The sequence below is a fragment of the Melopsittacus undulatus genome, chromosome 3 (genome assembly GCF_012275295.1).
Source record: "Melopsittacus undulatus isolate bMelUnd1 chromosome 3, bMelUnd1.mat.Z, whole genome shotgun sequence".
Classification (NCBI taxonomy): domain Eukaryota; kingdom Metazoa; phylum Chordata; class Aves; order Psittaciformes; family Psittaculidae; genus Melopsittacus; species Melopsittacus undulatus.
Genome location: NC_047529.1, coordinates 43,303,256 through 43,439,649, shown reverse-complemented (window position 1 = coordinate 43,439,649; position 136,394 = coordinate 43,303,256). Strand labels below are relative to the sequence as shown.

Genomic DNA, 136,394 nt, shown 5'->3' with positions numbered 1-136,394 from the left:
GCAACCCGTGTGTGATAAGTACCCCAAAACACCCAACCCCATGGTCTGCCAGGCTCGGTGGTGTTCTGTAGTCCTCTGTCCTTGGGGCAGGCGTCTTTCTCCAGGCTAATGCTGGGGGGTGGAGGGGAAGCACTATCACAACCTCTTGATTGGATGGGCACTGTCATCAAGCATTAGTTTGCCCTCCAAGCTCTCTCCAAGAGTATGTGTTTCTGTCTGTAAATAGCATTATGGGCAGCAGAGACCTTACAGTGCTGAGGTGGGGAGAGGCTCTGCGGCATGCAGTGGCTGCTCTGTTATTTGGACCCAAAGTACCTGCAGAAGTTGTATCCCAGGCTGACTTTCCATGACCAAGGCTGCATACATCTACACTTTCCCTCTTCTAAATAACAAATCTGTAGTGTCCCTTTCTGCATAGATGTGCCATTCCTGGAGACATGCAAGGCTTGGCTGAATGTGGTTCTGAGCAACCTGACACAGAAGCATAGAATCACAGAATGGTTCGGGTTGGAAAGGACTTTACAATCATCTAGTTCCAGCCCCACTGCCAGATGTCCCTGCACGTGGCAGGGGGATTGGACTAGGTGGTGGTTGAAGGTCCCTTTCAACCCAAACCCTTCTATGATTCTGTAATATTATATCAGGTCCCTTTTCCTCTGCTGGGGACTTTGTTGAGTCTGTTCACAAATAACATCCTTTTTGTTAGCTCAGTTTTATCTTGCTTTATTTTTTGTCTCTAATGCAACCCTTCTGGAAAGAGCTGAACCCTATATATAGCCCATAAAATACTTAAGTGAGGCAGATGGAAATTCAGGTCTTTTCTCTCCCAGCCATTAAATTACTGAATCATTCTCTGAATCTTTTTCTCAGATCCAATGGCGAACTAATTATCCCCTACTTTTGGAAGAGTTACAACAGAAAGAACCAAGAATACTGCACATCAAATTAATGAGTACTTAAGCTAGCACCTAACATGGGAGAATGTCTTTAGATCTCCCTCAGATAGAGAGTTAAGATTTGCCCATAGGCTGGCAGAATGTCCTGGGCATTGAGCTATTGGGCATGAGGCTGCAAAATGAGAATGTGGTATTGATGTGTAAGTCCAAGAGATGGCTTAGCATCCTACTTGGAGGCAGGCATTAGGGGTTAGAACTAAAAATACAGAATGGCAAAATGAGGTTGAGCTCCATTTGACTTACCACAATGCTTGAATCCAAGGATTTTCTGCACGAGGAGCGTAAAACAAGCATTAATTCAGCCTGATATTGGCCATACTTGGCTGGGGACTCAGTTATTGTGGCGCTGTAGTGCCGGCTGCTTAGACATGACATTGAACAGGACTGACTTCTAGTTGAATACGTTACCAACAAGCATACGATAGTCTTCTAGCCTAAAGTGTCTTTAATTAATTGGGTCTTCTGTAGAGAAAACCAGCTTCAGCTAGAAAGGCAGTGAATACCTCTAATCCTTGGCATCATCTGGGCACTCTGAGGAACAAAATGGTTTTCAGAAAGTCAGGAGCTGTGGGTAAGAATTCCCTGAGAGAGGAAAAGAGATAGTCTTGCCTCTCATCCGCTAGGTAAGCAGCAGCATTGCCATTTTGGAAGAAAACAGTATCTGCTTTTGTATGTTGTGACAGACTTGGCCTGTAAATTATATGTAGTCTCCCTGATTCTAAAATGAATACAGTGGTACTTGCCATGAAAAGTAGCTACTGATCCAGTTCTCGTGCTTGGAAAAACCTACCCAAGTGTACCGTCTAGTGTGTGCTTTGGCCCTTAGTGCCTTTAAACTGAGTGATCTGATAGCACATTTCCTGGTCTAACTCCCACTTTGTGTACATGCTTGGGTGGATTAATATGGGATGTCCTCTTCTGTTGAGCAGGAAGATGTGCTGCTTGTGTTCAGTGCTGAAAATTATCCTTCCCTTCAAAGTATTTACCCATGCTTCTCTAAAGTAGTAGAGATATGGAATCACCTGCTTCACTATGGGGCTGATATGCACAGGTTATTAATATTTTAATAGATAGTGCTTTGAAAACAGCATGTTGTAAATGCATTACTGGGTATTTCCCTGAGAGCTGGAATGAATCTAAGGAGGACAAAAATGTATACCTTGTGTGCCTTTGCTGCTTTTTCTAGATGCTAAAGGGAAGCAGAGTGTTGTAGATGTGAAGTTATTACCAGAAGCAAAAAAAAGGAAGAAAAGATGTCTTTCAGGATACAGTTTGATTTATCAAATGAGTTAAGGTCTGCCTACACCATGCTGTGACACACAGTGCAGAGGCCAGAGATGTCACCACCTAAGGCTCTTTCAGAAGATACACAGTTTTGGTGCTGAGCCTGTCAGCTCAGTGCCCTTTGCTTCACCTTTCATTAAACCCCACAGAGCACAGCCTGTGCAATCCAGTTTTGGAACTGCTTATGTACATGCTTCTGTATCAAGACCTATCTTCAGAATTGAGCGAATTTCACGTGGCTAACTGAACTTTCCATAGAGTAACTTAAATACAGGACTTCTGCAGTTTCCAGTGCTAGAGACTGTATTGTGCTCAGCAAAAGCAGATTTACCCAGCATGAAAAAGACCTCTTTCTAAGCTGTCACTGCTTGTCATCCTGTAGGCTATTCAACTGTTTGCTGTGATACCTATAGATAACTTGTGAAATCCACATTGTCTTATAATCTGATATCTGAGATTCACTGGATATAAGCTTCCTGGCTGAAATTCACTGAATCTAGACACTTACCTTACTCAGAAATCATCCCATAAGCCTGCTTTAAATAGTATTTGCTAATCAGGACAGTATTAGCATAAATTTGATTTAATGGCGGAGAATGTATCGCGTGCAAAATTATTAACTGGATTGAAACCAGGTGTTAAAATAGCTGTGTTTTTCTCATGCCTCATCTTCAAATACCAAAGTCCAGAAATAAACAAGGTTCCAGTTGGAGTTGTTGAGTTTAAGAATTTGATTCATAAGAATCAAATATAAGAATAAGAAATATAAGAATAAGATTCATAAGAAACCTCAGTGCTTCAGATGTCTTCATGCTTTTAAGAAAAAAATATATATATATATATACACAAGAACATGTACTGATAGGACAAAGAGGGAATAGCTTTAAATTGAAAGAGGGGAGATACCAGAAATAAATTCTTCACTATGAAGGTGGTGAGAGACTGGCACAGGTTGCCCAAAGAAGCTGTAGCTGCCCCATCCCTGGAAGTGTTCAAGGCCAAGTTGGATGGGGCTTGGAGAAACATGGTCTAGTGGAAGGTGTCCCTGTCTGTGGCAGGGGGTTGGAACTGGATGATCTTTAAGGTCCCTTCGAACCCAAACCACTCCATGTCTCTATGATATATAACTATGTGGGAAATGGCCATTTCAATAATGTTTCTGAAACTCAACTCTTGGAAGTTGGCTCCCCAGGCTGCAGAGTTTGGGCAGCCCATGGTGTCTGCCAACATGGTACACGCAGTCCTTGGCAGGCAGTGAATGGCAGACCCTGCAAAGTCAATCTTAACAACTGTTTTAGCGAACACTTTAGATGGAATTTCTATCACAGACTAAAGAGCTTGAGCTATGAGCCAGTCACCCTGCCTACCCTTGATAACCAGTGGAGAGAAATGGATATTCCTGAAGATGGTTTATCTTGTTCTGAGACAGGTGTCTGACTGGGGTGAGCTGAATTCCTGTCTCGAAGGGGCTGTGCTAGAAGGAGGTGAATCACTTTCTTGATCTTCTGTGTCTCCTCATTGACTTTAAAGGTTAGAGAGGTGAATGTCTCATACTGGAATGTACAAAACTTAGAAGTTTAAGAAATGACTTCTCAGTGTTGTTTTTAATGAGATTTTTTTCAGCAATGTACTTTCTGTGGGGAAGCTGCTGCTCTGTGGGGGAGCTCCTTCTCCTCAATACTAAAGGTTTTGAGTTCTGATACCTTTAGTAAAAAAAAATAGAAAGGAAGCCACAGTGACTTCACGTTATGCAAAATAACATCTGTATCAGGGAATCTGCAATACCAAGGGTTTCCTTATATTCTTCTTCTTTGCTTAAAAAGAAAATACAGCCCCACAAACAAATCCAACAGTGCTAAAAAATGCAGTGTCTTTGAAAACAAACAAAACAAAATGATGTTTCAATGACATTGAAAATGAAAAAGTTTAGTTTTCAAAGCTCAATTTTAATTCTCCTTTGATAAACCTTTATAATGTTAATATACAAACTATATGTATATTTGAACATAATACTTTTATTAATCTATGCTTTACAAAACTTCAACTGTACAGGACAGAATGCGCTGATACTGTAAAAAGAATCCTCATGCAATACAAAAGTTGTTGGGGACAAGACTGTCTAAACGATAGCTGAAAATGCTATGTACGTAGGAGTAACATGATTATACCTTATAATCCCCAGAATGGCTATTAAATGTTTAACAGCCTTGTAGGGTCACTGCTATTGGAAGTTTGATCAACAACCATTGCAGGCTTGCCCCAGGAGTGGCATGAGTCGTGTTCTTACAGCTTGAGCACTCACTGCCTGGTCCATGGAGCAAACACTCAGTGTCACCCCTGAGATGGTTATAAGGTATAAAAGGAGCAAGATTTATAGTGATGCTGCATTTTCAATGGCTACTGGTTTTCATACAGCAACTTGACTAGAGAGATATTAGAGGTAGTAATTTTTTCTTCCAATTTCTTGGGTTTTCCTTTACTTCTACACAGAAATTGAGCACCTGGCATTGGATGAATTATCGACATTGTGGCATCCTTGATAATGCAGTCTAATTGCTGTAGGTGCTGAGCATTTAACATACACTGAAATTGGAAAGCTGTGGTGTGCTTGCGCATCTGAAAATAACAACAGAAATTCTTCAGACTAGAAGGGGATCTCCATCTTTTCTGAAGTGGCATTGTCGAGGGACATCCCAGCACATGATGCTGCTTCACCAGCAATCTTGTTTTCTTGAGAGCTATTAGTAAATCTGCACTGTAATTGTAAATACAAATGAGTACCTGGGAAGTAGCCATTCATTAAATAGATGGATACAAATGACTAAATACATTTCAATGAGCTTTGCTGTCAGTCTTAACTGTGTAAGCTCTAAAAAAAAATAACCATACTGTAGAGCTAATATGCACACATACAATTATGTTTGAAATTACTGCATGTATTTGGCCACTATTTTCTAGCGTGGATTACAGTGTGGGATAGTGTAGGTGTAGAATATAAGGAAATGGAAGCTCCATATGGTTCTGATGGAAGCATGAAAGAGATCTTAAAAATTAAATGCTCTGCACTTTCCAAGCTCACTGTGTATTTTCAGCTATTTAAAGCTATGTGTATGGTTCAGCCTGAGTCTCTTCATTTCAGTTTATCTCAGTCTAAGTTTGGGCATTTTGAACAGAGCGCCTGTTAGGTGGAACATTGTGAGTCATGCATTTAGCTCCCTCAGGGTCTGAGGACAGGAATCTTATGTATCAGTAGTCCTTAACATCTAGCCAAGAAGAAGAGCAATAATCAAATGTAAAATCAGTTGAAAATAATAAATTTGAAAGGTTAGGGAGAAATATGAAGAGAAAATACAAAGAGGTTCAGATGAGCTTCATTGTTGTTGCTGATGCAAAAAGTAGTCTTTGAAGCTAAAAAATGTTTTGTTGATTGGGTAAACAACAGGAGAGACACTAAAGCTGAGGACATTTTTTGATCTTGGCTTCACATGGAACAAATCTTAATTTTAGCTTTTCTACAATAGGAACTGTGATTCATGGAGCCCAGTTTTTCACCCCCGTGAAATCATGAACTTGCAGAGAGTTCAGGTTAAAGACTAACTCATGAATTGCAAGCTTCAGACTGTGGCAGACAAAAGAGAATCTCTATATACATGGCTTTTGAAATGTTTTTTTTCCTCTGTAACAGTATATGTTTTATTCTCTTTTCTATGGTACTGTTCTGTGACCAGCAGGTCAAGGAAGCTGATTCTCCCGCTCTGCTCTTGTGACACCCCACCTGCAGTACTGCATTCAGTTCTGGGGCCCTCAACAGAGTAGGTATGGGGACATGTTGGAGCAAGTCCAGAGGAGGCCACAAAGATGATCAGAGAGCTGGAGCACCTATCCTATGAAGACAGGCTGAGACAGTTGGACTTATTCAGCCTGGAGAAGACAAGACTGTGGTGAGACTTTAGAACAGCTTTTAGTACCTAAAGGAGCCTACAAGAAATCTGGAGAGGCACTTTTTACAAGGGCATGTAGTGACATGACAAGAGGTAATGGGTTTAAGAAGAAAGAGGGTAGATTTAGGTTAGGTATTAGGAATAAATTCTTTACTGTGAGAGTGGTGAGACACTGGCACAGGTTGCCCAGAGAAGTTGTGGCTGCCCCATCCCTGGCAGTGTTCAAGGCCAGGCTGAACAGGGCTTTGAGCAACCTGGTCTAGTGGAAGGTGTCACTGCCCATGGCAGGGGACTTGGAACTGGATGATCCTTAAGGTCCCTTCCAACCTAAACCATTCTATGATCCTATGAAATATCAGTGTAAATAAATCAGTGTGTGTATTTTCTATGCCCCTTATGATGAGAAGTAATTAATAACTGTGTAAATCCTACCTGTTTGAAAGTCTTCAGTGATCCTGCCAATGCTACCTGGTTTTGTCCTAGAATCTTCCTCAGAGAAGTGGAAATGTTGGAGAAACATTTTCAGTACTTTCATTTTACTTTTTCTCCTTTAAGATAATTTCATACTGGGGCAGGCAGAGGGGGTGGGTCATAGCAAATCATACTGGGTTCTGAGTTTCTCTGAAGTCCAGAGATGCTGAAGAAGAATCATTTCTACTTCAAAAGCTGGGTATTTTTAGTGAGCAGCAAGTCTTTTATCAATAAAAGTACGTCCATAGCACTCAGGAGCTGAGCTCCTATCTGCAGGAAAACGTTTCGCCTCAGCCACTGAATAGACACAAAAAATGAGAAAAGTGATTTGCTGTGAGAAAGAAAAAAAGTAATCTCTTCCTTCAGCCCTACCATGATCCATCACTTAAGGAGAAACATACTTGGATGTATTCACAGGCCAGTGGCTACATCTGGCAGCTGAAGAAATCTGCTGGGTGACTGCCCCTCACATCATGAAGTCAGTGAAGGTTACTGTGATGTTTTCCTTGTTTTGTGTACAAAATGTGCAGTTACACTGCACAGGAAGTGTGATGTCAGGAGAGGCTGAGCTCTGACTCCAAGAATTTGCAGCTCTTGAAGAGCTGCATGACCCTACACAGTGTGTGCAGGAGTGGGGTCTCTGCACAGGCATCTGACTGTCTGGGATTCCCTCCAGCTCCCTAACTCGCTTCACCTTTTTACTGCCTCACTTTAGGCTGACTCTGGAATTCTCTCCCACTCTAAATCAGCTTTTCACAGAACAGAGAAGTTTTTGTGGAAACCCCCTTTTAACAGCATTCCTTTTCAACAGGAGTTTTCCTCTCCATACAGAATCCGTGTTGGTGGTTTACCCCACAGCTGTTTCCATTCTCTGTTGTGCTGCATGGCACTGGTTACTCCTTATCTGGCATGTTGTCTTTACTGACAGAGGCCTAGAGAGATATATAATAAAAAAGAAAAATTAATGCTGCAATGCCTGTGCTTGTATCACTTCAGCATCTTTGACGTTAAAGTCCTGCTCAAAATACTAGTACAATAAAGCAACAGGGATTTTCTAAAAGCAATACTATTTTGATTGTTTTTAAAAATAGACTTCTATCTCTAGAAACTATATTGAATTTTCTCTTTCATGGCTTAATGATTTGTTGTTATGACAGACTTAATCAATCTGATGAGTCCATGTTCAACATTCTGGAAAACAGAATTAGCCATGGAGTGTTTTCTTATTCCCCAAAGGCACATTGTTTCCATGTTTATTTCATTCTGATGTTTTATCTGGAAACTATATTTCTTTTTCTTGGAGAAAAGTGTACTGTTCCAAGTACATTGAAAGCCATGTGTTTAATTTACTGAATATAAAATTATCTTTTTATTTAGAAAGTGAAAGGAGAAAGTTATAGAACAAAAATCCAGCTAGATAATGGGTGCAGAAGTTACAGAGATAAAAAGGAAAAGATTCATCATATAAAAATCACAGGGCAGATTTAAAGACAGTTTTTAGTAATAAAAAAGACTGTTAGAGCCTCCAAGACAAGTCCCATGTCTCATTTCTAAAAACGATCTATACAATGTCCATTTGTTTGACTGCAAGATCAAGATCTATTTTCCATAACTCATTGCTTGCTTTTGAATCTTCATTTTGTGTTATTTAACGTCACTTATCTGCCAGATTATTCTAGGGCCTTTGAAGTGCAGAAAGATGGTCTATTTTCAGGCTTTACTCCCATGCAGAGTTCCAGTATGTGCTGCAGGTCTTTGGGGGAGGGATTTGTCTCCTGAAATATATGAAGCATGTTATTGAGTACTCTAAAATACTGAATAAAAAAGAAAGCAGAGATTCTAGGCTAAAAGAGAAGAATGTAGATTTAAGTGTGTCTTCTGTGTGATGTTGAGTCTACTAAAGAGGACCATTGTTTAATAAGCACTGGTTCTTTTTCATTTCAGTATGCATTTCTGTGAAGGAAGATTAAGATTGTGGAGCAGCAGAAATCACCGTTTCTGTCCCTCACAAAGCGCAGGTCAGATCTTATCATCTGGAGTGGTTTCTACCTTTCCTATGGCAGGAAATGCAATAAAATTTGTTATCACTCTGTAACAACTGCTCCTTCATACTAACAGCTTTAGTGTATTGCTTAGACCCTCCTCATGTTCTCAGATGCTGTGCAGAAAGGGCCTTTCTTAACTGGGCCAGTTTTAGGAATGACCTGGGACATGCAGACTATTGAAATAAGGTGTCAGTGCAACACTTGAAGATATTGTATGTTAGGATAATTTAGACTCAAAGCTCTATTTAAAGATTATTATGTTAATACAGCACATTTAACAATAGCCTAGTGCTAGGCAGGACATAATTGCTTGCTCTCTGGAGGATAATTTGTAATGAGCAGTGTTGTCCTTACAACTTTGATGATTTGAGATCATCCCTGAACCTTCAGTTTGACACACCCAAGGCCAGCCATTATCTCTCTGTATTCTATACATATAGTCTGATAAGACTCACACTACAGTCTCGTAGGACTATTATGTGCTATCTTTTAACCTGATGGGAATTGTCTTTAATATCCAGGCATAGAGTATTTGTGTCCATGACAGCTCTTCAGTGCCAGATAAGACTTTTGGTGTTCTCTTTATCATGAAGTACAAGTGGTCAGCCTTAGCAGAAGGCTCCTAACAAGCAAATTAACAGTAGTTAAGATTAAAATAAAATTAGCATAAAATGATATATATTAATATGTAAATATAAAAGTAAATAGTATCTATTTTTTAATAAATACATATAATATACAAAAGCATATAAAATAATACACTTTTAAGTGATGTCAATGAATACAAATTTATAGTTCTAAGAAATCTGAGATTTTACCTAAGTGCAACAGTTCGTAAATTCTGATAATTGTGCAGCCATGTAAACTGTCATCCTTTTGACACACTATTCAGTAGAAATCCTAATTGGAGTGCTAAAATGTACTGCTGAATCGTTTCAGCTCACTCAGGGGAGACTTATGATCATTGTGTGACTTTTAACCATTGGAAAAAGACAGAATAGAAATGGATTAAAATCGCATCTGATGGAAAGCTATTGTTGGACAGGTGTCTTCCTCTGCTGTTTCCATGGGAGATGGTGTTTTCCAGTTTGATTAGACTTGGATGTTAACAAATATTTATTTTCATTTCTAGTTTGGGTCTATTTTCCATGAAATCTCACAAGATCAGCAGTAAGTTTTTCTGTCTCCCAGATGATTATGAAGTTCCCTGTAAGTCAAAACACTGCAAGCAATTCATAGCTTCCTCTGATTTCAGCTGACTCCCGCTGCCTGTGCCTCAGATAACCAAGTAGCAAATGGCCCTGGGTGTCACACCAGTACTGAAATTTATCTGTCACTGTTATGAGAGTTCTTTATATTCTCCATGACTTACCTGCTTTGCGTTCTAATAGTTAAAGACAAGGTTTCATGTCCTTTGAGCTGCAACATTCAGAGACATGACAGATTAACTAAGGTGTTTAAATGGCTCCCTAATTTCAGGGTAGTTTGCTTGACGTTGATGGTGTAATTAAAACTACAATTCTGAGCATTTTCCTTGTTTTCATAGCACGCATTTCCAAAACCTACTGGTATCATATAAAAGGAAAGAAAAAATAATTTCCTATGGCTTTCTTTTTTGACTGAAGATCTAATTTACCTCACTTCTGCTCTGCACAATATGGTAAACAGGCAGATTTGTCAACACACGTAATGTGGGTTTTCTTGTACTTCCCTGTGATGTGTCTGGGGGTTGTACTTAGAGACAGCATTTTTGTCTGGATGAAATGGGTCCAATACAGGCAGACCCAGGTCTGCTTTTACCCAAGTCATTCCACCACCAACAGCTTAGTTTCCCCATCTATATGATGATGATGTACTGACCTCCTGTTAAAGTGTTACCAGATTTATAGAGGTGAAGTGCTGCTAAAGAACACTTTATTATCAAGTGCTGCATCCTTGGAGCTTGGATTAAGGTGAAGGCATTTGCCTTGTGCTCATTTGTTCTTCTTGAAATACCTGTCTGCATGAATTTTGAGGTTCAAGGAAAGGCTTCTTGCACTTGAGAGCAGCTATTTTCCTTTGCTCTGAGATTGCTCTGAGGAGTCCTACTCTTTTCCTTTAAACTTTTGAAGACAAACAACTTCCATAGCTGCAACTTGTTTAAGCTATACTTTTATCATAAACACTATGAAAAAATATTGGCTTTTATTAGAAAAGCGAAGAACTTGAGAGTGAATTGAGGTTAAGAAGAAATCGGATTTCTCCTCCTGCAACTAATTTGATATTAATGTTTATGAAACCCTGACAAAAAATATCTCCAGGAAGGGTAAAAACTGAGAAATACTGAGTGTTACAGAAAAGAACTGCTTTTAAGTGGTTAACAGAGCCTAAGGTTTTGCACAAGCACTGGTGAGATTGCTCCTTCCAAGTTACATTTCGGTCACAGACATACTTGGTCTGAGGAAGACACCTAGGAACTGACAAAGTATCCACACACTGTAGTCAGTCGTGAATGTGACACAGTGGTTCAGTGTGTCAAAATCAGGGGTTTAGTTGATGTTTCCAAGAGGTCATGTGCCTGAGGCTGCTGTGCTTGTTTTCACCTCAGTCTAACTGGTAGATGCAGCCTATCGATCTTCTCTTTCTGTTTCCCCCCATGTGGCCTTCAGTGGAGCCTCGTTACACAGCTTTAGCTGAGGCATGCCGCTGTGCTGTATGAAGCAGCCTGTAGATGCTGACTGTTAGGGAGTCTGAGAAACAAACTCTTTCCTTCACAAACAAGCTGATCCGCACCTTTCTGAACAGTGTTACCTCAGATGGTGTTCAGATGTCTCTATGGGCACAAACTCTTGATGTAATGTCACCCTGGCCAGGATGCTTGTATTCAGCATTGATTCTCCTCATGTATTTCAGCTTGTATTGTCTTGTATGTGCAGTGAAAATAAACCTATCTTCTTACTGTAAGGTTTTAGATCAATAATTTATCCAGAATTCTGTTGATACCTATTTCTTCTTAAGGGAGTGGGCAAACAAATGCAATAATGAACCCCCAAGCAACAGTGTAAGCAGCCTGTGGAGCAGAATGGGACTTAGTCTTTGCTCTGGTGCTTTCTCAGGCTGTACACGGTATCCGTGGTTCTTCGCCTTTAAAAATATCTAAGAGTACTAACACCTGAGCACTTCTTTAGAGAGATGTGAATATATCACATTTGAGTTGATTCTTATTCAAGTAGTAAGCAAGGAGTATATGTACAGGTATATTTCCAAATAAAGTTTTAATTACTGCTGTCCTCTGCAGACCCTCATTCCTTACCCCATGCAGTAACTGGCATCCCCCACCATCAGCCAGCCTGAATAAATTCATTCACACAATCTTCATTGTTCTTGCACTCTTCTTGTTTTTCTTGTTCTTAAACACACTTCAGCCACAACTGATGTGGTTGAGTTCACATGACCCAGCTCTTAGAGCACTGCTGACCATTCATTAACAGAGAGAACACTTATTACTGAATGTTAGGCTCTATGTATTTTCCAAATTCTTCCCATTGTTTCCTGATGATGCAAAGGAAGTGTTTTGTGCCAGTTCCATGACCACTGCAGAACAGCAATGCAGCCTGTAAGTAGAAGAGCAAACACCACGAGGTGCAGAAGCTGCACAAGCCACAGCCGGATAAGAATATTAAGGTATGGGCTATATTTGGCCAGGAATTGTTTTTTAATGTCAGGGATACAGCAGACTGTGCATACCTGGGGAGAAACTGAGAATAACGTAGTCCTCCAAACTCCTGTGTTGGCACATGCAATTACAAGGCAGGATAAAGATCATGGAAATAAGATGCTGTTCATATTAGAATTTCAGGTGGAAATAAAAGTAATTAAATAGCATATATGAGTGGGATTGAATGCCATGTGAATACGCAAAAGTGAGGATTCACCTATGAATGTAAATTTTGAAAACAGAACTAAGCAAAAGACTGATATAATCAGATTTCTCCACTGAGAAGTAAAACTGCATCTGACAGCATTTCAAATTTTGTTCTGCCATTCTTCAGAATAATCACAGAATCACAGAATGGTTTGGGTTGGGAGGGACCTTAAAGATCATCCAGTTCCAACCCCCTGCCACAGGCAGGGACACCTTCCACTAGACCAGGTTGCTCCAAGTCCCATGCAACCTGACCTTGAACACTGCCAGGGATTGGGCAGCCACAGCTTCTCTGAGCAACCTGTGCCAGTGTCTCACCACCCTCACAGGGAAGATTTTTTTCCCAATGTCTAACTAAATCTCTCCTCTTTCAATTTAAAGCCATTTCCTACATGTCCTTGTAAAAAGTCCCTCCCCAGACTTCTTGTAGCCCCCTTTCAGGTACTGGAAGCTGCTCTAAGATCTCCCAAGAGCCTTCTCTTCTCCAGGCTGAATGAGCCCAACTCTCTCAGCATGTCTCCATAGGAGAGGTGATTCAGTTCTCTGACCATCTTCATGGCCCTCCTCTGGACTTGCTCCAAAAGGTCCATGTCCCTCTTGTGTTGGAAGCCCCAGAGCTGAATGCAGAACTCCAGGCTGGGTGTCACCAGAGAGGAGCAGAGGCAGAGAATGATGCTGTTATTGCAAATAAGAAATACCTGACATGCCTTCTTGTGGCTTCAGTTGTGTATTTACAATAAGGAAAAAAACAAACTCTATTCACATCGGATCCAGTCTCATGTACATTAAAGTCAGTAGAAATGTTACAGTTACTCAGGTCTCTGGTATCTCAAATTTGTTCTCTATAATACTTTCCTTAATGATGTTTATCTTTTATTAACTATGTTTTTGCACTCAGGAAACACTACAAGTCCTCTTGACTAATTAAAGCATTGAAAAATAAACTGTAAGAAACTATTTCAAAGGAGAAGCTGATCAAATGCTCCTTAAATTGTTTTCAAAGGTGATTTATACTTTTGCATATTAGTCTGTTGCTTGCCAGTTTGTGTACCAGACACAGGACTGCTTGAGCAACACTGGACCTGAAAGAATTGTACTGAAAACTACACATGCAAAATACCTGAACTATAAGACTATGGTAAGAGATAATGGAAGACTGAAACAGAAAATGGTTCCACCGCTGCTCTACAATGCCTGCTATAGGGGGACCAGCAGATATTGTTCTGTTACAGTTTGGTGTTTGCCATCAGGTTTCCTCTCTCATGACCACAGAAATATGCGCTGGCTGAACAACTCCTCAGCAATGGAGATGAGACATCAGTATTTGCCTTTTACACCAGTCTTGATCTGCCAGTAACGTTTTCAGTTTTTAAAATGGTATCAAATTTTATAGATAACCAAACTGCAGAAGAAACACCATTAGCTTTAGTTTTATTACCTAAAATATTTTATTATAATTGTTAGCTATCGAGCTTTGATACATTGTGAAATGGTTTCATGAAGTGCCAACCTCCCACACAGGGATGAAATCTGCCAACACTTCTGTATTAGGTGTATATATATGTGAATAAGGATATGCAAATGTATGTAGATATTCATGTTCTAGAAATGGTTACAGTTTCAGTTTCAGCTCTGTGTGGGAGGCTGTTATTGAAAGAATTTCCTTTCATGGAGAGGAACAACATACACATTTTGTTTTGCCAGAGACAACCAGAGAGGAGAACTGCATGTCAGAGTACCAGAGATGCAGGAGTCCAGCTCACTGCCTGTAGGGTAGCCAGAGTGCTCGGGTACTTCCAGGGACAACCTAGGCTTTGCAGCTTGCCCACCCCTGGAGAGGACAATGTGGGGGTGCAGCTAAGCAAGACTCAACTATCCTGCACCCACATGGGATAGCAAGAAAGATCAGTGAGTCATCCTGTCTGCAGCTGCTTGGGTTTGCCTAGCCCACAGCCAAGGAATGCAGGAAGAGAGCTGAAAGTCCTGGGAGTGAGGTGGTGGGAAAGGGTGATGTACTGAGAATTGGATGCAGCATGGAGGGAGCTGTGACATTTAGTGGTATGCTAGGTGATACTGTACACATCTTATTGTTCACAGAAAACTAAGTTAACTGGCTTCCCACAGAACTTGTTCTTGGTGTTGTGCCACCAGTGGCACTACTGATGGACATGCTGAGTGACCTCCTTGGTCAGGTGTGGGTTTCTGAACTGAAGGAATCCCTGCCAGAGCAGGGTTGCAGCACTTCATAAAACAAGGAAAAGGCTAGGTGAAACTCTCTAATAGATGTTACAGTGACCCCGGTATTCAGCAATGGAAGGAAGGACTCCAGAAACACAACCTGTTTGCTGGGGTTCAGGGTACAGCCCCTGCAGCATTTCAGCCCAGGCCTGGTGCCAGTTGAGGCAGGGATGCCTGCTCCTGCCTCCCTCCCCTCCTCTGTTCTCCATGCCTGCAGCCAGCACTTGCTGGCAAAGATCAGCCCAGTCACTGCTGGAAGTGCTCGTGGACTCTGCCCAGTACACACAAGGCAGGCAGCAGAGGCGCTCCCACAACACTCCATAGATGAATGGTTGTGATGTCTTCCCCAGCGTCCACTTCTCCTGCCCTGGCACAACTCACCTGCCTCTGGTGGCAACAATCATTTATTTTCTCTTCAGCTCCAAAGTGTATGAGGCTGTGGGGTAGAAATCAAACAATAAGGTGTTTTAAGATACAATACAGCAAGTAACAACTGATAAGTATACCCACACAGAGGGTTACCTCAGATAGGTATGATGACACAGCACACTGCCTTAATGCTCTGGTCATCACATTCTTCCCCCTTCCTTTTCAGTTATATGGGGAAATGAAATACTTGTTCTTCCCTTGCATCCCTGCACTGTTGCACTTTCTGGCTTCCTACAAAGCACCACAATCACTGTGTGAATCCTGCTCAGAGCATTCTGGTTTTCCTCCTTGCACAGGGCTTGAGGAGCAGAGCAGCTGATGCAGTGCAGCCGGTGTTACCCACACTTCACCACAAATGGCTTTACAGGAAGGACCATCTGGTCATCAGCTGACCAATGTGCATTTGCTTGTCCCCTGCTCCTGTTCAGTGTGTCACTCAGCCTCCCCCTGCCAGGTGCTCTCCCACCAGAAGTCTTCCTGGGTGAGGGGACAAGAAGACACAGCACTTTCAAAACAGCAGCAGGTACAGGGACCTCTTTGAGACCCCTGTTCTTAAGAAGGAATAAAGCCCAGCTTATCTTCAAAATGGAGACAATGTACAGGACAAGAAGGTAGCTGCCTGGCTCAGAGAGCAACCTTGCACTATTACAAACAACTGTGTTGGTACTCAAATGAGAGGGTCAGGTCCAGTGTCTGAGCTGACATCACATGCAGCAGCCATGTGCATCACTGGTGATGTCACTTTGTTCTGGGAAGCCCATTTACTCAAAACGGTGCCTTTTAAGAGATGGTTTTGGCCAAAGTAGTCATTCACAGGTGATCCTATAATATACCTGCCAGCCAAGTCTGTCCTACCTTAGCATGGGATTTCTCTGCAAACAGAGCCATCAGCCTGTAAACCTACCCAAGTGACTTGTTTTGGGAGTGCCCTTGTCCCAGCTTGTTTGGGACCTTCACCCATGGCCAGTGCAAGGAGACCTTAACATGAGTTTGGATTTATGTGTCAAACTTTCAGGAAGACTGGTGCTATTTCTCAGAGGCATCACTGTCTCCCTCTTTGCATCCTTCACTTCCCACAAAAGCTACATTTTAATGAAATAAGGAATTCGTATTTGAGAGTCACATGCAACTGGAGGAGTTCCAGTCCATGGGGCTTATCCTTTTATTCTACTGTCAACAAGATCTTCACATACAAAAGATGAATTATTAACAGATTTCCTCTAGAGAAAGGAGAGAGAGGGAGAAGCACCTGCATTGTGGGATTAATTTTATGGAGTATCCTGTTACTACTACGGAAGAGCTATGGGTACCTATATAGAAATGGCTGCAAGGATGGCAAAAATCAAAAGCAGGATTAAATAGCATGCAATTTCATAATAAAAGAGCTGTAGCTGTCATTACCAGGCAGAAAAAATTATTTCGCCATATACAGGGAGGATGATGTGACAGCCTGCCAGACCAAACACTCACCTGTCATTATACCGCAGTCCTATCGCAAGGAAAACATCTGCAAAAGTACCCTGCCTGAAGATCACAGGCATACTGTGGAAGTTGCAAGTGAAAGCCCTGAGGTAAAAAGCAGGCTAAAAGCAGGATGTTCCCTGAGCCAAGCAACATTTGCTTAGGTATCTTCTGAGTGATGGTAAATTTTCCGCCAGCTTTCAAACTGGAAACACACCACCCTTTGTTCTTTGACCTCTCACGAGGAAGTCACACAGACCAAGGCTTTGCTGAGCAAATATGTATTTCTTCCTAGTCGACCAGTTTTATCTTGATCTTGGCTCCCTCTCTTTTGGCAGCACAGCAGATGAGGACAGCTTAGCTTTTAGGTTGACACACTTCATCCCCTCCCTACTGGGGAAAAAAAATCCCCACCAATTCCTAGGTTTGAGATACTTGCTTTTACCCAGTATAAATATATTCAGTGTTACCCTCCTGGCTGTATCATGTGGTAGACATTTGTTTGGCAGGTAGACAGGCAGAAGGAATTTAAAGTCCCTGGTACAGCGTTCTTCCTCTCGTTTTAGGGGAAGAGAACTTGCTGTTCCAAGGTGCTCAAGAGCTGGCCCTGAACGCCCCGCCCCCTTCCCTGCCAGCAGTGCTGGGGATGGGCTCAGGCAGCAGCAGAACTGCAGGTCCGCTGCCTCACTGCAAACCTCCCTTGGAGAAGGCAGTGGGCAATTCACACCTCGGAGTCACCAACACCCCGTTTCTCTGCTGTCCCCACCACGAAGCTGACAGCTCTCCAATGGCATCTTGCTTAGGACAGCTGTTTAGGCAGCCTCTGAAGTTTAACTGAGGGGATGCACTTCCTCCCATTCACCATCTGTAATGAGGAATTCATCTCCCTGTGCTAAGATGGACTACTCTGCAGAGGCTCCACTGCAACTAATTATGAAGCAAGCACAGATGGCTACATAAGTCACTCTGGTTTAAAACAGCTGATTAGGAAAGAGTCCCAGTATAAACAAGAGCTCAGTATCTGGCTTCTAGAATTAATCTGAACACCAGTTCACTTCATAGCTCACCTAATTCTGTCAGAGACTAACATTTGAAAATTATAATGGTGTTTTGATGGCCAGGTATGTCAGTTTATTATAAATTTATTTGTTAAGTATGGACCTTAAAGAACTTATTAGAACACGCTCATCCTAAAAATGGCAGCATTAAAATATGTGGTATTTTACAGGCTCGAGACTACAGCTGACTGGAAGATTTAATGCTTGGAAAATGATGTCAAAGTCTTACTGCTCTAAGCTCTAACTGGCATTCCGGATGTTCTCTGAAGGGAATGAAAAGCTCTGCTTGCAGCAGAAAAATGCAGAGAGATGCTGAATATTTCTGAAGGAAATACATATGGTCAAAGTTATTCATCAGCCTGGTTTTCAGAGGATGTAAAGCCAGTATCTGCACTGCCCCATGACTCCAGAAGCCAGTGAGTAATTTCAACCTGTTCTGAAAAGGTGTCAAGGAGAGAGTAGTTTCCAAGGTAATTAACTTACCATAGCTGGGAATGAGGAACAAGTAATGCCCCAGGCAGGGAAGGGCAGGCAGAAAGATGCTGGTCTCCTGCCTGGTGGGGACAATGTCTTGTCAATGACAACGGGGATACATGGAGGAAGACACTGGAGCTACAGGAGATGTAGGACATTCACAAGCAACAAGACTTCTTTAGTTCTGCTCTTCACAGCACTTGTTTTAAATAGAGATCTTTTCTCGGATTTGCCAAAACCTGATTTTATAATGATGATCCAATTTCTACTGTGACACCCTTTCTGCAACAGAAGTCCTTGGGAAGCTTACACACTACCAAAATGTAGGAGTGAGAACTGCCATACCCACATTACAATGTAGACTGCACATCTCAACTGCTCTGACACGGAACACCAACCACCAGCTACACAGAGGTATTGTCATATTGCATGTTACAACAGCATGAAAGCAGCCACACGTTTTGATGGTTTTGATTGCCATTAGCACACAGAAACACACCTCAAACCATTTCCTTACACTTTGGTATGTTTGATGCAATGTTAGTGACTAATGAACAATGACAAAGACCACAGGAGTTCCAAATCTTCCTCTCTTATGAATGAATACAATTATGCTATTTTCCTGACACTACAGAACAAACTGTTGTGGTCCTTTTTAAATGACTATACCAAACCAAGTGTCATAACAAGACATGTAACAGCCATCACTACAGAGAGCTCAAATCTGTGATCATTTCTTGCAATCAACTGAAAAAGCAGTAAAGTTTTATAATGACATTCTACAGTTCTTTATAAACATCTGCTGCCATAAAGGGTAATTTTACTGTTTCACTAGACAATAAACCCTGCACTATAACTCAGTAAAATCAGCACTGAAATATGTACTTTCCAAACAAGGCAATATAAAGCAAACATTAACTGTAGAGTGTAACTTTATGTATTTTGTAATAAGGTAATCACAGAGCAATTCCTTCAAACAATAAAGGCTTTGTCATTTTAATAATGTGCCAGAGGTATCTATGCAAACTAGCAGAAACAAGTTGAACTTTAAAAGAGAAAACCTTCTTCAGAAATACAACTTTTGGTAAAGAAACCAGAAAGGAGCAGCAACAGCATCCTCCAGTACTCTCAGAATCTGCTCATGCTGGCAGAACAACTTTCCTTTGTCTCCCAGGAATCTAACAGCAAGCGGATACAACCCCTGCTGCTTTGCACTGTTTATACCAACAGAGAGCTACAAAAATAGATTCAATCAGCGTTTATGATAAAAACATAGCTGTGGCCCATCTAATGGCTAGTGCCATGAGCCATTGCCATACCCTAATGCTGTATCCCGGTGAATCATTAACATTAATCACCTGGGAAGAGGAGGAAGGCAGCACTTAAAATGTGCTGGAGTGCTTTGGCAATGGCAGACACTGCAGAAACAATTGTTTACGCCCTATGTAAAATATCCTCGTGTTAGCTGTTGCATTCAAACCTTCAAACTATGACTTGATTTGACAGGTAGGACAAGTAATTCTGTGGGATGTTATTTTAGACTTAATCATGACCAGAGCCTAGGGCTGCTCTGTTTGGTAATGCCAGATTGACAGAGCACATAGAAAGGCCCCCTGGCTTCCCTTATTTGGCAGTTACATGTTATTTTGCCCAAAAGCTCAGTGACTTATCTCTTCCTGACACATTCCCTAAACAAATGAAACAAATACCTGGTGGTTACTGGCACTGGCCAGGAAGGAGGGCCTGAAACTCCTCAAGACCGAAGCAGTATCCTCCATTTCCTGAGCGCAGACTCCCTGACAGCTATTCACAACACTGATTAGCAAGGGCATTCTTATTCTGAGAAAGGAATCAAGACCCCTGCCTTTCTGAGGCACTCTTGTTGGTACAGACAACACTCTCGAGAAGTAACTTCCAAATCCCAGGTCCTCCTCAGATGGGAGGGTGGGCCAGGAGTGCTGAGAGGCAGGCATCTGCAGATACCAAGGGGCCTGGACAGCGCTCGGGTCTTAATCACAAAGCAGGTGGAGATGGGAGGGAACTAACTGGAACATAAAGGAAAGCACAGAAAAGTGAGGCTGGTCCTTTGCGTGCTAATTCAAACAGGCACAATTCTGCAGCTGCTGTCCATGCTGAAAGAAGCAACTAGAATTGAAAACCAGGAATGTGAGGAGGTTGAGGTAGGTAAAGGTTCACAGTGTGTGCTTGGAAGGTGAGAACCTGGCAAGAACTCATGCAACCATCCGTAGATGAGGAGAGTAAGATTCAGAATTCAAAAATACAATAGCTGTGTTAGCATTACTGCCTCTTGCCCAGTTAAGATGTTCTGCCTGTTAATAATGATACAGAAAAGGCAGAAGTTTCAAATTAAAAGTTCTGCTTTGAAAACATGGCGCATTGTGTGATGAAGTGTTTTCCAACCCACCAGCAAGCGAAGAGGCAAAGCATTACTAGAAGTATTTTAATGAACTGTATATATTAAGGTTTAAAGACAGCTGACTCAGCACATATTAAGGTAACTGAAAATGTCAACAGATTTTGGGAGATTTGAACTAGCACACTATCGAAGAGGAACTAAAATAGCTTTGGTAGGAAAACAGACCAACTCCGGTCAAATAAACACACCGTCTAAACCATGCTGCAGAATTTAAATTCGTAGAAGATTAAAGGTTCAAAATGTAATTACCACCAGTTACCACCTCATATGAAAAGCAGGCTTTAGTAAACGTCATTTTGCTCTTTAGCAAGGTATTTGGTTGATAAGCTTTACTGAACAGTCTTAATGCTTTGGTAGCGCACCGCTGCAGTGAGACAAAAATCTTGACTCACAGCTAAGACAATACTATGTCAACACACATCAGGTATACAAACAAAGTAGCTTTTAGTGGGGAGCTCCCCCACTGGCTGCAAGTTGAGTGAGTTCTAGGGAGTTTGTACACATTTGTGACAGGACTACCACACCGTAACACTCTAATAAAAGGTAAAGCAGAACAAAGCCACGCCTGCCTACACATAGCCACAGCAATGCAGAACAGCAGACACCATGAAGTAAAGCTGTCTTTCAGTTCAGATACAACTTGCTTTGGCACAGCAAAAGGTAAAAATATTCACACAGGAAAAATAAATGTGGGTCATAGAAAGGTAAGTAGTCCTGGGCTCTCCACGAAATGTATGCAGCTTTAATGCCCACTCTGGTACTGTGGCAAAACCAGCTAGTATGAACTGTGAATATATCACCTGGAGCATGTACAGTAAAAAGAGATTGAAAAATCTGCAAAACACTAGGAAGGAAAGACAAAGGGATGAAGAAAACATTTACAGCTGAAGACTGGAGAAGATCCATTTGTTTAGGCTATCAAAAAGAACTAGCACAGAAACAAATTGGGCGTATGTTCACACATTTTAATAATGACAGCTTGATCATATTAGTAAGTACCCACACAAGTGGGAAATTTGCACTCTGCTACACTATTTTCAACTGGGCAAAGTCTTGATTTAAGAACTGATCTCAAGACTGACTGAAAGATACTTAGTTCAATGTCAGGTAACTTAGTTTTAAGACTTGTGATATCAGATCTTCTGATGTATTCAGTGCTCTTTGACCAGGCGGTGTCAGAAAGCAATAGTACCCTTCCCCAAGCAGTATTTAGCCTGTTTTCAAGCTGGCATCTCCATTCATCAAGGAAAAGATACCACAAACAGCACTGACAAATAGCCACTGTACTTAAACCAGCACAGAGCACCTCTACACTACTCAGCATCAGAAGCTGAACCTCTCAGAATTAAGCCTCCATTTCTATCCTGCCATTCACAGCCATCAGTCAGATGAGATAAAACTTAAGTTTCCACTGCCTCTCCACAAACAAGAGGAACCCCAGCTTGTTCTCACAGAGACAGAGGGGACAGATCTTGCCTAAGGTCACTTTTACCAATGAACCACTGTGCAAAAGGCTGAGACCAACCACATTCTTTTGGAGGTGGCTGCACTTGAGATAAACAGCATCTAAGGTCACGAACTGCGTAACTCCACCAGCACTTTTGAGACATTACATAGATGTTGAAATACATCATGAAATCCAAGCCCTTACACATCTCAGTCTGCTCCTGACTAACAATTTCACATCACTATTTACATCTGCATAGTATAAATAAACAGCATTAAAGATCAGGCGTACCTTGAGCAAATAACAGCTCCAAGATTTGAGTTGCACCATCATGTTTATTTACATAACAACTCTCAGAAAATTCATCACAAACATGACCGAAACAAGCAGCTTCACAATAAACCCAGGTAAGGTTTTTCTGTACATTATATTTTTCAACAACTAGAAATGTTTTATTAGCTATACAGACACATTTATACACTAAAAATCTATACAACGTCCTTTTCGCTCCCAGTCTCCAAAACGTGTCGGTTCAGGGCCTTTTGGTCCACCCCTCTCTTTTGTGACAGGATTGATTCCATCAGGGAATTCTAAAATGACAAGGGAAGTTTGTTAAAACACCTATAATGTTGACAAATACAGAATGTCACCAGCTATGACGTTTGCCTTCTCTTTTTCAAATATAAAATAAATTCTCTTGTTTTAAAGGCAATCCTGAGTTAAACATTTCCAAGTCATATAAAAGTAATGTCAGAGTTTTTTGACTCCAGTCAGCAATACATGTGATACGATCAGCTATGCAAATAAAAAGCAACTCATTGTCCAAAGGCACTGAAGCACCAGTTTCTCATTAATTCCTAGAGAGAACTCATGCCCTTCAGGTACACTGTACCTATGTTCACTACATTCAAACACCAGCTCACTTTCTGTGTTTGCTTAGGTCCTAATTTTAAGCACTCGGGGTTTTTTAGTTTGAATTTTAGTCAAGATTTTATTATTCTTGTCTCTAAAGCACTGTATTTTCACAGTTGTCGATTTGTCCATCAGCACCAGACTAGACACCCCTCTCACAGGAGGCACTATGAAATCCTAAATGGCTAAAGTTAGACTTTTTACCTTCTAAAACACAGCTCAAGCTCCCTAAGTTCCTGTGATGCCTGCTCAGGAGAGGGTGACTCTTCGTAAATGGGGTATGAATGGGGTTCTCGGATCTCTCTGGTAAGCAATATGCTAAGCTTGCATATGAGCAGTGCTGCTTCTATTCCCAGTACCCTCCTAGCTCATGCCACCTACTTGAACACCATGGAGCTTTCTGCACCTCACATTCAATATCCTTATGCTACTCAGTGCTCCCTTACTCAGGGCTCTCTCTTAAGAGTAGTAAACTCATGCCACCTGTGCTGCACAGTGGCCATCCCACTTGACATCACCAAGCCATGTAGTACTTTCTGGCACAGCACCATCCTAGGCTGTGTCTTCTCATCCTGCATTAGACTGCAGGGCTCTCCAAAGCTTCTGTATCCCACAACCTCCCTGGCTCGCTGATTCCCCAGAGCCTCCTGTACACATGCGTAACTTGGGGCTCCCTCAGCTGTATCCCTCACTCAGCCCTGGTGGGCAACACAAGTAATGAGAAGCAGGGTTGAAAATGGGAAAAAACAGCAGAAGTCCTGGAGAGCAGAGGAAAAGGACAGTGATGGAGGGAAACTCTCGTAGCTACAGGCTGTATAGAATGATATCCTGTGATGCCTGTTTAAAAATTCATGTGGACCAGGACAGGAAATGTCAGTGTGTGAGCTCCTCTGGCAGTACAAGGAGTGCAAATGCATTCAGTATTATTTTGTAGATGTCATCATCCCAATATGCATTACTACTGATGTGCTGACAGTAGATGCAGAAGCTCAAAACATTTCTCCATTATATCTGCATAGCACTGGGAATTCAAATCATCAGCTGAAACTTACGCTTTTCTCTAAAAACACAATGGGAAGTCATTGTAACATACCATCACTGGCATTACATGTAAAAAAATATACAGGTACAACTAAATTTAAAGCCAAAAGAAACCTTGAGTCTTGTACTAAACCTAGAACAAAGCAAAACGCAAAATATAATGATTATGCATTCATTTTAAATGAAGCAGCGGCGACATTTATTTTCTTGGGAATAAAAGGACAAGAATTAAATAGCTGCTTGCACAGTAACTCCAACTCTGAGTCAGTTCTGTAGTGAGTCACAATCTGAAATTGCAACTATTTTGGAGATGATACTGTAATTTTTCAGTCATTTTGTCATCTGGAAATTCACAGTAATCTACTGATGTATTAAAAAAGCTTGTCCTAGAGACTCGAAATAGATAAACATGTTATCACTCCTGGCAAACAGCAGCAGAACATCACACTGTGGTGAATAAGACAAAGCACGACAGCACTTTTAGTTAAGGTGTTTTGGGTCAGGGTCAATCCAACAAATATGGGAATATCACTAATTAAAAACAAGGGAGATTCTTTCTTCTCCTGTCTGATAAAAATCAGAGTATGTCTCTAGTGACTTCAGCAGCGATGTACATGTGCTTCAATCTTGTCAGGTTCTCTAAGTACAGCCCCACTAAGTTCACTGGAACACAACACGAACAGCAGCAGTTCATTAGGTCTCCCCTGACACGCTTGGTGGCTCAATCAACTCAGTATCTGCTGTTGCTTTCCAAAATGCTACCTGCAAAATACTACCTAGGAGACTGGCTGTCCATTAAATACAGCATGAATCAGAAACCTCTTGTGGACTAAGAAATAGAACAGGCTTTTTGGACGATAAAAAGTAGCTGGTGCCCATATCAGTCTAGCACCACAATTCACAGCTGTACTGTAACAGACCGATACCAGCTACATTACTTTGAATCATGCCATGGTTCATAGTGGAAAGCACCTTTGGCAGACATCTGGCTCCAGCCTTGCTCAAAGGCAAAGCTGATAATAGGTCAGGGCATCTAGGCAAATCTGAGTAGCAACAGGAGGAGAGGGATCACAGTTTTTCTTGGTGGGTTGTCCTGAAGACTTTTTCCTTTATACACCATTTGCTGCAGCTTGTTCCCACTGCCCTGTCTCTTTTTTTCAGAGCCATTTAGCTTAGCAAGTGAATATGAAGTGTGCTGCAAGCCTATCCCTCTTCTTAAATCAACATAAGCACTGCACCTCAGGTCCTGCTTTCAAAACATGCATTGCAGTTTGTTAAACATGACTTACTTTCCAAGGGTTCCTTCTCTACACTGAATTCCTCTGGTTCATCAAAGCGACCTACTGGTAACTTTGGTTTCCTGAGTGGCTGCTTAGCAGGTTCAGATCTTCCTCCTGTCTTACAGCTGGTGCTCCTCCGCAAACTGCACAACAGTGATGACTCTATCAAGCAAAAGGACATGTGTAGCATCAGTGTGAGGGTCGTACTGTTCAGAGCACCTCTGAAAAACTCAGAAAACTTCAGAAACCAGGGAGCGGAGGGAAGGAAAACAAACTCCAGATATTAGTTTGACATTCAACTCAAGAACACCTAAGCAATCAGCACTGATAACTATTTTTGGCCCGAGAAACATATGCAGGCAAAACTGTGTTAGTTGTGTAACTCAGTTCACATAAACAGTGTATTTTAAAGTGCTTGAGTTATCTCCACTGTTATTTTCTTGTATTTTAGACTCTAAATAGTAATTATGCTAGCATAGGCCAGTACCTTCTGTTTTCCTGGAAAAGTCCTAACCTCCCCCAAGAAACCTGCCGATTTCCAGGTCTTGGCTCATTTCCAGAAGCTTTGGAGTCATAAAAAGCTTCTGCTTTCCCAAAAGAAAGTTTTAAAAAAATAAAAACACTGTTGCCTCAGTAAGAGGTTTTCCAGAATGCTGGTAGAGAGTATCTGGGCTTCCCTTATGATGGTAAAACAGTTCAGCTGGTAGTCAAAAGCAGGACAAACTTCCAGCACATTTAAGTTCAATTATGTAACTGTGTGCAAATGCTTTAATTAAAAATATAAACATCTTTCCTTTAAAGCCCTACTTTTTTAACATAAATGTAGGAGAAAACCTATTAATATCCAAACCTAAAGTTCTCACAAGTAGACTAAAAATGGAGGTGCACAAATATTGCAAGTCATAAATCACAGAACAGTTTGGGTTGGGAACAACGTTAAAGATCACCTAGTTCCAATTCCCCTGCCATGGGCAAGGACATCTTCCACTAGACCAGGTTGCTCAAAGCCCCATCCAACCTGGCTTTGAACATTGCCAGGGATGGGGCAGCCACAACTTCTCTGGGCAACCTGTGCCAGTGTCTCACCACCCTCATAATAATGTAATTCCAATAAATTCAAGAAACAATTCAGGAGTCATAAACAAGCCAACAAGTACTTACAAAGATCACTCAAAATGACTGCTATTTCTGCATTTGGTTAAAAAGCCAAATGTCCGCAGTGAGCATAAACTACCCTCTGAAAGTATTTTGGCTATGGAGAAGTGCCTAAAGGAGCTCTGACTTTTCTTAAGAAGGAAGACTCAAACAGAAATGCTAGCTGTACCAACCTTGGTGCAAAGTACTTGCAAGAACTATTATTCTACCTTGCTGAAGAGATCGCATCAGGAAACTTTCTCAAGCAGCGTGGATCTGACTCACCTATATACACACCCCCACTACAATCCACTTGTATTCCCACAATCAGCATATTCATTCATCTTAAGATACCATAGCCTTAAGGCTAAACCCTACAGTCACATAAACAGTACTATGCTGCCAACTGCTGCCAGTCCCTGGAAAAAGTAATTTTTTTCTTGCCTTAAGCATGACATAATGGACTATCAGCAGGGAGGAGCCTACTCCTTCCACAAACATGGGATCTTTCTACTCCTGCCAAGCATCCTGTCATTCTTCAGCAAGCTGAAAGAGAAGCTAGCTACAAAATTAAACTATAGCTGATACTCTAGCACAAGTTCAAATAAAAGTCAGATTAAGGTACTGATATGAAACTCAGTCAACAGAGAAGCAGCAAAATCCCTTTTCCTATTTGTAATGCTTGATACTGTTGACCAAAATAATTCTTGACACAGAGGTGACAGAAGTTCAACATTAAGTACCTCTGAAAAAGCCGAGAGGAACAATCTGTCAGTAAACAGCATTCTACAATCAGATCTTTGACTCCTTCATCCTTTATGAGCTATCACAAAACCAACCGACTAATTATATACCTGAATTTAGAAAGAAGTTGAAACCAGCAGGTCTTTAAAGCTGCTGCACAACCAACACCTGTAATATCCAGTGTTTCCAAGTGGTCCTCAGACCACAGTTTATCAAAACAAAGCCATCCCTGTGGCAGGAGCTGGACACTTGGGGCATGCTCAGGGTGAAAAGAGGAGCACCAGCCAAATCCTGCCATGAACCTTATGACCAAATAGAGCCTACAAAGGCATCCAACATGCCACACACCCCTCCTGTCTATTTCAGGAATACTGCATCGGCAAGATCACAGAAGTCTCAACTTCTGATGGAGAAGTGGCCTGACCTGTCCAGCCTGGGTTTCTCCATGAACAAATCACTTGTTTCCTCACATAAAGGACACAGACCAATTTGCAAAGCCACAGTAGGCTCCCTCCAGCTAGTCTACAAATATTAAACTACGCGTTAGTATTTGACTAACGTTTAAAAGTTTGTAGCAACGATAAGAAAACCTTCAGAACAATGAGGCCGGGCAGCAGTACATTTGCAATATAGGGGAGAATAACAGTATCTGGAATTAACAAAAAAACCCACCCCCAAACAGGAATCCTATAGAAAAATAGGATAAGAGGGGGAGGAAGCTGTGGGCTGAAGAAGCTGGGGTCGGGCACGTCCCCCCTCACCGCCGCCATCTTAGGCACCCTTCAGCAGCCCCAGCGCCACCAGCGGCCGGTAACTACCCCACGGCCTCTCGCTCGTAACTCCCTGCGTGAGGAAGGGGAGGAGAGGCTGAGTACCCCCTCAACGGCACAGGCCGCCCCTCCCGCCCTCCGCCCGCCTCTTACTCGCTACCCCAGGCACTCCGCGCAGCACTCGCAGAGACATAGCCCAGCCGACACAAGGTACCCTGCAGGGGGACGACGAGGGCACGGCGCAGGCGCCACACGCAAGCGGAAGCAGGAGGCGGGGCTCGCCCGCTGCGGGAGTGTCTGGGGGGAAAGGCGGGTGAGGTGATGGCGGCGGCTTGGGGTAGAATGGTTCCAAGCAGCCTGGGACACCACAGTCTCCCCTGCGCCGCAGTCCGTCTCCCATGAACGGAGCGGAAAGGAACCTGGGGATCCAGATGCTTGATGGAAGTAGCTCCTGGCCCCTGGAGGTGCTCGAGAAATAAGCTGTAACTCTCCTCTTCCTCCCCACTCCCGCCACCCCCAAAACCTGCAAGAAAAGCTCCTTCGTCTCTTCCGTGCAGTAGCTTATGGCTGAAGGCACCTATTTTTGCCCAAACGTGTGCATATAGATATATTTAATGAAAATTAAAATCATTGATGAAAAAAAGTTATGAGGAAATAAATATTGTAATCATTTAAATAAATTCAGTTACCGGAGAATTATGTACACACTGTAATTAATATAATCAAAGTTACCAGAAAATCACTTAAATGGCAGTAATTTAATAATAAACTTTCTCTCTGTCCTATGCCCCATCTGGTGGCTTCTCTGCACTCCCAACAGGCATCATCACCCTCCTGGGAAGAAAGCAGCAACCAGACCCAATAGCTGATTTAGACCAAGTCTTCTCAGTTGCCCCTGGAAAAAGTAACACTGGTGATCACGGGTTAGAGGTGCAGTTAATTTACTCCAGTTAATGTTTTTAATATGGAAACATCTGCTTTTTGTCACTTCCAACTTCTCCAGCTAAGCTTGTTCCATAAAACAGAATTTAAAACACTCTGTCCACAGATACCAAACTGCAGAAGGTAGCTTTCATTCAGCCCTTCTCAGAGTCTAAAACAGCATTTTGTGTTCACATCTAGAGTTTAAGAAAGTGAATGTCCTTGGTAAATTAACAGCAGCAACACTCCCTTGAGTTTATTGCACTACATCTGGCACTGCCCACACACCAAAAGGGATTGAATTTAACTCCCTGCTTTATGTGTGACATTTTCTCAATCACCTTTTTATAGCATGGTTAATTGGACATTAGAGACCAGAAACAATAGGAAACCCCTTTCTTTATTCTGTCAGCAAGAGACTGTGCCTGTTTCAGAAAGAAGAAAGAGGAATTTTGGTGGTTCATCCAGAAAAAATACTCCCCTGCCCAAAAGCAGCAAGAAAAAACCAAACATCTGTGCCAACTTCAAGAATTTATGTATATGCTCAATACAGTAAAAAAGTCCTGAAATCTTTACCTTAAAAACACACATACCGAGCTGTCTGCAGATATGAAATAATACTAAGCTGTTCCTAAACAGCTTAACACAGTCCAAAAGATAATGCTTATATATACTCTCAAATGTTACGAAATAGCAATGTAAGATTAACTAGGAACTGTTCCACATCATTGTGCATGATATCTTTGTCTCTAAATTGGAGAGACAGGGATCTGATGGATGAACCATCTGATGGATAAGGAATTGGCTGGATGGTTGCACTCAAAGAGATGTGGCCAACAGCTCAATGTCCACGTGGAGACCAATAATGTGTGGTGTCCCTCAGGGATCGGTGTTGGGACCAGTCTTGTTCTACATCTTTGTCGGTAACATGGTGTCCTGGGTTCAGCAGTAGCAGTCATTTTTTGTCCTTAGTAGCTGGTGCACTGCTGTGTTTTTGACTTTCAGCCTGGGAACAGCGCTGATAGCACCAATGTTTTTAGTTACTGCTCAAATGCGTGGTCTGGCCAAGGACTTTGTGAGCCTCATGCTTTGCCAGGGAGGAGGGGAAGCCGGGAGGAAGCAGAGACAGGACACCTGACCCAACTAGCCAAAGAGGTATTCCATACCACAACACGTCATGCCTAGGACATAACTGAGAGTTATCTGGAAGGGCTGGTTCACTGTGGCGTTGGATGAGGTATTGTTTGGCGCTCGGTCAGGCGGGTTGGGGCGAATTATTGGTCGGCAGGTGTTCAGGTGCTGTATTCTCTTCCCTTGTTATTTCCTTTATCATTATTATTATTGGTGGTAGCAGCAGTGGTTTGTGTTATACCTTAGTTACTGGACTGTTCTTATCTCAACCTGTGGGAGTTACATTCTTTTGATTCTCCTCCCCATCCTTCTGGGAGCAGGGGGAGGGCAAGATGGGGGGTGTGTTTGAGAGAGAAACCGCGTGGTTGACTTGCGGACAGGGCTTAAACCACGATATTTCTTTTTGGCACCTAACGTGGGCATGAAGGGTTGAGATAACGACAGATCTGACCAGAGTGTGTCTAATTGTGATAAGCATTCATTGTTTTGGATTAACAGTCACTCGTCACAATGCTGATTTATTGGCTGTCAAAAGTTGTTTTTGATCTCACAGTTTCAGAATGTTGTACCTTACTTACAGCCCGTATTTGCTGTGTTAGTGTTTATCAAGTGTGGGGTTTGGACTAAGGTTCTTGTTTCACTGTACTTTACGGCAATGGCTTGTAATATGGGAAGACTCCGGCAGCAGGGTGGGACGGACGTGGCCGTGGACTTGTACCAGGCCATCCCACTGCTCTTCACCTTCCTATCCCTCGTCCTTGCCTCCATCTTCGTGAGGCTGTGGGGAGCTGAGGGGGAGCGGCCCTGGGAACCAGCAGCGTCCAAAGCGGCCTGGGAGAGCAGTGCCGGGGACCAAACAGCAGCAGGAGCGGGACCAGAGGCCAGGAGGGAGCAGCTGCCCATGGAGGAGGTTGGGGCGGTCAAGAAGGGTAAGAAGGCGGCTGCCAAGCAGTGGGAGGAGGTGGTGGAGGAGCCAAGGCTGGTGGCAGAGCCCAGCCCCGCGACAGTGGAGAGCATCCCCCAGCACATGCCCACGAGCCTGAGCCCCACAGGGATGCGGAGAGCAAGATATCACCTTTGGGAGCCTCAGCTGGGTCCAGCCTTGGGCACCTGGGACAAGTTCAGGATGCAGGAGCCCACACAGCATTTCCCAGCAAGGTAGAGAAGGAAGATCTGGACTCAGAAAAAGAGAAGTTGGTGGTGAGAGGACCGGCAAGCACAGCAGCTACACCAGCCCCAGTGACTAGTACAGCAGCATCATTTGAGAGTTCTGAAGGTTTTCAATGGCCTTTGGGTACCCCTGGGACCTGCCTGCTGATTGTGATGGGGATCAGCATGTTGGCACACATAGAGTGTGTTTTGCCCATGACCATTTTGTCTGATCTTGAAAGTTAAGCAGAGTAGGGTTTCGGTCTTGTCTACGGTTAGACAATGATATAGGAAGACCAGATTTTCCCTGAGGCTGGACAGTCATGAGTGGCAGGGCATGTAGGACAGTATGGGCAAGTACCTAGTCCACTGGGCCCCTCCAGTGCTCTGGAAGCATTAGAGATGGAAGGCAGCCCTATGGATTCCCCAGCAACAAGTTGCAGAACCTGCTGAAGGGGAGGGTGAATTATTTTGAGCCTGGTGGGCCCATGACACTTCAGGCCATCAGGGCAGAGATGCAACATACAGATGGACTCATTATCGAGGGGTGGACTTAACAATGGACGCTATTGCCCAGGTTATTCGTGAGTGTGAACACTGCACACAGCCTCTCCTGCTCTGATTGTTACAAGAGATAGAGCCCAACATCATGGACCAGATGGACTCAGCAGCTTTATAGGAACTGGTCCATGCACCAAGATAAGAGTGCACTGAGATAAGAGTGATGGTATATTGAAAATGTGGGATCTGAGCATGACATGAATAGTATGGAATAAGGGATGGATACTGTCCTGGGTTCAGCAGTAGTAGCATTTTTTTCTCCTTCTTAGTAGCTGGTGCACTGCTGTGGTTTTGACTTTCAGCCTGGAACAGCGCTGATAGCACCGATGTTTTTAGTTACTGTTCAAATGCTTGGTCTGGCCAAGGACTTTGTGAGTCTCGTGCTCTGCCAGGGAGGAGGGGAAGCCGGGAGGAAGCAGAGACAGGACACCTGATCCAAACTAGCCAAAGAGGTATTCCATACCACAGCATGTCATGCCTAGAACATAACTGAGAGTTATCTGGAAGGGCTGGTTCACTGTGGGGTTGGATGAGGTATCAGTCAGTGCTCGGTCAGGTGGGATGAGGCAAGTTATTGGTCGGCTGGTGTTCAGGTGTTGTATTCTATTCCCTTGTTATTTCCTTTATCATTATTATTATTGGTGGTAGCAGCAGTGATTTGTGTTATATGTTACTGGACTGTTCTTATCTCAACCTGTGGGAGTTGCATTCTTTTGATTCTCCTCCCCATCCTTCTGGGAGCAGGGGGAGGGCAAGATGGGTGGGGGGGGTGGGGTGTGAGAGAGAAACTGCTTGGCTGACTTGCCAACAGGGCTTAAACTATGACACATAGACAGTGGGATTGAGTGCACCCTCAGCAAGTTTGCAGATGGCACCAAACTGTGTGGTTCAGTTGATACGCTAGAGGGAAGGAATGCCATCCAGAGGGACCTTGACACACTTGTGAGGTGGGCTGCTGCCAACCTCATGAAGTTTAACCATGACAAGTGCAAGGTCCTACACCTGGTCCGGAGCAATCCCAGGCACAGCTTATGGCTGGAGAGAGTGACTGAGAACAGCCCTGAAGAGAAGGACTTGGGCATGTTAATTGATGAGAGGCTCAACATGAGCTAGCAATGTGTGTTCACAGCCTGGAAACCATGCCCTGGGCTGCATCAAAAAGGAGCATGATCAGCAGGTTGATAGAGGTGATTCCACCCCTCTACTCTGCTTTCATGAGACCCCACCTGGAGAACTGCATGCAGCTCTGGTGTCTTCATCACAGGAAGGACGTGGAACTACTCAATCAAGTCCAGAGGAGGACCATGAAGATTATCAGAGGGCTGGAGCATCTATCCTATGAAGACATGCTGAGAGCTGGGGCTCTTCATCCTGGAAAAGAGAAGGCTCTAGGGAGGTCTTATAGCAGCCTTCCAGTATCTTGCCTGCAAGAAAGCTGCACAGGGATCTTTTTCAAGGGCATGTAGTCACAGGACAAGGGAGAATGGCTTTAAACTGAAAGAGGGTAGGCTCAGATTAGACATTAGGAAGAAATTCTTTACTAAGAGGGTGGTGAGACACTGGCACAGGTTGCCCAGAGAAGTTGTGGCTGCCCCATCCCTGGCAGTGTTCAAGGCCAGGCTGGATAGGGCTTAGAGCAACCTGGTCTAGTGAAAGGTGTCTCTGTCCATGGCAGGGGGTTGGAACTGGATAATCTTTAAGGTCCTTTCCAACCCAAACCATTCTGTGATTCCAAAAGTAAGCTGATGTCTTCAAGATATTTTTTTTCTAGTCTACATTTATTGTATTGCTGTAAAAATGCAAAATTCACTTCTTGCTCCTGAATTATGTATTTCTAGATCTTGTGGCTGAAAGATAGTGTGAACATTGGTAAATACAAACATAGCACATGCCACAGGAATTTTTTACTTTGTGATTCAATGCTGTTTTCTATTTCCCTGCCTCTGTTTACTGATCATTTCTCTCTTACACTGCAGCTTGCCTTGCCAGGAAGACTCAAACGATACTCTATTTTGCTCTGCTGTTCTAAAAAGCCAAGAATAGAAGACTTGGTGCTAGCAAACTCTGCAGCAGGTCACTTCAGCTGAGCAGAAGGTAGGTTAGCCAGGCAGCAAGTGTTCTGATTCTGTCTGTATGATCCCTATTCCCCTTGACCACCTCAAGAAGCTTGGTTATCCAAATACCGCACCTGGTCAGGGCTGTGCAGAGAGGACTGGCCTGGAATGAAGGGTGTTTTGTTTTCCACAGTGAAATCTCTTGGCTCTGTAGCAAAGCCTGGCAATTTCCACAGTAAAATGTGAGTTCTTGCAAGTAGCAGCCACTGCTAGATTTGTGGGATCAGAAAGATTGATTTTGATGGAAGATTCAAACACAAACCACAGAATTTCTTTATATACACTACATGCAAACAAGAGTTCTGACGCTCATTTTATGCAGTGACCTAGTAATATTGCTGAGAGCTTTGTGAAGTAACAGTAGCAGCTACTGCCTTCAGGGAGCACAAGACTGGAAGCTATCTAAAGGAATGTTAAGACCTTAATTTTTCTCTCTCATTCTGTAAGCAGCATAATTCTTCCAGCTGCTGTTGGATACCTGCATAAAGCAGAAGTCACCATCACTACAGGAAGATGAAGCCTTCATTCAAACAGAAGAGGGACGAGATAGAACGCTTTATAGCTACTACTGCATCAAATGACACTGAATTATGTATATGAGTCCATATTCCCATCTAGTAAATAGAAATACGTGGAAGTAGGGGGAGTGTGCTATGCAACACACGTGCAGTTGTCCAAAACATCCAAGACTGCATGTGTTGTTCAGAGAGCAACTGCAACGGTCTGTAAGTGCAAATATGAACTTGATATGCTTCCAGGGCATGTCTGGGTCATTATTTTCTTACAATACATTTCTTTGGTACTTGGAGATATCAAACAGCTGCAGTTCTGAGAGGGGTACCAAACCACATGTGGGCTGCAGTAGGCAGTACATATTAGGGGAGAGAAATTAATTTAATGTTCTCTTAATTTGCCCTGTTGCTTGATAAACTTAGATGCAAATACCACATGATTTCATTCCTGCACCACCCATTTTCCTCAAAGAACAAAGCAAATTCAAACCTCCTTAAATAGACAGGTTCTACTATTAAAAATAAATAAAGTGGTTATTTCTGCCAGGATATTTCAGCTTTGCTCATCACAAAAGCACACTTTACGCTTTGGGATTTTCAGAGAGCTGCAGCAAGACAGATATTTTTCACTAGTGACAGAAACATCCAAATACTTATACACTAAGAGCAGTTGGCCTTCCTCATTGTGAACCAAGGGAAATTCTGTATACCTCCCTTCCTCAACTGGTATTCTCAATTTAGCCACTAGCTGACTACTATACTACTGATAAATAAAAGACAGTTGAGATGTCAGAACATACTTTTTTAAAACTTAGTAGCACCATCATGATAAAAGTTATTAATGAAGGTAGACATTGTTGTAGTGGGAACATATTTCAGACGTTTTTATGTCATAAGGACTTGCCCAACACAGTTCTAATAAAATACCCTCTTAAATGTGCATGTCACTGAACTGTAGATGCTCATCTGAGCATCTTGTGAGCTGTAGAGACAAAAAATTACTACAAAGATTGCACTGTATAACAAACCATATCAAATGCCAAATCACTTCATTATAAACTATTATTGCTATATTCATTTCAAAGAATACAAACTCAGTACTTATATACAAAAAAGCCTGCCCAGAATTTTGGTAATTAGCAGAGCATTTCAGTTTCTTTAATTGCCTCCATTAGAGTAATTTGTTCATTTTATTAACACCAGATGCAATAACACAACGCTAAAAATAAACATGCATTATACAACAAATGTATATCTTTCAAAAAATGTTCATTACAATTAGTGTACAATTAGTGAATGCACAGGTAACTCTTTCTCCCCCCACCTTTAGTGAATTATTGTTTGAAAGAGAGAAAAGGGAAGGGAGGAGAAACCAAACTTAATGCTATTCAGCACCAGTAGAAAGTCAATAGACCTTTAACATTCCTGTATATCAAAAACATTTTATCTGTATCACTAAACAGGTAAAGTTTACAATATTGTCCCATTTGAAGATGGATCGATTTATATTTACAATACTTTGTAGTCAATAAAACATTTTAACAATATTTAAAAATTGCTTAAATTCATAAAAGTATTGCAGAAATTTTTAACATGTACTTATTTTACGTACATACAAGGAAGTCCATGTAAAACTGTCCATATTCATCTGAAGAACTGACAGAGTAAGGAGCAATTTTAATAGTTTGCAAAACTCCAATTATTTGAAGGCAGCTATCATGAAACATTCAAAAATCCTTAGTTGCCATTTGCTTCTGAAAACTAAAGTTCCAGTAATAAAATCGAGTATGTAAACTAACATGTTTTTGAGATCAGTAGAAAATATATTCCCACAGGCAGAACATATTTAACAACGATGATAATGATTCTGTAGAACACTGTTACGCTGTAGCAGTATCTGGACAGACAACGTGGCAGTGGTCTTTGCCAGGCCCATGGGTAGAGTCGTTTTCATATATCCAGTATTTTAGCAGCTCATTGTGTTTCCAGTTAAACTTCCTACAGTGCTAAAATACGACAACTGAACGTGTATGACCTTATCAGGGTTTTAAACCCCATTTATTTTGGCATCCAAAGCCTCTTGTAAAAGGTAGCCAAGTGACACTGACTTTTGTCATCTGAGACCCAATAATAAGCCAACCAGAAGTACACTGTGCTTTAATGTCCAAATAATTAGGTACCCCAAATTAAGAAAAAGTAATAGAAAAGTAAAAAGAACAAAATAAAAAAATATTGCACAGCCACGTTACCTAGAAAGTAAAGTTGATGTTAAAAAGCCTTAAGTGTGGATGATATAAATTATCTTCCATATAAAAAGTATAAATATCTCTTAAAATACAGCTGCAGCTATACTTCAATACCACACACTATTTGATTCATCTGTTAATGAGGTAATAACCAAGTCTCTTAGAATGCTATTCTCTACTGAAAATATTTCAGGGCAGCAACAAGAAAGAATTTTTCTAAAAATATTTCTGAATCAAGAACAGCAATGTGTGCAGCTCTCCCTATGAGAGAATCTGCAGTATTGGGTAATGCATTAATCACATTATAACGAACCAAATTACATTCCTTATTCTGGAGAACTGGCAGAAGCAGGTTCTGTATCATTTCAGCATAAATTGGTCCTGCAGAGGAACAGAGAAGTTGTACTGAGTGAATCACCAGAAACAAATACAATTCTTTGACCTTGAACTCAAAAGTGAATACATTCCAGAGTAAGAGGTACAATGATACGTGTTATGCTGGTGGTGTTAGAATATACAGGAAGCTTAATTTTGCCAGAAATGTTGGAAAAAAAGTTTTAAGCTATACATTTTAATTTTGTGCATTTATAGCGAGCATGTGCTCATCAGTATTAATTTACTGTAAAACGTATTTATGTGTCAATCTGTAATGCTAGAATCCGGTTGTGCTAGGATGTCTCAACAGTAAATATAACAACCAACTATCACTGGAAATAGGAAAAACATCTTTTCTTTCAGTGCTAGTATTAAGCCTCAACTAAATACAAGCCATGTGCTTAATACTGTAACTTGATGTCCTCAGAAGTCAAAGCTATTTGTCCTCCCTGTTCAGGGAACACACAAGGGCTGTATTCATTCCACCTAATTTTCTATGAAGTCTGTAAGCTCAAAATTTATTCAGTCTCGTATCTTTCTACATGTAACAGAACAGGACAGATCCAGAAAGCACTTCAGCTCTCACATGGATTTTCTCTCTCCAATACTACACAGCCCAGAGTGTCTAGATACACAATAGAGGTGCCTCAGTTAAGTACCCAAAATTAAGTGGGATGAATCCGAAACTAGGAGGTTTAACCTGCACGGTCTGCTTATTTTGCAGGGTATTTATTACCTGATTGTTTATCCTTTAAAGCTGTTTTACACATCTCAATGCGAGCAGAGTGATAAGGAACATAACGATCCTGCAGAGATCCTACCAACACAATGTTTTTGAAGTAATGAAGACCTACAGGAAAAGAGAAAAAGGGATCTGTTATAAAAAATCCCTTGACAATTACTACAGAATAATAGAATATTTCACAACTGAAATTCCATACCGATTTATTACAAAGTACATTACAAGTTCCTGAAGCTGCTTATAGAGACAAAAGTGAAAAAATCTTTATTTTTTCAGAGGTTATTTCCTAGTTTTCAGTATTTTGTACACTCCCCATGGGATGAAGACTACATCTCCAAACCAGGTCAGTTACAGAAACAACACTGAACAACTTCAGTATGCAAAAAACTAAATAGATCTTCCAGGATTTCACATAAATTGAAACCCAAACAACAATAACAAAAATCTATCAAATCCATAAAAGTGTACAGAAGATGCATCCAACCTAGATTCTGGTTCCAGCAGTCTTCAAATAGGAAATCTGTTTAGGTGGGATTTTTTGGTTTCTTTTGGGGTTTTGTTTGTGTTTTGTTTCATAGAATCACAGAATCATAGAATAGTTAGAGTTGGAAAGGACCTTAAGATCATGAAGTTCCAACCCCCCTGCCATGGGCAGGAACACCTCACACTAAACCATATCACCCAAGGCTCTGTCCAGCCTGGCCTTGAACACCACCACAGATGGAGCATTCACAACTTCCTTGGGTAACCCATTCTAGTGCCTCACCACCCTCACAGTAAAGAATTTCTTCCTTATATCCAATCTAAACTTCCCCTGTTTCCGTTTGAACCTGTTACCCCTTGTCCTATCACTACAGTCCCTAATGAAGAGTCTCTCCCCAGCATCCTTTTTGTTTCTTTTTGTTTTGTTTTGTTTGTTTGGGGCTTTTTGTTTGCTTTTTGCCTGTGCTCACTGAAGAACCAACATTATCGGAAGATCAGTTAAATCAATGGGAGTTTTTATCTGACATCTGATGAAAAATGACTGCAGCAAATCACACAAAGACCCAGATGCCAGTTCCAAAACCGTGTACTGAGTTGAAAAGAGCAATAGGAATTCTCTGCAGGCTAATCTGTAATAGTTTTGTAAATTCTTTGGGAGGCTGTATATCTTGTATTAAGCTTTTTTGATATGCACTTTCTCTAGGGAAATATCCATCAGCATTCACATAAAGGTAGAAAGAAGACCAGGTGATCCTTAAAGGTCCCTTCCAACCCAAGCTTCTCTCTAAGTGGACTGCCTAGACAACCTGAAGGAGGAAGAGATATCCTGGGGAATCTTTAGAAGAACATCAGTCTACATCAATCAATACTGAAATAGACTGTCTTCGTCACTGTGTGTGATATAACACAGACATAACAACAAAACAAAAACTAGGCTTAAGACATCACAGACTAACAAATTAGGCATCCCCTTTTGGTCACAGTGACTCATTTTTATGCTTTATATTCTGGTTCATAAAAATAATGCCCTGCGCTTCTCTACCAGGAATCCATCATGAAAAAGTGTTTGAGACAACTCTTCAGTAGGAGCCAGGAGGGTATTTCATATGTGGGTTTTATTATTAAATATTTAATTTGAACAGCTCTTTGTGCCTATTGTGAAAAGTCCACGTCTTGTATCCTGAAGTTGTTTATTCTGACCTGGTTCATGTCATATATATAGACTGCATATGATTACATGGATGGGAGAGGGAGGAGTCAACATGGTCTATATAAATGTATAGAGGCTCCATACTTTTAAATGTATAGTAGCTCCATGGATTTCTACAGCGTGAGATAACTCAAGCCATGTTAGGGTGGTGAGGTACTGGAATGGGTTGCCCAGGGAGGTTGTGAATGCTCCATCCCTGGCAGTGTTCAAGGCCAGGTTGGATGAAGCCTTGGGTGATATGGTTTAGTGTGAGGTGTCCCTGCCCACGGCAGGGGAGTTGGAACTAGATGATCTTAAGGTCCTTTCCAACCCTAACTATTCTATGATTCTATGATTTGCCAATGAGAAGGAACTGCATGGTGTTCTACAGCATCCCTCCTGCTCTCTAGGCAAGCTATGGGACTACTTAGGACACAGGCATAGAACAATCTCTAATATGGAAGTGTGCAGTGCTAAACTGTACTTAAGAGTACATTTGGACAAAGAAGCAGCATATCACAATCTTTCATTTATGCAGCAGTAAAAACTGGACTACCAGTCATCATCACATGTTCTTTTCTCACTGCCTAGACATTAAATATATTCTGAACAAGAACATAGCTCAATTAATTTCTATGATCCACATCTTTATTTTCCCACACCACACATAAGACTGTCATGTGTACTGTAAGGATTAAAAACCAGAAAGAATAAAATCCCATATTAAAATTATTCTAAGTAATTAATGAACCAGTTTTTCTTGTGCAGCAAAATTTTCAGCCACTGAATTAAGTTAATTCAGTCCCAAAATCTCATGAGGCCAACACTTTCAGGTTGCTGTAGTTAGACAGAAATGCTGAAAGATTAAAACCTAATTCTGTCAGAACACATACATTTGAACTCATCACCTACTGAATAGATCACACATTTTCACAGAGTACTATAAAGAACACTGAGGTTGTCATTAACTAGAAAGTACTGACCAAAATTTTTAACAGGATTTGAGATAGCCTGTAAAAGAAAAATCCAAGGGAAAGATCACTGCCAAAATAACAACCTTTGTCCTACGTAACAGAATGTTCTTTCCTGTAGGAATGAACCTTTAATTGGCTTTCCAAATGTTTATGGTGATCCCTATCACCTAATGGAATCTCAGTCTCAGCCAAAGTGAATTTAAGCATACACAGAGAATACAACCACCATGTCATTCACGTCCAGCAGTGAATTCTGAATAACTGTATTAGTCATTACTGAATTGATGATATTTATAAATTCATGAACAATTTTTCCAACTGATAGGTCAAGTGGAAAAATCTGTCTGGAACAGGTGGTTTAGAGATGTGGTAACTCACAACTAACTGCAATCACAGAAGAATATATCTATTTATATGTTCAGGCACCAGAGCTGGATGTTCAGTCTGTCCTCTAGCTGTAGCCAAAATCCAAGTAGTGATGGGAGATGGTGCCACTGTACAATGCACTGCTGATAATCTCTTGAGACTTGTGTGACAAAAAGGATGACAAAATTCCATACCACTGCCCTTTAGCTAATCCAAAACAAGTTATTTGAAATGGAGAATATTCACTGTGGAGTGCTACAGAGTTCTTGACCATAATGAATTCTTGGAAGAGAGCTACGGAGGGCTGGGAAGTCCTTCCCCTTTGCAGAACTCATTAGGTTAGTCTCCATGCCATGCTACCAATACAGATGCTATTTAAATTCTAGTCTTATCCTCATCATGAGTTACAAACAGGCACTATGTCAAGTTAAGAGCTGAAATGCTTTTTCGCTTCTGCAAAGCTCAACAGCACCAAATAAGCTAAGCTGACATCCTGTAGAGAACAGACATCTCAAAGAAGAAAACATGTCAACCATGCTTTATCACTGAAGCTGATCAGTTGTTAACATGGATGCAAACAAAAACCAAAACAAACATCTTTTCTTCCTTTCAGAGATTAGGCAAATGCTCATTTTAAAGGGGAAAGATAAGGCAATAAACAAGCACATCAGAACTCCACTCTAATTGAGACCTCTGGAAGTGCTAAGACATACAAATCTAAACCCGCCTACTTCGACCTTTTTCAAGGCCAGGTAGGACAGAGCCTTGGGTGACATGGTTTAGTGGGAGGTGTCCTTGCCAATGGCAGGGGAGTGGGTTGGAACTAGATGATCTTAAGGTCCTTTCCAACCTTAACTATTCTATGATCCTATAAAGTACAAACATATCCTGGAAGACACTATGGCTGTACATCACATTTGAGAACTCTGAGGCACAAGAGCATCAGGATTGTAGAGCAAACATCCTGGTATTAAAAATCCCTCATCCATCATAATGCCCATTTTCAGAAGAGTTTACTTTAGACTTTTTAGACTGAAAGAGGGTAGATTCAGACTAGGTATTAACAAAAAAAATCTTCCCTGTGAGGGTGGTGAGACACTGGCATAGGTTGCCCAGAGAAGCTGTGGCTGCCCCATTCCAGGTAGTACTCAAGGCCAGGCTGCATGGAGCTTGAAGCAATCTGGTCTAGTGGAAGGTGTCCTTGCCCATGGCAGGGAGGTTGTAACCTCCCTGTAGATGATCTTTAAGGTCCTTTCCAACCCAAACTATTCTATGATTCATTCTATGATTCTATGACGAGGTCTAGTCTGATCCTGTGATCATAACATGCTCCTAATGCCCATTCACTGTGTCCTGATGCAAACAGGGATTATGAAGAATTTGCTTCTGGATGCATTCCTGAGTGCTAATGTGGGCATATTCTAAGTCGAGAAATGGGACATAAAAAAAGTTCAGAACTAAAGCTGAGGTAGAAAAACCTGCTGGAGGTTTTTGGTCCAAAGATTGTTGCAGGAAGCATTTCCACCAGTGAGCAAACAATTATAACTTGGACAGAGAACAGCATTTTGAGGTTTGCTTTATGGAAGCCAGTCTCAGCAAACCATGCTTCTGACACACATCTTTATGCATTATAGGAGAACAAGTACTTTCCAAAGTTTTGGAGTCAGTCTACTTGCAAAGTCCTTAACTGCAAATGATCAATCATACTTTGTATCAAATTGGGATCTACCTCCTGAGTTTTCAGTTAATAGTATTTCAAGGGACTGATAAGCTCAAGTTTCTGCAGGCAAAGACCAACTGATGGAACTGGACTCTTTGTTTTTAGTACATGTTCTGACCAGTGTACTGGCATCCTAAACAAGGTATTCACACAAAAAAGTCTTGTCTGAAACCAAAGTAAAGCCAAATGTTACATGTCACTGACATTTCTTTTAGACTATCAGAACACCAAAACCAGCCTATGTATCAATGAGACTGTTCTCCCACTGCTACCTGGTATCATTCTCTGAAATAAAGATTTATTTTCATAGGATAAACTATTACATGGCCAGAAAAAATATTGTGTCATAACTTAAACTTGAAGATAACTCATATGTAGGCTTTTAAGGCTGCTGTAACAAGTTAACACGGTCACTCTTTCTGCTTTAACAAACTTGACAGCTAGGCAATGAAAGAGCTGTACTTGACTTTTAAAAATACTCTACAAGTGTAACACTCTATTAGTGCATAAAAGCAAAATGAGTTGACAGACAAAGCGGATACAATGCTACACAAAAGCAGACAGTTAACTGGCATCATTACCTGTCATTTGCTCTGATCTACTGATCACCTCAAAAGGCATTTACATTTTAAGAATCAGTTCCTATTTATACACCAGAAAAGGATAAAGAGAATTGTTAAAATAAGTTATCTGTCATTCTGCCTTGACAGATTAATTGAAACTGAAATGTTCCCAGAGATCACTTGTAAATGAAAGCTAACTGTATCTCCAACACTACATCTGAGGAAATTCTGCAAACACAACGTACCTGTATATACTTCTGAGAGAACACTCTAGTGCGCCCCTTCTAAATCACAGATAGCTATGTTGCAGTGAATGCATTTTCTCTTAATTTAAGGACACTAACAACACTAATGACAGCAACAACTTTGTAACTTAAGTTTTGTCACTTAGATCAATCACTGTTCTAGCATATAGTTATATTTGCCAGGTGCAACACAACATGTCAACCAATTCACACCAAGTTTTCTGGTGTGAATAACAAACTCGAGGTGGTACCAGCTGTTTTTAAACCAAAAATTAATGTGATCAAGAGTAACAATAATAAGCATCTACTGCTTTAGTCTGAACCATACACGTCACACTTTCAGCTTTTACCTCAGAACTGGGTAATTATCATTCATTCATATCAAAGGATGAACTATAATAGACAAATGGCAGCACTGCAACAACTGTAACTGTAGGAAAACCTATTTATCTCTTATGGGCTGCTTTAAAAAAAAAGAAATCCTATCAAAAGCTTTTTGGAGTACAGGAAAACTGAGGTAGAGAACTTAAAGAAGCTGCAAAGAGCAAGTTCTGGGTAACTATTCCTTCAACCAGTAATGACAGAATGACTTACACTATACAAAGGAAGAGGTGCATGATTAGATAGGTAAGATAGATTTATTAATGGCATATTTTTCATTTTCATTTTTCAGTTGCAAAGGTTCTTTTAAAGTCCTAAACTACTATTAAGTGAGAATGTTGTACATGTTCAGAAGACTCACAATTCTTCTTTTCCTATTGTCACATACAGTTTTAACAGGAGAAGCTGATTTTGCAAGCCCTCGGCATTAGAGCATTAAAACTCCTTCCAGAACAGGTTCTTTGAGAGAGATCTGGGAAGAGAAGGAGTCCAAAAAATTTGGGAGTGGCAGGGAAGCTAACTGGTGCTTCTTCTGACAATGAGACCCAAGAGGTGACCTTCAGCCATGAAGCACAACCTGGCCCCAAACTTTGAGAAAAACAGCAGTTTTGGCAAAAATATTTGTCACAGATACTCCTAGATGTGCTACTGTGATAGAAGCAGCTCTGAAAAGGAGTTATCGGAAAGGTGTTCAAGAGTGCAAAATTTCTGCTTCAACTGGTACTATCCCAGAATTCGTAACAGAGAACAGAAATGAGCACAGATCTTTTTTTCTGAATGGCTTCAAGCATTAGCATGTACTGGAGCTTCTTTTAAAGGGTGGAAGAGGAGATACTATACTGTACGTCCACCTACAGTGACTGACAGAAAGCAGGAACTTAATCCATTTTGAGGCTAAGCAACAAGATGATATATTTAACAGTACATTCTCTGGCAAATTTGAGAACTAGAGCCACAAAACACCATACAACAATGTGGCTGAGACCTTGGCCCCCAAAACATAACCTGCTGGATCCACAGCCAGTTTTAGGGATGATAAGAAAATCAACTAGACCACAGCAGAGTTGAAATAGCAGCAACTTTTGCTGCCCTAGGGACCTTCCCAGCTGCAAAGCCAACATCGGAAGAAGACACCACATGAAGCAGCAGCAACAGATGTTTCAGCATCTTGAACTCCTATAGGATTGAGAAAAATCAACAGATGCTGAAAAATCAGGGTTATAGTTCTCAATAGTGTTGTCCAACTCTTGAATGGAGCCTGGGGTAAAGTCATTTCTGTAAACACCTATGCTCAGAATCCCCATAGGGAACAATATGCAAATTCTGCATTGAAAATCTGAGAAGAGGAATGGTACAGTTAGGGGAATCCCAAACTCCTCTCTCCTGGTGTTTTGAGAGTCAAGCATGGGCAATACTGTATGTCCACTGAATGAACAAATTGATGACAGGACTGAAGCATGCACTGTACAGGTATCAAGAGTTAAAGGCAGCAACACCTATAATGTACATACAGCATATTAACTCACACCTCAGAGGTAAGCTTTCTTCCTTCTCTTTCAGGGAAGCATAAAGCCTGCTTTCTTTTCTCCTGAAATAGAAGTATCAAACTTCTACATTTCTTTCTCCTTCTCCCCCAGCCTTTTCTTCTCCCTCAAACCAAGCCCACTGAAGGACTTGGAAACAAGACTCTGTATGAGGCTGTGGCCTGAGGTACAGCTCTTTCCACCTCTTCAGTAAGAAGGTAGAAATAAGAGACTGAGTCCTAAGAGTTTTAGGCTCCTTCTACAGTTTATGGGGAATGAAGTCTGAAATGCATGTCGTGACTCTTAAGATAATGCTATCCATGTCTTTCAAAAAGCCTGTCATATAGAGGTCTGTTGTAAGAAATGTATGTTGTATTTCTAGAATTAGACAACAATACTCAAATAACAGTGTCTCTAGTCATGTTGGGAGGTATACACATAAAAGCAAGGAATACTAAATTCCTTAAAGCCAACTGATTCATTCATCTGATTATCTCTACAACACAGGTCCCACAGTCATACCCAACATCCACTGTGTAACTTCTCATCAGCTTGTAACTTTGATTCATTTATTTTCAAAATCTTTAAATACCCCAGTTCAGCCTTAAGTTTTACTTAACTGGCAACAAAATTACCTTGTGATAGAAGGTTTTGAACAGAACGGGAAAAAAAACCCTATGTTTTTTCCAAAAATCAGTTTTTGATCAATATTCATATCTTATCCGTGACATTCTTTTGCTCCTTATTCTTTTGTGCTTCTTTCAACACTCCAAAGTTTTTATGAAAACATCTCAAGAGCTAAATGTCAGTCTTTTCCTGCCTGTATCTTTGTACTGCTTTGCTTTCAACACAGTATCACCTGTGACAACCTACGAATATTCTGAGGGAAAGCCATGCATGGATTTTTCACAGAACTCCATGAGCATCTCTAGCTCCACAACTGCTTGGCTGACACATACTGAGAAACACTTGTTGGATGAATCCTCAGTAACTTTATAATGCTTAATAGAAACTACCCCACAACTGGCATGTTATCCACTGGCAAAATTGCCTCTCAGTCAACAGCTGAAATAAGAATATTCAAACCAGAGAAAATGGGATGAATGACATTGTATGAATAATCTAGCCTGGGTTTTTTAGCTATTCTAGCAACTACAACTCCTCCTTCAACAAAATTAGTTTTCATTTTACCTAACAATTGCAATAAAGTAACAAACAACTAGTCAGCAAAAACTATAAGGCAGATTTTTATGTTTATAGAATAGATAAGAAAGGCAAATAGAAAAGGTAATGAATGTACATGCACTTGATTCATCACACTGAAATCACCAGTTTCAGTGGTTCAAGAGAAAGCTGATACATCGGAACTTCTGCTCATAGCTAGCAAAGAAAGTCACACAGTAATGAGGCACCTCTGCAACGAAAATGGTTACTGTTTACTTGGAGAATATGGGACTAAAGTGAAAGTAACTCTTAAGTAAACTGAATCAGGAGCTTGTTTGAAACATTTTAATTTTTTTTAGGTTTCCTATTCACTTAGTGGCCTTTAAAAGATAGGAAGTGTTAACAAAGCTTACCTGCTTTTTTACTGAGTTTGTATAAGAATGTTTGTCGTGGATCCGAATGGTCTCGACATGTCAATTGCAATAAAGAGCCAGACTTCTTCCATTTCTGCATAAACCACAGTCCTGCATTGTTAGGTACAACATGAGTACAGATCAGAGTAAAATATGAAAACTCATTTAAGCACAATATGTAAAGTCTATATATTTAGCCTCTTGGATATTAATTTTATTTTTCATGCCAGCACTGTCAAGCCCAGAAACACTGACGTTTTTTGTTCATTATTCTTTCCTGTTTATATATATAACAAAGCATGAAGGCTGTTATTTCCACTAATGTACATGATTACATTCTGGATTATAATTTGATAGTTTTACTGGTAAATTAACTGAAAGCCATTTGCTGGTGACTATATAAACGAGCAAACAGCCCTACCTCTTTGTCTGGTGGAAAACTGCCATTTCTAAAAACAAAGTAATGCTAAGTGATTCAGTTACAGTTTAAAACACTGGAAAGAAGCTGTTCAATGATACACTACGTTAAACACCCAGTAGTTTACTGGTAGTGTACTGAGGGCTATAAATGGTACCATTTCAAACAAATTCAAAGAGTTCTCACGTTCCCCCTGCTTTTATAGACTCCAAAAGTAACTCCAGCTAGTCCACAATTCCTATCCACTTCTCTTAAGCTCACCACAAGTTTTTTGCCTCCTCAGTTTTGTATGAAACCAGATAATAAACCAATAAATAAACTGGCACTAAACAAAGTATTAAAAAAGTTTAATGAGCATGTTTCTCTCCAGTGAAAGTAAGTGTTATACACTGGGGGTTTGGACTCTCCAAGGTGCTAATCTCAGAAACAGCTTTTAATTTTAAAATTCGATGCTACCTGAAAATATTTTCTAATGTTTATTTCAAAAGTCAGCAGTCTCGACAAGTTCTCCTAGAGCTACATTTACTTTTAGAAAACAGACATTCATAAGGTATAAACACATCTGCAGAAACACACTGCAGGTTATGAGGTTGTAAGACACTACTGGTAGTTCAGAATTATTTTAATGGATTTTACCTATTGGTTTTGCAGATTAAGTATATTAAAATTCAGTTTTTAAATAAATTGAGCTCAACACATTAAAACTGGAGTTTGTTTATGCTATAATAGAAAGCCTGAATCAAACACACTGAAAACACTTATGTCAACCATCTTTTGCACATTCCTCTATCAATGCTTACATTTTTATAACTCTTCACATGACAGTGAAACACGCCCTTTCTCATAATCAAAGTACTACAGAAATGTGCATCCCACCTGAAACTTCTAAGTGCATTTCAAAAAGAAAGTCTAAACTTGTACAACTGAAAATACTACTTTACCTGTATTAACAAGAGCACTGCTGTTGTAGAGGGTACCAAGATGTGGTCCAGACAGAGATAGGAAGGTGTGAAGTTTGTTGAGGTAATATTTAAATCGAGGTCTTGTGAGCACTGAACGGATTATTAAATTACCCAGTGAGTGTCCAATAAAGCTGTTTAAAAAGAAAGAAACAGTATAACACAGAATTTGACGACAATCTATTTTTTTATTAAACAAGAGAAAAACAGAACTGATGTCATACAATGTTAAAAGAGCATAGGGAAAATATTAATGTAAAGTTTCCATTCAGAAGCCTGTACTTTAGGTCACACAGAAAGCATAGCTTGTCCAGATCTCCCAAGCTGCACAACGTCATTACAAGCATGTTCTGACCTCCTCCAGAATTATTTCATACATGGTTTTTGAAAAGCTAGTCAAAACAAACTATCCTTCCACCAGCATTCCCCACCCAAACCCAAGATTATTTCTGGGTGTATTTCTCTTAGCACCAAGTATTCATATCTTTTTATGAACTGTGCATGACTGAATAAATCATTACTTTGGCATGTGATGGTGTTCGATATGGTAAACGCGTGAGAGTTACTGAAACAACCTATTGGAGAAGAATTCCAAAAGTATTCCTATAAGGGGGAAAAAACATTATCTAACTGAATTTGGTTACTTTAAAATAGAAGTGACATCTCAAATCTGCTTAGCAGTTAAGCCAAAAGAAGTGATTATTAGCTTGAGCAAGGCAATTGAACAGTATCTGTCTGCCAGGGGAATGGTACATGCAGTTGTTTCCCTGGTTAAGCATGTTAGGAGGAAGATGGATGGGACTCTTCAGCTTCACATATCTAAGAATAATTATTACTCAATCTGAGGTGTCAGCTGTCATATTCACAAGTCTGTATAAAACATTTCTTCAGAGGGGCCACTACAAGATCAAACAATTCTAGTTACTATGCAGTTATGCTTACAGACCCCTGCTGAGGTTAAGGACTACACCATCCTATGCGCTGACTTACAGAGGATATTGCAGAGACAAGACTCACAAAATTAGAAGGAAAAAGCACGTTCCTGTTTTAAAACGTAATCTCAGGCCATGGAGAGAACAGACAACCATTCAAAAATACATAGCAGAACTATCATGGCTGGATCGTGATTCATTAGGGACTGTAGTGATAGGACAAGGGGTAACAGGTTCAAACTGAAAAAGGGGAAGTTCAGATAGGATATAAGGAAGAAATTCTTTCCTGTTAGGGTGGTGAGGCACTGGAATGGGTTGCCCAGGGAGGTTGTGAATGCTCCATCCCTGGCAGTGTTCAAGGCCAGGTTCGATGAAGCCTTGGGTGATATGGTTTAGTGTGAGGTGTCCCTGCCCATGGCAGGGGGGTTGGAACTAGATTATCTTAAGGTCCTTTCCAACCCTAACTATTCTATGATTCTATGTGCCACAACATTAAACCCGTAAGATCGTCCTTCCTGTTTGCTCTGTACCACTATATTCATCAACAAAAATAGCTAAAACAAAGCTCCAAGTGTAAAACACAGCACTAAAAAATTACTTGACTGTTCAATGGCTTCCCAAGCAAGAATTACTGACTCTGAAAATTCCAATTTAAAGCCAAATGAAAAAATTCAAGCATTAGGTTCTGACACAACCATACCTTTCTATGACAGAGCAGGCTATCTGTTCCTTACAATACACAGTTGAAATGTATGTGTGTATGATTGCCATTCACTTGTACTACTAGATTTTCAAAATTGCTGCAACATCGGAAAGTTTTTGCTGCAGCTTGCTATGTTTGCCTAACTAATTTAGAAATGGAAGACATGCATCCACTGTGCTGTCAGCACAACAGCACTGCATTTGCAAAACAAAGTACTGAGCTGCTGACTCTCTTGAATAATAAAATTTAAACCATTTCCTCAGAGTACGTCATAAAGTCTGCACAAGAAAAATAAACTTGTAGATTTCTTTAGGAATAAGAAAATATCCACAGAAACTGAGTTTATCCTGAAGATGATCTACATGACATGATTGCTCTTGAGTAAAAGAGATTATTTTCTCAAGAAGATCTGAACGCTAGCAGAAATGTTCTCACGACAGTCTATCCACTATGTACTAAATATCATAAAGGAATGAGAAACTCTTATATTGTAACACAACAAAGGACAATTTCATCACTGGAAAAAAAAAATGACCCAGCAATCCCACCATCCTCAAGAATATAGGCATACCTGAACCACAACTTCAGAAACAGGGAAGATCCATTTGAAGAAAAAAGGGTGGTTACAATTAGATGAGAGAATTAGAGCTCAAAGATTAAATACTCCTTAATTTGGAAAGACTCAGAAAAATAACAAAGGTTACAGTAACGTATTGTGTTCAAGTTCAGATATTCAGGTGAAAATGCAGTATGCCTTTAATATTATTTTATAATAAGAGAAAGGCTTAAGGATTTGCTGAAATCAGAAAGATTGCTTCAGATAACTGCAACTGGGATGCTCTGCAAAAACCAATGCATTTCTTAACAGTAGGTGGCAATATTGCCACCTTTAGAATACAAGACACACACTGAAGTAACAGAATTATACTGCAGTACTTGTATGCGCTTTATGGCATCAATCTGCCAATTCAGATCATACTGGAAATTAAGACACAGCAAAACCTCATTATTTTGGCCTAACACATGAAAAATCCTATTCAACTATAAGAATTTAAAGAAGAAAAATAAAAAATAAAAAAAAATCCATCAAAAGCCATCATCAGAAAGGTGCTAAAACAATGAACAGATGTTTTAATATATGCATAACATTAAAATCTCCTTCTTTTTCTTGTAAGGCAATGTTACTCAGGGAAAAGGATGATGAGCTGATTAATCCAACTGAGGTTAAAGTTCAACACAGGTCATCAGAAATTTATGTAAGACCTGAGGAAAATGATTTCTGAAACTATACTGCAAGAGCAGGTGGTTTATTTCCTAGCTATTGCTGACCTGGAAAGGATTCCATCCTCGCAGGTACTCAAAACGTGAATGGGTATGACTGAGCAATTTGATTTGGTCCAGATGAATTTCAAAGGTCCCCTGAACCTGAAGTATTCCATGATTCTTTACCAAATAGCTGTTTTATAAGACAGCTGGTTTGAATCAAGTTTCCAGCTCATGCTTGCTGCACACTTCTAGTGAGCGCAAAGATTTTGTTCAGAGGAGAGATCAAGGCATATGTTGGGTAGCGTCCTGGTGCAGTAACTGGTAGGAGCTTTGGCAAAATCAGTTGGTTCACTGAAGCTGACACTACTGTAGGGCTCTGTGTCCTGATGGTACAGGGAGCATCTTTTCTCAGTACAAGAATTTTGCCATTACTTGAAGGCATGAGACTTTGTATTGACCTGACAGTACAGAATCTCAGAACTTCTCTCGTCTTGGCCTGAACTGACTGCAAGTTTGTTTTAGCCATGAAAACAATCATGGTATAGTGAAGTAAGAAGTCAGGCCTAAAACTGCTTTAGTTTCAATATAGTTTCTATTAGTAACAATTAGCTATTCTGTGTGGCTTGAACTGTGTATCACTAGAAGAAAGTGTGGTGTAGGAGAGTGCAGAGGTATTGTATACCAGAGGTCCAGAACTGTCTGTTAACGGTCACTGCAGAAGCACAGTCTTACAACTCACAAAAAGGAAGGCAATATTAGAGATAACAAAGAATGGGGGAAAGAAGAATACATTGGAAACAAAAGAGAGAGCATGTGGGCAGACTGAAAATATGAAGGTATGAAAATAAATCCAGTCAGACCCAAGGCCAAGGAGGCAGAACCACCCACCGTGAACATCATTCTCCTTGCACTGAAGCCCCAAGATGCTGATGTCCCACTGCTTAAGGAAGACAGAAACCATCCATCTTACAACCCAGATGGCTGCTGGAAGGGAAGCCTACCACCTGAGAAAGATACTACGAAGTTTCTGCATAACAACTTTAGCCATATCACTAACAGGACTTTTCTGCATTAATTCAGGGGACCATGGATAACTAGCACAAAGTCTGTTTTCTTCACAGTGGGACAGTCGAAATAGGAAAACACTGGCTACTTGAGCAGAGGATTTCTCAACAGCACTTTCCTCAGCTTTCTCGGTGACCCTTCAAGGACTTGCATATGAACACATCTTTCTGAAAGCTCTCTTATGCAGCTACCAGGAAACAGCTGCAGGATTAGCTGATAGGTTTAACTTTCTCACAAGACAAGCTACCACTGAGAAATGGAGATTCTGCTTTGGAAGGGCCAAAGACAAGAATACACTTTGAAAAAGAATCTAAAGTAAAAATTGACAATTGTTTTTTTTTTCTTTCAAGTGACAAATAATAGATGAGTCTGAAAAAATATTTACATATTTAAAGTATTATGAGAGACGCAAAAGAGAATTCAGTTGTCAGGTTTGAACAGCAAGAAGGTCATAGTGTGGGTGCGCTCATTACAGCCTTCAGACCACAGCATGGGAGAGAAGGTATCAGCATGGCCTGGTGGGCTACAGAACTCCCCTCTCCTGTACTGAGGCTGCTAACATGCAGTCCTCTTGATACAAATACAACCACACAGTGATTTAAAATAAATAAATAAGTAAATAAATTCAGACAAAATTCACCATGTTACATCTTGCCTTTCTCAAAATAGAAACATTTGTTTAAAAAGCAAAATTATGTTTAAACATGCTAGATGCTTTCTCTAGCTGAATAGGGCCTACCAAAAGCACAAGTACTCAAAAACTTGTAGTAAATACATGTGATTGCACGTCAAAAAACTTCCAGATGTGTAACTCAAAGATGTCTAAACAAATGTATGAAGTCAGGCTTGATTTTGCCCCTTTCATCTATCAATGAGCTAACTCCAGCAATGCAGCTGAGTTAGTAATGTAGTCTGCCCAAATGTTGTACTGTATTTTGAGAAAATAAATGGAAGTAACTGACAACGGAAGCAGGAATGCATAGACTGGGGTGAGCCTCCTATTAAGATGTAAAACATGCTTTTTAGCAGATGAAACAATCAGAAAACATCAGAATGATGATTTTTCTTGTTTTTTTTTTTTCATGCAGCTGCCCTTCAACATCACTGATAAGATGGAATTTTCCTGTAGGAATGACAAGATAGTCTGCTATGTCATACTTGGTGAAGAGACTATAAAATCAGAAGAAAGCTAACTGCATTTCAACAGAGCACTATGATGGTTTCCTTTGACTTCCTCAAAATATTATCTCTTTTTCTGCAGAACCCTAGCATGCAGGATCTGAGGAAGCACAGGACAGCAGTTCCTTAAATGTAATACTTAGCTCTGTCTTAAAACCACCAACAGGACTAGGTGAGCTTACAACACTGCAGTTTTCCTTTGGCTGGGAAGTCCCATTCTTTTCTTTGTCCTCTTTTCCCCTATTCCTCCCCCTTCCTGAATTTCTCTTGACCATCTCTCTTTTAGCTTGCTTCTGAGCATCATAGTTCAGAACAACACAGGGCTCTAGTTTTAAGTTTATTTCTGTAAATAGTATAGAACAGATATTACCTGATTTTTGAAAGGGTTAGATTATAAATTTGTATATACTGTATAATTTCATCTAAAAGGCGATCTGTCATGGAATCAAAATCAGCAAAGGTATCATTCTGTAAAATAAAAGAAATAAAAAATAATAACTGTATTTTCTAATGCAGCAATATACATTCTGCATTCAGTCTGAATTCTTATTCCCCAGTGTTTTGATCAACAGCACACAAAGCATCCATATTAACTTTGAATACAAACACTACAGCTAGTTATTATAATTCAAGGGTTTTTTTTCTTGTAACATGGAATAAAGTGATATACAATTTACTGTAACACTACTTTCTTCTAACATACCAAACCAAATCTTAACATTACACAGCCAGCCTTACTTCTAAGCCTTCCCATACACATAATCTTATCTGTAGTGGAACAGAAGACCAAACTGCATATTCAGAACTAAACCACACTGCCCGTGAAACAGAAGTGAGACAATTACTGCAACAGCAGAAAGTGTCTACATTAGTACTGGTTATTCAAAACAAACCAAAATCCTTAAAAGCCTTATTGCCAGTTCACAGCAATTGATTCTCTACAATGATTAGCAGTAAGGAATTAAAAGAGATAGGCAAAGGCTGCCTAAAACTTCTCAACACAAGTTCCAAAGGATGTGTGCTAAAATCTGTAGTGTTCAGCATACTGATAAATGATCTGGGAAAGAAAAGGAGGAGGTGATAGGTGAGAGTTTGCAGACAAAAGCAAATATCCAGGATAGTCAAATCTAGAACTGAAGAGAATTTCAGAAAAATCTTACAGTATTGCATGCCTGGGTGATTAAATGGCAAGAAATGCAAAACAATGTTACATAGGGAAACAGTCCTAAACATATATGCAAACAATAAGCTATACATCTGTGTTCTACATAATCATCTACATTAGGAAAGTAAGGGAAGTACAGAAAAAAAGCATCTTAAATGGCCTGCCTGGTTGGATCATCTTATTTTAAATGACAAGAAGCTTGAAAAGAGGCAGAGAAGGATATTACGGATGACCAGAAACTGTTTCTCATGTGATCCTGAGAAATACTGAATGGACTAAGTCTCTTACGTTGCCTCCAGAGGGAGAAATTGTACTTGTTTATAAAATACTTAATTAACTGAAGTGGAAAATGGGGAATGATTATTAATTATTTTTCCAAAACAAGCTGTAAGGGGATTTGTTTAAATACCCTTTTTTGCTACCGAATTAGTCATGTGTATGTACCACAGAAGCAATCTCAACTGTATGCTGTGGAAACTGCAAGTAAAAACATTCATAAAGAATCAGCCAGCATTAAGAAGGAACATCTGTCAGTAGCTATTAGGCTCAGTGGTCTCAATGGAATTCCCACTCCAAAAGTTTCAGATGCAGACTGCCAAAAACTGTAGGGCTAGAGAAGAGGGAGCACGGCTTGGTGCCTGCCCAGCCTGTCCCAGGAGCTATTGCCAGATAAACACTACTGCACTAAATGAACCTTTCGTTTGAGCCATTGGAGAGACTCTTTGTTCTAATTCATCCCTGAAGTATGTCTAATACAATATGTAACACATACACAAAAAGTAAAAATTGGTCTTCTGCGTTTTGGCAAGTTTACTTCAGCTGAAAATAATAAAATTCATAAAAGTTTAACACAAGAGGCAATTTGATATTGGTTCAGTGTCCTAATGTGGATCCTACAGTAGTACACTGACAAAAGATCAAGAGACAGGTATTTTGTATTTCTCAGATCCTCTGAAATGACACATCTCCCTTCTTGCCACACCAGTTTTCACTACCACTACTTTTACCATTGAGGTTATTTATCTACAGTCCTAACTGATTACATTGAGAACTTAGGAGATATCAGCACACACAACAAAATGTCAGTAATAAATGTTACTCGTTACGTATTTACCTTCAATATCATAGTATGTTTTGTAATTACTTTAACTCAAGCCACAGATCAAATCATGGATTCCATGAGAACACAATAAAAACACAGAGAATGTGGTGAACTGCCACACGATAGTGCCATTAAATAAACACATCTGAAGACGTGCACTGCTTATTGCGTTACAAAAATTCTTGGTTTGTTGGCAAATACCTGATTCCTTTCGGACATAAGAAAATCTATTCTCCCTCCAGGCAGCCCTAGCTCAATGTAAGTCTTCACTAATCTTAGATCTGCGCTGTTACCTTAAAAGGAAAAACAACCAAGAGTTAGACTTGCAATACTTCACAAGTTAACTTGTGAAGTTAATTTGCAATGAAAGCACTTAGAATACCAAAATGAATTTTCTATTTAAGCACAGCTAATGATATTCTCAGCCCTAATTAAAATTCAGTAAGACTCGACAGATAAACTGCAATGCCAAATGCAATGCCAAAATGGTCTATAAAAATGACATTCAATGCAGACACTGTTTTAAAAAGCAAGGATTTAGGAAGCTGTGTGTGATTCTGTCCTAGCATCCAACACATGCATAGCACTGTGAACACTATATTCTTGAAAACCTAATTAATTTTGATGTAAGTCAGCGAAAGAGCTTAAATAATTCCATGAAGGAGCAAGGAATAAGGGCAGAGAGGACTGTTAGCAAATAAAGGTACATTTAGACTGGTACCTAAGTTAACAAATGCTAGTTTCACTGGCATCCTGAAGGTTTCTCTACATCAGTGATCCTGTAATGCTTTTAAGAGTACCCTTTCTGCCTTAATTAGAGCACAAGATTTTTATTTAAACCTATTATCAATAGGAAAGAACTTGTAGGAACCCACCATTTCATCAGAAAATTCTAACCATATGGGGTTTTCTAAGGCTTAAAATACACAGGGTTTTTTAACACCACATCTTTTGGCCAATGTAAATTTAGTGTCCTTTCTAGGCCTGCAACAGCACTTGAACATCTACAGTAGTAGTAAGGAGTACTTCTGTTTTAAAAGTGCTTAACAAAAGCTGCTTTCTGCCCTTGGAAATACTTAAACCCCAACTGGGTTGGGTCCTCGGCAGGTGACCCTGCTTTGAGCAGGGGAGCTGGACTAAAGAGTTTCCAGAGATCCCTTTCAACCTCAACCATTCTGCGATTAAATAAAGCCAACTTTTTAAAACTTTATAAATACTTGACTGCATTTTACAAATACTATTTTTTTCCTAACAACATACATACATTTTACTTTCCTTGATGCTGTAATATTACAAATTTTAACCAAAACTGGTTTGCTAGTAACTTCATTCTATTCCCATGATATAGACAAATACTATTGCATAAAATGGGTTTAATTGCATAAAAGTTTTACAGAAGACAAACATTACATAAGATACTTAATTTAAAAGAACCTATGGAACGTATTGTCAAATGCAGCCATACAATGTCAGATTCCTATTTCCTCCCAGCAAACCTATTTCAGAAGCATTCAGTTCAGGGTCTGAATGACAAACACTAAACCTGACCGTTAATCGAACTGCTATCTCATTCAGTATCACATTTCCCAGCATACCATCTAGGCCATGGACACAGACTATAAGATGTATTCCTTCTTCTGAGCAGTCTTCCTCTTCCATACTGAAATAAGGTATTGAAGAAGCCAGCTTGAAAACATCACTATACATAAATCCAGGAAGTTTAAGTTGCCTCAATTCTTCTTTAGCCTGTAGGAAACTGGAACAGAACCACATTTATGATAAAGTAACATTTACTATTGACAGACAAATGTAAGGTCTCCTAGAACACTGTTTTATAGTGGTATTTTTTACTTTATTTTTTGTCATTGATATGAAGGAAATACATTTATCAAATTAGTATCTTCACAAAACAAACCAGTTCCTTCTAAATATTTTTTACTGCAGCTTCCTACAGCCCCTTTTCTTCTGTAACAAAATCCATACCCCAAGTTTTACTCTCTCCTTTCAACATCTCTGCAAACTAGGAGGTACTTCTGGGACTACTGAAGATTCTGGCTTAGTTCAGGTCTTCAGTGAGCAACAGCTTTGCTTAAATGTAGTAACAAAATTACAGGAATTGTGATGCATCAGAAGTCAATGTAAAGATTTCCACTGACTTTTGATAATTCTTGCCAAACTTAAAACCTATTTCCTAGGTCAGCAGAGAGCTTGATCCAGTGCTGCAACTGTTCACCAAAAAGTACCTCTGGTAGGCTAAATAACTGACTCTTGCCAGATGCAGTCCCCTGATCTTTTACGTATTATATGAAGGCACAAACACTATACAGTTTCCAATAGCTGAGCTCCCCACATGCTGGGAGTTCCTTGCATTCCTCCCTTTCTTCCTCTTCCCTTCCTTTTTTTTTTTTGTTGTATGACCTCCCTACATAATTAACTGCATATCAGTTTCCCTGCAGCACTTCAGGCTTTATGCTTCCTTACGCTTCTTTCCCTCCTTAATCTGTTCTGCATGATCCCTCCCAGCATCATGCTGTATGCTATCCTCTTCTGCCTGCTTACTGTTTTCCTCCCATTCTACTTTTTGTTCTGTTTTCTCAGCTTTATCTTTAGCTCATTCCCCATTAACTGGCAGGAGCAAGCTTCAATGAAGTCAGCCTAAAGAGAAACCACTACAGGCAGCTGGTCTTATCACTCCGCAACAGAAGTTACTTGAGTCTGCACTCCAGGCATGTTTTCTGAACTGAATGTACCAAGGCTGGTTCTCTGTGGAACAGAACATGCCCTCTAGAAATCCCAGTTATCCCATGCTCCCAGAGTCTCTGCTTTCCCCAAGGTCAAGTCCTTGATTTTACCCCAAGTTGCCCCTTTCTTTTATTTTTACAGAACACATGAAATAGCCTCTGCTTTTAATACTTCCATTCCATGCCAGTACCTACTCTTCAGTATTTCAGATACTATTTTTCTGACCACTTCTAAACTGTTTCCCTTTACTGCTAAAAATCCTTCCCTCCTGTTCTCAGCTGCTTACCACAAACTATCTGGTCTCTTATCTCTTCTATCTGCTCAGCATTCTTTTTTGTACCTCTCTTCTTAAGCTTTCTTCTCTCCAATAGCAACATTGTGCTTCCAATACAACACATTAAGCTGCTGCTTCCCATGTTCAGTTAGCAGCAGGGGGTATCATCAAGAAGAGGTAAAATCTGGGATCCCTAATGTTCCTCTAAATTTGGCTTTTCTGTTATCCAAATTGCAGTGTAATTTAGAGCACTATGGGCTCTGAGGTGTTACATTTTGGGTTAAGATTTAAAATTAAGGCCACTACCTTGGCTTGCATTGCACATTTGCTTCACTTCACCAGGTAGATGGCAAACTAGCTGCAGACTGGTTTTGGTTTTATGCTTTTAAACTCAGTGTTTTCCTATGCTTGCTATTTTCATAGAATCATCACAGAGTGACAGAATGGTTTGGGTTGGAAGGGACCTTAAAGATCATCCAGTTCCAACTCCCCTGCCATGAGCAGGGACAACTTCCAGTAGACCAGGTTGCTCCAAGCCCCATCCAACCTGGCCTTTAACACTGCCAGGGATGGGGCAGTCACAGCTTCTTTGGGCTACCTGTGCCAGCGTCTCATCACCCTCACAGTAAAGAATTTTTTCCTAATGTCTAATCTGAATCTACCCTATTTCAGTTTAAAGCCATTCCCTACATGCCCTTGCAAAAAGACTCTCTCTAGATTTTTTGTAGCCCCCTTTTAGGTACCGAAAGGCTGCTCTAAGGTCTCCCCAATGCTTTCTTCTGCAGGACAAACAAGCCCACCTCTACCTGTCTTCATAGGAGAGGTCCTCCAGTCCTCTTTTTAACTTCCATTAAGCTTTTTAAGCTTCCATTTCATAAACCACCATCTTTATGCTCAGCAGCTATTACAACATCGCTTTTCAGTGATACAATTATTTTTTAAAAAAGCAACATATCAGTGAAATGAAAGAAAAAATTGTTGTTTCGGTTTAAGTTTGTCAAACTGCATAAAATGACAAGATGATGTTAGAAGGAATTCAGTGCTAACACACTTTCTATCTGAACATCTAAAATGTGATGTTACTGAGCATGCAGAATCCATAAGCACAGTCCTGGGGGCACTCTAAGAGCCTAACAACTCTTTTCCTCTTTTTATGCTATATTAACATAATTTCTAAAAGTAAAAGATTGGGTTAAAACAATCACTTACGCTAACATTTGAGGTTTTGGGGAGCTTTCATACCAGGATACAGCTGAAGCTGAGCTGTAGGATGTGCTGCCTGGCTGTTGTGTAATTGCATCAGATTTATTCCTTGAAGAAGAGATAACATTGCAAGGAGAGTCTCTCAGAGAAGAAGGAAAAGACAGACAACCAGGAGTACAGACAGGAGGCATGCTCATTCCATCTCGCAGAGGCCCACTATCAATCCTTTCAGACCTCAGGCCTCTCTCTTCTGCTGAGGCATGACCCTGGTCAGCACTGGAAGCTCCATCTAACATACTATAGTCTGTTTCTTCGTAATACCCGTTTTCAATCATTTCCTGATCATCCTCTTCTTCTTCATCTTGTTGGGAAGAGCAAATCATTTGTTTTTCATATGTTCCCTTTTGAGGACTAACAGGATCGCTGTTGTCCACAGGCCAAATATCTGAAATATCTGTGCTGCTTCGAGACCCAAAATAGTTTTCAACAAGCCCTTGCTTTACCATGTCAGTACTACTGGTTGGAGAAGGATTATCTATATGAGCTATTGACAGCTCTTCAGTGGTCTCCTTTAGCTCTAAAGGCTCATTATGCTTTCCTTCATTTCTTTTTTCAACCTCATTCACTGCATTTACAGATGAAGAACCTGAAACAACAGATGGCTCACCCATACAAGTAATTTCCAAAGGCAATTTAACTGTTTCTTCTTTAATGTTAACATGCCTTTCAATGTCCTGAGAGTCCTTGCAGGTTGTGCCAAGTTCTGCCTGTGGGCTGTAACTTTTCACATGAGTAGATGTATCTTCATCTGAAACAACTAAGTGTAAAAGATCTTCTGTTCCTGAGAGTGAGGAATGTATAGAGAGAGTTTTGTTATCCAAGGGCCCTGAAAATACAACACACTGTTGCTGCAAACTGGTGTTTGATTTTGGCAAGTCAGTGGCTCCAAGATCTAATACTGTTTTACTGTCGCTTAACTGGTGCTCGGGTACAATAGATATCTTTGAATTTTCATCAGGTGACAGCTCATCATCATCTGAAGGCAGAGAATTTATGGACGTCAGGGATGACTGTATTTCACTTACAGCGCTGGTACTCTCAGTGCAATGGCTTTCTATCGTGTTTTTTATAGCACAGTCTGGTTTTAGTAAAAGCTGAGGACATGCTCTCTCACTATTGCATGCACTTTGCCCTTGGAAGTTTTCAAAAACCTGATCAGGGTTGGGGTGGGTTGCAAAAGAACTTGGTTCACTTTCTACACCTGAATCTGAAAACCTAGAAGAGGCATATGTCACACTAACTTCTAGCAATTTAGTCATGTCTCCACCTGCAGAAAGTTGACTTTCTTTTATAGAAAGAGCAGGCTGATTACCTTTACTTTTTGTCAAGATGTCACTGGTATGTTGGAAGTTTCTTTCATGGACATCTTCCTTTTCAAGCACTGGTTCCTGTTCTCCCACACTCATTTTATTTCCAGATTCTGAACACTGAATATTGGGTGTCTGCAAATTCTCTCCTTGCACTCCATCTTGTGGAAACTCTGCCCATGATCCAATGTGAACAGTTACTTTCCCACCTTCATAGGGATTCTTATTACTTGGTTTAACTTCAATTGTCCTGACTCCTGAGGAAGCTGGTTGTCCTCCATGACAACCTTCAAATGCACCTATGGGTTGTAGAGCACTATCTGTTTGTACAGTTCCAGAGCCCGTCTGGGAGATACTAAGTCTATCAAAACCAGGCACATTTTCACAGTGCACAGGGCTTCTGGGACCTGGTGGGACACCTTCAGTCTTGGCTGTTTTTTCCTCAGTTCCAGATGGCAAAAATGGAAGCTCTCCTTGACTTATTTGTCTGGTGTATGTCTTTGTATCACAAGGAAATCCACATAATGTAGGGTCCAGCCACTCGTTAGCATTGTATGAAGGCCTGCCTTCTGAGCTTCTAGAGGCATCTTCCAGTGCTGCACTTTTCAAACATTTGTAGCCTACTAAGACCACAGAGTCCTTAGAGTTCTGTTTCACAATTTTTTTTGCGTTTTCAGGTTTCATTGTTTTCATGAGCTTAGTAACCTTAACTTTAGATTTATTCGCATCTTCATTTTTCCCTTTCAAAGTTTTTGTTAGCATCTTTTCACTTTCTGAATGCCAAACGTTGGAGGCACCTCTTATTTTCAGTTCTGGGCTAGTAAAACCAGCTACAAAACCTTCTTCAGCTTCAAATTTATCCAGTTTATTGGACTCCGACCTTGGAAGACTCTGAACTACCAACCAGGGCACATCCAGATCTTTCACCAAAAAAAAGGAAGGGGAGAAAAGAAAAAAGAAAAAGGATTGTTTATAACAAGATTATGCAAGTAACTGAAACTATAAGACATTAGTCATTAAAGAACTCTAGACATCCTCAAATCTCAAACTAAAGAAAATTTCCCTAGCAAATAAAAAGCTTTAAAGCCAACAAGAAATGTAAAGAAAAATACTCAGGGTTTACTTATTTTTTTCTCATTTCTTCAAAAAGAAACACACTGTGAGGTATATTTACCTTCAGTAATTGAATCTAAATATCGATCTTCAAATATTATAGGCAAGGAGTTCATATCTCCATCTAGTTCACTGCATTCAATAGGGAGGGGTGGAAGGGAACTGCAGAAGGAAGTGTTTTTGATAGCTGCACACATCTGTAGATGACTCTGAGCACTGAAACAAAGGAAGAAGTCCTACCATGAAAAAAAATAGAACTATTTGGTTGTACATCAAGAAAAATTAGCAGCAGTTTCATTCACTTTAGTGGAAGCTTTTCTACTAATTAATCATCTGATAGCTATAATAGTTCTTTAACAGTTTTTTATATAACTTTCATTAAATATTTCAAATCTTAATTTAGAACATAAGTTTCTCTTGAAATTGTTATGTAAGAATTTTTGCAAGACAGTACTTCTGCACAACAGAAGCTATAGAATAATGCTACATACTGTGCACTTCAAGGCTACTCACTGTAGTTCCTGATAAGCAAGGGCAGCTTGCCTAGGATGCTCAAGACAAAAGAATGCTTCTGCAAATCTGCGCACCTGTAAGATCCAAATAAAGTCAGAGGTTGTTTTATGTTACACGCAGTTTCTAAAACCCCAGCAGCATTCCTACACGTTATTAACTTGTATGTATTATACAGACAGTTACTTTTCAAAAAACATTCAGCCTGAGTGGGAAGAAAGAGGATGCCACAGACAAGACTAGTGACTGAGATGTGTATTTTGTGCACTGGGACTGAGGGGAATCATATTAGATTCAGCTGCCTACTGACAGCTTGATTACCAAGAAATCAATCATCCAAATTGGGATCATCTGAAACAGTAACACACAAAAATATTAGAAGAAATTTCTGTAAGAAGGAAGACTGATGTACACACTTCTGAATGCGTTTGCGGATTACCTTCAGAAGTAGAAACCCAATAGGTATTCTGCAGTCTCTAATACAGAGGTATGTGTTTCAAATTTCTCACAGTAAACTATTGTGCAAAAAACTCTTTTTATTTCAGATGCACATTTCAAAGACAGTAACAAAATGTATGCTACTTACAAGCACTGTAGTCAAGACTTAATGTATGCCTGAAGTCAATAAACAATACAATACTGAAATGGTATTTTGTAACATACGGGAATGTATTTTTTTATCATCAAATAGAGAGTGTGAATTATACAGCAATTTACTACAAATAAAAACATAATGAAAATATTGAAAATGCAGTACCTAGAAACCATGAAATTAGTTTTGAAAGATGAGGTTTCTCACATACCTTTTTTGATGTTACATAAAAAAAAGAATTCAATCTAGATGCATTTTTAGAATTTTTATTTTTGCAACTGCCCAATTATGTGCATTAAAAAAAAAGAAAAAAGAATGTGCTGTACAATGGCTGCTGGCAACTGCTTGTGTGTTAACTTTGGCATAAACGTCAATTTGTTTATATTAATTAAATCAAAATTTCTATCCCACTTGGATACCATATACGTAGCTAATCTACTTAATTTATTTACCAACCACTTACTGGCCCCCTACTCCTTCATTTCTCCAATATACTCTTGGTCTTCCTCTTAAGTTACCTATTTCCCAAACACACAGTGAGTTTGCAGTGTACCTGGCAGACTCAGTTCAGCTCCCTCAGCTCTTTCACTTCACTCAGAGCTGTGGCCAGCATTCACATACACCCCGAGCACAGACATGGCACTAGAAAAATCCTGTGATTTACCTGCCAAACAGCAGTCCTTCAGGATCACATTAACTTTTGTTCACAGATAAGCATGTGCAGGGAAGTTAGTTTTCCCTGCTGATACACTGCCCACTATTCTTTGCCTTGGTCTTCACTGGCAAAGGCTCTGACCACAGCACCCAAGTCTTGGAAGGCGGATGCAGGGACTGGGAAAACCTAGACCTTGGGCCCACTGTACGAGAGGATCTGGTTCGAGACCATCTCAAGAACCTGAATGTACACAAGTCCATGGGACCTGATGAAATCCATCCGCAGGTCCTGAAGGCGCTGGCGAATGAAGTTGCAAAGCCACTGGCCATCATATTTGAAAAATCATGGCAGTCAGGAGAAGTTCCTCATGACTGGAAAAAGGGAAATATAACCCCCATTTTCAAGAAGGGGAAAATGGATGACCCAGGGAATTGCAGACCAGTCAGTCTCACCTCTGTGCCTGGCAAAATCTGGGAGCAGATTCTCCTGGAAGGCATGCTAAGGCACACGAGAAATAACAAGGTGCTTGGTGACAGCCAGCATGGCTTCACTAGGGGAAAATCCTGCCTGACCAATTTGGTGGCTTTCTATGATGGGGCTACAAAAGTGATGGACAAGGGTGGAGCAGTTGACGTCATCTACCTGGACTTGTGCAAAGCATTCGACACTGTCCCACATGACATCCTTGTCTCTAAATTGGAGAGAAATCATTTTGATAGGTGGACCACTCGGTGGATAAAGAACTGGCTGAATGGTCGCACTCAGAGCTGTGGTAAATGATTCAGTGTCTGGCTGGAGACCAGTAACAAGTGGTGTCCCTCAGGGATTAGCATGGGGACCAGTCTTGTTTAATAACTTTGTCGCTGACATGGGCAATGGAATTGAGTGTGCCCTCAGCAAGTTTGCCGATGACACCAAGCTGTGTGGTTCGGCTGATACGCTAGAGGGAAGGAATGCCATTCAGAGGGACCTTGACACACTTGTGAGGTGGGCTGATGCCAACCTCATGAAGTTTAACCATGACAAGTGCAAGGTCCTACACCTGGGTCAGAGCAATCCCAGGCACAGCTACAGCTTGGGCAAAAAGGAAATTCATGGTAGTCCTGCAGAGAAGGACTTGGGGGTGTTAGTCAATGAGAAAATGAACATGAGCCAGCAGTGTGCACTCACAGCCCAGAAAGCCAACAGTATCCTGGGCTGCATCAAAAAAAGTGTGACCAGCAGGTTGAAGGAGGTGATCCTGCCCCTCTACTCTGCTCTTGTGAGATCTCACCTGGAGTACTGTATGCAGTTCTGGTGTCCTCAACATAAAAAGGACATGGAACTGTTAGAACAAGTCCAGAGGAGGGCCACGAGGATGATCAGAGGACTGGAGCACCTCCCGTATGAAGACAGGCTGAGAAAGTTGGGGCTGTTCAGCCTGGAGAAGAGAAGGCTGCGTGGAGACCTCATAGCAGCCTTCCAGTATCTGAAGGGGGCCTATAGGGATGCTGATGAGGGACTATTCATTAGGGACTGTAGTGATAGGACAAGGGATAATAGGTTGAAACTTAAACAGCAGAGGTTTAGACTGGATATAAGGAAGAAATTCTTTAATGTGAGGGTGGTGAGGTACTGGAATGGGTTGCCCAGGGAGGTGGTGGATGCTCCATCCCTGGCAGTGTTCAAGACCAGGTTGGATGAAGCCTTGGGTGATATGGTTTAGTGTGAGTTGTCCCTGCCCATGGCAGGGGGTTGGAACTAGATGATCTTGAGGTCCTTTCCAACCCTAACAATTCTATGATTCTATGATTCTATACATTTAAAGGGTACTGTTTAGATTGGATGAAGATTTATGTTCTGTAGCTTCTACTTTTTCCTATTTTTATCTTGATAGAAGAAAAAAACAGAAAAAAAATGCTCCACAGTGTGTAAGAAAAAAACTGAAGCCCAAATCACAAACATTAATTCTCCAATCTCTAACCTGCAATAGAAACCGAAAGCCCTGTCCCAACCTCCCAGAAGTCAATTTATTGTATTATATGAAACTAATCTCAGTCATAACATCATTTCTGAATAGTCATGGAAAACATTTTGAAGTAAAAAGAAAACACTAAATATGATACTTTCTTGTAAATGCAACTTCCACTCAGCACTGAGTAGACACAAAGATGTGTCTGTTTTCCTTCAGAAATCACAATGGGATTCATGCATACAAATATGGGGTCAGAACTGGTGCTCCTACGCGTTCCTCTACATTTTCCCAGCTGGCTTTCCTGAACCGACATGTATCTTCCAAATACGCGATTTTGTCAGAGCTAATCCCCAACTTTTCCCCCAGGAAGAGAGGACTGTTGCAAAATAGGCTTGGAGAAAACTTTACAGGTTAAAATCTAGATTTGAGAACAACTGATCATGGAGAGTGGACTGGTTATCATTCTAAACTAAGCAATTTTAAAATGAAGATTGTAATCAATCAGGTAACAGGAAATAAAACAGTAGCAGGAATATTGTCCAATTAGTAGGTATATCTGGCTCAAGTCCAGAGAAGAGCATAAAGCTGTTTCCCAGGATTCAAGCCAGGTAGTTTTGACTTTAGATGCAAACAATCTACCACAGAAAGCAAATGGAGTTATATGGAGATTGGATTTTTAGAATTCTGCTACTCTCTCAAACAGAAAAAGGAAGATGTTTTTTTTGTTTGCAATAAATCCTGTTCATAATTGCTTAAGTAATTCCAGCATTTCTGAAGAAAATCTGATTACCAGCTCCAGACAGCTCTTAGTACAATAGCAGTGGTATAAAACTAGCTGAAAACAAACTCTGAAAGCCCCGTAAATCAATATCACGGAGACAAAAAAAACACCAAACCAACAGTAGTTTATTACATTTAATCAGTGCTTAACTAATGGAAGGACCAGGCCATTTGCTAGCACAATGTTAAACAGGCTCTGCAGAACCAGAATGACTACCAGCTGGTGACATTGACTGAGGCACTACCAACTCGGGCCGACTCCACAATGATTCTGCAGGAGGAAATTGTATCCACTACTCCTAGTCCCCACAGACTTCTCCAAATTATGGTTTTTATGGTCCTCCCAGCATAAATAGAAGAGGAGAAAAAATTGTACAGAAAACCTGTCATGGAATATATTGAGTCCCTACACATTTATGAGTAACAGTCTGAGATCTTATTTCTCAGCTCTCCTATTTTATGACTAATCCAACTGAAAGAAATCATTTTGGAAGAGCATGTTCAGACCTACCAGAAGATGTCACTATAGAACAAAGAGGTGAACTAGTGTTAATGTGCAAACTTTATGTAATATAAAATAATATACTCTAAGTAATTTTTTCAATAAAATACAGCTTTAAACCTTATCAGTGTGATAATGTAGTCAACAGATGTTCTAGGATACCTGAAATGTTATTTTTTTTAATGTAGTGCTTAATATTCATAGTATTTGAAAATAGTTTATTTAAATACTTCAGTAAACAAGTAATTAAAATAATAATTTTAAATACTTAAAAATATTATTTCATTATAACTTTATTCTAAGAACACTTCAGCAGAAATACTTGATTTATAAGCATCCACGCAAAGAGGGTGAAAGCAATTTACCAAATAGAGATGACAGACATTTCTAGGGGATACTTTAACACAAATATCTAAACCAATTAATGACTTTCTAAAAGGGTTCATGTATCTTAGATTAATACCAAACTTCCCTGGAGATAAATTTACAGTGGAGAGTGTAGTCTGGAAATATTACAAGATGAAAAGGTAAAATAAAAAGAAATTTAGCATCCAGTGGCAAACAATCAGAGTATTAGTTTCCAAAATAAAAAGGATTAGTTATAACAGTTTTGTATACTACCGAACACTTATCCTACAAAGGACAGATCCTCTCTCAAGAGGAGAATTAGTAGGTCACATCTCAAATCTCAACGACATTCAGTAACCAGAAAGCATGCATCATTTGATATGTGCAGATAATGCCTCTGGTGAAACACGATCATTGTAGGTTTCTAAAAAGAAGTTTGTACGAACCCTCAGAATGTAAATTCTCAAGAGATTATTAATACAAATTACAATTATGCTAAGCACTGCAAAACAGAATCCACAATCAACTACTGAGCACACAGAAAAGTCGAGGCTCAAATTTACCATCTCTTTTTAACCTAAAGGTTTACTGAAGTTTATGGATTGCTGGCTTCTGCTTTACTGCCATGTGGCAAGTCCAGTGGAGCTATGGTTTATTATATGAATTTTAATTACATATATTTGCAAAGTATTCACACAAGCTCTTCACATCTCAGAGAACAGAAAACAAGCATCACATTTGTCAAACAATTTTAGAAATTGTTTGCAAAATGAAGTACTATCACATTACTGGTTCTAAGTTGGCTCAGGTAAAATTTCCTTCCCAATGCCATATTATTCAGTTCTTAAAGAGTCAGCCTGGTTGCTCTTTGCTATCAGTCCCTAAATAAAAAGGTAATTGTAAGATTACCCAAGTCCTGCATCTCCTTTTCACTCTCTGATGTTTGGGGAGATAATGAAGTATCCAGTAACTGCAGAACTCAGAAAGAAATAGCAATCAGGCACTTCTTTCAAGAAGTAAACAAACTATTCAGTTATAAGGGAGATCACCCCTGAGCTCAACTTAGGAAAGTTTATTTATGCACAGTGACAGATAACAAATGAAGTGGGTGTAACAGAAACTTGAAAGGGGAAAAAACGCAGGCATGAAATTGAATTATAACTTTTTTTTTTTTTAATTTAAGAAAAAGGAAGCGAACTCTTATTTGAATTTTGTGCAAACTGAAAAGCATCACTGAAACACTTTGAACATGTGCAACATCCCAATTCACACAGTATAATCAACTATACTTTGATTTATACTCCCTAAAATAAAATACGTAAAAATAAAAAATAATTAAAAAATAAAACCAACTGTAGTAAAATTCAATAAATAAGGTATTTTAGAGCTAGAGAGAATTACTTTTATCACAGATTTTAAAAAGAACCACATTTAAGAAGCTAACCACTAGCTATACCTTTAAAAAAAAACCCCAACAACACTGGAGGAGCACAAATAAAAATATTAATACTTCTTTTGGTTATATTAAATAAATACTTGAGCAAACACTAAAATGTCAGCAGTTGAATGCAAGTGCAGCTTCCACCAGTTAAGTGAAAAGGTTCCAGAATTCACATGAAAAGCAAAGAAAGGTGAGCTTCATAGATAGCCAGTACAATGATTATGTTTTCTTCCGGTTAGCACGTCTAACAAAGAAGCCTTGTGCTGTTTCTGAAAGATTCCATTTATTCTCCAGAATAGGACATTTCCACAACCATTAAACAATGTGATTTATCAAGTCTGTATATAAGACCACAAAGGATCCTTCATACGTTTCCCTCCAGAACTACAAGATAAATGGTTTTGATGCAAGTGACAGAAATGCTGGTGAGGCAAATCAAATCTCTGAGACCTAAGACCTTAAGATAGACTTTGTTCTGGATAGAGACTATTATGAAGCACTGATAATGTCTATTTTTATTAATCAGACCTTCTAACAAGCTCTCTGTAAAAGGCTGTACAAGAAGCACCTTTGGATAATCTCGTAAAATCACCTATTCTATAATGTGACACAAAGGCACAGGTTGTGAAGTCAGACACCAAAGATGCCAGACAAGCCAAAGATCAAGCTGTGCGTCTGATGAGTAGGGGTGGTGGGTGTCATTGTTTATCTCTTTTTATTTTAATGAATTGTACTCTCTGAAAACTTTAGAATGTCAGGTTCCTTCAACTCCTTGCCCACAAAAGAATGGACAGAAAACAAATTCATTGGAAAGTAAGAGTAACTAGCTCATATCTGAACAATATTTCACCACTGGAATCAGCATTGCTGTGTTTCTGCATGTAAAAAGCCCACAGCAACTGTATATGTGTATACACAGATCAAGTGTGTGTGTAGGTACACACACACTATATGTATCTTTTTATACATATATACACATATTTACATGCCAGATAATTTCTAATAAGTCTTCTTTTTTAAAAATCCCACTTGAGAGACTTTTCAGAGCTTATGAGCACTATAAATTCTTAATTCAGAAGGAAAGTACGCTTTGTTTTATGATGGAAGCAGGCAGCCTAAACACAGTAGGGAAGTAAAATGTAGGATGGGAGACAGGCAAGGCATACCTCTTACAGAAAAATTCATCATTCTGCACAAATACATCTTACTCCACAGACTGCAATTTGCCTTCTGAATTGCATTTCTTACTCAAAAGGTGAATGAATTAGTTGGTTTGTAAACATAAATAATATATTTTATGCATTGTATTTCAAGAGTAAGTTCTAACAACATGATACACAAGCAACATACATAATACGACACCTGCCTTTATGATTCCAACTAACTTTCCCAAATAAAAATAGAAATATTAGAATCTAGAGTCTCATTTTGATATACATTTCCACAACAATGGGTCACAGTAAGAGTATGAATATCTCAGAGGTCTTAAAGATGCAGGCTATACTTACTCTTAAAGTGTGATGCTCTTGTGCTAGTAATACTGTGACCTCCTCTTGTAAGGTAATGACCTCCAGAAATTGCCCCCAGAGAGCCATCAGAAGTGAGCAAAGCTGAGCAAGATTCATATTTATAAGTTCTGCCAGTTCATCAGGATTTTCCATTTTCTGAAGTCAGGAAAAAAATATTTACATCACTAACAGATGAGACCATAATGTACTGACAAGAATCATAAAAAGGTTACTGTACCACAGTGAGAATTTCAATTTAAAATATAACTTCCAAATGAGAACTGCTTTGCCCAAATATCAGAATTGAATTAACCTATATTACAACACTAGTAGATTATTTTAAGTTGTGCTAAGTATTATTCAGTTGTCTTTTAGAATTAGGACTCTTGACCTTAAATTAATGCACAATTCAATTTATGACCACAGTAACTGAGTCACAACAGTTGCGTTTTCTAACATGCAGTGTGCATGACAGGAAAGGGAATCAGGAAACAGAAAATCTATACTCACTGTGTTAGTACAACTTTGATACAATAGTAAAAATTTAACAGACACATCTCCATTTCGGAATAGTCCTAACTCACAATAACATTTATATGGTAATATGCATCTACATACACTTTAAGCATAATCAGTGTTATAGTATAGGCTTCCTAGAAACAGATCACACCAAGACAAACTCAGTGTGAAACACTGAAACAATTTTTTCTTTATTAACAAGGTGTGTAATACTTTGCTATGGTCCCAGTCAATTGTAGCCTGTCAGGTTTATGTTCCCTGCGATTTTACACAATACCACTGTTTTTCAGAAGCTTACTGCTGGCATATAAGGCATTGAGGCAAAAGGTTTAAAAAGTAAAGACAGCAAAGACTGAACAGCTGGCAATATAAAGAGCAAATAGATAAATGACTGCAAACATTGAAATACCAACTTGGCAGATGACAGAGGAAATAAGAGGAATTTTTGATGACAACTGCACAAAAGAAGAGAACGGAGAAAAGGGAAACAATATGAACATACTTTAGCAAGCTAAGGGAGTAACAAAAGAATATACATGCAAAAAACCCTAATACAGAAAGTAAGATTATTAATTGGCCATAGAGAGCTAACTGCTGGCTTTGTCTGCAGATACTAATGATATCCTTTTCAAGACAGCATTACACTTCCCTTAAGTTATACTACCACTACAGCAGTGGAAATTAAGCCTAATGTACAACAGCCAGGCAGATGGTCCACTAGCTAGCAAAGCAGGGACAATCTTTCAAAACAGTTTTAAAACCTGTGGTTTAAACTTTGCTGTGACAAGGAAATTAGCTAGCTAGAACTAGTGCCAGTGAATAAGGAGAGAGCTGGGGAGAGTCTCCATTGGAACTGGAAACAGTTTTTCCTTGCAACTGGAGGAAAACAGAACAAGACAGCATCAGGACAAGTCCTTCCAGGTGAGGGGATCACTTGGAGAATCTGCTTTTGTAGAACTTACTACAACTGCTTGATCTTCTAACATTGTTATTTAATACCATCAAAACCAAAGAATTTGAATTCTAAATGTAGACAATTCAAAATGTTATTTTAATACAAGTAATCCACCTTTCTATAAGCTTCAGTTTCATGATATACGAAGGCTACCATGGCTACTACTGACACACCAAGCCACCAGATCAATAGTTAAGTTTCAGTCAGTTGAGCCATTTCTCTTTGAATTAGAAAAGGTTGAAGTAAGTGTTGGCAAAACCTATATAGAATGTAGTCACTGAAACAAACAGTTTACTTCCAAGTAGCACATGAAATGAGCATACTCTATACTTATTTCACTTAGTTAATACATGAAAAAACCCTGTACCTTTACTTCTTCACACAATTCTGTAAGACGAACTTCTACATCTATGTTTTCTGGAAAGATGAGAAGACATATCCGTGAAACATGTATTTTCCAATTTGCAGAGTAAAACAAATTATCCCACAAAATAATTTTAAAACAGGAAAATGAACCCATCAAATAAAACTCAAAGCTGCAATAAATGCCACAGTCAACTTTAAATCAAGTAAATTATAATTTCCCGTTAAAATAATTTTTTAGCAATTTCTGAGATTGAGGATAGAATTGATTAAAAAAAAGGGTTGCAATTGAGTATTACTCATGATCCCTTCTCAAGAACACCAATTTTTCATTCAAAATTATACCTGAAAATACTGTTATTTAGATGGTACAGTTTGCAGATTATGCACTGACAGCTGCTCAGCTATTCAGCAGCAATGTCATTGTTCACAACCAAGGTAATGCAATTCCTCATCTACCTCTGATTTTCCAGAGATACCTTATGCCAAAACCATTTTTCTACGGGTGTATTATTTGCCTGATTTGCAACCTACATTAATATTAATACAATTCTTTAATTGTTTGAGGAATCATGTTTTAGTCAAATATAACTGTTCATTAATTGACCTTTCTATCAACAGCTCAATGTTAAGAACAAATCAATCTTCCATGATATGGCAGCTTAAACTCAATGTGAACCTCAAATGACTTATATATAAAGAAAACAGATTTCTTCTTTCATGTAAGATGTTTTTCCTTGTTTATCATTCCTAGTCTAATTAAGGGAATCTAATTAAGCGAAAAATTTAGTCCTATGTTTTGATTTCCTTCTACACGAAGGGAACACTTTATAAACCCTAAAATTGTCTGCAACAGCTATTTATATTTAGATTCATTTTTGAAGGACAGTATTAAGGAAAAAACCCTACAATATTTCTTGAAAACATGCATGAACAAAGCATGCCTTGAAACCCACAACAACAAATCTAGGATACAGCTAATAAACACAGGTTTACAGAATGGCAACAGGGTGATTATTCAACTTGTCTTCCAATGATACCACCTAGATTTGGTAAGTATACGTTGATTTTCAACTAATTGCATCCATTACACTTAATTTGTTTGGCATTAAGTTTATATCTAATTCACAAAACTCAAAGTTCTGAGAAAATACACAAACTGCAGAAATGTATTAAGTACTCAGAAACAATTTTAGAACTGTTTTTGAAAGAAACTACCTACACCTGTGTTAGCTGAACAGTACATGATGACTGTTAGAACTTTTCTGAAAGATACGTATTTAGAACTATTCTGAAAATATACGAAAACAGTTTCATGTTTTTTTGTGTTTATGGCCACACAAATTTTAACATTAGTGAAAATATAATTTACTTTATGGTTTACATTAGTGAAAATAAATGTTTACTTATGAGACACAATACTGAGTACTTATCTTGTTCAAAGCCAATCCTCAGTGGCACTGTGACAAACCTTTAAAACTTAAGTCTAAAGTCATTGTGGAAAAATCCCAAACTATCGTGTTATATATATATAAAAAAATAGAGGCAATACAAGACAAAAGGAAATTAACCATAACATTCTATAGCAATAATGTTTATGAAGCTAATATCTGATGCAACACTGCTGGGTCTGCTACAAAACCAGTTTTATCTGTTTTTTAAAACAAAACCAAAATACAGTTATAAATGATTAAGCTTGTGACCTAATATGAGACTGTACTGCCATTTTATTCTTTTCCCCAAACAAGCTTCCTTGTGCTTAAAAACAGCACTGTCATCTTTTGTCCAGGCAAACACTGACACTCTCCAAAGGGAAAATTGGCAATTCAGATACAGACAAATTCATGTTAAACTTTGAAAATATTGTGTGTAGTGTTTGGAAGAATAAAGCCTTGAGATAATAGGAGCAACCTGAAAGATTTCTCAGGAAGGAAAGGTATTATTCTTTAATAATCTAAAAAATTTGAGTCTGTGATGAATTATGTAAAACTTTAATAATTAGCTATTTTATTTAAATGGTAACAATGGACTGACCTCTTTAATCATTTTTGTTTGGGACAACACTAAATCAAAAACCAGCAATAATTTCTCATTTTTATTATCTATATTCAGCCTCTATAGAAATAACCAGCTCAATTCTGCAGACTTCATCAGAGTTCAATGTAAGTTCACTCTGGCCAAATAGTGAAATAGTGCTCCTGTTTAGAAAAGAATGTAATATTTTATTATGAATAAGAATATAGTATTTTATAGTATTAATAAAAGCTGAGGGGTTATATCACCTGCTTTGAAAACATACCTAGGTAGGCGTCTCTCTGGGTTCGTGGATATTTTCTTCTGAGAAGGCGTTCATAAAGGACCTGCATGCTGGCCTTGGCTAGTTATAGGGATTGCACACACATGGCTAGTTACTACACTCCTTTTTTTTCATCTGAGATTTATTATTTGCCTTAAAGTTAGTAAAAAAGCTTATTGCTAGCCTAGCAATTAGTGCAGTTAGATCAGTACATGAAAGCATATAATTTTAGTGTAGTTTCTAGATTAGAATACTTGTGATATACATTGAGCTAGCATATTTTATTTCCTGAAACCAACAATACTTAAATGCTCAATTACACTTATGGAGTCCCACAGTTGTCTGCACATGCTTCTGCAAAATCACTGTATTGTGTTAAAATTATATAACAGAGCAACAGCAAAGCAAACAGAAGAAACAAAATTAAAGAGGTAATAATTTAATTTAAAACAAAAAGTGATTATTCTGGGATTTAAACAGGACTTGAAATTTTTTTTTCTGCAATATGCATTTAGACTTCAGACATAGATGTCCACTATAAAACAGTTTATTTACTTCAAAAATGAAAAGTAAATGCAAATGACAACTGTGTACTTTGTGAAGTCCAAATAGCTTCAGTTTCTTTGCAGCCATCACAGAAACACAGCTTTTACATTTTAATTTTGATGAATTTTAGAAAAATTAGCATTAATGGTAGGCGTTAGTTATTTTTCATGAGCAAAAGTAGCTTAATTAATATTTACATTATTAGTCCTTTTTGTTCTATCAATTGCCCCAATCAATGTATATAAAAATTAACCGAAATAAATAAAACAGATTTACAAATAAGAAAACAAAGTAGTTATAGCAGAGACTTAAAAAGAAATAAAAATTCCACAAGAAACAAACCATCAGCAAAATGTGTACAATGAATGTTAAATGTCAGTAGTAATTTTCTCCTCATGTATTTATTTTGAGCATTGCTGTTCAAGCTTACATTTCTAAAGGTAAGCTAAATTACCCACAGAAATGACAAAAGGTCTGACTCAAGTTCACTGAAGTGTACAAAAATGTTTTCGGTGACTTCAGTGAGGTTTGAAAGATACAATCCAACTATGAAACTCAACGGCTGGCTGTTTTCTGTTACAGATATATTTTGTAGGCACATTTTAGGGCAATTGAAGGTCCTATCTGAAACACCGAAGTATCAAGATTCAGTGCATGCCTAGCCTTTACAACAGTGCCACTAGACTCTATTTGGGAAAAAGTACATTTTATCCTTAAAAGGAAGACTAAGAGTTGAGTCACTCCTTTAACAGGGTACTCCCCTCCATATCAAGATTAAGATAACTGACACAGAAATACTTTTTGCACTGTAACTGTAGCAATATTTTTGCTTCTAGAAGGAAAAAGCCTCAGCTTTTGGTATTTTTATATGCTCAGATTTGTAATGCACTCCCTCCCTCCCTCATTTTTTTTGTAATAGCTTTGTGTTTTGTAATATACAAGTGAAACATTTTTTTGTTTGACTCACCAACTGACCACATCACATTTTTCAAATAGCTTTCATATCTCAGTTTCCAACATTATTGCTTCATAATGCTTAGTTTTGACATTGGTAAAATTAACCAATACCAAAAAAAACAACAACCCTATTCAATAAATGCTGTCTGAAATCAATATAAAGTCTAAAAGATCTAGTTTTCAGATTTAAATAGAATTTTACATGACTAAAAATAAGTAATGTTGAGGAGAAAGTCTAAATCATCCTTTATAATGCTTATGTTTTTTAATTTTTGACTTCCACTTCTCTCCTAGTTCACAAGTTGAGGCTAAGCTTTCTAATATACCTGCATTCTATAGAAAAGTAAAGTACATCTCTATACATTTAATGTAGCGATTTTACAGTTACTTCTAAGAAATGTAGTTATTGGAAGTCTTATTTGCCACAGAACTTAAGTTTCTTTCTATGAGACTGCCCTGTAAGAGTTTAACTTTTAACTTTACTGAAGAAATAGCTTCTCTGAAACTGTATTTTAACTGCTCAATTTTATAGAAACAGTTCTTGTCTATCCAAATATTTTCCTAATTCTTAGAGAACTAAGGCGGCCTAAAAGTTACACTAAGAACTGAACCAGCAGCAATTTTTTCTTGTAGGTCTTTATTAAGGTAAGTTTCTATTATAATATTCTTCTCAAACCAAATCTTACAGAGTTTCAATTTTTATACAAATATACAATGTTTCCGTATAAAAACCAAACAAGTGCAGCATGCTACTCAGATTAAAAATTTCTCTTTCTCACCAGTAACCACAGTGGTTTGAAGTAACAGTGTAAATTGAGACCAACAAGAAAATATTTGCATAAATCAGGTTGTTATCTCCCCATTTTATTAGTAATCTTGACAGTACTTGCTTCTTTTTTAAAAAAAAAGTTATTAATTCCAGCTCAGCTCGAGCAAAAAAGATTTTAGATCTACAAGATGTATGAAATCAATGCCAGTTTAATCTAGAAGAGTAGTATTTTTAATAAACATTGACAGAAAGTGATGCATTTTATTACGTTCTACATACCCAGTTCAATGCGGTGAGAAGAGGGGAGCTCCTTTGTTATCATAACGAAATAGCTATGTAATCCTTTGAAAGCAAGCAGCAAACTGGCACAAAGCGTGTAGTGGAAATTATAAGCATGGCTGAGAAAAGACTCTGAAACAACAAAACTGCAACCCTAAAAAAAATGAAAGAAGATAGATAAGGCTCATATTAATTTTGTGTAATACATGAAGTGTTAACAGAATAACTAAAGAAACAGATAAGCAAATTGCCTCTTTTCACAAACCTCATCCATATTTTTGTGATTTTCAGTGTACTGCAACACATTAAAGAATAGGTTAAACACTTAATATGGTAAGCTGTCCATCTGCGCGTTTCTGAAGCATGTAATATAGGCTTTTGGAATATTTTTTGTCATTTCCCATATCAAATGGCAAACCAGAGTAACTCCAAGAAAGTTCATTCTTTATCAAGTAATATTTCTGCAGAATAGAAAATTCACACTGCCCAACAACATACAGAGAAAATCTTAAACTGATATACTCTTACATCTGCTGATAGCTGTTTTGTGTAGTTATTGCCAAAGACCACACTTTCAAGAGAAGGAATCACAGAGTCCCTGTTTTGTGCTGGTGCATTCCTGTTCAACCATGTATTCTTCACTGGGCGAGGAAAACTGCAAAACAACACAAATGAACCAATAATTTCAACATACTATATGTCACAAAACTATCATACTTAAACATATTCTTTACTTTTCCTGAAAGGTAGTATTAACAAGGACCCTCAGTATGATCCTGGAAGTTCCTAGCATGGTTGGCTGCCCTTTTAAAAGTCCTCAGGATGGCGCAGATACCTCAATTAAGTTTCTGTTGCTTGCACTACAGCAGCAGCACTTCTGAAGCAATTTTCTTCAAAGCAAGTCTCCAGCTAGTTGGAGAAATGTAAGAAATTATTACCCTCAACTGTTCTGTTGCCACCTCTCACCATGACGGCCAGCAGACTTTGTGCCAGGAGACTCTGTGCCAGTTCTTCCTCATCATTTCCAATGCAAACTTCATCTAATTGAAATGATAAAATTGAAGCAGTAGCAAGCAGCTGGAAAGCTGTCACACAAACTACCACTGCTGTTTTCCTACAGGATATCTGATCTTTGCCTACTGAGGAGAAGAACCCATCCTGAGCCCTGGGAGAACAGAGCCTCCTGCAACTCTAGCCTTGCAAGAACAAAGAACTAGGAAAAATGAGTGAAAGATGAATGAACGCAGAAAAGCGCAGACTTTTAGATAATAGGCAGAAAGAGATAAGCAATGACAGCTTAATAAAAATAGTAGATTGGACAGGACTCCGGGGCTGTAACCAAATGGAATTATCTCCTCTTTTTCAAGGAAAGTGTAATACTGGTTGTTCCCGAGACAACGTGAATGTGGATGCTACACTGAAAAAGAAAATACTCAAAAAATGAACCCCTATAAAAGGAAAGGTGCCAGTAATGTGTGACCCAAACAGAAGAGCAAACTGTCATCCCAGGAAAGCACAAAGGATGAAAGGGAGTGAAGTCTGCTACATTCAGGTTTTTCAGAAAGAATTGTGGGATTGAGTGCGCCCTCAGCAAGTTTGCTGACAACACCAATCTGTGTGATTCGTTTGATACGCTGGAAGGAAGGAATGCCATCCAGAGGGATCTTGACATGCTTGTATGGTAGGCTGATGCTAACCTTACGAAGTTTAACTGTGACAAGTGCAAGGTCCTACACCTGGCTTGCGGCAATCCCAAGCACAGCTACAGGTTGGGCAAAGAAAAGATTGAGAGCAGCCCTGCAGAGAAGGACTTGGGGGTGTTTGTCGATGAGAAAATGAACATGAGCCAGCATCAGTGTGAGCTCGCAGCCCAGAAAGCCAACCGTATCCTGGGCTGCATCAAAAAAAGCGTGACCAGCAGGCTGAAGGAGGTCCTCTTCCTGCTCTGAGGTCCTCCGATCCTGCCCCTGTACTCTGCTCACGTGAGACCTCACCTGCAGTGTTGTGTGCAGTTCTGGTGTCCTCAACATAAAAAGGACATGGAACTGCTAGAACAAGTCCAGAGGAGGGCCACGAGGATGATCAGGGGATTGGAGCACCTCCCATATGAAGACAGGCTGAGAAAGTTGGGGCTGTTCAGCCTGAAGAGAAGGCTGTGTGGAGACCTCATAGCAGCCTTCCAGTATCTGAAGGGGGGGCTATAGGGATGCTGGGGATGGACTATTCATTTGGGACTGTAGTGACAGGACAAGGGGTAATGGGTTAAAACTTAAACAGCAGAGGTTTAGATTGGATACAAGGAAGAAGTTCTTTACTGTAAGGGTGGTGAGGCACTGGAATGGCTTGCCCAAAGAAGCTGTGAATGCTCCATCCCTGGCAGTGTTCAAGGCTAGGTTGGATGAAGCCTTGGGTGACATGGTTTAGTGTGAGGTGTCCCTGCCCATGGCAGGGGGGTTGGAACTGGATGATCTTAAGGTCCTTTCCAACCCTAACTATTCTATGATTCTATACTCCATAAAGTAAGCTGGATATGGGGTAGCCCAGCTGAAATAAAACACTAAATTTGAAGGTTTCTTTCTCTTCCCCTCCAGACAGATCTTAAGGACAACTCAGATCCTTAATAATTTTGTGGCCAGCAGTAACATTCTGCTCTAAAGATAACAGAAGCATCATGGAAGTTGCTGCTTTGTTTCATTATCTCCTTACACAAGCTGCATCAAGTTCAGGTTTAAAATTAAATGGTGTAATTGTACCATAACTTGAAAAGCCAGAAACAGAGGAGAAAAATGTATGAAAATGCTTTGATTTTCTGCAACCTTTTAAACACCAGGAGGGACAAATACATTTCTGACTGCGAATCAGTAACGAAATCTAGTTTTTGCTTTCTAACAATGGAAGTTCAACTCTACAGCTATGGGATAAATACAAGTAAAATGTCTGAATTTTACCTGTGGTACAGTGTGAAAATTTTTACTTTACACACATGCTGCTACTTTAAGTGCATTATTTTATCAGATGACATCTTCAGCAACAATACTAGCTTAAGATAATTCCCACCTCCTCATTAACTGCTCCTCTCCCAAACAATGCCACAACATCCCTTCAGATGTGCTGCTTCAGTTCTTATATAACTGTTCCTAAACCCCATTACCACAACAATCCAACTTGGAGGGGGAAAAAAAGTCAAAAAAGAAAAAATTCCAGTTGCATCCCCCAAACTAGCACAGTCCTACTGCACAGGCCAGCTGTCTAACACACATGAAGACACAGATTTCCATGATGCAAAGACAGGGACAAGGAGCAGGAATACTTTAAGCTAAAAGTTTGGATATTTACGGCATATCCAGAATTTGAATAGGAAGAAATCTGAGGGGAGTAACATGTACTATTTGAAGGCTGTGAAAGAAGACAAAGATAGATATGCTAAAGAAAAAGCTGTTTCAAGAACATTTCCTATGTGTGGCTGACTGCATGGCCCTTTTTCACACTTACTTTTGAGACAGAGAAGTGAAGTAAACAAAGATTGCAAAGGGTGACACAAGTCAATGAAATAAACAGGCTTCAGTGAAAATTAGGCAAAAGCTTTTTTAAAACGAAAATTAAATTCTTCCATTTCCTTTAGGAAACAGTAAAGGCAGCATTTGGAAACATAGTTGCCATTACAATAATAACTGAAAACTGTGAACACGGCTAACAGAAACCACCCTATTTGTATTAAATGGCACCTATTTCAGTCACTAATGAGAGAGAGCAGCATATCTTCCTGCTTGAGAAAATGTTAACTATTTATACCTACAAATATACATGTAGAAATATATATACTTACACATTCCTCCTCTTCCCTGGTCTTGGATATCTCTCTTCTGCACTATATACTCTAAATTCTAACAAAAGCAAACTCAAAATCTGTTCCATGAAAACAGTAAGTTTTTCATCTGTCTGGGCTCTGAACTCCAAAATCATAATTAATAAAAATGTATTTGCCATGAATTTAACTCCTTAAGTATTCTAATTCTGTAACATTTCTATTTGGACATTCAATAATTTATCTGCATTTTATTAATAAGAGATTACCTTATCAATGGCTGATGCAGGGCAACCAAAGAAGCATGGACTATAACCGATATGACAGAAAGGTGGAAGTAATCAAACATAACATTGATGTAATGATGAAGGCCCCGGTGTAAGTTAAAGTGCAACTTTAAAGTTCGGCTACTAATTGGCTGTAGTGTGCTCAGGTCATCTGGTCTAAAGAGAAATTCGAACAGAACAACATACAATCAGAACGATCATATTTAAAGAGCAAGTCCTTAATATCTGATGCAGACAGCAATTCAGCACAGGTCTATACTTTGGGATGCAATGATATCATGCCCAGGAAAAGCAAATTACAATCAAAGAGACATACCCATCATGAAATCTTAATAGACTTCAGCACTGGGTTTCTTTTTTACCCTCATATATGTCTAATATGAACATACTATATCTACATGTAAGGCAGAGTTAATCAGTTTAACAAGTTAACATATATTGATTTAATAAAATCTTCTATGTTTAAACTTACGAATAGTCTGTATCTGTGAAGTGCAGATCTAATGTTAGTAGAAAATTCATCTCATTAAGAGACTCCTCAATCTAGAAAGAAATTGTAGAAGCATGAAATGTTTTCAGATGCCTTATTTATACTAGTCCAAACTGTACATAACAAAGACTTAATGAGCTGAATATAGTAAAGTTGAACAGCAGATTACCTTCCTCTCATCTAACAGCATTTTTACTTTGAAAATCATCACATCATTCACAGAAACTTCCTCATTTTTGTAAAGAATCTGAAATGTTTTACTGCAAACTATATTGTCATGGACTGAAGCAGGAAAGGCAAGATCTGTGCCTGAAAAGAAGAGAAACAAGTTTTAATATTAATTGGCCTAGAATCTGGAAACCCAGAGAGGCAAATAAGTTGAAATATCATTCCTACCAGTTTCATGACTACTGTTTAACACCAACAATATCAGCATTTTCCATCTTAGTCAGCTACTGCTGGAGTTTGAAGGAGTGCAGTTTGTTTCAAACACTGTATTGATATTTTTAACATAATTTGATTTTAATATAAGTTCTGAAGAATTTCTTCTTTACTCCAAGTTGGAGTAAAACACCAAAAATTGTAATAAAAATCTTGAAATCTGTCTTGTTTCATCCAGTATTTATGTTGATTTTGAAAAGTTTAACCTTGCTGAGAACTCTTCATTACCTACAGATGAGGCAGAGAGGTTAAATGACATATAGCACTCCACTGAATTAATGAAGAACAAAGGTGGCTTGTTTTTTCCTTCCAGATCTTTGGATACTACTCTAGCCAGACCAGTTCTTTAACATTTCTCAATTTGACACTTCTGCTTTCAGTCCAGTGGCTGCTCATCACAAAGAGTTCACAAAAGTGTGATAAATTGTTAGGGAATCTTTTGCCAAGAAAAGGTTAAAAGACTTGTAGAAGAAATGAGAAAGGGAATGGTTTAAAACAGTTACTGAGGAAGTACTTAGCTTAATAGCAAGGGGTTATCAGACAGGAAATATCATGATGGGCACTATTCCTTTGAAATAACACATAAAGGGGATAGAACAGAAGTAAGAGAAATACTGACCCATTATTATTACTCATCTACAAGCAGGCTCATTAACATCAACCTCTTACAGGACCCAAAGTCTTAGAAATTGTGTAAATGCAAAATATTTGGATCTTTTCTGTTTTTTTTTAAGGTTTTGTGTTTTGTTGTTTGTTTTTTTTTGGGGGGGGGGTGTAGAATCGATTCTTGTGATTCTACTTAATAAATTATTTCAAAGGAATCCACAAAAGGAAATAAAAATCTGCAAAGTTTGTCCTTTACAGATTTGGGACCTAGAGGTCTTTGATATAAAATCACTACACCTGGCAAACATTCCCACCCTATAATTAATCTTTATAATATCTTAGTTCAACCTCCCTTCAGAAACTAGAAACAAGTAAAATACAGGGTTTTGCTTAAGTACTTCTACACATATCATCAATTTAGGTGTTCTGGACAAAATGCTTGCAAAGTCTTAATCACTAAAGTGTAATTCCCTTATATATAATGCCACTTTTAGCTTGTATCCATCCATGTAATCTGTTACAGGTGAAGGGCAGAGCAGGTATGGTTTCACATGACACCTAATCTGATATAGATGCAGAGCATCAGCAGAAGGGATCAGCCACTCCAGTCTGATACAAAAGAAGTAATGGAGACATGTGGCTCAGGTCCCACTTCCTATGTAGCATCCAACTCTGAATTACAGCCCTCAGTTCTGCTGACTTCAGTGTAATGTGAAACAGCACCCTCAGAAGTGAGAGAGGAGTTAAAGAGGAAACGCTGACACCAGGAATAGGCTCAGCCACATCTGTGTGGGGAGCAAGGTCTCACAAATGTGAACAAGGCTGAGCTACTTTTTGAAGTCAGCTATGCACAGAGCTGTATGAAGGTAAGGAATGGGCAGGCAGAGTCATGGCCTGATTTAGTTTTTGGCAGCACTGCTGACCTAAACTCACATCAAACTGCTGTCTTGAAGTTTACACCCTTTATGCCGAGTAACAGACAGAAAGGCTAACACATGCCACTATCTACTAACAAGACTGAAGCTTTCTGAAGAAAAAAACAAACCAAAACCAAAACCCCAAAAAACAAGCGTGAAGTCCATTCTAAAATATACCATGAAATATTAAACGTATCATTAAGTGTCATTATTTAAAAAAAAAAACAAACGTGTTTTACTAAAGGATCAGTTTAACAGAGCTAGATTCCCTAACCACACTAAACTTTGGTTTTGGAGCAATCTTGGTTCATAAGAATTATTTATTTCACAAAAATCCAAGAAATATTCGGGAAGCTTGACTAGAACTCCTATCTACCTTGGCGCTCTACTCAGAGTTACTTTCAAAACAGCCTCCAAAATTCGTATTTCAGTAATCTCTTACCACATTTTCTCAGACTGCAGTAGGTTTTTCTTCCTTGAAATTCTGAGAATTTTGCCTAACATTTGATAACTCAGTTTGGGTTTTTTTGCAGCATGCTGAGGTGTGGGCTTCACAGAATTAGGAGAGCACCAACAGGTTCCTCTGGGCTCAGTTTGCCGGGACAAAAAAAGCAAAAGTGAGTGCCAGGTTAAAAAAAGAAAACAGAAGAGGGAGCGGGTAATTCTGTTCAGGAGGTTAAATCAAATTTCAGCTTTGCCACCAGACACCAACAGAGCAAGTCTCAAAACAGCAACAATGGATCCTTTCAAAGTCTTCTTTTCAGAAAGAATGGGCTTAGACACCTGCATAAGAGTCTGTATCTGAAGGTCTCCATTACTCTGAGGTATCTACTTAAATGAGATCTGCCCTTCATTGTCTCAGCCTGAAACAAGGAAAAGGCTGAGCAGATCAGTGTGAATCACAAGACACTAATATAAAGGAATTACCATGTTCTGCTACCAGCAAAGAGAATCAACAGAGGAAAAACAGTAATACAAATTCTGTACTGTACATTTAAGTCTCACTGTTAAGCACAGGCTAGCTCTTTAGCAGGACAATGTAAAACAATTTATCTTTTTACTATGTTAATTAAAAAAACCCAAAACCAAACCATATTTGTATTAGTTACCACAGTGTAAGACAAAAAGCACACTCTCTTAATTAGCAAGGCAATTTAAGGCACATCATTTACTAAAAGACTTTGCACTTACCAGTTGCATGTAACAAGCTAGCTTCTAATCTGTGTGGAATTCTTGGAGGAATTTTCATAGATGCACGAATCTGGTAAAAACTAAAGCAAAAGACACTGATTTGTAACACATGTGGCACAGATATCTCATTAACCACATACACATACACAGAATGACAAAGGTAGGATTGGGGAGTGCAAAGAAAGAACAAGGCAAGGAAGTCTACAACACTTAAAACTGTCTTATTTTGACTCTTCATCCTTTTTGTTGACCATTAACCAGAGTGGCAGTCAAACATATGAATAAAAGAAGGAAGCCTCCACAGAGGGTTAGTCTGTCCACTTCCCACATTGTTGGAGCAAATAACTTATGAGACACATGGTAAACTACACTGAAGAACTGATATGAATGAAAAATCAGGACTGTCAGTTACAACACAACAATCTCAGAAGGATCTGTCACACAGCACATCTACAGGGCTGCTGAAGAACCCCCATTTACCCCTCCAGAATCCACACAACACACACCACTTACCAGACACTCTACATTGCTTGTGACCACTGGGTACTAAAAAGTGCATATAAAGGGTAACACTATGCAAAATGTGATGATACTTGCTACCAAAGGCAGGAACTACAAACTTAAAGCCTAAGATTAAAAAACAAACACAAAAGTATTTTGGGTCTCTGCCCCCATCTTTAAACAGTTTCCAATCTTATTCAGCTCCATACTGTTTCCAACTTTGATTTTCATCTATGAAAACCCTAATTGCTCCCCATATTGATTTTATGGTAGTCTTTACATAACACAAGCACCCATAAATACATTTAGAGGACACATTCCATCCATCTCATTCCCTTTCGGATCATTTGTTTTTGTTTGAAGGGGTTAGCTTTAGCTCCTCAGTGAGCTGAAGTGACCTACCACACACTCCACAAACACATCAATGAAAGGGAAGAAGCAACAACATTCACAAGTAGAGAGCAGGAAGACTAAAACACCTTTTTAGGCAAACACACGGTCCTAAGTGAACGGACCAGGTGAATGCAATACAGAGTGGTAAGTGCCCTCATGAGTATGTGTACACCCACACACAGTCTTACAGTTCATCATCATTGCCATTATCCAAATGTAAACCACTCTAATCCATACTGGTTTTCTGATTTTGACTTCTAACACATCAACTAAAGCTGACCATCCAGAACTTTGCTAGCAACTGATGCAACTGTGTACTAGCCTAACAATCAATCAGTAAAAAAATTCTTAATCTAATCCTTCCACAAAATTAAGAAGCCAACTTTAGTCTGGTCAGAACTATGTATCAAAGAATGTTTTATATTAGAAGATACTTAATGAACCAGTGAACTTAATGAACTATATTGCTAGAGGCAAGAGATGACAGCAAAATTATTCCTACCCTTTCAGATATCAAATAAAACAACCTGTTGTTAACCAGCAATGAAGTATTTTGTTTTTATAAACCCACATGTCAGACACAATTCCGTATCACTTAACTGATTCATAAACAGTAAATGAATTATTTTTATTGGATTAAAAAACAAAACAAACAAAATAATGAGCTTTCACTGTCATCTTCTCTAAAAGGAACTGGGGAGATTAAGAGAGTCCTCTCAACTACGAACCCATGAGGATGCAACCAAGTACACTGATGTACTCCTTTTCTCTGGATCAGATGTAACATTCATCCTTCAGTTAGTTACTCTTTTCACCTTTACTGTAGTAATATGATACATGGAACATTGTAACATGTAATAGCCTCAGCACTGAGATACTTTCCACCAACCCCAACTTCACAGTGGCATTTCTGCATCAACAGTAAACATTTATCAAGAGCATGACACCCTACCATTATAACCTGCATCCTCCCATGATGCAAATGCCTGTCATGGCAGAGCATACTGCTTGTTACATCAGGTATTATGAATGCAAAATCATTGGTATAGTTTATATAAAATATTATGCCTCAGTAGTTTAGAGACATGTCAGATATTTTACTTCATTTTCCCCTAACCTACCAAACTTTGTCTTCAAAATATCCAGCACCTGCATCATTCTCAGTTCTTGCTTAGAACCACATGACAGCTCTGCAGAGCAAAAATTTAACTAATGCTTAACAACTTTAACATTTGCAGATAGATTAATGAATTAGGACTGTAACAAGGTAAAATGAAAGGCAAAATAAAACCTGAGGACCTAACAGAAAAGAAGTGCAATGTGATATTCCAGTACTTAATGCAGTAAGACTCATCTGCCCTAAAGATTTTATTAAGTGACTGTTTACTATCTGGGCCTCAAAGAAAGCAATCAACAGAATTGTTTGTGCTTAGAATGTGGTTTGTGAAATCAGAAGGCTGTTAGGACATCCTTCTTTTCCTATTATTACTTGCTAGCAATTAATCAACAGCACACTATTCTACTCTTTATCCAGTAAACCCTTTACCTGCCTGACCTATTTTAATGTGGGTTAATGGGGAAATAAAGGTATATTGTTTGCTTGTTTGAGACAGGTGCTTTGACTTTCAGCAGATTTACACTTTAAGTAGTTTATAACAAAACATTCACCTGTTAACCTCAGTAATCTCCCTCACAGTTCAGCTCAGGGCAAATATGTAAACATTAATTTAAAATCTTGTGCCAGATTTCTGAAACAATCATTTAACTGCATTAAGACATTTAAATGAACAACCAACCTCCTACAAAGTCTTTCATCAAATTATTTACTGTCACTCATCTTTAAATGCCATATATATCTTGAGGATCTATCTGCAAATTAAGAGCTATGATACAGAAACAGGGTAGTTTATTCACAAAGGAATTACATTAGTAATACATAAAATAAGGGAATGCTTTCTGAAGTTAAGACGACAGCAATTTTTTTTTCTCTTGCCCCCAGGCCCTGCCTTCTTCATCTTCCTTCAATCTCTGGTTCAACTCAATCAACTGGTGTTGCAATGCTTCTTTTTCTATTCAAAAAACAAACTGAAACCAAACAAAAGCCACCAGCAAGCCCCCAGAACCCCAAGTCACCTTCACTTACCTCCCAGCTGTACCATAAACACTCTTTAGTTCTCGTATACACAACTGACCTCTAAACTTGATCTACTGTATTGTACTTGCTTGGGACTCTACATAACAAATCACTACTGAGAACTTGCTACTCACCTATCACATTCACCTGCCCCAAATATCCTTAAAATACTCCATAAGTAAGATCTAAATACAATCAACTCTCCATTACCCTATATAATGAGAGAATGAAGGTATCCTGGGTAGTGGAAAATCCCAGACAGTAACAATGCTACAGAACACACCTGCAGTGGTACAACAGATGTACCCAAATAGCTAAAGCAGCTTGGGTCTACCAACACTTTCAAGTCCCAGCCCACTGTCTCCCAAGAAGTAGCATACACAGACCTAACCAGGCAGTTGCAGGCTGAGTATCACAACTTTTTAGAGGGTGTTAACAGTTTGGGTCTATTGATGTGTATACAATAAAATGCCTTCCTGAAGGCCACAGGAATGAAGAACATGGTAAAACCACCTCAGTGGCACAGCCTGTGCTAAAGCACAGTCATTAAGATTCACATGCCCAACCTTGCTACAGCACATGCTGTCTTACATACACCTGTGCGTCCCAGGAACGTGACAGAATAATACCAAACTGACCCTGCAACAATGTGGTCCTTCCCAAGTCCTGACTCTGATGTCAACCTAAAAAACGTCTTGCTAATAACAGAGACAGGGGCTCTATGTTCACTTCAAGTTTTATATAAATTGTTTTCCAGAGCAGAAATATTAAGACAGGAAATAGATGAAGCTTTGCAGTTGGCACTAAGATTCCAGAAGAGGGCTGGGGTTTAAAGCTCACACTAGTAGTGATTTTTTGTGCAGATTTTTGAAGTACAAATAAATAAAAATCTGTATTACCTGTCCCTCAATCTCTCTTTTGACTGCATTAAATGGGGAAAACACCATTTTCAGATTATCAAGGCTCGCAACTTTCAGACAACAAAGAAGCTAGGAATATTTTGGCAAAGATGCTTTAAAGCTACCTGTTTTGAAGAAAATAAATAACAGTATTCAGAAGGTGGTATACTGTAAAAACACACATTAATCATGCATGGAAACAGCAGCATTCATCAGTGTAAGAACCTTTTGTTATCTTTTCCTACACTAGCTGAAGCAGGATACCTAAGTACTTCACTAAACAGAATAAGCCAAAAGAAATATCACCAAGAACCAATTTAAATATATTATGAAAAATGCACTAAAAATGCAACAGAAGGAAGAATGTGACATACAGTAGTTATTTAATTACCCTGATAAGAGTATGCTGTGTTGTTTACAATCACCACCTAATAATTCCTCAGGATGCATTTGGATCATATTTGATGATACAACTACAGCTCCGCATTTTAAAAGCCTTGGCTACAACAGCAGCTAATGAAGTGCAGTCTTACTGTGAGTCACTGCAGTACCGGCAGTGCAAGGAACAGCTTTGGGATGAACAGCAGACTGACAGCAGAATGAAGGTCTGACATCACACAAAGAAAAGCTTCCAAGTGAGTCTTTAACACCGTTTTGTCTAGACAATGAGCAGGTTGCAACTGCCTGACCTTCATGTTGCTAAGGTAAGAATGATTTGAAGGACAGTCTCCCAAGAAAGACTGAGTAAACTGAGACTTGAAACAGTCTCAAGGATACTTATGCACTGGAACAGGCTGTCCAGATAAGCTGTTCCAGATAAGCTGTGGAATCTTCACCCATGAAAAACTTCAAGACCTGAGCGGACAGAGCTTCAAGCAACATGGTTTGGACTGAGCGCTCACCCTTTTTTCAGCATGAAGGAAGACTATATGACATGCTGCTATCCCTTCCACCATGAATCAAGCAGTCTATGATCTCAGAGGTTAAAGGAAACCTATAAAACAGGGCTCACCAATTTTCAACATGATTAACAGCAAGAAGTGTGTAAGGTTGGGAGCTGGTACACACAACAAGCTTGAGACACACCTGCAAACAGAACATACTCCAGCTCCTGTCTTTCCCACGTCTAAACTCAGCAAGACGTTCCTGCATGTACACAGTCAAAATACTTCTCCACAGCTGAAGTGCTTGCTTCTCTGAAAGGAGCATCTTCCAGTTCCTTTTAAGTTTCCAATATCATAGACTTGAGGCAAAAAAGAAGACAATTTACAACAGTACCTCTGAAAATCCACCAACCTCTTCTTCTCTAAACGCTTCCAGAATTTATCTTTACTTATCTGCAGACATGATGTTGAGGATGAGCATATATCTCCTGCCCTGTTTGCACTGCTTAAAGGCTTTGTCTGGAAACAGTTCCACATCCATCCCCCAAGGCATACCTCCACACTTGCTTGACAATGTGTAAGACAGTCTAAATGTTTGAGACATTTACTGAGACAGCACACATGAGCAAAGCCAAAGTCACCAGTGTAGAGCTTTTTATAAATATCCAGGAGATTTCTGACAACCCCAGCCTTTGCAGTCTTTCCTCAGTAAATAAATGTACCTGCTGATGTCCATTTATCTCATTTGGTTGTCAATATAATCCTGCAAATCCACAAACACACTATGAAAAGGTTCAAGGATATCTAAAGCTTAGCGTCCTTACTACAGACCTCATAGGAAAAGGGTCTTCTGAAAAAGGTAGTTAGAATTACTGCTCTCCTCTAGGCAGAGGAGACCACTACTGTTCATACTGTATGAAGGATTAAATCGTTTCCACTGAGTTGCATTAAAATCTCAAAGATTCAAAATCTGACATGTGCCAGAAAATTATTTCCCACACAGGAAAATGGACAGGTTTCCTTTTTCACTAGAATCATCATTTATATGGCCATAAGTAAGTTTTTTCCATCACATTTGTTGAAAAATGTAATTTATAATCTGAGCAAGTAGGTTTATTGGTAACTGGAATGTAACTTGGTACTAACAAGAAAGGAAACGTAGGAAGTGACAGTTATTTGACTTTTTGATGCTGTCACATGGAGTCACAGGCAGTAATGTGTGCAAATGCAGTCTTAAAAGGATAACCATTATTAAAAAAATAATAAATCTCAGGCAATAAAAAAGCACACATGCTTTTACAGAGATATCTGCAAGAACTTTTACTTGAAAACACGCTTACTTTGGCAGTTAAAGTTCATGCCAAGGGAAATGTATGTCCTGAAAAACCTTCATAATACAATTAATTCATCCCTGAGGTGAAACAGTTTTGGCAGTTCCTCTTGCCAGGCAGAGGAAAGACAAAAGCACACATGCCAGAGTCCAACCTTTCCTCTTCCCTGAATCCGAGTGCACTCACTGCATGCTTAAATGTGCTCAGCCACATGAAAACATTGAACACTGTGGACTGCAAAATTCACATGCACATTGGGTCACCTGCAGGACAGCTTCTAAATTTATCAGTTCACCAAATGAAGCAACAGCTGTGACCCTGCATAGGCAAACCCTCCAGGGAGCTCTTGGGATCTACTGAATGCAAGGCCCCGTTGAAAAGGCATCCTCTACTGCAGACCACCACTAAGACTTCTCCTTTTCCCAAGGTGAGCAGTGGCTCAGGCAAGCATGCTTCATTTGGTGCATAGAGAAACAGAGCTGGAGATACAGCAGTGCTCTGTAAATATGGAATGTGGAACTTAAGTGAGGAATTGTGAGTAAACTGGCCAGAGGAGCAAGTCTCTTGAGGAACAGGCAGCTCTGGAAACAGCATCGCTGCTGTAATAGCTGTGTCAGACTGACCCTGGCAGAGCTCTTCAGATCTGACCTCTTCCCACAGAAGCAACCCCCACTAACAGAAACTCCTGCTGTGGTGAGAGGTTGAGTCAGCAAAACATGGAAAGAATCCAACAGGAGAGAACATTGCTGTATTTTTGTTCAACATCCCTCTGCTCTGTAAGCTAAGCCCCTTCCTACTGCAGAGACCCCACATTACTATTTCTTTCATGGATTTATAAAAATCCATCTTAAAACAAGTAAAGGTATTTAGCATCTCACACAACCTGTGTCACAAGCCTGTACTGACAAATGCCAGCATACATACACTTCTCATGGCAATCTGAGTATCCTTCTGATGCGTAATGCATTTCAAATGGTCATGGAACACAGTCTATTTTAATCATTATCACAAATTCGGCAAAATTTTTCTGTTAACCTTGTAGGTATACTGCAAAAAGGCAACCCAGGCAAAGGCACAAATAAGGGAGTAAAATAAGGTGTAAGTGAACAGAAATAAGAGAACAGAAAAAGGCACAGAATAAGCACAGGCAATGAAATGCTGTATCTGGAAATTACAAATGTAAAAAGAGAAGAGCTTTGGATAGACTTGTTCCTTAATTTTCCCCACCAGGACACACGCACAGTCATCTATAAAAGTTTAATCCTACCAAACCCAGCTGGGACCCACAGACTACCACATGGCCACCAAACTAGTTATAGGGATTATCTAGAGAGGGAACAGAAACAGGTACAAAAAACACAGAAAGATTCTTATCTTGCAAACACTTTTTAATATGTACTTCTCGTATGGACCAACACACCTGCTGTAATTGTAGGGTTTATCTCATTTAACAAATCCTAATTCAGATACTTGAGAAGCAGGAAAATTACCAGCCCAGAAGACTTTGTTTAAAATCTTTTATCAATCCCTTCTACGAACGACCTAGGAGTTTTCCAACTGCTAACATATTTTTGTTAAGACAAATAAAACAAAGGAGAAGTTTACAGGAAACAGAATAAAGGTTCCCATTTATTTGAGAACAAGCTTCCTTGAAAGTAATTTACTTTTAACAGTACCTCACATGTCTATGGCACACATTATGTCTAACAATTAAATATATAAATAAAGATATAAATAAAGATATAAAACAGTTATTGGACCAAAGGTCTGAGAGAATTATTTGGAAGACCAATACCTCAAGTAAGTCACAGCAGCTTGTTACGAAATGCCATCAAGTGCATAAGACAGGAGAGAAGGGAAAGCAAATGCAGCTGGGTATTTTGCCTTATTATTACAAAAGTCTTTTCTCCATGTTCTTACCACAGGTACAGTAGGGCAGAATTCCTGCTGGGGTTATGAATATTTACTTGAAAACTTGAAATGGGAACAATCTCAAATAAGTATGGCTTTTTTAAAGAGCCATAAAAACACACAGTACTACATTATCTCTTATTTAATAAAATATATCTTATATTAGTCTATGTTTATCATTTTAGTTCCTCTTTTATTTCCTGTTATTACTGAAGGGAACAGGACAGAAATAATACTAAATGACCTTGCATCTTTAAATTATAACAGCTCCATGAAGCTCTGTTCAGGGTTACTTTTTCCCCCAAGTTCTCCTGAATGACAACTTTTTATTTAGCTTGAAAGTATTCTTCATTTGACTTTTTGATTCAGCACTAGCCTTGCAAATGACATATCGCAAGTATTTAAGTACAGAATCATACAATGGTTAGGATTGGAAAGGACCTTAAGATCATCTATTTCCAACCAAGTGGCTTGAACATATCTATTTTCTGGGGATACATATGGGGCATTGGGTTTTTCTGCTAAGCAGGATCCCAATTTTTCAAAGTTCCCCCCTCCTTGCAAACAGGCAGCAGTTTTTATCCAGACCCATAACATACGCATTTTGAATCAAAGGGTTAGCAAACACAGCAGACGGCAGACCAGAAGATGAGTCTGACAAATAATTCTCTGGCATTTACTGGTTTTTCAAATTTTTTAAGTTTTGCAGCTGTGCAATTCTGTTCCTCTCATCTGTCAATAAGCAAGTACTCAAGCCTTACAATTCAGTTTGTTTGCAGTTTAACGAAAGGCAATCTCTGTTCAAATAGCAAATAAATCTTACATTTAACCAGAGATGGAAATTCAGGTACCACAAAGAAAGCTCTTGCAAAAAATCATGACAAAAAAGCCCATGTCTACTGTTGCATCTTATGCAAGATACATCAAATAAAGGTCATCACTTTACCAACTACGTCATTCAAGGAAGTCACATTAGCTCCTCCGGTTCAATATTTTAAATTGAATCACCATAGCTTCAAATATGACATACTGCTCTGAAATGTTATTAGGTCACTAAGAAAGAAAAGCAGTCTTTCAGAATCTGAAGCCTCTATTTTCTTTCAAGAAAGGCACAGCTTCATGATTTATTTAAGTCAGCCCAAGATAGTGCTGCCACCAGCAAGAGCAATTTGCAGACCAAAACCCCTTTTACATGCTTTTGCCCCTCCTCAAACAAGTTTTGATGTTCCACCAACTGGATGGTAAATCAGATCAACACATTCATTCACCTGGATGGTAGCTATTACAGAAGGCAGGACTGCACAATCGCAGGAGACAGCAGGATTATTCCCTTCAATGACATGACATGGACTTAGGTCCGGCTGAGCTACTGGTGAGCCTCCACGCTCAGAAATCATGTGAAATTATACTGCCACTTCCTGGAAATTATTTTTAATCTCAACTTTAATTGTTTCAACTCTAAAAATATCGAGAGAAGCAGATCTGCTCACTGTGTACTGTATTTATGCACTTATTATTAACATAATTCATAAGGAACAATCTCAGACAATATTACCAGAATAACATTACAAGCAAGTACGAAAAGTTAGAAGTCAAGACCTGTTTCTCTAAATTCTAAAATTCAGATTCTTATTAAGATGATCTGAAAATCTCATGAATGTCAAAGAATAAGGTTAGCATTCAAGATTTGAAAGTAAGAGACTCCCAAACACTCTACTTCTTATGCCTTAATGAAAAGGAGTAAGTTGCTGTTCCTGAATAGACTTTTTACTTTTGTTGCAGTAAAGCCACCTCCTACAGCAAAAATATCTTTGCTCTCCCAACACATACCACATGCAGTATAAGACAGCAAATGCACCCTTAAAAGAACAGTTACAAATCCAAACTCAGAATAGTTAACCTTCTGATCCCAGTTTAAATAAACTAAACAAATTACACAGGCACAAACAAATCAGCCAAACCCCTCTTTCTCCTCCCAGGTTCCACAAGCTGTATGCCCCGAAGACACACAGTGCCCACTGAACCTGTTTAACAAGTCTAAAAAACTAAACAAACAATCAAACAAACAAAACAAATTTCTAAAATCTACATTTCGTCAGAGGCTTTTGCCTTCAGAAAACCATAATGAGCACTGCAGAAACCTTTAGAGGGTATCCAAAATAATTTTAAATCATTTTATGCAGGCACATATTCAGGAAAGGTAGGAAACAAATTGCTGAAGGGAAGGTATGCAAAAATGCTGAGACGGGCAGTACAGTACAATGGGGAAAAGGGAAAGAGTCCATAGAAGAAACACTAACCATAGCAATAGGCTTGAACTGTGGAGATGATCATCATAGAATCACAGAATGGTTTGGGTTGGAAGGTACTTTAAAGATAATCTAGTTCCCATCCCCATCACAGGAAAGGACACCTTCCATTAGACCAGGTTCCTCCAAGCCCCATCCAGCCTGGCCAATGAACACTGCCAGGGATGGGGCAGCCACAGCTTCTCTGGGCAACCTGTACCTGTGACTCACTCCCTCACAGTGAAGAACTTCTTCCTAGTCTAATCAAGGTAACAGTGATCACCAAGGTGAAAGTGTTATTTGCTGTATACATGCGCACTGAGGAACCTAAATTCTCCCATGGGCATGTGTATCTGAACCCTTGTGTTCCCCTTACGAGGCTGACCTCCCACAACTGGGTTCTGCAAAACTCACTGTAGAAGCATTCAAGTTCTCCGCAGGGAATTGGAAACTGAGGGTCTCTGCTGCTCTGGATGTCTACAGACTTGCCTTTCTAACATCTCCTTCTTTCAGACCTGACCTACGAAAGTGCCTTAGCATTCTGGGGGTGATTAGGGTCCTTTTCCCTAATGGGAAATCCTGCCCCTTCTCATAATAAGGAAATACCAAGAACAATGTTTTGAAAATGAGACTTTACTTTTACAATGTAAGAAATTTTGCAAGAAATCAAGTTTAAGGGGTTCTGTTTTCTGCTTTTCCTCTGACCTGTCCTCCCAGGCACTCACTCTTGCCCCTCTGCTGCAATACACTGCACCTTCCTCAGTGACATCAACACACTACTTGCAGGGCAGTTGTGCAAACTGGCCCGACTCGGCAGCTCAACTAAGAGCAGGCGGCCACAGCTGCTCAGCCCGCACAACTGAGAGGGCAGTGGCATGAAGGGCCAGCAGCAGTGAAGGAAGCTCTGCAAACAGGCACTGCCAGGCAAGCTCTGTATCTCTACAGGAGAGCTTAGGGATATCAGAATTGACATACCTAGTGTCTATCCATATCCTAGGGGCAGGGATGCCAGCTGACATGAATGCAGAAGGTCAAACAGAGGTTTTGTTTCAAACCATGCTTATCTGTGGGCTGCTCTCAGTAGTTCATACTGACATAATGGACTTTCCTGAGCAAGAGGTATCTTTCCAACATGGAAGCTTGTAACTTTTACAGATACTTCTCTCAGGACAAGGTCTATCATTACATTTCAGCCTGAAGTTGAAAGAAGTAGGGATCTGTTCCTGGGTTCTCTTCCCTTGTTATTTCCCTTATCATTATTATTACGGGTGGTAGCAGCAGTGGTTTGTGTTATACCTTATTTACTGGACTGTTCTTATCTCAACCTGTGGGAGTTACGTTCTTTCGATTCTCCTCCCCATCTCCCAAGGAGCAGGGGGAGGAAACGGGGGGAGTAAGCAAGCAGCTGCATGGTTCTGAGTTGCCAGCTGGGCTTAAGCCACAACAGGACTCCATTCCTCCTGTGTAATTTATACTTCTGTACCAGCACTGACAGAATATCTGATTCTGATGTGGGCCAGAGAGATAAACCTAAATCATATTCTGTTTTCTGCTGGCTTACCATTCTGAACTGACCAGCTGTATGGTAGAACAACACTACTGCAGGCACACTGGGCACACCTGAAGAAGGACTACGCCATTCAGGCAGCTGCTGTCCAACTGATCTCTCTGCCTGTAACATCTAGACACTTAGCACAGTGTTCCTGCCAGATTAACCCACTTTCTGACTACACAGCTGCCAAAAGCAAGCCTGTCTTATTGACCACAGAAGGTGACTTTAAGAGCAAACAAACCAGAAGACCACGCATATCACACTTTTTAGCAGATATATGCCAGAAGTACAGCCTGTACTGACTCAAGCCAACTACAGATCCATGGATGAGAATGCTGTTTCACGACACATTCAGGTTCATGGTACGAACAGTGGGCCACGTTGGGTCACTGGGTGCACTTTCTCACCCTCTCTCTGCAAGAAAATCAGTGCGCACGCAGTTACCCAACCATCCACAGCAAAGAAATTGGCACAACTGGATAACGTGCCTAGTTTTTTTTTTTGCTCCCCAGTCTGATCTCCTCCAATAGCCTGGAAGCTACTTCTTGCACTAAAACATGAATCAGCATTTGTAAGGTTACAAATAAGGTTTAAAAATAATTCAAAAATCTGAGAAGTTACTTTATGTGAAGTACAACAAGAGGTTTAAGGAGTGAAAGAGGAAGATATTCTGGAGAGGGAACCTGACTAAAGCAGAGGCAGCAAGTCTGAGTTTGGTGGTGGGACCGAGCCTGGTTCCATATTCAGACAAAGCAATATGCTCTCTGGAGTATATGATTATCCAGTAAACTGCTGTTTGTGACTACACATACAGGTATACATATGGGTATTATCAGATGAAAGTGCAGCAGAAAGACACCATACCAGGAATTTCTGCCTGTATCACGTGGCAGTCAAGACTTTAGAACACAGAATGAGGACCTTTCCCTCTCCCTTCCTTCAGAGAGCCACGGATTACAAACTAACTTAGAAGAGTCCTAACCTATGAAAAAGACTCAAAATAAGCAACTTTAATGACTGAAAATCTATTTAATACAAAGTTAAAACTGCTATTGCTGTTACATACCATTCCAGAATACTGAACTCAGTAAAACTCAGATTTAGAAAGTACATACTCAAGAAACCATTATCCTGATGTCTTAACTCATGCTACTCCCATTCTACCTTCAATACTACACACAGAAACTAGCTGCCTACAGCTTAAAAGAATGGGCCTGCTCCAGAGAAACTCCTTTTATAGTTAATATTGTCTTACACTGTCATTTAGTACCTCATGGAACAGAACTCACTGGTCATGCTTCTGCTAAGTCTTCATGGCAAGGCATGCTGATAAATAATCTTTACAATGTGAAACGGGTATCAGGTCTTGCATACACAAGACACATGTTTCTTTGTTACAATGAGGAAAGTAGGAATTACACAGACCCCACCAAATACAGTCCTCAAAGGAGGGCAAATGACATAAAGCTGTATTACAGTTACATATAACCTCACTGTCACACAAAACAGCTGCACCTATCACAGTGCTGTCAGTCTCTATCAAGATGTTTAGTGTAAGTACACGTCTTGTTCTTTAGAAAAAGGAATTTTGCCAAATTCAGTGCCTGGCGGGTATAGGATGCCGATAGACAGCTTGACTTCTGAGCTGACAAAATATTTTCAATTGCAAAGTCAAAATTTCAGCTGCAAAAGTTACGACATTTTAAAATTTCCAAAAGTACTACGTGGGTCTGAGAGCTAACAAAATCCAGGTGATGTGAAATTTTTACCCAGTACCTGAGAAATCTGTAATACGCAATGAGTACCCATAAACATTAATGTATATTTTTTGAACCAACACAAAGATGATGCAGGAAGAAACCCCAACACACCTGAATTTTTATAAAACATATTTTCAGGACAACCGCAATAACCAGCTGTTAGCTATACTTTTGTGAATAATGATTGAAGAAATAAGCATCTTTACATAACAGAATATGGACTTAAACCAGGATCTGATTTAGTTTCTTGAATTGGAGGCTACTCTCCTAAGAATTAACATGGGGTAGGGAGGCAGGATTCTTCAGGCTTCAGACTAGAAGTCCAATTTACTGTGGCTCCAGCTGACCCCCAGATAAGCTTCCCTGTGTGTCTAGAAGTCTAATACAGGCACTGTACTCGGATATCTGAAGGCATTGCAGTACAACCCTGGTATGTGTCTTCAGTTCCACTCACAGCTAAGGCAGAGTACTTCAAAAGCCTTAATTTCCCAGCTAACTCAAAAGAAGCAGTGTTCAGTTTTCCACTTAGCAAATACAAGGCTTTTTATTTCAAAAAGACAAGATTTTAAAGTACCATCATAAGGTACTTCAAAGTGTCAATGCTCTTTGGGACCAGACTATGTCACTGATTCTCTGACATCCTGCATCAGAGAGGCTAATGACCTATATGATGATACTAACTTTTAACTTCTGAAGCAATACCAACTTAAAACATGACTTCCCCACTACTCATTCCCAGTCTACCCATTCTTACCTCAGAGCAACTAGGACCTGTGTGTGTGCCTCTACTGCTGAACTAGAATCAAAAACTGGTCCACTTTTAAAAAAGAAAAATAAAACCTAAAGAAAAGTGTTTGGTTTTTTTTTTTCCCTAGATAGATTTATTCCCCCGTATTTGGGGCTGAGTTTACAGACCAGCCCCAAACCTTATATTCATATCTCTGCTATTTCCATTATTGCAAAACTGTAAGAACTGCATTGTAAAACTCTAAAGAACAGAGCTCATCTGCAACTGTTAGACAAATCTGACAGCTTTCTTCTCCTCTTTTAAAGGCCATATTACATTACGTAAAGATCACAGTACAATACTTCAGAAGATAAGCTACATGTTCAGAAGGCAATTCACCACACTGATTTCCAGAAAGCTGCATCATACAGAAATGTAGTTGGAAAGTAGAAGTACGACTGGGCTGTATGAATTAAAATGAAATGGATGAAACTAAGGAGTCTCCCTCTCTGGAGACATTCAGAACCTGCCTGCGCACATTCCTGTGTAACCTGCTCTAGGTGGCCTTGCCTTGGCAGGGGGTTTGGACTAGATGATCTCCAGAGATTCCTTCCAACCCTAATGATTCTGTGATTAAGAGTTTGTTACTCGATTATATGATAACAACAAAACATCAGCAGACGCTACTTCTTTATTTAAGGACTCTTGATATAGCCAGGAGAAAGAAAAGTGGTCCTACTGAAAGTGTACTCTTCAAATTTTAATTTCTTGTTAATAAATTATAAAAGTCATATAGACAACCCACTGGGTCCAAGAAAAGGAAAAAAAAAAGACAACTTTTCATATATTGCATTATTTCTCATGAAATTACTGTGTAATCACAGTAAGATTCACTAAAATTTATACTCTGATTCAGTGCATTTTCTTTTACGCTGCATTAGACAACCACATATGGAAGCACAAAATGTCAGTGCTGCTGAGATACATCAGTAAGTATCTGCATATGGAAAAAACATAAATCTACGGAACGATGAACACTGTAAGGCTGAATTTCCAGTAGTCTCTGATGCTTAAAATTCCTTCAACTTTCAATAGGACTTAGGTTCACAAGCAACTTAGTGCTACTGAAATCCCACCAATAACCTAACATCAGATATGATACGCCTCAAAAAAGGTGGTCTATGTTTGAATCTGCTGAAGTCTCTTCTGTGGAAGCTATTTAATATTATTTTTCCATCTGTTAACCAGTATTTATAAAGCAAAACCACATAAAAAAAGTGTGGTAGACTTACATTACTGATGTAAACTCTTGATATGCTTTTGAAAGAGCTCTTTAACCCAAACCAAAGTCAAATAGCAGATAATTAGATGCATTGAACACAAATGTAAACCTGCAGCTAAAATAGCGAGCTATGGTTAATACTTTATTTTACTTGCACCATTCACAGTCTACCTGGGTTATCAACAATTTTACACTTAGCTGAAATAACCATTACCAAGTTCTGTTTCTGAAAACCACATGGAAACATTACTATTAAAAATCATGTAAATCCACTTTAGCCATGTGTGTGCATGGCTATTACTGACACAATAACAAATGATTAGTGATAAAGTAAGAAGTTAGCATTGGGATCACAAGAATGCACAGAGACAGGGAAAACAGACTAAAGCTGTTTTCAAAGCAGATCTTGCACAGCAGTGTGTGTGCTGTGCTAAACTACAAACCATCAGCTGTTTCTTTAGCTTAATTTGCCATTTCACGGGTGAAAAAGCAATACAGAGCTCTAAAGCAATAAAAATCTCATTTTCTCACAACTGAGGTTACCAGGAAATTTCTCCTGCTACCCAAAGGAAAGATGTAACTATTCTAAGTTAGACATAAGGATTTATCACCTGGTGGTGGAACACTGCATCTTAACTGCAACACTACAACACTATTACACCTTCAATAACCAGCTGTTTGAATTCAAAAATGCTCAATACATCTGCATCTCAGTTCAGGATGCTGACACATACAAAACACATATGTAAATGTGGAGGATAAGCATCCACAGTAGAAAAATGGGTAAGAAACAACTTGCTCTTCCAGTAGTGTCTTTTAAGAACATTGTAAATTAACATTCATAATCATCAGAAGGCAGTGGCAGGAGGTAGAGCAAAAAGTTGTTACAAGGAACTACAAACTTCTGTTACAACTAGCGATAAAGCTGCCACCTGTGTCCCCCAGCCTTTACCAGCACAAACTTTTAAACATCAAGAAAAGACAGGCCAAAATCACATTACCAAGACATCATATATTCTAACTGCCTATCTAAAGCTGCTAACATCATGCAATGCTCCAAGAGCATATGAAAATGTTTCAAGAGAACATTGTCATCTGTTCTACATCAACTAATTTGCATTTCAGCTTCCTGGAACAAGCCTGTCACAAAGTATTAAAAGGTTATTCTTATTAACAATTATTTTAAGTGGGCAGAACAGGCCTTTCATTAACAAACCTACTAAATTAACTAGCTGTCTGTTGTGCAAACAGAGAACAGTCCTTATGCTAAAGGACTTAGAGACAACATGTGAATGGAACTATAAATAGGGAAAGCACACTGACACAGACACAATATTTGTCAGTGTGGCAAAAAAAGATTTCAGGAAACAGATTTTGTCCAAAGATACAGGACAAACAGGAAAAAAAAGAGAAAACATTTTTCCCCATCTCCAGCACAGAAAGTGATAATAAACTGACCGTATGTGTCCAGAAATCCCACACTCTGGTCAGTAACTCTTATCACAGAGAAACCCTTTATCTCTCATAGCTCTCAATTGTGCAAGACAATATTTTTGCAAAAAATATACATGTACTGACGATCTATTTTGCAGACTTTTCCAAAGAGGAAAATCAGTATGGAGAGATGAGCATCCTGGCTTCAAAACTGAGTAACCCTGACAGCACTGCTCAGCTGCTGGTGGGAGTCAGGCAGCATAACACAGGAAGGATGCAGACCTCGCTTCTCCAAACTATGCTTCCTGCTACACTCTGGCTGTTACAGCTGGGTATGCAACAGGCATATACTCATGAAGCCAGTGCCCTACTGGCTCATGTTTAATCTGTATTCCACCAGAACCCTCACATGCTTTTCTTACCAAAGTGCTTTGTAGCCAGCTGTCCCCAGGGTGCACTCACATATGGGTTATTCAATCTCATCTGGAGGCCTTCGCATTAGCCCTTGAGATTCCTATAAGCCTAGTTCTCCAGTTTGGCTAGATGCTCCAAAGAGCAGCTCTCCAGGGTATCCAACCTGTTATCATTCAGAAACTTGCTGAGAGGACACCCTGTCTAGGTTGTTAATCAAAACACTAAACTACTGACCATGAGGGGTGCCACCAGTCATCACCTTAAGTTGGACTCACACAGCTGATAACAACTCCTTAAGCCCAATCATCTAGCCAGTTTTCCACTCAACTCATTCACCACTTCTGCAGTCCACATTTCACTCAAGCTTTGTTAAGTTTGCCTTTGCATTTATAAAAGGTTAGCACTAGAAAGCCCAAATCTAACTGGAGCTTTAATGAGCTAAGATGAGAAAATAGCCTGAAGCCTTGCTATATCTAAGAGCATCATTCTTACAGGTCCCAAGCAATTACATTTCTTTTATTCATTTTGTCACACAGTACTTACATATCAATCCTTGTTAGGGCAAAAATTCTCACCATCACAGCCCACTAGTTCAAAAAGTGAAAATATGTGAAGCCTTATTTGAATGTAACAAGAGATTAAAATAAATCAGCCCAACTACCTGGAGCAAGTTGGGTTCTAAGCAAGTGGCACAGCTGTAAGAAAATACAAGGAAGTATCTGTGTTAGATAAGAATTATACTTAACTATTATTTTACTGTACTACATAGTTCTGTGATTACAGCCACACTGCAACTTTCAGAAGATGCTAACCACCAGAATCACCACAGACACACGAACAACCTTCCTTGACCTAGATGAGAAGGAGGAAGCCACACATACAGACAAGTCTCATATATTAGAACAAAGTGTATGTTCTCTTTCTCTTTTGCTTACAACAGTAAGTTATCAAACACAAAGAAAATAAAAGAGTCTGCTTTAAAGGGGCAGTTATGAAAATAACATGGTTGTAACAGTGGATCTGTGAGAGGACCCTTCATGTAAATTTGATATTGAGTGGAACTGAGTCTGCACTACTGATGGGTTTAGCTCAGCAGAGTGGTTTTGAGGCACTTTCCCCAGTGATCCTGGGTTGCTGCACACTGGTTCAATTCACTGAGAGCTTTCCATGAGCTAACCTAAATGTTTCCTGGAGAAAGCTAAACCACAGGCTTTAATCTACATGTCATGAAACGTACTTCAGCCCCAGGGAGAAGGGGGGGCAGAACAAAAAGATCTCGACCAACTATGCTATGAACAATTTCAAAATATACTCATGAAGCAAAACATCTGGTCCAGAGGATGAGATTAAATTTAGTCTGAAGTAACCCTGGAACCACACTGATACAGGGACATCAACACTGCTTCTAGTTAGTCATTCCTAAAGTACCAAATTAATGGTTAGTGTAAACACTGTCATAACTGCTTCTGGCAATAGTGTCACTAAAGATACAGATCTAAGAATACATGCTACACTGGGATGCTATAGCTGGCAGGTTTCTTTAACTAGTTATAAACCCAGGAAAAGATAACTGGTTTTGATTGGATATTGGAATATGTGGGCTTTACAGAAAGGGTTGGGGAATGCGCCACAAATTCAAATGACCAAACTGATTCAGTTCATATTTAATAAAAGACTCACAAGACTGACATTTAAAAACAGATCAGGATGAGCACTGACAGAGCCACTGAAAGCATAAGGCAAAACTGTTAAGAAAAACAAAACTGATCAGAAGGGAATTTTGGCTGGAAATTATGATGTCGCAAATAATCATGTGAGTGAGAATCTGGACTTACTCTCTACCCAACTAGTTTGTATAATCAACTAAGTTTTAAAAAGGAGCTTGATCAGCTTGATGTGATTACTTGCAATAGCTGACATTTTATTTTACACAATTCAGAATGCTTCTAACACCATGAGACAGGCATGCTAAAATGGGCAGGCTTGAATGCACACAATCCCAAACAAACCCAGAATACAATAAATTCTACACCTGACTTTTGGAGAGCAAAACCATGCTAAATACTACAGTATCTCAAAAATAGGAGGCTAACAATGAAGCTAAAGACTTCCTGTTCTGCTGATTAAATCCTTCACCCAAGAGCTCCTCTGATAATGTAAATACTACATCCTGTCTCCGATAGAAACAAAGACAGTTCCCTAGAAAAATACTAGAACTTACCCAAATTGACAGAAATTATCACACTAAGTCACATTATTCAGTCTTTTAAATTATTCTGCGAGCTCCCTCTTCCTCACAATATTGCTTTCTAAGGGATCTTGCCCAGAGTTAAAGGTTTAGCTTGAAAGCAGAGGTAGTATCTACTGATGTCACTTTTCTCACTATATCAGCATTCTACCTCTCTGAACTTGCCCTGTGAATCTGCTGCCTTTTAAAGAGTAAGCTAAAAAGAAACATGTCAGATAGAATACTGGTAATTATACTCCTGTGCTTTGCTTCCCAACTGCATTTCTGAGGAATCACTTGAACTGTAAGGTTAAGACAAACAAAACCACTTTCTTCTCTTCAAGCTCTTCTCTATTAGCGTTAACATGATGCCATGTTAACATTCTACCCTCTCTCTTCCCACTGATTTCAGATATTAAAAAAGGCTACAGTTTAACAAACTGCTTTTCCCTGAAGTAATAAGAACATTTTCAGTGTTTTCCCAGTCATCTTAACACTTCCTTAACCCTCTTCTTCCAATGAAGAGAGGAATTACAATTTTCCCTAAAGAGGGGACACAGTCTGTTGCATATACTTTGACTGCAGATGGTGGCAAGCATAACAGGTAATCACTTATGTCAGCACCAGCTTCAGGTCAAATTTATAGAGAAGCTAGCTTTAATAAAATATAGATAAAAACTAACAGTAACATGGCAAAAATAGAGGCTAGCTAGCTATGCTTTGTAACAGTATTTTATGCAACTTCTCAATCCTACCATTTATATCACTCTTACCCAAAACCCACCTCAGAGGGGGGGGAACTATGTACATACCAAAGCAAAGAAATTTTTCAGTTACTTCACCTTCATCAAATCACTCTGTCAAAAAAACCCCAAACAACAAAACAAGCTCAAATAACCCAACCCTATCAAAACCAATACCCCCACACACACCTTGAATTAGAACAAGGCTAAAACCAAGAATTAATTTTCTTATTACTAAAGTGTTCCTAAGCAAAATTATTCTATGATGCTTTGGAAAAAGGAGCTATCATAAATCAACATTGATAGATATTGTCTCCTGCCTGTAAACACTGACACAGCCTTAATCAGATTTATCTAAAACAAACATCCTAAGAACTACAACACTGAGGTATTTTTTACTGTAGTCTATTAGAAGACTGACAGGACAATTTACCATGATACCGGATGACCAAATAATCTTTAGTTATTCAAAAATAAACTAAAAAGGATTATTTCTTATGTGGCCACTGAAAAGGAGAACTTTAGAAAGTAAGCTGGCAACAATCAGGTAATATCAAATAAAAGGAATGCGAAAAAACCTTCTACAGAGACAAGGAGGCAGTATGCAACTGTAACTGTGGAGGCACAGCACAGTGTGAGGAAGAGAGAAGCTGGTGAAGTTCTCCACTGCCAAATTGATAAATGAATAAGTTATTGGGGCAGCAACATTTTTTAAAGATTCAAGAGAAACACCTATCAGATTTCAAACAAAAGGGATCACAGAAAAGAAGATATGAAAGGGTAAAAGGTTCCTTCTTCTTCAATCAGACAGAAAAAAAAATCTATTACAACTTAAGTTTTAGGACAAATTATTTCAGCATTTAATTCCTAGAAAGTATTTGCCTTTTCAGTAAGGACTAAATATTTCCCTAATTATTGTAACAAGTCAGTAACACATGAAGCAATGCTACATGACAGTACCCATTAAGGTCTTTTCAGCATCAGCCATCCACCAAAGTTTGAAAGAACGTACTACCTACCCTCTTTGAAACAAATCCACATTGAAGAATTTGTGGAGCTCCACGGAGAATTCTACCATAGCCTGAACTTCACTCATGTTTAGTAGGATGAAGAAGTCAACACTTGTCAGCACCTTAGTTACTGAAAACAAACAGAAACCAAACTTTTTAGAACACAAACTGTGGATAATGCCTGCTTGGTCCTTAAAAAGGACAACGCTATACACAATTTTGCACAGCTTCATTAAAACCACAGGCCCAGGGGTAAGCAAGAATATAGTGTGGACTAAATCTGGCCCACAGTAACTTCTGTTTTTGCTGCAAAGGAATCAAATGCTATCAGAGAGTATCACAACACACCATCAGCATAATACAATCCTGGCACTTGCCAGTATCTCTACACTGCAGATTGCTCTGGCACTTGGCTGGAAAGGGAAACTTACTTCTGACAAGGAGAAAAAGAGCATGGTCTCCTTCCAGCCCTTGCTGAAGCAGAATGACTATGCAAGCAGCAGTGCCTCAACTCTGATGGGAGGACAGGGGCAGCTGAATTACAGCATAGCCAAACAGTACCGAGGAAGTACATAACCAGGTCATGTAGTGCTTTAGACGGAGAGGTTCTAGAGGGAACATCTCTAGATCTAGGCAGGATCTAGGGAGGTCAACATGCTCATTTTCAGTCAGTCTTTGTCAGTAGTAAAGCACTAATTCTCGTTGCCTTCTTCACAGTCACAGACTGGCACCTTCCTGCTAATTTACAACTGCCTGCTGATGCTTAAATTAAAATTCTACACACTTTACCAAGTTCTGCTGTTTTTCCTTCAACACTACCAACTAGATTAATAATAGGTTACACTTTCTGCAAACACTTGTCTTCAAACTTCACAGTTCCCACAAGCACCATCTGGATTGAAGAATAAGCTAACCAGAAGACCTAAACCAGACTATGCTCCATGCACATTAGTCCATCTTCTGTGTTTAATGCAGAAACAGCAAACAAAAACTCAGCCTGGAGCTTGAAGTGGATTATGGGGCTTTTAGTTTCTAAAATTCTGAACATTTGGGTGTTTGCGAAGCAGCAGGCAGTACTACTGAGACTGAAACAAGAGTAGCTGGGAAAAAAAGTCAGCACCACAGCAGTTAGGAGTCACCTGAAAGTAAAGTTACCTCTATCCTACCAACTAAATTATCTTGGCATACAACTCAAGGTTAAGATTTACCTTTTTGTACTCACTCTAGAGAAGCCAGAAGGCTCCAAGCATCCTAGCACAGATCTAGATTTTTAACTATAAACAAGAAGTTAATTCTGACCTTGGTTAAACAGACAAGGACTTTGCATGCCCTCCACAAAACCATGGAACAGTATGCTACTGAAGTAACAGGCACCAGGATAAGGGGAATTTTGCTTCTGAAGCTGTTATGACAATACGGAGAACTCAGATCAAGGGCCCTTACTGCAAGATCAATACAACAGCATTTAGATGATGCTACTAACTCAGCTTGTCAAAAAATTCTGTCATCATTCAAATTTCAATCAAGGGATTTCAACAGATTAAATGAGTGATGCTGCAAGTTTTCTACAGTATGCAGTGTTAGGACTGCCCCTGATAATGTACAGGGCTTTGGAACAATTCCATCTTCCACTGCTTTGTTGATAGGACTGTGTAGAGATGTCTTCAGTGCTCTTTAAATCTAGAATCAAGAAATTCTGCATTCTAATTCTCTGGGATTGTCATAATGGATTTTCACATGTGCATCACCTACTAAATGCAAATGTATCTTCTGCAGATGGAACACTGACCTGCCACTGAGCAGAGATTCAGAGATCCTAGACCTGCCATGACCCTTGACCCACTGGCTGGGCAACAAACCTTGTGCATAAAACCTGTGATAAACTGTCCATTGCCTCAGAAAAGAGCTCACTTAAAAACAGCCAGGAAACAGCTAAAGGATTTAAATACCATGGGGTATCTCAACCTGGTTGCATTTTGATGAAACTACATTTTCAAGGGAGGAAGACATCACATGCCTCTGACTCCCCAGCACAATGAGTGGCACAATGTCCCTGAGTAGTCTGCCTTCACTAACAGAAGGAAAAACTGTTCCTGAAGGAGTTGATGGGCCAAGCAATCACTCCCTCAAATGCTTCAGGGTCCCACAAGCCTCCAGTAGGGAAACTCAGAACAACCCAGAACTAGTCCTATTAGACAAGTTCAAAGGTCCACTTCATGAATGAGTTAACCAGAAAAAAAACCCTAGGAGAGAGACACATCTTACATTACTGCCAAAGGGCTGTCCAGTGACCTTGTGGTATTTCCGTTCTATCTAACACGGCTCTAGCTGGGACCACTCCCTCCCTCTGTCAAGCTGACTTGGCATCCACAACCAGTCCACCAAAAACATTGCCTAGGCAGGCAACCCCTGCAGACCAAACACATGTTCCAGCAAACACAGGCCTGCATAACACATCACTGTGTGATTTAATCCAGGAACACAGGCCTTGCTCAACTACCAGCAGTAAAGGGAAAACCATCACCCACACCTTGCTCCAGTATCAACTGCAGAACTAGTAAGAAATACTGAGTCACAGTTCAAACAGTGCGTCCAGAAGCAATGCTGCATACCACTGCAGGAACTCAGGGCTGCAGTCCATCAGCTGACCTTTGGGGATGGCTTCTTCTTCACCAGGCATGAACCTGTTCCACATGCATCCTAACCTGGCTGAAGGGGAGCATTTACTGCCCTGGGCTAACATAAACCAAATCACTACTTTTCTGTCAAGGTCTTTCATATCAATGCAAAGGAGAACAGTGTTCTCTGAAGTATATAACAGAAAGTGTTACACAATGATTAAACATTTTTAAGGAGAAACTGAAAGCAGACAAAAAAGTTAAACGCATGTAGAAGTACTGATTTGTATAGATTCCATTAAAATTTACAGCTAAACTTCACTAACTTCAATGACATTAAATCCTCACCAACTCATTTTAATACTTAATGAGCTTACTGCTATATTTTAAAGCATATAATTAACATTCAGAAGCCAAGTTACTGAACTGCACATTTGTCCTGTCTGCATATAAGAAGTGGAAGACTCCTTCAGTAGATCTCTACATATGAGCAACAGAGGTTAATGCAGCATATAAACATGTATCAGACGATGAAAATGAGAAGAAAATCCTAATATACAAGTTAGAAGGGGAGGGGGGGGGAGAGGTCATAACTTTTGGCAGTTACTTAACATACAAAATCAACAGCATTTCAATACTCAAAAATATTTAATCACTGAGACTGAACATCTCCAATAGTTCAAATGTCAGTTAAAGCCACCTGATCCTATACTGAGGGCCAAAAACTCTACTTTCCTTTACACTTCTGGGGTTTATTTATTTTCTTAACTTGGAAAACCTTCTACATATCCTAGCCAGGTCATGTTGTCCCTACACTAGCTCACCACTTCTTTAGTTATCCAAACTAATCTATCTTTTCTAAGACAACAACACAAAAGGAATCATAGGATATCAGATTTTAGAAGACTATCAGAAGGAAAAAATGTTTCTTGATACTGTTGTGGTTTTAATTGATAATTTTAGTGATACTTCACAGCAGCTGCATCAGAGCTGCTAAAGTGTATGAAAAGCCAGATGCAGGTTTATAGAAACCTCCTAAAACAGCTTTGTTCTCAGAGAAATACTTGTGTAACAGTGCCATTGACCTGTTGGGAACTGCCAGACAATGCAAAGAAACAAACCAGCAGTACATTCAAAGAATCTCTTACCTCCACTGATAAAGCTCCATTTCAGTATGTTAATTAACCCGTCTTCCAGTTCTTCGCTATTGCTGTCAAAAACATACTGCTTGAACTAAAAAACAAACAAACAGAACATTTTACTAAGAGCAGTATCTCTAGAGCTTTTCAGTACTCATGCTATTCATTCTCTTTTCCTGCATCCTAATAACGTACCTATCATGTCCTCTCCAGTAACTATACACGTATAGCTACTGGAGTAACTATACGTGTATATCACCTACCACCATTCTCCAATTTGCCCTCAGTTCTGGGACTGCAGTTTTCAGCTTTCTGCATACGCAGCAGTCTGACACCTATTTTTACAAAATAAAGTGAAAAAATACAACTTCTTGTGAAGCCAATGCTCTGTCAGAGCTGACATTGCCATGCTCAGACAAATTACCCCCATCCTCACCAAGGAATTCTAAAATACAGTTCCCAGAGAACTCTTGTACACTCCCAGTCACCCATACAAGTCTATGGGGCCGGATTGGTCACACCCAAGAGCACTGAAGGAGCTGGTAGAGGACCTCAACAAGCTACTCTCCATCATCTATCAGCAGTCCTGGTCTAAAGAGCAGGTCCCAGAGGATTAGAGGCTGGCCAATGTGACACCTTTCTACAGAAAGGGCAGGGAGAAGAGCCTGGAAACTACAGGCCTGTCAGCCTGACTCCTGTGCCAGGGAAGGTCATGGAGCAGATCATCCCGAGTGTGATCACACAGCATTTGCAGGAAAACCAGGGGATCAGGCCCAGCCAGCACATGTTCATGAAGGGTAGGTTCTGCCTGACTGACCTGATCTCCTACGATATGGCAACCCACCTGGTTGATGAGGGAAGGGCTGTGGACATTGTGTGTTTGGACTTAAGTAAAGCATTTGACAAGTTGGCTGGGAGTATTGATCTGCTGAAGGACACGAAGGCTCTGCAGAGGAATCTGGACAGGCTGGATTGATGGACTGTGGTCAATGGTACGAGGTTCAACTAGGCAAATCACTGGGTGCTGCACTTAGCTCACAACCCATGCAATGCTGCATGCTTAGGGAAGAGTGGCTGGAAAGCTGATCAGAGGAAAAGGACCTGGGGGTGCTGACTGATGGCTGCTGAACATGAGCCAGCTTGTGCCCAGGCAGCAAAGAAGGCCAATGGTATCCTGGCCTGTATCAGCAATAGTGTGGTCAGCAGGACCAGGGCAGTGATCATCTCCCTGTACTCAGCAATGGTGAGGCAACACTTCAAACCCCATGTTCAGTTTTGGGTCCCTCACTACAAGACAGACACTGAGGAAGAGGGTCCAGAGAAGGGCAACAAAGCTGGTGACAGGTCTGCAGAATGTGCCTTATGAAGAATGGCTGGGGAAACTGAGGTATTTAGTCTGGAAAAGAGAAGGCTCAGGGGGGACCTTACTGCTCTCTATAGCTACCTGAAAGGAGGTTGTAGTGAGGTGGGTCTCGGTCTCTTCTCCCAAGTACCAAGTGATAGGACAAGAGGTAATGGTCTCAAGCTGCACCAGGGGAGGTTTAGACTGGATATTAGGAAAAATTTTTTCACAGAGAAGGTGACCAGGCATTGGAACAGGCTGCCCAGGGAAGTGGTAGAGTCACCATCCCTGGAAGTGTTAAAAAACTGTGTAGACAAGGCTCCCACAGACGTGGTTTAGTGGTAGCCTTGGCAGTCCTGGTGCAATGGTTGGACCTGATGATCTTAAAAGTCTTTTCCTACCTAGTAGATTCTATGATCTCCAGTGTCTCTCAGCTCACCAGCAGCAACGTAGTGATGAGGAGGCAGGAGGATATTCTGGCCTGAGTCATCAAACACAGCTTATGTCCCCATGCAGTCTATATAGCTACCAGGGAGGAGACAACTTACAATAGGTCAGATGAAATTCTGCTGGTAAATCTCATTTTCTTCCTACTCAGGAGATGAAATTCAAGAGACAAGGCAAAGAGCTCTAAGATCAAGAGCTCACTTTCTCAGAGCAAACATTACAGGTAGACCAACACCACCTAACGTTCTGAAACTCCCCTTGAAACTCCTGCTATACCACTACCTTAGAACTGTTTGTTAATAATCAGTCTATCTCCCCAGTATTCTTAAGCCATTAGGGTATTTAAAAACTATCCTGAAAAACAACCAAAATCTCTCTTTTTTTCTGATGACCCTTACATGTTGGACAGAAAGAAAAGAGAATGTTTAGTTAGCCCTTCTTGAAGAAACTCTGCATCCTTTTCTGTAAGTTTCAGAGAATTACAAACAAAATCTATCACAGCTTGTGCAGGCAAGCCATGAAACTGAACTGGCTTTGTCTTAGCTTCAGAGAGGTGAGAGAGCAAGTGGAGCGTAAGAAATACATTATCTGGGATTTTTAAAAATAGAAGTCACTAGTGCATGTGATGTGTGATATTGCACCTTTGGCACCACAAATTATCAATAATATCCCAGTAATATCCTGATATCATAATGCTGCATCAAAATGGCACCGACATTCATTCCATTTGTTTAACAATGCAGTAGAGCTTGTGTCACACCAGTTCTCTTTTAAAAAAGACTAAGTTCCTTTTTAATAGAAAAATAGAGAAAACATGCAAAATACTGAGTATTTGAACTTGTTCAAGCCTTAGTTTTAATATTTTATGTTCTAAGTCAAAAGCAAAAATACAGAATCCTATAAATGAAAATACAAAATGTTTATTTTCCCCCAGTCTTCTTCTAGCTGCTCACTTAACACAAGTCTTCAAATAGTTTTTTCTTGTAGGTCGCTGTAGAAGCTTTGTGCAGCTCCACCTCTTGACTCTTCTTCCCTGTCCACTTCTTTACACCCAGAGACCCAGCACCTGCCAACACAAATTCAGCCACCATCCACCTCTGTGCCGATGACTCATAGGTTTGTCCCTCCACCTGAGAACTATCTTCCCTTCCAATTTTAGCTGTTTCTTGGACACAGCCTTCAGTTGAAACTCAGTGTCAGACCAAAACAGAGTTCTTGACCTGACCTGCAAGGCTAACAGCTACTTTCTTAGCACCCACGATGGCACAATCTGACTGTAAACCTAGACAGTATTTTTCATTTATTTTCTCTGGGTTTTCACAGACTTTGGCAAGACTATACACGAGACCTGCCAAATTTTTCTGCATGTGAGTGGAAATAAAATCCATCTATCCATATAGCTTAAAACTCACCCAAGCTAGTATCGTCTTTTATTTAAGTTACTGTGAGGCTGAAAAAGCATAATTCACTGCATGCATTAGTTCAGCATGGTGCTGCAAAGTACTAGCCTGTTATTTTGATCATTTTACGTCTCTCTCTGCATCCCCTGCAGAGACAGCCTGGACTACTGCTTCAAGCATAACTGTCTTGTTCTCCTTTGAAATCCTTTCACAGCTGTGCAGCACCCGGTATCACAGCATTCTGGTTGTAGAGCTCTCCAACTAAACTCTGGTTCTCCATAATTAAAAAGGTGAAGGGGTAGAAAAGAAATGCTAATTAAATTCTGGATTGCAAAAACAGTGTTGTAAAACAAGGAAACAAACAAACAAACTTAAATTAGAATACCCAGGATACCTTCTTCAATTCATTATCCCAATTTTAAAAAGCAACATGACCACAACTCAGAAAAAGACAATAGACTGGAATATATCTGGAATTATTAATTACATTCTTTTTAAAGCTTCACAGTTATAAATAATTATACGAATGTACATAACCACAGTTACTTAAATATGGTTAAACAATGACCTAATTTCATGGGCTCAGGGCAAAACTCAACTATTATAATTTTCTTCTTGCCTGGTTCTCTAAGCCTAATATTACTTCCCAGACAGCCACTACAAGGTTTGATTCACCATTTCTAACAAACCTAATGCAAGGTATCTATGACATTTTAATGGGCTAGATAAACAACCTGCTTAATAAAGCATTAGAACTCAAATTTTCCTACTTTTGCTTTAAATTTAGCACCAATAACTGGTCATCTATGCAGCACACTGATAAAAACAACACACTCACTACTTTGAGCTGACAACTTGATTATTCCCACTGAGCATGGAAGTCATTAATATGTTGCATTTTTTTCTTTTTTTCTCCCCTATTAATAGATCCTGTACGTGATTCAAGAATTTATCTTGGAACATTAATTAGCCTTATTCCCTTCTACCCTAGCATTGGTCTTTGTCTGTCTGACAAATGACATGTTATTTCTAAGCTTCTTCATTAAAACATTTAAGATGAAAAGTTCTGCGAGCAGCACGGTTAAAAGCTTGCTTTCCTTCTCATGTGTCCTTCGCCCCTGGCCACAATAATCCCTACCCTTCATGGCCCATGACTAGGCAAAAAAATCACTCGTCCTGCAGGTATGATGAAGCTATATCCACAGCAACCGGCCAGCTACTGCAAAACAGACCTCATGCTAGCTGACTTGTGTATTTTAACTCCCAGTATGGGCACTAACTTCTGTGTTTTCTCTCTTCAGCCACCAATTTACACTAAACAAAAACCCCACCATCTCCAAGATCCCACCTCCTCTTCCACATTAGCCTGAATTGAGCAATGGTTTCAACAGCAAGTTGCAAAGAAAGAGGAAACAGAACATGTGCAAACCAAACTGCATCCTTTATTTGCCTTTTACAAAGCCTTCCCCTAAAAAGAAAACCCACATTTTAAAAGCTATGATTAAAAGGGAATGAAATAACTGGCACAAATGTGACTGCCTTTGAGTGAAAACCACCAAAATGTAGCATTTTGACAAAAAGCAAATGTACTACCACCAAGAAGAGCGGATAGTGCAAATCAGCAGTTAAGCTGCCCATTCACTACCAAGCCACCTTTACAACAGTGACGAAAGATAAATACCTCTAACTAAAGCAGAAGTGATGTAGCTAGAAATACATCTGCAAATCAATTAATTACTTATATTTTGCTTATAATTTTCAATTAATGTAATCAAACTCTCTTTTCCTAATGATCTATTTTGAAAAAAGTCTTCTGGAACTTTACATAAAAAACATGCAATGATCTTTAGTAAACCAAAAAGAAAATAAATTGCAAGGTGTAGTATGTTGGCTTAAAGAACAAATTGCATAGCTTAATACATTCACCTTCTCATAATCTCCAGAATTTATGAAAGGTGTGCTAGGTAAGAATTAATAAAGGAGGAAAAGAAAGCTTACTAAAATAATTTTAATTCTGCCCAACTGAACAGGTTTTTCATAAAATATTAAGGCTCTTAGTATACTTAAAATATACTTTGTTTTCCTACTTACACAAAGTAAGAATGCAGTATCTCTTTGAATCCCATGTCCCAAACAATGCCATCAAATGAAACATAACTCTCATATGGACAGAAGAAACGTCTGCAACAACTGTCATTACTGTGCCGTATTTTATGAATCAGAACAGTGTCCAAAAGAAAACCGTTACAGCTTCTCTCCCACCTCAAGCGAAATTACTGGAAAATAGTTTGATTTCAACAGAAATAAAAAAATAAATCTAACTGTACACTCAGCAGATTATTTTTAATATATACTAATTCTACATTATTGTCCTCTGCAAATAAAACAGCACAATTTACAGAGCTGAGTTCCAATACCTGCTCTGAGGTTATGGTTTGACAAGACAGTAAAAATAGTTCAGATTTGACAGGTTGATTTTGTCTTTATGCCAAATAGTTACTGTCTTTCTTCCTACAGTAGGCATTAAGTCAGCACAAATGATATATTGTGTACTCTTATTAAGAAACATGATAGTTTGCCCGCCTCATCAAAGTTACATTAGGAAATAACCTGAGAGTAAATCTGATGCAGCATCAGTAGTCACAAAACCACTTCTTTAGTAGTTACTACACTAGTATCACCTGTGGTGATAGGCTGGATGGGCCAAGATGGAAAAACAATGACTCCCTTAGGACTTCCATGCAGATTTAAGTTAATTTAGAAACCCATTGGAGTCCTGTATCAAAGCCTACTTTATTTTACAACACCTAATGTTACAAACCTAATATAAAGTCAGCTGATTTGGGGTTGGCTTTACACTACGACATCTTTAAAAACATAATCCTTTGTTTCATGCTTTTCCCTGTGTTTTGGCTTCCAGTTTCCTACCATTTTCACAAAACAATTCCAGACAAGCATTATAGCAAATAAATTTAGGTTAAAAGTTTGATTCTTTAATTTTCAATGCAAAAAAAAAATCTAAAAGCTATGGAAATATAAAACACTGATTTTACCTTCTCATAATTTCTGTCCACTGCCACTCACCAGAGAAATGTTACAGATTCTTATTTTTTTTCTTCCTTTGCTCAAGATTTTCTGACTACAGGTCTTCTAAGACCCTCCCTGCAACTCTTCTTGTCCATAAAACACACATTAAGGTCAAATCTGTATTAGTCTAGTACAAAGCACAATTTAGTTATGGTTGTATGATACAAGCATAAGGCTGAAGGACATTTAAGCAGACTGTCATTGCAAGCAATGACCTAACGTGGACACAGGAAAGTATTTCAGAATGTGCATTAAAGCTTTTCAAGAACGTGTTGTATCAAACACCTACCTGTCAGTTTGGTGCAAGACTTTAAGCTCTTTCCGCATGCTTATCTTCATACTGACCAGGTGAGAAAGAGCTATACTTTTCTCTGCCAACCTCAGGCAGCACCTCAAGCAAATTATTCCCTGCTCATCTTCAAATCTAAAAGCATAAAGTTGAAAAATTTCTAGCTTTATAAGTTTACTTAGCTAGTACCAAAACCAGTCAAGCACCAGCTTTTCGTGCTCTATCCTTGATGTCCCCCACCTTCTTTTCTACCATTGGAGCCTTGAGCAAACCAGATCTGACCCAACAACTACTAGGCAAAACAAACAAACAATACAACAATAAAACCAACAAAGAACACACACCCCCAACCCAAAAATAAAATTAAATCACTCTCTGCTTTCCTTCACCTGCTTTAGAAGAGAAGGGACTAAACACAGTACTTTATGTGCTTTTGTGCTTTTTGATGGACAAATGCTCAGCAAAAGAAGTTTCTGAAGAAACAAGTCAAGTAAAGAAGGCACTGACCAGTAGCACTGGACAACTGTGATGGCAGCTTGAACAAACTGAGCACAGCTCAGCATATATGCTATATGAAGAATGGATGTCAGTAAGCACCGTATAAAACAGCACATTATATATTATCAGCAGCAAAGTCTTCAAAGGATTTCCCTCTGCTACCCTTAGAGACTTGCTCCCACCCACTCCATGAACAGCCATCTCTGTAACTGTGCTGGCAGCTGGGGTGAGCAAAAAGCCTACCACCATCACAACAAACATTTACTGGTATTTTGGAGGTTGTCCTGTGATTTTTTTGCATTTGTTTGTTTTCAATTTAAACCACAACATTTCACTGATTTGAAGCAGGACAGCCTCCATAAACAGATGCACTGATACCTCTGAAAGGCTAAGACAATATTAATATCTAACTCTGAAGAAGTGAGCAAAGGCACAGCAAGAATTTCAACCAGCTTTGGCCATTAAACTACACAAAGTCTTCCACACCATCAACAGCTTCAGAAGTTCCTTCCCCAGGTGCTCATTCCCATCTTCACAGCATCAGCTCATCGCCCCTGCAACACTGCCAACACAGCTCTCATGGGACAGCATTTTAAAATGAATTCGTTGCCATTTTAGAATACTCTATTTTTGCAGGGCTTGATCAGATCACTTCCTTATCCTGTTTCAAAGCACAGCTCCACAAATAGCAGTGCCATCACAGCAGTGGGGAAGGGAAGGTGAGCAGCAGCACAACACAGTGGATCCTCTGACCAGCAGTCCCCCAAGCGTGCCCATCTCCTTAGGCCATGGCCTGAGTGCAGCGAAGCAGTTTAAGTAGCAGTGTGAGAGAAACTGCCCCTTCTCACAGGCATTCCTGAGGTAAAATACCCTCCATTTCTTCCCTGTACTTAATTCTGCAAGTTGAAAGGGGAAGGAGACAGTACTCCTCCCCCTCAGGAAAGGACATAGTCCCAGAGCATGAGTGCCAGCCCAGTCTAACCTTTCCCCTGCTCAGCAGGGCTTGTCCTGCTCCCTCCCCACAGCTCAGCTTCCCAGGGAGGCAACCGCGCACCTGGGAACCTGCCCTGGCAACCCGGCCAGGGACGTTTCTTTCCTGAAGGAGGCATGGGAGGCTGGAAAGACGAATGGCTTCCAGCAGCTCTCTGCCCCAACAGGCCCAGAAACATGCTCTTCTCACAGTTACCAACCCACAGATCGGTGTTGGGGGACAGGACTATTTTTCCTAAAGCAGGGCTCTTCCACTCCCTGTCATTGAGGAAGAGAGACACAGGGCTGGTGCTGCTCCCCCCTCACTATAGTGCCAAAATAGAAGTTGCTTAAAGAGTCACTATTAGACAGATATAACATCCTTATCAAACTCAAGTTTTGCTTTTGTTTATTCTACAGCTTGAAGGCTTTGTGCCCCCCAGTCAGTTAAACTCTGTGTGGCATTTAACTGGCAGAACAAGGCTGCTGCATGAGAAACCACTGAGTAACTGACACAAACCTAAAATGGCATAGCTGTGTTTATGAAATTACACATTCAAAATAGAAGACATCTAATGATCACCTTCAGTAGCTTCAATGGGAATACTTGAAAGGTTACATCAAAACAGAGCAGTAAACTGATTTTTGAATTAGCTTGAACTGTCACAGATAATATATAAACAATTTTTGACTATGTTTTATATGGGACAGGCTTTGTTCACTCCTTTTCTCCTACCATTTCCTTGTCATATTTAGTCAGAAATTCTTGTACTAACGTTTGGTTACCATTAAATCCCTTATATGCTACTTTCAAACTTGCTACCAGCAAAAAAAACTATTAAATACACCGTAACACATCCAGCAGAAAAGGACCCAACAACCAAGAACCAAACTCATCAGAGGCTTTTCCATATCCTGCTGACAGTGTAGCAGGTTTGTTTTCAAATAGGCTCTAGTTCCCTACCTTAGAAGGACAAACTGACAGCTGACCATACTAGCCAGTCACAAAAATTCATCTTTCCATCTAAACTCTTCTCAGCTTTTACACCTTTCATGAGTTAAAAGGCAGGTACACATCTGTTAGAGCCTGTAGTCACCAACCCAAATCCAGATCAAACATCTGTAGCATTAGCTGGCATTCAAATTTATTTCAGAGCCATTCAATGTACTTTCCACAGAAAATATCATCTTTTGAGTAAAATTAACAGCAGGTGTAATTCAGTAGCTCAGAGCTTCTGCCCCAGCAGCAAGGGCTTTCATTAGAAAGAGAAGTCCAGCCTAACAGAATGGCTGTGAACTTGGAAATCCAATTCTTGAGGTGTAGTATTGACCCCAACTGTTAAAAGGTTTTTTCCTCAGTGCTGTTTTACATGTAAAGCGGTAAAATACAGATAGCTTTCTACTACCTGGGCACCGTTGTTTTGGCACTTAAAATACTCTCAGTATCTTGGCACATTTTGATCTGAATTATTTCACTGAGGTAAAAGGTTTAAGGTCAGAGGTGGATGAAACCATTGGCCCTAGAATTATCCAATAGCTGGTATAACCTCAGAGTTGGCCCAGAAAACTCAGAAAATCCTTTTTAAAAAATACATTTATAGAAATGTATCATTTGTAGACAACTAGATGGACCACATATATAGGCAGGCAAGCAATATATACTGTAATTTAAAAGCACTAGATATGCAAATACCTCTACTACTAAAAGACAGCAATATTAATTACACTAGTTGGATTTTTTTTTACATGGAAATACACAATCATTATGCAGAGAAATTGTCAGGTGACAACTGAACTGACAGCTTGAGAAGAAAATGCAGTTTCTTGAATAATACTTCCTAAACCAGCAGAAGAGCAAATACTATTATATTTCTCTTGCAAGTTTGAATAGGAAAAAGATAAATGATAAACTGCAAGCCATTCTGATATGAAAATTTAATAAGAAACCTTGCTTATTAACTTCAGAAAATCATCTACAGCATAAAGAGAAGTCAGTTTATTTTACAGCTAGAAAGTGTGATAAGCTTATCATAGCTTGACATCCTGTACCCAATAGGTAATGATCTATGCCTTTATCACTAACAGTGATAGATTCATGAAGTTACAGCACATGAACAAGCTTGTGACTATACTAAACAGAGCTAGACGTGAAAAACAAGACAGTTTATTATTTCAATATGTCAGAAGTGAAGTGTAGAGGCTTCCTGCACAACTGATGAATGCTGCAGAGTTCTTATTTATAAGAATTTGATGGTGTGGTATGCACAGGTTTGTGATTTATTTTATAAATGAGATTCAGCAAATTATTCAGCACATATATGTAACATACATAATTATACAGTATTACATACATAATTATACAGTATTAGAGGTAACAAATTAATAATTCTTCATTTGAAAATTAAAAGTAGTAAAAAGTAACTTTCAATTTTCCTGATACAAGCCATGCAACTCAGAAATGGGTAAATCTAAAATTTGGTTTTAGTAAGAAACATTGATAAGGGAAACTTTTTATCTTATTTCCAACAAAACTACTTGCAAAATACAAAGTTCAAGACTCTTAGTACTGAAAATGTTTCCAATTCCAAAACCTCTACAGAAATACCCATTAAAAAAAAAAAAAAAAGAAGATAGCACTGGAACCATCTAACGAAAACCAGAACTGATTTCCTTTCAGTCTGCTTTAGCACTTGTAACTTTTGTTCTGCTTGTAAGTTGCACTGTGAGGTTTCATTCTGTTCCTTTTTTCTCTGCTTGTTTTTTCCATGAATAGTACTGTCACCGATTTCCTGCTTGAAGAAAACACAGTTGGCTCACCTGGCTTCTCCTTGATCCCAGACTACATCAAACTTATTTCCCCCGTTTCAGATTTTTTTTCTTGTATACTCTCTGTTGTATACTCTTGTTACTTCACATGTTCCATGTATTGTTCTTTGAAGAAAACAATTTGTACAACAGACTTCTACAAGTATCAGTGACATTGCATTACCAACATACCAACTGCTTTTACTAGAAATGAATGCATAAATATTTAACTGCTATGGTCATACTTCTACAGCTATGTACTTTTCCATACGCAGTACTTCAGGAGATGCTTACTATGAACAAAAGTGATCAAAAGGTGCCTGGTAAAACACTAGAGCAAGCCAAAATCAGCAGATGCTTAACAAACAAAAAAGCACATGTCTTGCCAGACAGAAAACACACGGTGCATGAATGTTGGCAAAATGTAAGGACATACTTCAGTGGTTTGCCTAGCTGTGGCTGAAAAACACACAAGTAGCATTTATTTAGAAACATAGTCTGGTCCTAGCAAGTTTACAGGGACAAGAAACAGTGGCTTTTATGTGGATTTAACCAGTCAAGCCGTGTTTCACTCCTGATCTAAACAGTAAGATTGCTACTTGAAAGTTCCTATATAGGATCCTATATCCTACATATAAAGCATTTGAGGGTTTCTATATAAACTTTTAATTTAAAAAAAAATTGAAAAAAAAAATTAAAATCCCATTTTCCAAGCTGCTTCACCAGGAGGGAAAATAAATGCAAGATTAAATAATTTGTAATTCAAGAAACTCTTTAAATTAAGCTAATAGTTTAGCCAAAAGAGAAACTGAATGTGCTGGTACTTCACACAGATACATATTTTGGCTACAAGGTCCCTGAGCCCAGGGCTTGGCAGAGGTACCTGACATACAACAGCAGGCTGGCAAAACAAATACCCATCAGGAACAATTGCTGGTCACTGCACAGATGCTACTCATCTATCCTGTCATGAAAACAATTAAAACACTAGTGAGACTGCATTTTTCCATATGGAGGAAAAGGGTGCAACCTCCCACCTTAGTTAACAAGAGGGTATATTCTGCCAAGCTTATCCCACAATCTGTAGGGATAGGGGCTGAGAAAGAATGAAAGAATTTCAAGACAGAAAACACAAAGTATCATTATGCTTTGAAGAAAAAGAAGAAAGCAGGGGTGAGAAGCACTGGCTCCCATCAATAATGAATTCAGACACTGAAACAAGGTCAACAGCACAAGAATTGTCAACCATTTATTATAACTCTCACACTGAGGTCCACTTTTGGAACCAGTTTAACTTTCACATTTGTTCAGGACAGCAGCACCCAGGCCCAGAGACGGACACAGACATCAGTACTCAGCACTGCATTAAGAAACATTTAGGTGCTGCCTCCTAGGTTGATGGAGACAGCTAGGTTCTCTTCAAAGAAACAGCACTGCAAGAGTCAGAGCTTAGGCAGGACTCCCATATCTTTACCTGCAGCAGCTCAAAACCTTGTCACTCAGTAATTTCTGCCTCACCTTTCTGCCAGAATTTGCTTTCCTATATACCTCCACAGCCAGCCAGATTGTTGTGGCATACGTATCCCAGTCTAATCATTTTTAGCACCCTCAAGGAAAAGCTTGCACCAAAACACTGGACTATAACCTGGTAGGAGTGAGATACTAATAGAAACACCCTGCTCCAGGTTGTTTACAACATCTTAAAACCACTACAATGAAGTCCACCGGACTTGTCAGAGTCTTCCTCAGTGGAGAGCTGAGTAGCAAAATCAACAGGGAGAGCTAGAGAGAGCAATGGATCTCAATTACCGCATTTCTCCTGGCTTGGGAACTGTGTTCACTGTGTGGGATAAAAATGCAAAAAACAGCTCCAGAACTGGGCTTTGGAACCCTGGTACTTCCAAGGGAAACATTAACACCAAACAAAGGAGAGTGCCAGGTAACAGTTTCAGATCCATTAACTGGGGATTCACTGGCTTCCAAGAGACACCTGCTCTTCTGAAACCTGAACAGAACCAGTGCTGTTATTTTTGAGGTTTTGCTGAACTAAGTTCTATAGCAATGGAATTAAACTGAACCAACAAATGTGTTGAGTTGTCTGACACATTTTCCAAAGAAGCTCTGGAGACAGATTTCGGCTGCTGTGTACACTTTACTATTATTGATTACTGTACATGCCAAACCCTAACTGGGCCAGTTGTACCAAATGTAATCTGAAGTGAAGGTTAACAGATCAATTTTCTTGATAAGTGTTAATTCAACAACAAAACTAGTATTTTCACATATTATATCAGTCAATTCTTACCAGGTTTGTAGAATTGTATTTAATATAAGGGAAATCTAAAGCCTTCCAAAGAATGAGTTCGAATGACATAAAAATCTGATTTTTATTGATTACTGGAAAAAAATAAGAATTGATTTACGCTGCTTACAGGCGGAAAAAAAAGAAAAATTCAGGAAAAGGAGAACAAGTTGGCCCATCCAAGGAAACCATCAACTAAGATTTACAGCTGTGCTCCGACACACCAAATACTGGTACTCAGACTGTGACTACTGGCCCAGTCAAATGGAAGAAAGAGAGCAAGGTGCTTCTGTGTTTCATTCATGCAAAGTATTCACAAAGATATAGCCAGAGCCTGGATTATTGTTCATTTGCTACAAAACACTATTTTTAGTTCTAATGCTCAATAAATTGTTGACTGAAATAATTAAAACTATGCTGAAGTACCTGATTTGCTCCTCCACAAACCCAGCATTCTTACATCCTGAAAAAAAGACATAAATTGCCAGCAAAACACAACTTTACTGAACTAAGTTTGGATGGGAAAGTTATCCTTTAGCAAGGGCCAAGCAGCTTTTTCTTCACAATCAAAATGTTAAGCAAGAGATATTTTAAGGATGAAAATGTAATACATTCCCTTCCAAAGTAATAAAGGTCACACTCAGTAGCATTCCCTGCTTGCCTTCAGTCCAGCAAACAAGAAAAAAAGGTGTACGCCGGTTTTAGCTCAGGCTTTTCCCACGCATAAAACAACAGTAAGCTAACTGACTGAAATCTCTGTAAAACAAAGCAAACCCTAGTAGAAGAAAACAGACGTTTATGGACACTTTCTTCACAAAATAGAAGACTTCAAACAGAAGTTTGTTTACTTTTCAATGAGAAGAGGCAATTGCAAGAACATAAAGGGGAAGTTGGCTTAAACACTTCAGCACAAACGACCTCTTTACTTACAATATCAACATGACTGTAAATTCCCCCCCCAATTATAATTTGTTACGCTATTTCTCTTCGAAGTGGCATGTCTGCAGCACATAATCATTAAATAAAGTTTTCAAGTAAGTTCCATTTTGATTAAAACACCAAGCAGAAATAAAAGCTTATCCACGAGAGCTCTTACACATCATGCAAATTCTGCCGTTAGCGTCCCGAGGGTAATTCACCCCTACGGATGGTAACAGGCGGTGCGAGCATCTGCTGAGAGCTGGCACGGCGTAGCTGCGGCGCCCAGCCTCACACACACACTGCCCTGCCGCACACACCGCAGCGCACAGCCGCTGCTCCGAGGGGAGAAACAGGATTTTCCCCGGCTCGGCTCGGTTCGGTTCAGAGTGGGCCCGCACAGCCACAGCTGGCAGCGGCAGCCGCCGGCGGTGGTGGAGGAGGCGGCAATACCGCCCTTCGAGCACCAGGAAATAGCCGGCAGCTATTCCTAAGGTCGGCCAGCAACTTTCCACACCGCACGAAGAAACGACATTAAAATATATAAATAAATGAAAACCCACACAAACACCGTTTCAAACGCTGGGAGAATCCGGCATTTCTTAGGAAGGCAAGGAGGGAGAAGGCAGCAACACCTCCGAGTGCCCCAGCACCGTGGCCGGTACTCGAGCAGCACTTCACGGAGGGACTGGGTGGACGTTATTTGTGACCTATTTTCGGCGCCGCGATAAACAATCAACAACGGCGACACGGTGCCGGAGCTGAAACTTCCCCCACCACAAGCCACTCCCGGCGGCCACATGCCGCCCCCAGCCCGGGGGGACGCCGCGGCAGGCGAGAGGCCAGAGGGGACAAGGCGGGGGGCGGCGACATCCCCTGCCCCACGGCTCAGCTGGTATAGCCCCCGGGCGGCCGCCAGCCCCCCGCTCCGCCTCGCTGCTCCCCCCTTCCCCAGGCCGGGCTGCGGAGAAGCTCTCGGAGTTTTGCTGCCGGGGAGCGGGGTCAGCCTGACACAAACAAGTCCCCGACCGCCATGCCCGCGGCGGGCACAGGCCGGGCACGGAGGGGCGCGTTTGGCGCCCGTCGGCCCCCACCGCAGCCCCATGGGAAGCGCCAGGACGCGCTCCAGCCGGGCGTTCTATCCCGCCCTGCCCCTCTCCCTCAGGGCCCCCGTGCCTTCTCGCCGCTCCCCCAGCACCGACCTGGGACACAAAAGAGCGGCCGCCGCTGCCCGCCGATCGCCAGCCGCCTCCTCCTCGCCCGCGCTCCCTTCGGAGTCCAGGCCGCGGCAGCAGCGGGATGGCGTAGCGCAGGCATCCGACGCCAGCGCCTGCTGCTCCCGCGGCGGGCCGTGCCGCCGGCGCCCGCTCTGCACTGGGCGGGGAGTGGCGAGGGATGGGGAGGGCGCTAGGGGCCGGCGGTGCCGGCCGAGCGCCGCTTCCTGCTCCCCGGCGCCGAGGGGCGGCGGGTACTGGAGCCTGGCGGGTGCCCCAGCCTCACAGCTGCCGCCCGGGGCCTGCGCTCCACTTTAGGCAGAGGCCGGGTGCGAATCCCGCGGCAGCCGCATCCCCGGCTTCTGCGCCGGGCGTTCCGCGCCGCTTGCGGCTCTGAGGAGTCTCCCGCTCGGCTCCCGCGGCCGGTGCTGGCAGCCGGACCCCGGCTCGCTGCGCCGCTGCCTCCGGTTCGGGATCGTGCTCCCCCTGCTGCCCCACCGGGCCGCGGCTCGGGCTCCTCCTGCGGCTCCGCGGGGCCGGACTGGGGCGGCCCTGGAGGGGAAAAGTCTGCAGCCTTCGGGGGGCTGCCAGGCAGGGCCGGGAGGGTCTAAACTCAGGAGAGCTTGCCCCTGGCAGCTCCGTTCCCGCAGAGCCCTCTTAATGGCGCGTACTGGAAGGCGGAGGAGGCCTTTCTCTTAGGAACCCAGCGCGCTCCTCCGAGCCCTTGTGCCCTGGCCTTGGCATGGAGCCCCTGGGCTGCTGTGTGGTGGAGGCTAAGGGTGCAACAGAGGTCGAGCCCACCTGACCGAGTACGGGAGTGGGCATAATGAGCTGCTTTTAAGCCCTTAGAGGGAAAAAGTTCTCGTTCCTGCAATACCATTTTAGCAGTGTACGATAGCAAAATACAAGTAAATCGGCTATAAGATGCACTAATAAAATTGGTAGTCTTTGAAGAGAAGACATGCTGGGTACTGCAGTCATTAACAAGTGTGATGCATAGCTCGAAGTTAGTTGGCTCAGAGAACTACCGAAAACAAAATTGTGGGCTGTCTGAGAGACAAAAAAAAAAAAACCCAACCAAAAAAAAACAAAAACAAAAAACAAACCTGTTCTTTCATTTCCAGCAGCTTGCCTTCATCTGGGGAAAAAAAAATCTTGGATGTGGAGAAAACTGGGATAAAGATAGCTTTTCAGACTTCAGCGTGAGCTTCCTATCTAAAAACCAAACCTAAGCCTGTAGCTGTTTTCACAGAAAGACTGGTCACAAAGCAGTAAACTTGCTTTAGTTTAGAAAGTCTGTCAGGCCACTCAGGTGGCCAGCAATGTTGAGTTTGATCCCTCAGTCTGTGGATAGGGTTCTTTCGTAATTTTGTCTCTGAGTGATTTAGCATCCAAAAATGCAGACAGGTAATTAAGTGACAGCAGGAAGCCTGAGTGATGCTGGGATAAATGACAGAGGGATGAGAAGCTGATCACCATGAAGTACCGAGACTGGCTTTGTGAGACATTCTGAGAGCTCTTAGCACCTGTATGTTTGTGTGACATGGGATAGATTGTACTGATCACTGCCAGCAGAAGTTTACTGCAGGCTGAACTCATGGCTATCTGGGAATTTAATTTTTGTGAAAGAAATCCCAGTTCACAGGAGGTTAATGATTAAGATGAAACCTGCATCTGGTTTATGAGGGCCATGCAAGTCCCTCCAGGCTTTTTAAAAAGGCAGTTTTGAAAGCATCAGTATTGATCCTTGAACCAGAAAATACATGACTGCTGTTTCACGGGTTTTGCCCTGGGTTGTTTCAGTGTAGACTTGGGTAGCTGCTTTGTGGTCCCATAGGCTTCAGTAACTGTTTTGTGGTCCCACAGAGTGAGTTCTGACATACCAAATGCATACTGGAGCAGTTTGTGTGTGGCTCACAAAAAGCCCCACCAGGCCTAACCATGGCACATCTCAAACTTGTCTCAGATATACAGGAGTTCTGTACTAACTCAAGTTAGTAGTTTTGTAGTAGTGGTAGTTTTGTACTACTAAAAGATGCTCAACACCAGATAGTGCCTGTGGATCAAGAGACAGATTTTCCTGAAGATATTGTAGTTTCTGAGTAGTCCAAAGGCCAGGCTGAGAGTTTGGACGGGCTTTATGTATTTGCACAGATAAATACTGGTCTGACTCATTATTTTTGTTATTTTATCTCTCCTAAGCCTTGCCTGGACTTCTATTAGGAAAATGTATCCTGCAGGCTTCTTTCCCATTAAATGGGGGGAGCATTTCTTGGCAACAGTTTTTTCCTCTGATAGGAGCAGAAAACTGGCAGCTTGTTCCCATAAATGGCAGAGCTCCCATTAGAGAAATCTAATTTGCTCCCTCACCAAAATCCACTTGTGAAGATCTGCCATCAATCAGCCCAAGTGCTGATGCCCTTCTCTTGCATGTGACAGTGAGTACTGTCTTATGGGATGGGGTCCACTGCGCCCCTCATGGCATTCTTGTGCCCCCCTTTTTGTTCATGTAAAAAAGGGTAGTCAGACAGCCCTTCTGAGTGAAGACAACCTTCTGGAGCAGTCTCTGCACAAAGCTGCCTTCGTTTCCAGAAATGAAGTTTCTGAGTTTGAGTGCTGTATATAAAAACATAAAACCAAAATGGGTACCCTGCTCAAGACTGATGCACTGGTAAGCATTGCAGCTCAGAGGTTCTGATTGGGAAGTTATGGATTACCCTCACTAAGAACCTCTGCAGAGACGTAATTAATTGCTTAGGTATCATGCAGGAGACCCTAGAAGCCACTTCTGCTATTTGAGTTCTGCTGAAGCTCTCTTTCCTATGGGAAATTAAACTAAATCATAAGCTCATATTGCTGAGTATTTTCACTAGTGCAGGATTTTTTTTAAAGAATAGTTCCCAGATTTATGGGTATGTGTGTGTGGTTCAATACATCACTAATACTGGTCTATATCCTCCAGATAGCACCAAACATGTACAGACTAGGAAACAAAAGCTGTGTAGCCACCAGCAGATGAACTGAGAAGCAGGATTGAACCCAGATGTGATACTATGTGATACTATGCTAAACCAACTGCACTCTTTCCAGTTTCAGGGCAGCTCTGAGCAGTGATGATCTGGGGATCTCTCTACATCACTCCAGTGCATAGTATAGCAAGCCCCCTGTGAGAGAAGATGCAGAGTGAAGCCTTGTAAGTCTTGGGAATTGGGTGAAGCTTAATCTTGGTTCCTGAGAGAAGAAAATGCGAAGATCTTCTGGTAGGGAAGCTTGGGAACAGTGTGCACGAGTGGTTGGTGTATCAGGAGGCCATTCAAGAAGAGTCTGGAGTAAATAAACAGAGAAACAGTTTTGCTGAGAAATCTACAGAGATGGACAAAGAGAAATGTTGAATCTCAGAAAAATTACCAGGGAAGAAAAAATTTGATACAGAATAGGGTGACAAAGATTGCCAGATTTCGAGTCAACATTGTATCATGGTTCATGTGCCTAGGATTTAAAATGGAGTTAGTGTGAGTGGAGGAACGATTCCTGACGGAGAAGCAGCTGTTGATTGTGTTTCTTTGCTGTCAAAATATGCAAAAATGCTGAATGAACGTTCAACTGATTGCTCAATGAAAATAAAATTCTAGACAACTGCCAGATTTGGCTGTGTGCCCCAAATGAATATCCAGATATAGGATACACAGCACTGAGCATGTTCATTTTCAGATAACAGATTTGTGAGAAACATCCTCTGCAATGGCTTTAATCATAAGAAAACATAGAAACTAATTACATCTTGAGAACATTTTGATAACTGTGTGTTGAAAACAGTGAATGAAAAGATGCTTTTGTGTAGTGCAAGGGACTGCAGCGTTCTCATCAGAAGATATAATTACAAAATCATAATTAAACTAGTATGCTACTAAAATAGAAAGCATTACAATTCAATGTGGTTGGTTTTTTTTTCTTTAAAGAACTTGATCAGTACAATCTAAAATTAGCTTTTAAACTTTATGACATAATAAATGGGTGCAATATATATAGTTATGAGGTTCACAGAAGATTGGTTAAAAGCTCATTTTTAACAGCCCTGATTGGTTCCTCATATGACAAATGATGGAATTTTTTGATCATTTGGGGATTGCAAAGCAAAAGGGGTGAGGAATCATGAATCATGTACAGAGAACAATGTGGAGATATAAAGGGATGGGTACAGGATTTAAAGGGTTGACCTCCACTTGTCAGCGGAGGCTGCTCAAAATGGGGATCTTGCTGCTTCAGCTAACTTCAGCTTCCATGCTCTTAGGTTAATGCAGAAATAAGGAACTTGCTTTTTTAAAACACTGCCTTCCAACAGTGATATAGGGAACTTTTCACACCACTGCTGTTAGTCAGTTGTTTCAGAGGTAGTAACAGGATTTTAGGTTTAGATGCACTGACTTTAAATAAGGAACCTTCAGGAGGTGTCAGGGTGGCTAGGGACAGTATTAAATGAATGGACACACATGTTGGAAATGAGCAAGTAAAGATGGGAACAGAATTAGTGTAAGGAGATCAACAATAAGAGGTTGAAGTTGGGGAGGGAGAGGAAACGATTCAAATTAAGTTATTCTAAAAGGGAAAATGGAAGAAGAGAAAGCACAAGAAGACAGCAACCTGAGGCTTGCAGAAAAATATTTTAAATACAGCATGTTAATTATCCTTCAAAAACAGGAGAAACAAGGATATGGAAGAAATATAATTCATAGGACACTGGCACAAAATGCCTATAGTCAGAAATGCTGGGGAAGAAAGATTCTACAGAGAGAACTGCATCTAGTTTTGCTTTTCTTTACAAGTTAGTAAAACAACTTGAAGAGTCAAGGGCACAGTGTATTAGTGTTCATCAAGTCAAAGCCAACAGGGTAAAAAAATAATTCTAAATCTCTTAGCTAGGATTTATGAAGGTAATCTGCTTGAAGATATGATTAAAAAGCACTAGTTCAAGAGAGACTGCAGAAGACGCATTTGCATTCCTCTTTAGCAAGTTAGATGTACCAAACCTAAGTATCTCAATGTAACCATTTTATTTCTTGTTCTTTGTAGCAAAGCAGTAATAGGAAATAATTACACCTTCCACAGTGCAATAGCAGTACTTACAGAGGAAGTTCTCTTAAACCTAAGTGCCCATTTGCAGGGTATGGGCATGCTCTTCCATGGAGCCTCTGAAAACAGTTTTAGAATCATAGAATAGTTAGGGTTGGAAAGGACCTCAAGATCATCTAGTTCCAACCCCCTGCCATGGGCAGGGACACCTCACACTAAACCATGTCACCCAAGGCTCTGTCCAACCTGGCCTTGAACAGGGATGGAGCATTCACAACCTGCCTGGGCAACCCATTCCAGTACCTCACCACCCTTACAGTAAAGAATTTATTCCTTATATCCAATCTAAACCTCTCCTGTTTAAGTTTCAACCCATTACCCCTTGGTCTATCACTACAGTTCCTGATGAATAGTCCCTCCCCAGCATCCCTGTAGGCCCCATTCAGATACTGGAAGGCTGCTATGAGGTCTCCACGCAGCCTTCTCTTCTCCAGGCTGAACAGCCCCAACTTTCTCAGCCTGTCTTCATATGGGAGGTTGCTCCAATCCCCTGATCATCCTCGTGGCCCTCCTCTGGACTTGTTCCAACAGTTCCATTGTCCTTTTTATGTCGAAGACACCAGAACTGTACTCCAAGTGAGTTCTCCCAAGAGCAGAGTAGAGGGACTCTCTTCTCTCCAGGTCTTTCCCTGTTTCTGTCATGGGAGGGACGTGGCTGTCATGTCTCTGTCCCAGCTGCACCGACAATGGAATTTCCCCCTTGTCTCAGCATTCTCTGGGGCCATGTCTTGCTAACACCCAATGGTGCAGGAACCACTCTTGCCTGCAGTCAGGTCAGTGGTTTTTGCCTTTGAGCCTACTGACCTGGCTGTTGGAAGAATATCTCATAGCCTAAGATGTCTCACCTTAATACTGAGTCTTTTCACTTGTTACTGTCAGTGATTTTTGATGGGAACATCAGTATTGACAGTACTCAACACAGTTTTATCATGTAGAGCTGCACAAGTTTAGGACTATTGGCCATTTTCATGAGATCACTTCATTTGGTAACTGACAGTCTCTGAATTCTTTCCAATTTTTTGTGGTATTTATGTGGAAGAAGACACAGTGTTCCAGATGTAACCCTGCTGGTGCCAGATGGGGAGAGAAACTGTAGGTACTGTTGGGTTGGTCTGTGTATACAAGTCAAATGCCTCAAAACTTTTTAATTTGCATTTTGACAATATTAAACGAGACCTTCAAGGACAACTTTATTGCCAAATCCATGATATTTTGGAGTATCACAGAATGGTTTGGGTTGGAAGGAACCTTAAAGATCCCCTAGTTCCAGCCTCCCTGCTACAGGCAGGGACACCTTCCACTACACCAGGTTGCTCAAAGACACACCCAATCTTGAACTCTGCGAGGGATGGAGCAGCCACAATTTCTTCAGGCAACCTGTTCTAGTGACTCACTGCCCTCCATGTAAAGATTTTTTTCCCAATATCTAATCTAAATCTCCCCTATTTCAGTTTAAAGCCATTCCCTCTTGTCCTGTGACTACATACCCATGTAAAAAATTCCTCTCCAGATTTCTTGTAGACCTCCTTTAAGTATTTTCTCTCTTGTATTTGCTTGCATTTTTCTGACCTCTGTGTTTGTTTATTTCTACCATATAGCTAGTTTCTTTGTGCTGATTGTTTTTCTTAATGCGGATATAATTTCTAATATTCATTAACGTATTGTTTGGTTTTGCTTCTGAAATAGAAATAAAAATTGTTAAGACCAAACCTAAAGCCAGTGATTAAAATACTCAACTAGATGCTTTTCCCCAACTTTCCATGTTGTTATTTATCATTTTCTTTTCTGTGCAGTATCTTTCCCAAACTTTTATCTGATTATGTAGTATAAGATTTGCTGTTATTCTTTTTAGAATGCGAGTATATGCTTCTGAGAGCTGGGGAGCCCAGCAGTACAATAAATCCATGTGGATTTATTCTACAACATGTGACTGATGGTTAAAATGAGCTCTCAGATCTCATAATAAGCTTGAAAATGCAAGAGAGGGGTATGGTGTAACAAGCATGAAGAAAAGAGGAGAAAAACCTACTGGGACTCAGTCATGTTTTGCTCAGTCGTTTGTGTTAGTCAAGGACTTAAACAGTCATGTATGCCCTGAGGCCACAGGCTTTAGGAACATGTCTCCTGTACAGGTTTGTTGTAGGATTGGTACAAGAGATCCCCACCATTGGAATTACAGCCATGAAAACAAAAGCAAAAAAACAAGACCTTATTGAGATTTGAAGGTGAAGTGAAGCTATGCCTCACATAATTACCTGATTTCCTGAAAATGCAGCTTTGTTGGTGGAAATGTGTAAAGAGCTATGTGTAATACCTTTTTGGTCTCTAACATCTTTCAGTCAACAATGAAGTTTCTAAAGCATGGAGTAGAACAATTGTAGATAATTTCAAATCTATGATACTGTTGATTTTAAAAATGTTTTAATATGAGGTTTTATATACACATAGCTGTGAAATATTTCCTATTTCATTTGTCCTATTTTATGTTTACTTAGAATGAGAAATTCACCCAGACATCCCAATGGTCTTTCATTGATTTATTTGCAAAGCTGCTGTCAAGTTTATAGCCTCAGCTGTTAAAAAAACGCAGCATTTAAAATATGTCACGCAATTTCAAGACTGTCAGGTTGCTTGTTTACATCTACCACAGCTATACATATATTTCAGATTAAACAATGATGTCCTGAGAGAGGAACAATTGCTTAAATAAGAACATCTGAAATGTTGGGTTTATAACATCTCAATGATCAAAACAATTGGAAAGGTATGAAAATGGAAATTCACAGGTGAAATGCCATCCTGAAACAGCTAAGTTAAAAGAGACACTTTTTATATTTTTCTTTTTCCTAGTATAAGGCAGCATTCAACAGACTCCATGGAAATATTGGGTTTTTTTTTCATGGTTACTAGATGAGAAATAACTATTTGCATACCATTAAAAGTCATTAAAAGGTGAAAAGGAAGTTCATCTGAGGGAAAATACTTTCATTATTACTACAGATGGTCTACTTCCAAATTTCTCTAACTGTTGAAATCTTCTAATCTTCACTGTGACTCTGAAAGTGGTATAGGTTTCAATTGCCCTGGAGAAAAGCGAGTATAAAGTTTGGGAAAACGAATGATGCTGTGTTGGAGTGCGTCACCTTGTGTCTCTGATAGAAGAACATTTATTCATTTTTCTCTTCAGCTATGTTACATATGAGCTGGTTCAGGTATCTGCTGAAGTGGAAAGCTATTAGACTAATTTCGTAAAGCAGGATAAGCAAGAACATCACAAATTCTACTCACAACCAATAGCCATACAAATACTTTTGCTTACAAACACAGAAGAGGAAGTGTTTTGCAGGTTATGTGACTATATTGCTCAGACAGTTCTGACACAAAAGTAATTTGGCAATCAACTAGTAAAATGGAAGAAAAGTCCTTTTCCTTTTCCATGTCTGCTACAAAATGTTATTTTTTGTCATTTTTATTACGAGTCTCACATTATCTGGGATTTTGAATGCCACCTTTCCTGGAAATATGAATATAAACACACAATCTTAGGTAGTGTCAGTTCTTAGTAAACCAAATGTCTCTGCTCCTTGACTTCTAAAAATAGTCTGGGAAACATGAGCCCCAAAAGCTGAGAAAGCTGCAAAGCAAATGAAATTCATCCGTGAGTTCATTTAAATTGCCAGATCTTCTGGATAATAAAAGTTGTACTATGGAAAATATTTTTTTTTTTCAGGTAAGCAAAAGAGTTCTAGGCAAGATCATGGCTTTTACTGTTGCCAGGACAAGAAAGTAAGAATAATTGGTTTTCTACCTGTTTATGGATGCCCAGACATTGGGTCTAAGCATCTCTTTATATTTTTTATTATAGCAGGTGTAGCTGAAATGGGCATTACCTTGGCTCTTCCCATCCAGAACCACAGGGACAACAACAGGTGTCTTTCTTTACTGCTGCTCCAGATCCAAAGCAGGCTGCTATTAACCTCTCAGAGAATATATAGAAGGAGATAAATGAACAACAGGGTTTCTGCAAAGTATAGTACCTCAAAGTACATACAGAGCCCATCACATCCAGGTATGTTAATTTCTTTGCAGATATCATGCAGTTAGTCTTCTGCATAATATAATCTGAATTAAGAGGTCTTTTTCTGAATGCTTGCAAAGCTTCCCTAACATTGTATACACATGCATATACACTGAAAAAGCTGATCTTGCCTCTGCTAAGTCAAATTAACTGTTGCTAAAATCAGATCAAAATGGTGTTTTTCTCACAAATTTTTGTCCATCCATGCTGTGAACTGGTATAGTGACCCGGGACTGATACCATGTAACCACTTAGCTGGAAAATTACCCCAAGATACAAGTTTGGACCAAAGGGAGAAATAAAACATGTTTTTAATTCTTCAAAGTCTTCGCACTCAGGGTATTATAATGGTGTCAAGGCATGAGCCCAAGAATTAGGTAAAGAGGATACAAAATACTAGAATTATAGTATACAGATACAGCTATACTACTTACTGATGTGTGAGCTAGCACTGATGGCACTAATTTGCTGGGGTTTGCAGTGAGTTAACATGAACGTCTCAGCCCCAGGACTGCTGCTAGTAGGTACACCTTTAGAAACCTGATGAACCTCATTTAGTGAAGGGCACATGCTTAAAACTGGGATGTCTACAAAGATATGTGTCTTAACCTCTCCTTTCATGCATCCCTCCAGAAAGGCTGATCAGATCACTTGGTTCAAATGACCTCTTACTCAATTTAGACAAGGAAGAGTGTAAGGGAATTTGAGGGAGAAGAGAAGGGGGAAATGATCATCACCATGAGGTATGATAGGCTCACCTATATTTGTTTTCTAGAAAAGACTGTGAAGTTTGTGGGTAGGTTTTGTCCCAGAATCCCTTGCTGCTGCAGCAGTAGTGAGAGGATGTTTTCCCCATACTACAGGCCAGGTCTGTGCAGTCTTTATAGCTCATGCTATTATTCTGCTTACAGTAGTGATGGCAAAAGCCTTCCTGCAAACTGGCAGCAGGCAGTGGTTGAATGCAATAGTATCTTTTAATGGAAAGCATTAATGAAAAAATACAAATCTTCATGAAGCATACCCCAGCAAAGCATGACTTACTGTAACAATCCTTAGAGACGTTTCCATACCTGTGGTTTTAAGACATTATCCGCTAACTCCTGCTCATTCTCATCCTGTTCCTGGAGATTAATAAAATATAACACTTGGATCATCAAAAATTCCAATGCATTTCTGAGTGTCTTTGATACAGAAAGGGTCTTACTATCACTGCAACTCAGTATCTAGTTATATGACAAGACATGGGAAGGTTTTGCCTGCACAAGTGGATGGCTTCCTTTCTTAAGTAAGAGCTTTCCTCTATGATCATATCTGAACAGCACAGTATTTATGAAGTTGTAGCATATTGAAAAGGGTTTAAAACAGTTACTACTCTTCCTGCTGACATCTAGGTCCTACCATTATGCTAATTTATATTCTTGAAAGATAACTCACAGATAATGAATGATTAATTTTCCAGTTGCTTTAATGGGAAAAACAATTCTGTTACAAAGTTTCACAATGTGCAGAAACTTACTCAGAGATTCAGCTAGCACAATGGATTCCTTTTTAAATAAGAGTCATTACTTCTCAGCTATGGCTTTGTACTATGAGTAAGGAATTACATTATCACTTTGCAAACTCTATTTTGCTCTATCAGGTTCACATGCAGCAGAATCAAGTCCTTCTATG

General features: G+C 39.8%; 2 protein-coding genes across 3 annotated transcripts; both read right to left on the bottom strand.

The window, feature by feature from the left end:
• Window positions 1-22,460: 22,460 nt before the first annotated feature.
• Window positions 22,461-28,301, bottom strand: SDHAF4 (succinate dehydrogenase complex assembly factor 4). The gene is made up of 3 exons (XM_005153171.4): window positions 28,180-28,301; window positions 25,388-25,540; window positions 22,461-22,735 (listed from the first exon to the last, which is right to left on the bottom strand). The coding sequence occupies exons 1-3, from the start codon at window positions 28,217-28,219 to the stop codon at window positions 22,626-22,628; spliced, it is 303 nt and encodes a 100-aa protein (XP_005153228.1). The 5' UTR covers window positions 28,220-28,301; the 3' UTR covers window positions 22,461-22,625.
• A 6,967-nt stretch (window positions 28,302-35,268) lies between these two features.
• On the bottom strand, window positions 35,269-125,617 carry FAM135A (family with sequence similarity 135 member A). 2 transcript variants are annotated; one of them, XM_034060450.1, is made up of 22 exons: window positions 125,504-125,617; window positions 110,254-110,338; window positions 106,497-106,617; window positions 84,998-85,077; window positions 82,012-82,151; window positions 81,825-81,895; window positions 81,335-81,508; window positions 77,789-77,915; window positions 77,261-77,414; window positions 74,713-74,790; window positions 72,418-72,467; window positions 70,577-70,732; window positions 62,800-62,873; window positions 62,348-62,502; window positions 59,813-62,093; window positions 57,183-57,343; window positions 55,789-55,880; window positions 53,691-53,788; window positions 48,158-48,309; window positions 46,799-46,909; window positions 37,772-37,885; window positions 35,269-37,041 (listed from the first exon to the last, which is right to left on the bottom strand). In XM_034060450.1, the coding sequence occupies exons 3-22, from the start codon at window positions 106,571-106,573 to the stop codon at window positions 36,836-36,838; spliced, it is 4,551 nt and encodes a 1,516-aa protein (XP_033916341.1). In that variant the 5' UTR covers window positions 106,574-106,617; window positions 110,254-110,338; window positions 125,504-125,617; the 3' UTR covers window positions 35,269-36,835. The 2 variants fall into 2 exon arrangements, 1 of the variants encoding a protein (XP_033916341.1); XR_004549447.1 differs by lacking the exon at window positions 53,691-53,788 and having other exon boundaries at window positions 36,703-37,041.
• Between the last annotated feature and the right edge of the window lie 10,777 nt (window positions 125,618-136,394).

Excerpts from the sequence above, each read along its gene's own strand:
- SDHAF4 (XM_005153171.4), bottom strand. The coding sequence starts at position 28,219 with ATGTCTCTGCGAGTGCTGCGCGGAGTGCCTGGGGTAGCGA. Across the intron at positions 25,541-28,179 it reads CGGAGTGCCTGGGGTAGCGA|AGTCATCACTGTTGTGCAGT; the intron begins GTAAGAGGCGGG and ends TTTGCTTGATAG. Across the intron at positions 22,736-25,387 it reads AGAGAAGGAACCCTTGGAAA|AATTCCCTGATGGAATCAAT; the intron begins GTAAGTCATGTT and ends TTGTCATTTTAG.
- FAM135A (XM_034060450.1), bottom strand. The coding sequence starts at position 106,573 with ATGAGTGAAGTTCAGGCTATGGTAGAATTCTCCGTGGAGCTCCACAAA. Across the intron at positions 82,152-84,997 it reads TAGCTTGTTACATGCAACTG|GCACAGATCTTGCCTTTCCT; the intron begins GTAAGTGCAAAG and ends TCTTCTTTTCAG. Across the intron at positions 48,310-53,690 it reads CTAACCCTTTCAAAAATCAG|CTTTATTGGACACTCACTGG; the intron begins GTAATATCTGTT and ends CTTTTTAAACAG.